At 53.3% G+C, this 140834-nt stretch overlaps 6 protein-coding genes and 1 long non-coding RNA gene across 11 annotated transcripts in view; 4 read left to right on the top strand and 3 right to left on the bottom strand.

Annotated features, from left to right (window-relative positions):
* Positions 1 to 13887: 13887 nt before the first annotated feature.
* CLU (clusterin) lies at positions 13888 to 32759 on the top strand. Its single transcript, XM_071417140.1, has 9 exons — positions 13888 to 14042; positions 21017 to 21110; positions 22774 to 22922; positions 25608 to 25778; positions 29371 to 29788; positions 31033 to 31146; positions 31878 to 32104; positions 32342 to 32523; positions 32601 to 32759. Exons 1-9 carry the CDS (start codon positions 14037 to 14039, stop codon positions 32605 to 32607), a joined length of 1368 nt encoding a protein of 455 aa, XP_071273241.1. The 5' UTR covers positions 13888 to 14036; the 3' UTR covers positions 32608 to 32759.
* On the top strand, positions 15496 to 19319 carry LOC139584900 (uncharacterized). The gene is made up of 3 exons (XM_071417252.1): positions 15496 to 15510; positions 16711 to 17915; positions 17980 to 19319. Exons 1-2 carry the CDS (start codon positions 15496 to 15498, stop codon positions 17866 to 17868), a joined length of 1173 nt encoding a protein of 390 aa, XP_071273353.1. The 3' UTR covers positions 17869 to 17915; positions 17980 to 19319.
* A 2887-nt stretch (positions 32760 to 35646) lies between the features above and the next one.
* Positions 35647 to 44968, bottom strand: SLC35F6 (solute carrier family 35 member F6). 4 transcript variants are annotated; one of them, XM_071417143.1, is made up of 6 exons: positions 44811 to 44967; positions 43366 to 43438; positions 40941 to 41136; positions 40628 to 40843; positions 37873 to 37983; positions 35647 to 36793 (listed from the first exon to the last, which is right to left on the bottom strand). In XM_071417143.1, the coding sequence occupies exons 1-6, from the start codon at positions 44885 to 44887 to the stop codon at positions 36315 to 36317; spliced, it is 1152 nt and encodes a 383-aa protein (XP_071273244.1). In that variant the 5' UTR covers positions 44888 to 44967; the 3' UTR covers positions 35647 to 36314. The 4 variants fall into 4 exon arrangements, with proteins under 4 accessions (XP_071273244.1, XP_071273243.1, XP_071273242.1 ...); XM_071417142.1 differs by lacking the exons at positions 35647 to 36793; positions 37873 to 37983 and adding exons at positions 39158 to 39864; positions 39949 to 40002 and having other exon boundaries at positions 40477 to 40843; positions 44811 to 44968; XM_071417141.1 differs by lacking the exons at positions 35647 to 36793; positions 37873 to 37983 and adding an exon at positions 39158 to 40002 and having other exon boundaries at positions 40477 to 40843; positions 44811 to 44968.
* Positions 44969 to 49651: 4683 nt separating this feature from the next.
* KCNK3 (potassium two pore domain channel subfamily K member 3) lies at positions 49652 to 74537 on the bottom strand. The gene is made up of 2 exons (XM_071417250.1): positions 74186 to 74537; positions 49652 to 52334 (listed from the first exon to the last, which is right to left on the bottom strand). The coding sequence occupies exons 1-2, from the start codon at positions 74466 to 74468 to the stop codon at positions 51466 to 51468; spliced, it is 1152 nt and encodes a 383-aa protein (XP_071273351.1). The 5' UTR covers positions 74469 to 74537; the 3' UTR covers positions 49652 to 51465.
* Positions 74538 to 105965: 31428 nt separating this feature from the next.
* On the top strand, positions 105966 to 126512 carry LOC139584906 (fibrinogen-like protein 1). Its single transcript, XM_071417255.1, has 6 exons — positions 105966 to 106661; positions 109834 to 110056; positions 113565 to 113702; positions 115188 to 115404; positions 118432 to 118627; positions 123292 to 126512. Exons 1-6 carry the CDS (start codon positions 106287 to 106289, stop codon positions 123436 to 123438), a joined length of 1296 nt encoding a protein of 431 aa, XP_071273356.1. The 5' UTR covers positions 105966 to 106286; the 3' UTR covers positions 123439 to 126512.
* Positions 126513 to 128283: 1771 nt separating this feature from the next.
* Positions 128284 to 140834, bottom strand: part of STMN4 (stathmin 4) — a 14214-nt gene continuing 1663 nt past the window's right edge. Inside the window, exons 2-6 of one of the 2 annotated variants that reach the window (XM_071417146.1) lie at positions 136509 to 136565; positions 134147 to 134242; positions 131541 to 131746; positions 131257 to 131448; positions 128284 to 129721 (exon numbers count right to left, since the gene is read on the bottom strand). In XM_071417146.1, coding sequence (XP_071273247.1) covers positions 129662 to 129721; positions 131257 to 131448; positions 131541 to 131746; positions 134147 to 134242; positions 136509 to 136565 — 611 coding nt within the window. In that variant the 3' untranslated portion in view covers positions 128284 to 129661. The other variant, XM_071417145.1, reaches the window with a different exon arrangement.
* On the top strand, positions 130339 to 131040 carry LOC139584843 (uncharacterized). Its single transcript, XR_011676849.1, has 3 exons — positions 130339 to 130453; positions 130496 to 130641; positions 130914 to 131040. It is a non-coding gene; the product is annotated as an uncharacterized lncRNA (long non-coding RNA).

Here is a 140834-nt window from a genome sequence, read left to right on the forward strand (position 1 = left end):
CGCTTGCCCCGACACCGTCAGAGTTCGCTGCGGCTGTAAAATAACGCAGCGATTGCCCAGCCCCGCACGGTGAAAGGAAATTCACGATCGTGCGTGGGGGGACAAAAGAACCCGGGGCACCCCCGGCCCAGGCAGGAAAACGGGATCAAAACAGCCCTGGGGGAAACGGCGCGGGTGAACAGAGCGGGATCCGAGGCCACTGAGGCCGGAGCTGGGCTCAGCCAGCGCCGATCCGCGGCTCCACGCTGCCCCTTGGGCTGGGACTTCTGAGAACTGAGTTTTTAGTCACAAAAATAAAATCTTTCGCATTTATTAGTTTGGATTTCTGATTGATCATTTATAACATGAACAGAGGGGGATTCAATGCAATCGAGGTTGGATCTGGGTTCATGCAGGGCCTATCCCAGGCTCCACACTGTCCCTTTGGCTGTGGGTTTTGAGAACTGAATTTGGGTTTTGAGAACCAAATTTGGGTTTTGAGAACAGAATTTGGGTTTTGAGAACCGTATTTTTAGTCACAAAAATAAAATCTTTCACATTTATTAAATTGGCTTTCTGATTGATAATTTATAACATGAACAAAAGGAGATCTGATGCAATCGAGGTCAGATCTGGGTTCACCCAGCACCGATCCAAATGCTGTCTCTTTGGCTTTTTTTGAGAACCGAATTTTTAGTCACAAAAATAAAATCTTTTGCATTTATTAAATTGGATTTCTGACTGATCATTTATAACATGAACACAGGGGGATCCTGTGTGATAGAGGTCGGATCTGGGTTCATGCAGGGCCTATCCCGGGCTCAACGCTTCCCTTTGGCTGTGGGTTTTGAGAACTGAATTTGGGTTTTGAGAACTGAATTTGGGTTTTGAGAACCGAATTTGGGTTTTGAGAACTGAATTTGGGTTTTGAGAACCGTATTTTTAGTCACAAAATTAAAATCTTTCACATTTATTAATTTGGCTTTCGGATTGATCATTTATAACATGAACACAGGGAGATCCTGTGTGATAGAGGTCAGACCTGGGTTCACCCAGCACCGATCCCGGCCTCAACTCTGTTCCTTTGGCTGCGACTTTTGGGAACCAAATTTTTAGTCACAAAAATAAAAATCTTTCGAATTTATTAATTTGGATTTCTTATTGATCATTTATAACACAAACAGAGGGGGATTCAATGCAATAGAGGTCGGATCTGGGCTCACCCAGCGCTGATCCCAGGCTCCACGCTGCCTCTTTGGCTGTGACTTTTGAGAATTGAAGTTTTAGTCACAAAAATAAAATCTTTTGCATTTATTAAATTGGAATTCTGACTGATCATTTATAACATGAACAGAGGGGGATCCGATTTGATAGGAGTCGGATCTGGGTTCATGCAGGGCCCATCCCGGGCTCCACGCTGTCCCTTTGGCTGTGGGTTTTGAGAAATGACTTTGGGTTTTGAGAAATGAATTTGGGTTTTGAGAAATGAATTTGGGTTTTGAGAACCATATTTTTAGTCACAAAAATAAAATATTTCACATTTATTAGTTTGGATTTCTTATTGATTATTTATAACATGAACAGAGGGGGATCCTGTGTGATAGAGGTTGGATCTGGGTTCACCCAGCACCGATCCCGAGCTCCACGCTGTCTCTTTGATTGTGACTTTTGAGAACTGAATTTTTAGTCACAAAAATAAAAATATTTCACATTTATTAAATTGGATTTCTGACTGATAATTTATAACATGAACAGAGGGGGATCCGATTTGATAGAGGTTGGATCTGGGTTCACCCAGCACCAATCCCGATGCTGTCTCTTTGGTTTTTTTTGAGAACCGTATTTTTAGTCACAAAAATAAAATCTTTCGCATTTATTAAACTGGATTTCTCATTGGTCATTTATAACATGAACAGAGGGGGATCCTGTGTGATAGAGGTCAGATCTGGGTTCACCCAGCACCGATTCCGGGCTCCACGCTGCCCCTTTGGCTGTGACTTTTGAGAACTGAAATTTTAATCACAAAAATAAAAATATTTCACATTTATTAAATTGGATTTCTGACTGATCATTTATGACATGAACAGAGAGAGGTTCAATGCAATAGAGGTCGGATCTGGGCTCACCCAGCGCCCATCCCAGGCTCCACGCTGCCTCTTTGGCTGTGACTTTTGAGAACTGAATTTTTAATCACAAAAATAAAATCCTTTGCATTTATTAATTTGGATTTCTGATTGATCATTTATAACATGAAGAGAGGGGGATCTGATGTGATAGAGGTTGGATCTGGGTTCATGCAGGGCCCATCCTGGGCTCCACGCTGTCCCTTTGGCTGTGGGTTTCGAGAAATGAATTTGGGTTTTGAGAACCGAATTTGGGTTTTGAGAACCGTATTTTTAGCCACAAAAATAAAATCTTTCACATTTATTATTTTGGCTTTCTTGTTGATAATTTATAACATGCACACAGGGAGATCCGATGCAATTGAGGTCAGGTCTGGGTTCACCCAGCACCGATCCCGATGCTGTCTCTTTGGCTTTTTTTGAGAACCGAATTTTTAGTCACAAAAATAAAATCTTTTGCATTTATTAAATTGGATTTCTGACTGATCATTTATAACATGAACACAGGGGGATCCTGTGTGATAGAGGTCGGATCTGGGTTCATGCAGGGCCTATCCCGGGCTCCACGCTGTCCCTTTGGCTGTGGGTTTTGAGAACTGAATTTGGGTTTTGAGAACCGAATTTGGGTTTTGAGAACCGAATTTGGGTTTTGAGAACTGAATTTGGGTTTTGAGAACCGTATTTTTAGTCACAAAATTAAAATCTTTCACATTTATTAATTTGGCTTTCGGATTGATCATTTATAACATGAACACAGGGAGATCCTGTGTGATAGAGGTCAGACCTGGGTTCACCCAGCACCGATCCCGGCCTCAACTCTGTTCCTTTGGCTGCGACTTTTGGGAACCAAATTTTTAGTCACAAAAATAAAAATCTTTCGAATTTATTAATTTGGATTTCTTATTGATCATTTATAACACAAACAGAGGGGGATTCAATGCAATAGAGGTCGGATCTGGGCTCACCCAGCGCTGATCCCAGGCTCCACGCTGCCTCTTTGGCTGTGACTTTTGAGAATTGAAGTTTTAGTCACAAAAATAAAATCTTTTGCATTTATTAAATTGGAATTCTGACTGATCATTTATAACATGAACAGAGGGGGATCCGATTTGATAGGAGTCGGATCTGGGTTCATGCAGGGCCCATCCCGGGCTCCACGCTGCCCCTTTGGCTGTGGGTTTTGAGAAATGAATTTGGGTTTTGAGAAATGAATTTGGGTTTTGAGAAATGAATTTGGGTTTTGAGAACCATATTTTTAGTCACAAAAATAAAATCTTTCACATTTATTAGTTTGGATTTCTTATTGATTATTTATAACATGAACAGAGGGGGATCCTGTGTGATAGAGGTTGGATCTGGGTTCACCCAGCACCGATCCCGAGCTCCACGCTGTCTCTTTGATTGTGACTTTTGAGAACTGAATTTTTAGTCACAAAAATAAAAATATTTCACATTTATTAAATTGGATTTCTGACTGATAATTTATAACATGAACAGAGGGGGATCCGATTTGATAGAGGTTGGATCTGGGTTCACCCAGCACCAATCCCGATGCTGTCTCTTTGGCTTTTTTTGAGAACCGTATTTTTACTCACAAAAATAAAATCTTTCACATTTATTAATTTGGATTTCTCATTGGTCATTTATAACACGAACAGAGGGGGATTCAATGCAATACAGGTCGGATCCGGGTTCACCCAGCACCGATTCCGGGCTCGACGCTGCCTCTTTGGCTGTGACTTTTGAGAACTGAAATTTTAATCACAAAAATCAAATCTTTCGCATTTATTAATTTGGATTTCTTATTGATCATTTATAACATGAACAGAGGGGGATCCAATGTGATAGGGGTCGGATCTGGGTTCGCCCAGCGCCCATCCCGGGCTCCACGCTGTCCCTTTGGCTGTGGGTTTTGAGAAATGAATTTGGGTTTTGAGAAATGAATTTGGGTTTTGAGAAATGAATTTGGGTTTTGAGAACTGAATTTTTAATCACAAAAATAAAAATATTTCACATTTATTAAATTGGATTTCTGACTGATCATTTATGACATGAACAGAAGGAGGTTCAATGTGATAGGGGTCGGATCTGGGTTCATGCAGGGCCCATCCCAGGCTCCTCGCTGCCCCTTTGGCTGGGGCTTTTGAGAACTGAAATTTTAATCACAAAAATCAAATCCTTTGCATTTATTAATTTGGATTTCTTGTTTGTGACAGCGTTTGCAGGGGTGTGAGGAAGAGGGCGGAGACGAGAATGCTGACTCCATGTTTCAGAAGGCTTGATTTATTATTTTATGATATATATTATATTAAAACTATACTAAAAGAATAAAAGAAAGGATTTCATCAGAAGGCTGGCTGAGAATAGAAAAAGAAAGAATAACAATGGCTCGTGGCTGTGGCTGGCTGTGATTGGCCATTGATTAGAAACATCCAACATGGGACCAATCCCAGCTGCAACTTTCGCATCCCACAGCAGCAGATAATCAATGGTCCCATTCTGTTCCTGTTGCATCCCACAGCAGCAGATAATCAACGGTCACAGTTTTTGTTCCTGTTGCATCCCACAGCAGCAGATAATCAATGGTCACAGTTTGTTCCTGTTGCATCCCACAGCAGCAGATAATCAATGGTCACAGTTTGTTCCTGTTTCATTCCACAGCAGCAGATAATCAACGGTCACAGTTTGTTCCTGTTGCATCCCACAGCAGCAGATAATCAACGGTCACAGTTTGTTCCTGTTGCATCCCACAGCAGCAGATAATCAACGGTCACAGTTTGTTCCTGTTTCATTCCACAACAGCAGATAATCAACGGTCACAGTTTGTGTTCCTGTTGCATCCCACAGCAGCAGATAATCAACGGTCACAGTTTGTGTTCCTGTTGCATCCCACAGCAGCAGATAATCAACGGTCACAGTTTGTGTTCCTGTTGCATCCCACAGCAGCAGATAATCAACGGTCACAGTTTGTTCCTGTTGCATCCCACAGCAGCAGATAATCAATGGTCACAGTTTGTTCCTGTTGCATCCCACAGCAGCAGATAATCAACGGTCACAGTTTGTTCCTGTTTCATTCCACAACAGCAGATAATCAACGGTCACAGTTTGTTCCTGTTGCATCCCACAGCAGCAGATAATCAATGGTCACATTCTGTTCCTGTTTCATCCCACAGCAGCAGATAATCAATGGTCACAGTTTTTGTTCCTGTTGCATCCCACAACAGCAGATAATCAATGGTCACAGTTTGTTCCTGTTGCATCCCACAGCAGCCGATAATCAATGGTCAGTTTATTCCTGTTTCATCCCACAGCAGCAGATAATCAACGGTCACGTTCTGTTCCTGTTGCATCCCACAGCAGCAGATAATCAACGGTCACAGTTTTTGTTCCTGCTGCATCCCACAGCAGCAGATAATCAACGGTCACAGTTTGTTCCTGTTGCATCCCACAGCAGCAGATAATCAATGGTCACCTTCTGTTCCTGTTGCATCCCACAGCAGCAGATAATCAACGGTCACATTCTGTTCCTGTTCCATCCCACAGCAGCAGATAATCAACGGTCACAGTTTATTCCTGTTGCATCCCACAGCAGCAGATAATCAACGGTCACAGTTTGTTCCTGTTGCATCCCACAGCAGCAGATAATCAATGGTCACCTTCTGTTCCTGTTGCATCCCACAGCAGCAGATAATCAATGGTCACTGTTCCTGTTGCATCCCACAGCAGCAGATAATCAATGGTCACATTCTGTTCCTGTTGCATCCCACAGCAGCAGATAATCAACGGTCACAGTTTGTTCCTGTTGCATCCCACAGCAGCAGATAATCAATGGTCACAGTTTGTTCCTGTTGCATCCCACAGCAGCAGATAATCAACGGTCACAGTTTTTGTTCCTGTTGCATCCCACAGCAGCAGATAATCAACGGTCACAGTTTGTTCCTGAGGCCTCTCAGCTTCTCAGGAGGAAGAATCCCAAGGAAAGGATTTTCCAGAAAATATCATGGCTACACTTGTTGGTCATTTATAACACCCAGGAATGCGGCAGCTCCAGGAAGGAGCGGGAATTTGGGGTGGGAATTTGGAGGGAGGGGGTGGGGGTGATAAATGGATGTGATTCGTGCTAAATTGTAATTATATCAATATTTTAGAATATAAAAAATATATCTATTTTATATGTATATTATATACATATTAATAGAAATATTTTATATATATTTTATATATATAAAATATATGTAAGTATATATTTATTTATATAAAATATATATAATAATATATTTTTATTATATTTATATATAATATATATTTTATATATATAATATATATTTTTATATATATATTATATATAAAAATATTCTATATATATTTTTATATATATTATCTATATTATAGCTAGATAAAATATATCTATATTATATATAATATATATAATTTATTTTATAATTTTATAAATATAATTTATAATATTAATATTAATGATTATAATATTAATAATTTATATATTAAAATATATTTTAATATTTTAAAATACATTCTAATGTAATATGTATAAAATACTTTTTTGCTATTACTTGTTATTAAGTAGAAAAGGAAAAGTATATGGGATTAATTAGTGTCATAAATGGATATGATTCGTGCTAAATTGTAACTATATCAGTATTTTAGAAAATAAAAAGATATATAAAAATATATATTCTAAGATGTATATATTATATACATATATAATATATTATATTTGTTTTATATATGGATTACAATATACATTATGTAAAATATCATTATATAGATGTTAGAAAAAAAATAATGTAATGTAATGTAATGTAATGTAATGTAATGTAATGTAATGTAATAATATAATATAATATAATATAATATAATATAATATAATATAATATAATATAATATAATATAATATAATATAATATAAATAAAAAACACTTTTCCTTTATTACTTATAATAAAATCACAGACATTCCGTGTGAAAATCAGGACACAGGATGGAATATTGGGAAAAACAAGATCCCAGTTCTGATCCTGGCCTTGGGACGGACAAAGTCGGGACAATTCCGGGTTTGGAATCCAAGCTGTGATTTTATCTCTGAAATAATGAGGCTTGATTGGGGCATAATTGCTTAATTACGTAACTCAGAGCTCAGTGCGCATGCGCAGCCCGGAAAGGTTATCCAGGGGGCAGCGAGGGAGAGAAACACCCCAAAATCCAGCATCTCCCCAAAATCCGGGATCCTCAAAATCCAGAGCCCCCAAATCCGGGATCCCCAAAATCCAGAGCTCCAAAAATCCAGGAGCCCCAAAAATCCTGGAGCCCCAAAATCCAGGAGCCCAAAATTCCAGAGCCCCCAAAATCCAGGAGCCCAAAAATCCAGAGCCCCCAAATCCAGCACTCCCTAAAATCCAGGAGCTCCAAAATCGAGGAACCCCAAAATCCAGGAGCTCCAAAATCGAGGAACCCTAAAATCCGAGGTCCCCAAAATCCAGAGCCCCAAAATCCGGGATCCCCAAAATCCGGGATCCCCAAAATCCAGAGCCCCCAAAATCCAGGAGCCCAAAAATCCAGAGCCCCAAAATCCAGCACCCCCTAAAATCCAGGAGTCCCAAAATCGAGGAACCCCAAAATTCAGGAGCTCCAAAATCGAGGAGCCCCAAAATCCAGGACTCTCCAAAATCCGTGATCCCCAAAATCCAGAGCCCCCAAATCCGGGATCCCCAAAATCCAGAGCTCCAAAAATCCAGGAGCCCCAAAAATCCTGGAGCCCCAAAATCCAGAGCCCCAAAATCCAGGAGCCCAAAAATCCAGAGCCCCCAAATCCAGCACTCCCTAAAATCCAGGAGCTCCAAAATCGAGGAACCCCAAAATCCAGGAGCTCCAAAATCGAGGAACCCTAAAATCCGAGGTCCCCAAAATCCAGAGCCCCAAAATCCGGGATCCCCAAAATCCAGAGCTCCAAAAATCCAGGAGCCCCAAAAATCCAGAGCCCCAAAATCCAGCACCCCCTAAAATCCAGGAGTTCCGAAATCGAGGAACCCCAAAATCCAGGAGCTCCAAAATCGAGGAGCCCCAAAATCCGAGGTCCCCAAAATCCAGAGCCCCAAAATCCAGGATCCCCAAAATCCAGAGCCCCCAAAATTCCAGAGCCCCCAAAATCCAGAGCCCCAAAATCCAGGAGCCCCCAAATCCAGGAGTCCAAAATTCCAGAGCCCCAAAATTCAGAGCCCCAAAATCCAGGAGCCCGAAATTCCAGAGCCTCCAAAATCCAGGAGCCCCAAAATCCAGGTGCAGGAATGGACCCCAAAAATCCAGGACCTCCAAAATCCTGGATCCCCCAAAATCCAGGTGCAGGAATGGACCCCAAACTCCAGGATCCTCAAAAATCCAGGATCACCCCAAATCCAGGTTCCCCAAAAATCCAGGAGCCCCCAAAATCCAGGATGCAGGACCGTGCTCCTTGCAGGCAGTGACTGAATTCTCTTCTGTTTGCTCAAAAAGGAAAACAACTCCGAGGTTTCTTTCTTAAATTTGATTAAAAAAAGACAATTAGTGAGACTTTCACGATTTCACTTGAAATTTGGAGTTGTTAATTCGACAGAGGAGAAAAGGTTTTGCTGAGGCAATTCACTAGAAAAGGAAGAGAACAAAAGGAAAAATCACTTATATATTATATAAATAGCATATTACATATGTTATGTTGTGTTATGTTGTATATAATATTTATAGTACATTATATATATAATATGTTGTAGATTATGGGTACAGTTTGTTATATATAGAATATTATATATATTACAGATAGTGTATTATATATAGCACTTTATATTATAGAAATAGTATATTATATATATAGCATAATATATATTATAGATATCGTTTGTTACAGATATAGTATAGTATATATTATAAAAATAATATATATAGAGTATATTGTAGATTAGATATGTTATAGATAGTACATAATAGATTATATATACAGCATATTATATAAATAATTAATTATTTAGATAATAAATGATATATTATATATTATATATTATAATATTATAAATATAATCTATTACAGTAGACTATATCTTATATATAGTATATTAGTATTACAATCGTATTTTAATTATGTATTATAATTAGTATATAATATACTTTATTATAGTATAATATATAGTATATATAGTATATATAGTATAGTATTATAATCTATAATATACAATCTATAATATACAATATGTAATATGTAATATGTAATATAATATATAATATATAATATATAATATATAATATGTATTGTATACTATATACTATACATTGTGCATTATGGATATAGTGTAATACATATATATTACATATATTATATATTGTGTATTAAATATTTTATATTATACATATTATGTATTATATATTATATAGTATATATAGTATAGTATTATAATCTATAATATACAAGCTATAATATGTAATATGTAATCTGTAATATAATATATAATATATAATATATAATATATTATATATAATATATAATATATAATATATAATATATAATATATAATATATAATATATAATATATATATAATATATATATAATATATAATATGTATTGTAAAATATATAATATATAATATATATTGTATACTATATACTATACATTGTATATTATGGATATAGTGTAATACATATATATTGTGTATTAAATATTTTACATTATACATATATTATATATTATATATTATATATTATATATTATATATTATATATTATATATTATATATTATATATTATATGTTGTATATTACATATATATAGCATATTATGCATTATATAGGTAGTACATTCCATACTCTACATCATTTATATTTTACAGCACATATTATTTGGCACAGTATAAATTATTTCCAGAACCGAAAATGGGAGCAGATTTACAGGGCACTATTGATGAACATCTCTTAGCATCCAGCATATGAACAGTGTGGAAAACACACACGATCTGATTGGCTCTTGGCAAACATTCAATTAATCATTACAATTAACAAAAATCAATTAGGATTGCATAGTAATTACCACGAGTGCTGTCCGTGTTCTGTTGGAGCGTTTTGCTGCACTCATCTCTTTCAAGCAGTGAGGTGGGTACAGTTTTTAGGCTATAAAATCCCATTAACATCGGAGCTCTGTGATAATTTCTGTAAGGAACACAAAAATTTAATGAGATAACCAAGAATTCTTCACTCTTGGCCAGAGATAACAGCAGCGGACACCAAGGGCCGAGAAAAAAATTAAATTAAAAAAAAAAATTAAATCATGTAGAAATGTAAAAAGATGCAATAAATGATTGCTTTTAAATCCTTTGTTAGCCAAGATGTAAAAATCCATTTTTGGCCGAGTCCCAGGCACCCGGAGAGCCGGAATTCTTTGCTTTTTATTGTTTCCTGTTTTCAAGTCAATTTTAAAATAAAAAACTTTTTATTGTTTCCTGTTTTCAAGTCAATTTTAAAATAAAAAACTTCTTATTGTTTCCTGTTTTCAAGCAAATTTTAAAATAAAAAACTTCTTATTGTTTCCTGTTTTCAAGCAAATTTTAAAATAAAAAACTTCTTATTGTTTCCTGTTTTAAAGTCAATTTTGAAGTAAATTTTCAAATAAAAAACTTCTTATTGTTTCCTATTTTCAAGTAAATTTTTGAGTAAAATTCTTGACTTTCTATTGTTTTATTGTTTATTTATATTGTATTGTACTTTTAATATTCTTAACATCCTAATTTTTATTACTATTTTATTACTCTTTTATTACTCTTTTATTACCATTTTTATTACAATTTTATTATAATTTTGTTACTATTTTATTACCATTTTTATTACAATTTTATTACTATTTTATTATCATTTTCATTACTATTTTGTTACTATTTTACTACCATTTTTATTACTATTTTATTACTGTTTTGTTACTAATTTATTACTATTTCATTACTATTTCATTACAATTTTTATTACTAATTTATTACTATGTTGTTACTATTTTATTGCTGTTTTATTACTAATTTATTGCTATTTCATTACTATTTTATTATGATTGTATTACTATTTTGTTACTATTTTGTTACTATTTTATTACCATTTTCATTACTATTTTATTACTATTCCGTTACTATTTATTACCATTTTTATTACTATATTATTACCATTATGTTACTATTTAATTACTATTTTGTTACTATTTTATTGCCATTTTATTCACTATTTTCATTATTTTGTTACTATTTTGTTGCTAATTTTTTACCATTTTTATTACTATTTTATTACTATTCTGTTACTATTTTTTTACCATTTTTATTACTCTATTATTACCATTTTGTTACTATTTTATTACTATTTTGTTACTAATTTATTACAATTTTTATAACTGTTTTCATTATTATTTCGTTACTATTTTGTTACTAATTTTTTACCATTTTTATTACTATTTTATTACTACTTTGTTTCTAATTTTTTACCATTTTTATTACAATTTTATTACTACTTTGTTTCTAATTTTTTACCATTTTTATTACTATTTTATTACTATTCTGTTACTAATTTTTTACCATTTTTATTACTCTATTATTTCCATTTTGTTACTATTTCATTACCATTTTTATTACAATTTTCATTATTATTTTCATTACTATCAAACCTCTAAAATGTTAACACAAGTGAATGGCGTTTTCCACAGGGGGGAATTTGGGGTGGGAATTTGGGGGGGTCCGACGATGAGGAAGGGGGGGATTCGTGCCTCAGTTTCCCTCCCTGGAATGAGGCAGCTCCAGGAAGGAGAAGGAATTTGGGGCAGGAATTTGGGGTGGGAATTTGGGGGGGGGATCAGGGGATTCGTGCCTCAGTTTCCCTCCCTGGAATGAGGCAGCTCCAGGAAGGAGAAGGAATTTGGGGCGGGAATTTGGGGTGGGAATTTGGGGTGGGAATTTGGGGTGGGAATTTCGGGGGTCATAGGATGGGGGAGGGGGGGGGGTGTGAGATGTGCCTCAGTTTCCCCTGGAATGCTGCAGGAAGGAGCGGGAATTTGGGGCGGGAATTTGGGGCGGGGGGATCCGAGGATGAGGAGGGGGGGGTTGGGATTGGTGCCTCAGTTTCCCCCGGAATGTTGGAGCTCCAGGAAGGAGCGGGGATTTGGGGGGTCCCAGGATGGGGAGGGGGAGATTTTGTGCCTCAGTTTCCCCAGGAATTCTGCAGCTCCAGGAAGGAGCGGGGATTTGGGGGAGGGCGGGGGTCAGAGGATAACGGGGATTTGTGCCTCAGTTTCCCCCCTGGAATGCTGCAGGAAGCAGCGGGAATTTGGGGCGGGAATTTGGGGCGGGAATTTGGGGCGGGGGGATCCGAGGATGAGGAGGGGCGATTGGTGCCTCAGTTTCCCCCGGAATGTTGGAGCTCCAGGAAGGAGCGGGGATTTGGGGGGTCCCAGGATGGGGAGGGGGAGATTTTGTGCCTCAGTTTCCCCAGGAATTCTGCAGCTCCGGGAAAGAGCGGGGAATTGGGGGCGGGGATTTGGGGGCGGGGATTTGATTTGGGGGCGGGGCTTTGGCGGGGGGCGGGGAGAAATTCCGGGGGTTTCCAGAATGAGGTGGGGGGGGGCTGTGCCTCAGTTTCCCCTGGAATGCGGCAGTTCCAGGAAGGGGCGGGAATTCGGGGGGGGGGGGGGAATTTGGGGGCGGGGATTTGGGGGGGGTCCCAGTATAGGGAGGGGGCGGGGTTGTGCCTCAGTTTCCCCCGGGCAATTCGGGGGTCCCGGCTTGGGATCCGGGGCTGTTTTGGGGGCGGGGCGAGGCTCAGCCGTGGCCACGCCCACCTGGGGAGGAAAGGGGCGGGGCGAACCCCCCGGGCCGGGGCGGGAATTAATTAATAAATTTATTAATTAATAAATTAATTGATATTTGCCAACTCCCCCCCCTCCGGGCCGGCTCGGGAATCCCCGGGGCAATTCCGGGATTTAATTAATTAATTAATTTTTAAATTAATTGCGAAACCCCCCCTACCCCCCCCCCATTCCCCCCGGGCCGGCTCGGGAATCCCCGGGGCAGTTCCGGGATTTAATTAATTAATAAATTCATTAATTGCGAAACCCTCCGCTCCCCGGACCGGCTCGGGAATCCCCGGGGCAGTTCCGGGAGTTAATTAATGAAGAAATTCATTAATATTTGCAAACACCCCCCCCCCCTCCCCCTCACCGGGCCAGGTCGGGAATTAATTAACAAATTAATTAATTTGCGAACTTCCTCGGTGTGGGTCAGGAATTCCTGGGGCAGTTCCGGGAGTTAATTAATGAATGCATTAATTAATTAGCGAAGCCCCCCGGGGCGGGGCAGTCCCGGGCCCGCGGCCAGGCCGGGCCGGGGGGGGGTGCCGGGAGTTAATTAATGAATGCATTAATTAATTAGCGAGGCCCCGGTCCCCCGGCCGGGCCGGGGGCGGTGCTGGGAGTTAATTAATGAATACATTAATTAATTAGCGAGGCCCCGGTCCCCCGGCCGGGCCGGGGGCGGTGCCGGGAGTTAATTAATGAATGCATTAATTAATTAGCGAGGCCCCGGTCCCCCGGCCGGGCCGGGGGCGGTGCTGGGAGTTAATTAATGAATGCATTAATTAATTAGCGAGGCCCCGGGCCCGCGGCCGGGCCGGGGGCGGTGCCGGGAGTTAATTAATGAATGCATTAATTAATTAGCGAGGCCCCGGTCCCCCGGCCGGGCCGGGGGCGGTGCTGGGAGTTAATTAATGAATGCATTAATTAATTAGCGAGGCCCCGGGCCCGCGGCCAGGCCGGGGCGGTGCCGGGGCCGTTCCAGAAAGCTCCGGGAGCGGAACGGGAGCGGGAACGGGGCGGGACCGGGACCGGCCCGAGGATAAAGCGGCACCGGAGCGGCCCCGGCCCCGGCACCGGAGCGGGAATGCGGGTACGGGACTGCGGGAACCCTGAACCCCGAACCCCAAATCCCTGAATCCCTGAACCCCGAATCCCCGAACCCCTGAATCCCCAAATCCCCAAATCCCTGAACCCCAAATCCCCGAACCCCAAATCCCTGAACCCTCAAACCCCTGATTCCCAAATCCCCGAACCCCTGAATCCCTGAACCCCGAATCCCAAAACCCCGAACCCCCAAATCCCTGAATCCCGAACCCCCGAATCCCAAATCCCCGAATCCCCAAATCCCTGAATCCCTGAACCCCGAACCCCCGCATCCCTGAAAAATCTCTGAACTCCCAAATCCCCGAAACCCAAATCCCCGAACCCCTGAATCCCTGAATCCCCGAACCTCGAATCCCGAATCCCTGAACCCTCAAACCCCTGAACCCCGAATCCCCGAACCCCTGAATCCCAAAACCCCGAACCCCCAAATCCCCGAACCCTCAAACCCCTGAACCCCTGGATCCCAAATCCCCGAACCCCCAAATCCCTGAAAAATCCCTGAACTCCCAAAACCCCGAACCCCCAAATCCCCGAACCCTCAAACCCCTGAACCCCTGGATCCCAAATCCCCGAACCCCCAAATCCCTGAAAAATCCCTGAACTCCCAAATCCCCGAACCCCCAAATCCCTGAACCTTCAAACCCCTGAACCCCAAATCCCCGAACCCCTGAATCCCAAAACCCTGAACCCTCAAACCCCTGAACCTCCGAATCCCAAATCCCTGAACCCCGTATCCCCAAATCCCCCAACCCCCAAATTCCCAAATCCCCGAATCCCCCAACTCGAACCCTCGGATCCCCGAACCCCCCAAATCCCTGACCCCCGAATCCCAAATCCCCGAATCCCCAAATCCCCAATTCCCGAACCCCCAAACCCCCGAATCCCAAATCCCTGAATCCCGAACCCTCAAACCCCAAATCCCTGAATCCCGAATTCCTAAATCCCCAAATCCCGAACCCCCGAACCCCCAAATCCCCAAGTCCTGAATCCCCGAACTCCCATCCCCAAATCCCCGAACTCTCGAACCCCCAAATCCCTGAATCCCAAATTCCCGAACCCCCAAATCCTCGAACCCCGAACACCCAAATCCCTGAATCCCAAATTCCCGAACCCCCAAATCCCCAAACTCCGAATTCCCGAACCCCAAATCCCAGAACCCCCCAAATCCCCGAACCCCCACATTTCCAGATCTCAGAACTCCCTGAATCCCAAAACCCCAAATCCTCGAACCCCCGAACCCCCAAATCTCGGAACCCCCAAATTCCAAAACCCCCCAAACCTCCAAACCCCAAATTCCGGAATCCCCGAACCCCCAAATCTTCGAATCCCAAATCCTGAACCCCAAATCCCCCAATTTCCCCCCAATTTTCCCCATTTTTTTCCCTTTCCCCCCCCCAGTTTTGGGGTCCCCCCGGGCGGTTTTTGGGGTGGGGGCGGGGATGGAGCGGGCGGAGGCTCGGCGGGAATTTCCCACAATTCCCCGCGCCGGGCAGGACCCAACGGGGATTTGGGATTTGGGGCCATGATTTGGGATTTGGGGCGATGATTTGGGATTTGGGGCGATGATTTGGGATTTGGGGCCATTATTTGGGATTTGGGATTTTGAGGGCGGTGATTTGGGGTGCAGGGGGGGGGTTATTTGGGATTTGCGGGGTTTTTTTTGGGATGGGGAGTTATTTGGGATTTGGGGTTTATTTGGGATTTCGAGGGGGGTTATTTGGGATTTGGGGTTTATTTGGGATTTCGAGGGGGGTTATTTGGGATTTGGGGTTTATTTGGGATTTCGAGGGGAGTGATTTGGGATTTGGGGTGCAGGGAGGGGTTATTTGGGATTTGCGGGGTTTTTTTGGGGATGGGGAGTTATTTGGGATTTGGGGTTTATTTGGGATTTCGAGGGGGGTGATTTGGGATTTGGGGTTTATTTGGGATTTCGAGGGGGGTTATTTGGGATTTGGGGTTTATTTGGGATGCGGGAGGGTTATTTGGGATTTGGGCTGCAGGGGGGTGATTTGGGATTTGGGGTACGTGGGGTTGTTTTGGGATTTGGGGGGGGGTTTATTTAAGATTTGGGGGATATTTTGGGCTGGGGGGTAAATTAGGATTTGGGATATGCGGGATTCTTTGGGATTTGGGATTGGGGGCGTTATTTGGGACGGGGGGGTGATTTTGTGGGGCTTGTTTGGGATTTGGGGGGAGTTGTTCGGGATTTGGGATATACGGAGTTATTTGGGATTTGGGGGGGCCGTTTGGAATGGGGGAATTATTTGGGATGTGGCAATGGGGTTTTTGGGGTGTCGGGGGGGTTATTTGGGATTTGGGGGGGTTATTTGGGATGGGGTTTTTTTTGGGGATTTGGGGGGGGGTTGTTTGGGATGGGGTTTTTGGGATTTCAGATTTTTTGGGGGGGTTGTTTGGGATGTGGGATGGGTTATTTGGGATGGGGTTTTTGGGATTTCAGGTGGGTTTTTTTGGGATTTGGGGGGGTTGTTTGGGATGTGGGATGGGTTTATTTGGGATGGGGGTTTATTTGGGACTTGGGGGGCTGTGGGATGGGGTTGTTGGGGTGTCGGGGGGGTATTTGGGATTTGGGGGGGTTATTTGGGATGTGGGATGGGGTTTTTGGGGTGTCGGGAGGGTATTTGGGGTTTTCTTAGGATTTGGGGGGGGTTGTTTGGGCTGTGGGTTCTGGTTTTGGGCTGTGGGACGGCTTTTTGGGTTTTGGGGCTGGGTTTTTGGGGTTTTGGGCTGTGTTTGGGTTTCTGGGCTGTGCTTTTGGGGTTTCTGAGCTGTGTTTTGGGGTTTTGGGGTTTCTGGGCTGTGTTTTTTTGGGTTTCGGGGCTGTGTTTTGGGCTGTGTTTTTGGGTTGTGTTTTTTGGGTTTCTGGGTTGTGTTTTTTGGGGTTTCTGGGCTGTGTTTTTTGGGTTTTTGGGGTTTCTGAGCTGTGTTTTTTGGGTTTTTGGGCTGTGTTTTTTGGGGTTTTTGGGCTGTGTTTTTTTGGGTTTCTGAGCTGTGTTTTTTGGGGTTTTTGGGCTGTGTTTTTGGGGTTTTTGGGCTGTGTTTGTTTGGGTTTCGGGGCTGTGTTTTGGGCTGTGTTTTTGGGTTTTTGGGCTGTGTTTTTTTGGGGTTTTGGGCTGTGTTTTTTTGGGGTTTTGGGCTGTGTTTTGGGCTGTGTTTTTGGGTTTTTGGGCTGTGTGTTTTTGGGTTTCTGGGCTGTGTTTTTTTGGGGTTTCTGGGCTGTGTTTTTGGGTTTCGGGGCTGTGTTTTGGGCTGTGTTTTTTTGGGGTTTTGGGCTGTGTTTTTTTGGGGTTTTTGGGCTGTGTTCTTGGGCTTTCTGGGCTGTGTTTTTTTGGGTTTCTGAGCTGTGTTTTTTTGGGTTTTTGGGCTGTGTTTTGGGCTGTGTTTTGGGGTTTTGGGCTGTGTTTTGGGTTTTTGGGCTGTGTGTTTGGGTTTCTGAGCTGTGTTTTTTTGGGGTTTTGGGCTGTGTTTTGGGCTGTGTTTTGGGGTTTTTGGGCTGTGTTTTTTTGGGTTTTTGGGCTGTGTGTTTTTGGGTTTTTGGGCTGTGTGTTTTTGGGTTTCTGAGCTGTGTTTTTTTGGGGTTTCTGAGCTGTGTTTGGGTTTCGGGGCTGTGTTTTGGGCTGTGTGTTTTGGGGTTTTTGGGCTGTGTTTTTGGGTTTTTGGGCTGTGTTTGTTTGGTTTCGGGGCTGTTTTCCTGCAGTGTCACCCTGCAGGGGGGGTTGGGGACAGTGGCCCCCCCGGGCTGGGCCCGCATTGCACAAGGCTGGGGAGGGAAGGGGGGGCTGGGCCGGGCTTAGCTGGGTTCACTTGGGTTTTATTTGGGTTTTATTTGGGTTTTATTTGGGTTTTATTTGGGTTTATTCGGATTTTATTTGGGTTTTATTCGGTTTTTATTTAGGTTTATTCAGATTTTATTTGGGTTTTATTTGGTTTTTATTCAGGGTTTATTTAGGTTCTATTTCGGTTTTTATTCGGGTTTTATTCAGTTTTTATTCGGTTTTTATTTGGGTTTTATTCGGTTTTTATTTGGGTTTATTTGGGTTTTATTCGGTTTTTATTCGGTTTTTATTCGGGTTTTATTCGGTTTTTATTCAGGGTTTATTTGGCTTTTATTCGGGTTTTATTCAGGTTTTATTTGGGTTTTATTTTGTTTTTATTTGGGTTTAATTGGGTTTTATTTGGGTTTATTTAGGTTCTATTACGGTTTTTATTTGGGTTTATTCGGGTTTTATTCGGTTTTTATTTGGATTTATTTGGGTTTTATTCGGGGTTTATTTGTGTTTTATTCAGTTTTATTTCTGTTTTTATTTGGGTTTATTTAGGTTTTATTCGGGGTTGGTTTTTTGTGTGTTAAATTCCGGATTCCTTCGGTTTTATTTGGGTTATTTTGGGTGTGTTTGGGTTTCATTTGGGAATTGCACAACCCCGGAGGGGGCGGCGGCGGCTCCCACGGGGGGGGCGGGGGGGGGGACCCGGGGCCGCTCCTTTTTTTGGGGGGGGGGGAGGGGAAGGGACCGGGGCCGCTCCTTTTTTTGGGGGGGGTTTTGGGGGGGGGGGGGTTGCGGTTTGGGCCCCGCCCGGGAAATTCCGAAATTCCGCCCGCGGTTCCCGGGCCCGGGGGGGGCACGGCCGGAACCCCCCAGAGCCCCCCGAGACCCCCAGGGCCCCCCCAAACACCCGCAATGCTCAGGGACCCCCCCAAAAGTGCTCAGGGACCCCTCAATGCTCAGGGAACCCCACAAATGCGCCCCTAAACGCCCCTAAATCCCCCCCAGTGCGCCCCTAAACCCCCTCTGATCCCCAACGCTCAGGAACCCCACAAGTGCGCCACTAAATCCCCCTAAATCGCCCCTAAACGCCCCTAAATCCCCTCTGATCCCCCAATGCTCAGGAACCCCACAAGTGCGCCCCTAAATCCCCCAATGCGCCCCTAAACGCCCCTAAATCCTCTCTGATCCCCCAACGCTCAGGAACCCCACAAGTGCGCCCCTAAATCCCCCAATGCGCCCCTAAACGCCCCTAAATCCCCTCTGATCCCCCAACGCTCAGGGAACCCCACAGTGTGCCCCTAAACGCCCCTAAATCCCCCAGTGCGCCCCTAAATCCCCTCTGATCCCCCAATGCTCAGGAACCCCCCCAGTGTGCCCCTAAACCCCCTAAATCCCCCCCAGTGTGCCCCTAAATCCCCTCTGATCCCCCAACGCTCAGGGACCCCCACAAGTGCGCCCCTAAACGCCCCTAAATCCCCTCTGATCCCCCCCCCGGACCCCTAAACCCCCCAGTGCCCCCCATAAACCCCCCCCAAAACCCCCAACCCCCCCCATGCCCCAGTGCCCCCCCCAAACCCCCTCCCCTCCCCTCCCCCCCCATTTCCCGCTCCCGGCTTTGTTTGGTTTGGGGGGGGCGGGGAGGGGGGGGGAGGGGATGAGTCACAGTCCCGTGAGGGTGGGGGAGGGGCAGGCCCGGCCCTGACCCCCCCCTGTGACCCCCCCCGTCCCCTCTGTCCCCTCCCCGTCCCCTCTGTCCCCCTCTGTCCCTTCCTGTCCCACCTGTCCCTCCCTGTCTCCCCCATGTCCCCCCCATGTCCCTTCCTGTCCCTGTCACCCCCATGACCCCCATTTCCCCCCCTGGCGCCCCGGTCCCCATTGCTGTCCCTGTCCCCTCCCTGTCCCTGACCCTCCCATCCCCTCCTGTCCCCAATCCCTGTCCCTGTCCCCTCCTGTCCCCCCATGTCCCTGTCCCTGAGCCCCCTGTCCCACCCTGACCCTCCTGTCCCCTCCTGTCCCCCCATGTCCCCTCCTGTCCCTGTTCCCCCCTGACCCCCCTGTTGCTGTCCCCCCCCCGCCGTCCCCCCATGCCCGTCTCTGTCCCCTCCCCCAGACCATGGCACTGTCCCCATCCCCTCCTGACCCCGCCCTTGTCCCTGTCCCCAATCCCTGTCCCTGACACCCCAGCCCCTCCTGGCCGTGTCCCCCATCCCTGTCAGTGTCCCTGACCCCCCTGTCCCACCCTGTCACTCCTGTCCCCCCGTCCCCTCCTGTCCCCTGGCCCCCATGTCCCTTGTCCCTTTCTGTCCCTGTCCCCCCCATTCCCCCCTGTTGCTGTCCCCCCATCTCACCCTGTCCCCCCCAATCCTGTCCCTGTCCCCTCCTGAGCCCCCTGTCCCTTGTCCCTGACCCCCCTGTCCCCATCCTTGTCCCTGTCCCCAGACCATGGTGCTGTCATTGTCCCCTGTCCTTCTCCCTGTCCCCAGGCCATGGCACTGTCCTTGTCCCTGTCGCTGTCCCCTCACCCCGTCCTTCACCCTGTCCCTGTCCCCAGGCCATGGCGCTGTCCCTGTCCCTGTCCCTGTCCCTGTCCCCTGACCCTGTCGCTGTCACTGTCCCCAGGCCATGGCGCTGTCCCTGTCGCTGTCCCCTCATCCTGTCCCTGTCCCTGTCCCTGTCCCTGTCCCTGTCCCCTGACCCTGTTGCTGTCACTGTCCCCAGGCCATGGCGCTGTCCCTGTCACTGTCCCTGTCCCTGTCCCCTGTCCCTGTCCCTGTCCCCTGACCCTGTCGCTGTCGCTGTCCCATGTCCCCTGTCCCTGCTCCCTGTTCCTGTCGCTGTCCCCTTACCCTGTCCCTGTCCCCTCACCCTGTCGCTGTCCCCAGGCCATGGCGCTGTCCCTGTCGCTGTCCCCTCATCCTGTCCCTGTCCCTGTCCCCTGACCCTGTCGCTGTCGCTGTCCCCAGGCCATGGTGCTGTCCCTGTCCCTGTCCCTGTCCCCTGTCCCTGTCCCCTGACCCTGTTGCTGTCGCTGTCCCCAGGCCATGGCGCTGTCCCTGTCCCTGTCCCCTGACCCTGTCGCTGTCACTGTCCCCAGGCCATGGCGCTGTCCCTGTCCCTGTCCCTGTCCCCTGTCCCTGTCCCTGTCCCCTCACCCTGTCCCTGTCACTGTCCCCAGGCCATGGCGCTGTCCCTGTCGCTGTCGCTGTCGCTGCTGGCGCTCCTGGCCCTGGGGGGGGCACGGGCACTGCTGCCCCCCGGGGAGCTCCGAGGTGAGGAGGGGAAATTTGGGGGGTTTGGGGTTAAATTTGGGGGGTTTGGGGTTAAATTTGGGGGGTTTGGGGCTAAATTTGGGGGGGGGTTTGGGTTAAATTTGGGGGGTTAAATTTGGGGAGGTTTGGGGTTAAATTTGAGGGGTTTGGGGTTAAATTTGGGAGCTTTGGGGTTAAATTTGGGGGGGTTAGGGTGAAATTTGGGGGGTTGGGGTTAAATTTGGGGCGTTTGGGGTTAAATTTGGGGGGGTTTGGGGTTAAATTTGGGGGGGTTTGGGTTAAATCTGGGGGGTTCAATTTGGGGGGGTTAGGGTTAAATTTGGGGCTTTTGGGGTTAAATTTGGGGGGGGTTGGGGTTAAATTTGGGGGGTTTGGGGTTAAATCTGGGGGGTTAAATTTGGGGCGTTTGGGGTTAAATTTGGGGGGGTTTGGGGTTAAATTTGGGGGGGTTTGGGTTAAATCTGGGGGGTTCAATTTGGGGGGGTTAGGGTTAAATTTGGGGCTTTTGGGGTTAAATTTGGGGGGGGGTTGGGGTTAAATTTGGGGGGTTTGGGGTTAAATCTGGGGGGTTAAATTTGGGGCGTTTGGGGTTAAATTTGGGGGGTCTGGGGTTAAATTTGCGGAGGGTTTGGGGTTAAATTTGGGGGATTTGGGGAGGGGGAGTCATGGGATCTCATTTTGGGGCGTTGGGGACAGTGGTGGGGGTCATGGGTTTTAATTTTGGGGGGGTTGGGGAGGGTCTCATTTGGGGGGGGTCGCACGCTGGGGGGGTCACAGGTTTTAATTTTGGGGGATTTGGGGGGTAATTTTTCCCCAATTTTCCCCATCTTTTCTCTGTATTTCCCCCCAATTTTCCCTCACTTTTCCCCCATCTTTTCCCCCCAATTTTCCCTCACTTTTCCCCCATCTTTTCCCCCCAATTTTCCCTCACTTTTCCCCCCAATTTTCCCCCAACTTTTGCCCACTCTTCCCCAATTTTCCCCAATTTTCCCCACTTTCCCCCCCATTCTCCCCCCATTTCCCCTCACTTTTCCCACGAATTTTCCCCATTTTCTCCCCAATTTTCCCCCACTTTTCCCCAAAATTTCCCCATCTTTTCTCTGTGTTTCCCCCTTCTTTTCACCCTTCTTTTCCCATTCTTTTCCCCAATTTCCCCTGGATATTTCCTCCACATTTCCTCCACTTTTCCTCCACTTTTCCATCCACTTTTCCCCCAAATTTCCCCATCTTTTCTCTCTGTTTCTCCCTTCTTTTCCCCCTTCTTTTCCCCCTTCTTTTCCCCCACTTTCCCCCACTTTTCCCCCTTCTTTCCCCCCACTTTCCCCTGGATATTTCCCCCACTTTTCCCCCTTCTTTCCCCCCACTTTCCCCTGGATATTTCCCCCAATTTTCCCCATCTTTTCTCTGTGTTTCTCCCTTCTTTCCACCCTTCTTTTCCCCCAATTTCCCCCCATTTTCCCCCATTTTTCCCCCCCATTTCCCCCCCACTTTCCCCCCGCTTTCCCTCTGATATTTCCTCCACTTTTCCTCCACTTTTCCCCCACTTTACCCCCAATTTTTCCCCAATTTCCCCCGGATATTTCCCCCACTTTTCCTCCACCTTTCCCCCCGCTTTTTCCCCACTTTTCCCCAATTTTGCCCCAATATTCCCCCTGCCCTGCAGAGCTGTCTGCGGCCGGCAGCCGCGTGGTGGACGCGGAGGTGGAGCGGGCGCTGCAGGGCGTGCGCAGGATGCAGGAGCTGCTGCAGCGCAGCGACCGCGGCCACCAGGAGCTGCTGCGCTCCCTGCAGCAGGCCCAGCGCGGAAAGGAGGTGTGGGAATGGGATTGGGATTGGGATTTGGGATTGGGATTTGGGATTGGGATTGGGATTTGGGAGCTGCTGCACTCCCTGCAGCAGGCACAGCGCGGAAAGGAGGTGTGGGAGAGGGAATGGGATCGGGATTGGGATTGGGATTGGGATTGGGATTGGGATTGGGATTGGGATCGGGATCGGGATTGGGATCGGGATCGGGATCAGGAATGGGAACGGGAGTGGAGCGCAGCGGCCGCGGGCACCAGGAGCTGCTGCGCTCCCTGCAGCAGGTGCAGCGTGGAAAGGAGGTGTGGGATTGGGGATGGGATTGGGATTTGGGATCGGGATTGGGATTTGGGATCGGGATTGGGATTGGGATTTGGGAATGGGATGGAATCAGGAACAGGAACGGGAGTGGAGCACAGCGGCCGCGGGCACCAGGAGCTGCTGCGCTCCCTGCAGCAGGTGCAGCGCGGAAGGGAGGTGTGGGATTGGGATCGGGATTGGGATTGGGAATGGGATTGGGATTGGGATTGGGATTTGGGAATGGGATTTGGGATTGTAATTGGGATTGGGATTGGGATTGGGATCAGGAATGGGAACGGGAGTGGAGCGCAGCGACTGCAGGCACCAGGAGCTGCTGCGCTCCCTGCAGCAGCTGCGGTGAGGGAAGGAGGTGTGGGAACGGGATTGGGATTGGGATTGGGATCGGGATTTGGGATCGGGGACGGAAATGGGATCGGGATTGGGAATGGGATTTGGGAATGGGATTTGGGATCAGGAATGGGAATGGGAGTGGGAATGGGAAGAGGATGGGAACAGGAACAGGAATGGAATGGGGATGGAATCAGAATGGTCCGGGAATGGGGAAGGGATGGGGATGGGAATGGCAACAGGACAGGAATGGGATCGGTATGGGAATGGAATGGGAATGGGATTGGGCTGGGAATGGGAAAGGGATGGGAATGGGATTGGGCTGGGAATGGGAAAGGGATGGGAATGGGATTGGGCTGGGGATGGGATTGGGCTGGGGATGGGCTGGGAAAGGGATGGTCTGGGAATAGGAATGGGATGGGAATGGGATTGGGCTGGGAATGGGAATGGGATGGGAATGGGATTGGGCTGGGAATGGGATTGGGCTGGGGATGGGCTGGGAACGGGATGGTCTGGGAATGGGGAATGCCATCCCAGGAATGGGGGATGCTGTCCTGGGAATGGTGTGTCCTGGGTTCTGGAACGTCCCGAGAATCTGGGAATGCTGTGTCAGGGGTTGGGTGTCCTGGGAATGGGGATTGCTGTGTCAGGGATCGGAGTGTTCCAGGAACAGGGAATGCTGTGTCAGGGATCGAAGTGTTCCAGGAACAGGGAATGCTGTGTCAGGTGTTGGGTGTCCTGGGAATGGGGATTGCTGTGTCAGGGGTCAATGTGTCCTGGAACAGGGAATGCCGTCCCAGGAACAGGGAATGCTGTGTCAGGGATCGGAGTGTTCCGGGAACAGGGAATGCTGTGTCAGGGGTTGGGTGTCCTGGGAATTGGGAATGCTGTGTCAGGGATCGGAGTGTTCCGGGAACAGGGAATGCTGTGTCAGGGGTTGGGTGTTCCGGGAACAGGGGATGCCCTAAAGCAGTTGGGAATCTGGGAATCTGGGAATGCCATGCTGGGGTTCAGCCACTCCCAGGGGTCTGGGAATGCCGTGCTTGGGATTGGGGTGTCCCAGGAACCTGGGAATGCTGTGCTGGGGACTGGTGTATCCCAGCACTCTGGGAATGCCAGGATTGGGAATGCTTGGGAATTGTGTGTCCTGGAACTCTGGGAATGTCATGCCAGGGCTCAGGGTGTTCCGGGGCTCTGGGAATGCCGTGCTGGATATTGGGGTGTCCTGGAACTCTGGGAATGCCGTGTTGGGGTTTGGGGTGTTCTGGGAATCTGGGAATGCTGTGCCGGGACTCGGCTGCTCCCTGGACTCTGGGAATGCTGTGCTTGGGATTGCTGTGCCCCAGGACTCTGGGAATGCCGTGCTGGGGTTTGGGGCGTCCTGGGAATCTGGGAATGCCAGGACTGGGATTGCTGTGTCCCAGGGCTCTGGAAATGCCATGCTGGGGTTTGGGGCGTCCTGGGAATGCCAGGATTGGGATTGCTGTGCCCCAGGACTCTGGGAATGCCGTGCCGGGGTTTGGGGTGTCCCAGGAATCTGGGAATGCCAGGATTGGGATTGCTGTGTCCCAGAGCTCTGGGCATGCTGCGTGGGAGTTGGGGTGTCCTGGGAATCTGGGAATGTGGGGATTGGGATGTCCCAGGACTCTGGGAATGCCGTGCCGGGGACTGGGGTGTCCTGGAACTCTGGAATGCTGGGATTGGGGTGTCCCAGGACTCTGGGAATGCCGTGCCGGGGACTGGGGTGTCCTGGAACTTTGGGAATGCTGTGCCGGGGATCGGGGTGTCCTGAAACTCTGGGAATGCCGTGCCAGGGACTGGGGTGTCCTGGAACTCTGGGAATACTGGGATTGGGGTGTCCTGGAACTCTGGGAATACTGGGATCGGGGATTGGGGTGTCCTGGAACTCTGGGAATACTGGGATCGGGGTGTCCCGGGACTCTGGGAATGCCAGGATTGGGGTGTCCCAGGACTCTGGGAATGCCGTGCTGGGACCCGGCCGGCCCCGGTGCCCCGGGCACGCGGCTCAGAGGGCGGCATTCCCGGCAGGAAGCGGTGCAGCTGGCGCGGCAGAAGGAGCAGGAGCTGTCGGCGCGGGGCGAGCGCTGCAACGCCTCGGTGCAGGCGCTGTGGGAGAGCTGCAAGCCCTGCCTGCGGCAGCGCTGCCTCCGCTTCTACTCCCGCACCTGCCGCAGCGGCGCCGGGCTCGTGGGCCGACAGGTGAGCCGCCGCGGCAGCGGGGAAACTGCGGGGAAAACGACCGGGAAACGGCGGGGAAACAGCGGGGAAACACCAGGGAAAAAATGAGGAAACAGCGGGGAAATAACAAGGAAACAGCGGGGAAACAACAGGGAAATAATGAGGAAACAGTGGGGAAACAATGAGGAAATACCAGGAAACAGCGGGGAAGCACTGGAGAAACACCAGGGAAAAAATGGAGAAACAACAGGGAAATAATGAGGAAACAGCGGAGAAACACCAGGGAAAAAATGGGGAAACAAACAATGGGGAAAAAATGGAGAAACAGCAGGGAAATAATGAGGAAACAGCGGGGAAACAACAGGGAAATAACTAGGGAACAGTGGGGAAACACCAGGGAAAAAATGGGGAAACAACAGGGAAATAATGAGGAAACAGAGGGGAAACACCAGGGAAAAAATGGAGAAACAACAGGGAAATAATGAGGAAACAGCAGGGAAACACCGGGGAAAAAATGGGGAAACAACAGGGAAATAACAAGGAAACAGCGGGGAAACACCAGGGAAAAAACGGGGAAAAGCAGGGAAATAATGAGGAAACAGTGGGGAAACAAACAATGGGGAAAAAATGGGGAAACAACAGGGAAATAATGAGGAAACAATGGGGGAAAAATGGGGAAACAACAGGGAAATAACGAGGGAACAGTGGGGAAACAAACAATGGGGAAACACAGGGAAACAACGAGGAAATGCCGAGAAACAACGAGGAAACACTGGGGAAACACCGGGGGAAAACAGGGAAACAAGGGGAAAAAATGGGGAAGTACCAGGAGCGTAGAAGGGAACAGCAGGGAACCAATGGGGAAACAGCATGGAAGCAATGGGGAAACAATGGGGAAAAAACAGGGAAATAGCAGGGAAATAATGGGGGAGCACCAGGGAAATACCGTGAAGATACCAGGGAAACAGTGGGGAAAGAACCAGGAAACAACAGGGAAACACCCAGAAAACATTGAGGAAACATTGGGAAACAACAGGGAAACAGTGGAGACATACTGGGGAAAGACCAGGGAAATACTGGGAAAATACCAGGGAAACAGTGGGGAAAAGGGAGGGAAAAACCAGGAAGTAATGGGGAAACACTGAGGAAATACCAGAAAAACAATGGGGAAACAACCAGGAAACAACAGGAGATGCTGGGGAAATACTGGAAAAACAACAGGGAAACAATGGGAAGCAATGGGGAAACAGCAGGGAAACACCAGAGAAACAGTGGGGAAACAATGGAGAAACAGCGCGGAAGCAACAGGGAAGTAATGGGAAAATACCAGGGAAATGAGGAAATGCAGGGGAAACAATGGGGAAACAGTAGAGAAACACTGGGGGAAACAATGGGAAAAAAATGGGAAACAACAGAGAAACAATGGGGAAACACCAGGGAAACATGGGGAAAACAACGGGGAAAAAATGGGAAACACTGGGGAAATACCAGGAAAACAAAGGGGAAACAATGGGGAAACACCAGGGAAATAATGGGGAAGTAACAGGGAAACACCGGGGAAATCCTGGGGAAGTACCAGGAAAACGTCAGGGAAACAACGGGAAAACGGGGGGATTGGGGATGATCCCCTTCCCATTCCCATTAGCCAGAGTGTCAGCGGCTGAGGGACACAGGGATGCCAGGAAAAGGGGGTTTGGGGTGATCCCATTCCCACCTTTGGGATGATCCCATTCCCGTTAGTGACTCCAGGCAGGTGAGGGACACCGGGGTACAGGAAAAGGGGATTTGGGCTGATCCTATTCCCATTCCCATTAGTGACTCCAGGCAGGTGAGGGGCACCGGGATACGGGAAAAGGGGATTTGGGATGATCCCATTCCTGTCAGTGACCCCACACAGGTGAGGGTCACTGGGATACAGGAAAAGGGGATTTGGGCTGATCCCATTCCCATTCCCATTCCCGTTAGTGACTCCAGGCAGGTGAGGGGCACCGGGATACGGGAAAAGGGGGAACTCAGCCTCACCCCACTCCCGTTCCCATTAACTGGAAAACTGCCGGGGAGGGACCCCACATCACACGGGAATACCGGGAAGGGCCAGGCTTTGGTCTCATCCCATTCCCAGGGCCTGGGCTGCTGAGGGATCCCACAAGGATACTGGGAATGGGGGACTCTGCCCTGATCCCATTCCCAGAGGGTGTCCAGGTGTGGGATCCCACATCCCATAGGGATACCAGGAAAGGGGAATTCTGTGCTGATCCCATTCCCAGAGGGTCTCCAGGTGTGGGATCCCGGGAATGGCCGGGTTTTGATCCCATTCCCAGAGAGTCTCAGGTGCAGGGATCCCACATCCCATAGGAATACCAGGAAAGGGGGATTCTGCCCTGATCCCATTCCCAGAGGGTCTCCAGGTGCGGGATCCCACATAGCACAGGGATCCTGTGAACGGCCAGGTTTTGATCCCATTCCCAGAGGGTCTCCATGTGCAGGATCCCACATCACACAGGGATCCCAAGAAAGGGGGATTTTGCCCTGATCCCAGTCCCAAAGACTGCAGGATCCCACATAGCGGAGGGATCCTGGGAATAAGGGATTCTGCCCTGATCCCATTCCCAGAGAGTCTCAAAGTGCAGGATCCCACATGGCCCAGGGATCCTGGGTTTTGTTCCATTCCCAGAGGGTCTCCGGTTTGGGATCTTGGGAATGGCTGGGTTTTGATCCCATTCCCTGAGGGTCTTCAGGTGCAGGATCCCACATCACACAGGAAAGGGGGATTTTGCCCTGATCCCATTCCCAGAGGGTCTCAGGTGTGGGATCCCAGGAACAGCTGGGTTTTGATCCCATTCCCAGAGGGTCTCAGGTGGGGGATCCCTCATGGCACAGGGATCTTGGGAATGGCAGGGTTTTGATCCCATTCCCAGAGGGTCTCAGGTGTGGGATCCCACATGGCACAGGGATCCTGGGAATGGCAGGGTTTGTTCCCATTCCGAGATGGTCTCCAGGTGTGGGATCCTGGGAATGGCCAAGCTTTGATCCCCTTCCCAGAGGGTCTCAGGTGCAGGATCCCACATAGCCCGGGGATCCTGGATTCTGGCCCCATTCCCAGAGGGTCTCCAGCTGTGGGATTCTGGGAACAGCTGGGGTTTGACCCCATTCCCAGAGGGTCTCCAGCTGTGGGATCCCTCATGGTCCAGGGATCCCAGGTTTTGATCCCATTCCCAGAGGGTCTCCGTGTGTGGGATCCTAGGAATGGCCAGCTTTTGATCCCATTCCCAGAGGGTCTCAGGTGGGGGATCCCACATGGCACAGGGATCCTGGGAATGGCAGGGTTTTGTTCCCATTCCCAGAGGGTCTCAGGTGCAGGATCCCACATAGCCCGGGGATCCTGGATTCTGGCCCCATTCCCAGAGGGTCTCCAGGTGAGGGATCCCACATCACACAGGGATCCTAGGAATGGCTAAGCTTTGATCCCATTCCCAGAGGGTCTCCAGGTGCAGGATCCCATATTGCCCAGGGATCCCTGGTTTTGTTCCCATTCCCAGAGGGTCTCCAGGTGCAGGATCCCACATAGCCCGGGGATCCCAGGTCCTGACCCCATTCCCATTCCCATTCCCAGCTGGAGGAATTCCTGAACCACTCGTCTCCCATCTCCATCTGGGTGGACGGCGAGCGCCTGGACTCGCTGCTGGAGCGCGACGAGCGCCAGGAGCGGCAGCTGCAGGACCTGGAGGAGCGCTTCGGCCTCATGGAGGACGGCGTCCAGGACATCTTCCTCGACAGCTCCCGGGTCCAGGGCCGCCTCCACCCCTTCTTCCAGGTGCCTTTCGGCGGCTTCCGCGAGGCGCTGGGGCCGCCGGTGCAGCGGCTGCGCCTCCCGCGCCGCTCCCGGCGCTTCTCCGGGGACTTCTTCCCGTTCTTCCCGCACCGCCACGGCGGCTTCCAGCAGCTCTTCCAGCCGCTCTTCCAGATGACCCAGCGCATGCTGGAGGACGCCCAGGGCAGCTGGGAGAATCCCACCGGAGAGTTCGGGACAGGTGGGAATGGAGGGGAGCGGGACGGCGGGTGGGGGATCCACCGAATTCCGGTGGGGTTTGGGGAAAAGAGTCGCGGGGAAACTGTCGGGAGTTTCGGGGATTCTGAGAAAGGACTCCCAGAAAATCCTTCCCAGGTCTGGAGGATTTGGGGGATTCTGAGAAAAGATTCCCAGAAAACAGTTTGCAGCCTTGGAGGATTTGAAGGATTCTGAGGAAAGATTCCCAGAACATCCTTGGCAACGTTGGAGGATTTGGGGAATTCTGAGAAAAGATTCCCAGAAAATCCCTTGGAACGTTGGAGGATTCTGAGAAAAGATTCCCAGAAAATCCTTGGTAACTTTGGAAGATTTGGAGGATTTCTGGGAAAAGATTCGCAGAAAATCCTCGGCAACGTTGGAGGATTCTGGGAAAAGGTTCCCAGAAAATCCTTTGACACCTTGGAGGATTCTGGGAAAAGGTTCCCAGAAAATCCTTTGCAATCTTGGAGGATTCTGAGGTTTCTGAGAAGATTCCCAGAAAATCCTTGGCAACTTTGGAGGATTTGGGGGATTCTGGGAAAAGATTCCCAGAAAATCCTTGGCAATGTTGGAGGATTCCCTAAAGGGAGTTCCCATGGAAACCTGGGAATCAGGAGCTTCACTGGTGATGGGCTGGGATTTTGGGGTGTTGTCCCACTTCAATCCCGGCTGCCATCATGGGAATGGGGTTTTTTTTTTGGGGAATTTTGCAGGTGTTTGGGTTTTTTGGGAATGCTGCTGATGGGTCTTTTGTGAGGGGGAGAATGTTGGAGGTTTTGGGAATAATGCAGGCAGGTTTTTTTTAAGGAATGTTGGAGGTATTTGGGTTTTTTGGGAATATGCAGGTATTTTTTATGGGAATACTGCAGGTGGTTTTTACAGGGAATATTGCCGGTGTTAGGTTGTTTTTGGGATTGTGCTGATGATTTTTTGGTGTTTGTTTTTTTTGGGATTACAGCCGATGTTTTTTCGGTGTTTGTTTTTTTTTGGGATTACAGCCAATGTTTTTTCGGTGTTTGGTTTTTTTTGGGGATTACAGCCGATGTTTTTTCGGTGTTTGTTTTTTTTGGGAATGTCGCAGCCGGTGCCATCACCGTCTGCCAACGCAGCCCTGGGGACGGGAGGGGCCCAAATTCCAAGGAAAAATCCCTTTTCTGGCACCTGGGGGGGACCTGCCGGGGCTGGGGGGGGATTTGGGGAGCTGAGGCCGGCCCGGAATTCCCGCAGAATCCCGGAATTTCAGCAATGACCGGATGGTTTGCCGGGAGATCCGGCGGAACTCGGCTGGCTGCCTGCGGATGAAGGATGAGTGCGAGCAGTGCCGGGAGATCCTGGCCCTGGGTGAGCCGGGAACGGGAACGGGAATGGAAAAGGAGATGGAAAAATGGGCGTGGGGTTGGGAATGGGGGAATGGGAACGGGGATGGGAATCGGGACAGGGAATGGGGACAAGGATGGGAGTAGGGATGGGAATGGGGGAATGGGAACAGGAATGGGGGAATGGGAATGAGGAATGGGGGAACGGGAATGAGGAATGGGGGAACGGGAATGAGGAACGGGGACAAGGATGGGAGTGGGGATGGGAATGGGGAAGGGAACAGGGATGGGAATGGGGGACAGGGATAGGGATGGGAATGGGAATGGGGAACAGGGACAGGAATGGGAATGGAGACGGGAACAGGACAGGAACAAGGATGGGAACGAGCAAGGATGGGAATGGGATGAGAATGGGGATGGAACAGGGATGGGAATGGGGATATGGACAGGAATGGGAATGGGGACAGGAATGGGGACGGGAAAGGAGATGGAAAACTGGGAGTGGGAATGGGAATGGGATGGGAAAGGGAATGGAAATGGGGACGGAACAGGTACAGGGATGCGGATGGGGACGGGAATGGGAACAGGGATGGGAATGGGAACAGGGATGGGAGGAGCAATTCAGGGTTTGGGGTGCACAGGGTGGGTCTGGGGGGGGTTGGAGTGCATTTTGGGGTGGGGGAACGTGGGATGGGGATAGGATGGGGCGGGATGAACCCCGCAGGGCCGTGCTGACCCCATCCCGCCCCGTCCCAGACTGCGGGCAGGAGGATCCCTCCCAGCAGGAGCTGCGGGAGCAGCTGGAGGACGCCGTGCGCGTGGCCGAGCGCTTCACGCGCCGCTACGATTCCCTGCTCCGGGAATTCCAGGAGGAAATGTTCAACACCTCCGGCCTGCTGGACCAGCTGAACCGCCAGTTCGGCTGGGTGTCCCGCCTGGCCAACCACTCCATGGGCTCCGACGGCTTCCTGCAGGTCACCACGGTGAGGCCGGCGGGATGGGGCCGGGATGGGGCCGGGATGGGAGCGGGGACGGGGGCGGGAAGGCGGAAAGTGGGACAGGGCCACAAAGGGCTCTTTGTGCTCCGGCCGGGAATCTCTTGGCAGAGCCGGATGCCGGGATGGGAGCCAAGGTCAGGGGCCCGCCTGGGGCTCTCCCGCGGCGGCTCCGACCTCAGAAATTCAGAATTTCCCGTGGGATGACCCCAGTGTCCATTCCAGGTGCTGTCCAAGGCTCCGAACCCCGAGGACCCCTCGGTGCCCCCGGACACGCAGGTGACCGTGCAGCTCTTCGACTCGGAGCCGCTGGCGCTGACCGTGCCCGGGGACATCCCCTGGGACGACCCCCGGTTCATGGAGAACGTGGCCCAGCAGGCGCTGCAGCACTTCAAGGAAAACGCCGTGTGAGTCCTGTGGGACCTTCCCAAACCCCCCCTGAGGGATAACAGAGGGCTCATCCCGAATTTTCCCTCATTTCCAGAGAGTAGCCGGGCAATGCCGCCGCTGCTGCCCCTCCGGATCCCCCTTCCCGGGGGGAATTCTCAGCATCGCTGCCACCTCTCCCCTCCTGACCCTTCCTGCTGCCAGGACCCTGCTGGGCCCCAAACGGAAAATAAAGGTAGAGTTGAACACCCTGGAACTGCCTACGGAGTTTTTGGGATCATCCTGTGGGAAAAAGAAGGAAAACAAGCCTCGGAATTTTCCATAATTTCGTCATTGCGGAATTGTGGAGTTGAGGAATCAGGATCCGGTCCCAGATCTGATTCAGCAGGAGCTGCCCAGGATTGCAGACCTGTCCCCATCCTGTGGGACACAAATCCCAGTGCCAGGGCCTGTCCCCATCCTGTGGGAAACAAATCCCAGTGCCAGGGCCTGTCCCAGTGCCATGGACACGGATACCAGGGCCAGGGCCTGTCCCCATCCTGTGGGACACAAATCCCAGTGCCAGGGCCTGTCCCAGTGCCATGGACACAGATCCCAGTGCCAGGGCCTGTCCCAGTTCATGGATCCCAGTGCCATGGACACGAATACCAGTGCCAGGGCCTGTCCCAGTTTATGGATCCCAGTGCCAGGGCCTGTCCCAGTTTATGGATCCCAGTGCCAGGGCCTGCCCCCATCCTGTGGGACACAAATCCCAGTGCCAGGGCCTCTCCCAGTGCCATGGACACGGATCCCAGTGCCAGGGCCTGTCCCAGTTCATGGGACACAAATCCCAGTGCCAGGGCCTGTCCCCATCCCAGTGCCATGGACACAAATCCCAGTGCCAGGGCCTGTCCCAGTGCCATGGACACAAATCCCAGTGCCAGGGCCTGTCCCAGTTCATGGATCCCAGTGCCAGGGCCTGTCCCCATCCCAGTGCCAGGGTCTGTCCCCATCCCAGTGCCATGGACACAGATCCCAGTGCCATGGACACAAATCCCAGTGCCAGGGCCTGTCCCAGTGTCATGGACATGGATCCCAATGCCAGGGCCTGTCCCAGTTCATGGATCCCAGCGCCAGGGCCTGTCCCCATCCCATGGACACGGATCCCAGTGCCAGGGCTTGTCCCCATCACAGTGCCATGGACACGGATCCCAGTGCCAGGGCCTGTCCCCATCCCAGTGCCATGGACACAGATCCCAGTGCCAGGGCCTGTCCCAGTTCATGGATCCCAGTGCCATGGACACAGATCCCAGTGCCAGGGCCTGTCCCAGTTCATGGATCCCAGTGCCATGGACACAGATCCCAGTGCCATGGACACGGATCCCAGTGCCAGGGCCTGTCCCCATCCCATGGACACGGATCCCAGTGCCAGGGCCTGTCCCCATCCCAGTGCCATGGACACAGATCCCAGTGCCAGGGCCTGTCCCAGTTCATGGATCCCAGTGCCATGGACACGAATCCCAGTGCCAGGGCCTGTCCCCATCCCAGTGCTATGGACACAGATCCCAGTGCCAGGGCCTGTCCCAGTTCATGGATCCCAGTGCCAGGGCCTGTCCCCATCCTGTGGGACATGGATCCCAGTGCCAGGGCCTCTCCCAGTGCCACGGACACAGATCCCAGTGCCAGGGCCTGTCCCCATCCCAGTGCCATGGACACAAATCCCAGTGCCAGGGCCTCTCCCAGTGCCACGGACACAGATCCCAGTGCCAGGGCCTGTCCCAGTTCATGGGACACAGATCCCAGTGCCAGGGCCTGTCCCCATCCTGTGGGACACAGATCCCAGTGCCATGGACACAAATCCCAGTGCCAGGGCCTGTCCCAGTGTCATGGACATGGATCCCAATGCCAGGGCCTGTCCCAGTTCATGGATCCCAGCGCCAGGGCCTGTCCCCATCCCATGGACACGGATCCCAGTGCCAGGGCTTGTCCCCATCCCAGTGCCATGGACACAGATCCCAGTGCCAGGGCCTGTCCCAGTTCATGGATCCCAGTGCCATGGACACAGATCCCAGTGCCATGGACACGGATCCCAGTGCCAGGGCCTGTCCCCATCCCAGTGCCATGGACACAGATCCCAGTGCCAGGGCCTGTCCCAGTTCATGGATCCCAGTGCCACGGACACAGATCCCAGTGCCATGGACACGGATCCCAGTGCCAGGGCCTGTCCCCATCCCATGGACACGGATCCCAGTGCCAGGGCCTGTCCCCATCCCAGTGCCATGGACACAGATCCCAGTGCCAGGGCCTGTCCCAGTTCATGGATCCCAGTGCCATGGACACGAATCCCAGTGCCAGGGCCTGTCCCCATCCCAGTGCTATGGACACAGATCCCAGTGCCAGGGCCTGTCCCAGTTCATGGATCCCAGTGCCAGGGCCTGTCCCCATCCTGTGGGACATGGATCCCAGTGCCAGGGCCTCTCCCAGTGCCACGGACACAGATCCCAGTGCCAGGGCCTGTCCCCATCCCAGTGCCATGGACACAAATCCCAGTGCCAGGGCCTCTCCCAGTGCCACGGACACAGATCCCAGTGCCAGGGCCTGTCCCAGTTCATGGGACACAGATCCCAGTGCCAGGGCCTGTCCCCATCCTGTGGGACACAGATCCCAGTGCCAGGGCCTGTCCCCATCCCATGGGACATAAATCCTACTGCCAGGGCCTGTCCCTATCCCATGGACATGGATCCCAGTGCCAGGGCCTGTCCCTATCCTGTGGGACAAAATCCCAGTGCCAGGGCCTGTCCCAGTTCATGGATCCCAGTGCCACGGACACAGATCCCAGTGCCAGGGCCCGTCCCCATCCCATGGACACGGATCACAGTGCCAGGGCTTGTCCCCATCCTGTGAGACACAAATCCCAGTGCCAGGGCCTGTCCCCATCCCATGGACACAGATCCCAGTGCCAGGGCCTGTCCCCATCCCTCCTGGAATGGATCTCCAGCCCCTCATGAGACAGGGAAGAGCTTCCCTGCCAAGCAACTGCCAGGTCCTGATCCCCCTGGAAGAGATCCTGGGGAAGTAAATCCTGCTGGGACACCCTAGGGGACAGTCCCTGTCCTCTGCCATTCCTGAGAATTCCCAAATTCCTGCAGGATCTCCCCACGGAATGAGCCATGGGCAGAGGGGCTTTATTGGAAACACGATTTGGGGAAGGGAGTGGATCCAGCCTCAAGCCCATTCCAATCCCAATTCCAAACCCATCGCAATCCCAAACCGATCCCAGTCCAATCCCAATCCCCTGGGAATGGGGCAGAGGCTCCGGGAGCACCGGCTGTGGGTCCGTATCCCACCGGGAAGAGCCGGCACAGCCTCTCCACTCCTGGCTGACATTCCCTGCAGGGATAATTCCCAGTCCCAATCCTTGGGAATATTCCCAAGGGCAAATCCTGCTGGGACACCCTGGGGGACAGTCCCTGTCCTCTCCCTGAGATATCCCAAAGAGAATTCCCTGAGAATTCCCAAATTTCTGCAGGATCCCCGCAGAGATCCCCATGGAATGGGCAGAGGGGCTTTATTGGGAACACGGGTTGAGGGGATGGGTGGATCCAGCCCCAGCCCCCATCCCACCCCAATCCCATTCCCATTCCCATTCCCATTCCCATTCCCATTCCCATTCCCAATCCCAATCCAGTCCCAATTCCACCCCAATCCCGCTGGGAATGGGGCAGACGCTCCGGCAGAGCCAACTCTGGGTCCGTATCCCACTGGGAAGAGCCGGCACAGCCGACATTCCCCGCAGGGACAATTCCCAATCCCAATCCCAAGGAGCACCCGCTCATCCCTGGATGTTGCCGCCATCTCCGTCCCCTCCCAGCAGCGCTTCCCTCTCCTGGCTGTCGCTCCCGCTGCCCCCGGCGTTCCCGGCGCTCCCGGCGCTCCGCAGCGCGCGGTGCAGGCCGTTGTAGAGCGCGGCCCCGGCCAGGAGCAGGGCGAATCCCGGGATCTGGAGGGCGTGGAAGCGCTCCCAGCGCAGCGCCAGGCTGAGCGCCCAGACCAGCAGCGTGCGCAGGCTGTCCAGCACCGTGCGCGTGGTCGCGCTCAGCTCCCGCGTCACGCTGATCCCCGCGAAGTTGAAGAAGGAGATGCTCCCGACGTTCCCCAGCAGCGCCGCCAGGATCAGGGGCTCCCGGCGGATCTGGCACCAGGCGTCCGCGGGATCCTCCAGGACGCCGCGGGGGTTCCCCGAGAGCCGCCCCGCCGGGATGAAGGACAGCGGCACCAGCAGCAGCGCCAGGATGGAGAAGCCGAAAAGACCTGCGGGGAATTCCTGCTTGTATCACGGATCGGACCGAGCGGGATTCCCACGGAATTCCCCTGGGAATGGGGCAGAGGCTCCAGGAGAGCTGGCTATGGTCCCAATCCCAATCCAATCCAGCCCCAAATCCCAATCCCAATCCCCTGGGAATGGGGCAGAGGCTCCGGGAGAGCTGGCTGTGGTCCCAATCCCAGTCCCAATCCAGCCCCAAATCCCAATCCCAATCCCCTGGGAATGGGGCAGAGGCTCCGGGAGAGCTGGCTGTGGCCCCGATCCCAATCCCAATCCAGCCCCAAATCCATCCCAATCCCCTGGGAATGGGGCAGAGGCTCCAGGAGAGCTGGCTGTGGCCCCGATCCCAATCCCAATCCCAATCCAGCCCCAAATCCATCCCAATCCCCTGGGAATGGGGCAGAAGATCTGGGAGAGTTGGCTGTGGCCCCAATCCTAATCCCAATACTAATCCAGCTCCAAATCCATCCCAATCCCCTGGGAATGGGGCAGAGGCTCTGGGAGAGTTGGCTGTGGCCCCAATCCCAATCCCAATCCCAATCCAGCCCCAAATCCATCCCAATCCCCTGGGAATGTGGCAGAGGCTCCGGGAGAGCTGGCTGTGGCCCCAATCCCAATCCCAATCCAGCCCCAAGTCCATCCCAATCCCCTGGGAATGCGGCAGAGGCTCTGGGAGAGCTGGCTGTGGCCCCAATCCCAATCCCAATCCAGCCCCAAATCCCAATCCCAATCCCCTGGGAATGCGGCAGAGGCTCTGGGAGAGTTGGCTGTGGCCCCAATCCCAATCCCAATCCCAATCCCAATCCAGCCCCAAATCCATCCCAATCCCCTGGGAATGGGGCAGAAGCTCCGGGAGCGCCGGCTGTGGGTCCGTATCCCACCGGGAAGAGCCGGCACAGCCTCTCCACCCCGGGCTGACATTCCCTGCAGGGACAATTCCCAATCCCCGAGGGCAAATCCTGCTGGGGGACTGTGCCTGTCCTCTGCCACCCCCGAGAATTCCCAGATTTCTGCAGGAGATCCCCGTGGGATTCCCGCTGGCGGGGGTTCCGGGGGAATCGCGGACCTTCGGTGCCCACGGCGCGCAGCGGGTGCACGTCGTGGCTGAAGATGAATTTCTCCTCCAGCACCATCTGGATGGACACGATGGCCTGGGCCAGCAGGATCAGGAGGTCACCTGGGAAAACAGGGAAAACCGGGATAAGAACAGGGAAAAGAAAAGGGAAAACAGGGATAACAACAGGGATAGCAGGGAAAACAACAAGGAAAATCAGGATAACGACAGGGAAAACAACAGGGAAAATTGGGATAATAAGAGTGAAAACAAGAGGGAAAATTGGGATAACAAAAGGGAAAACCCTGATAACAACAGGGAAAATGGGCAAAACAAGAGGGAAAAACAGGGAAAAGAACAGGGAAAACCAGGATAACGACAAGGAAAACAGGAATAACAACAGGGAAAACAACAGGGAAAACAACAGGGAAAAGGAAGAGAGGAGGAAAATGGGGGAAAAGTGACCCCCCCCCCCCCCATTCCAAGAAGTTTTCCCCCCATTCCAAGGAGTGATGAGCCCAGGGGCCAGCTGGAAATGTAATTAGGCTAATTGAAAAATGCAGAAGAGTCGGGGAGCCGGCCGGAACTATAATTAAGACGGCGAAACACCGCATGTTTTAGTTAAGGTTTTAAATAAATGAATGAGTTAAGTTAGGAATGCCGCTAGCAGGAATCACAAACTCTGGTTCGAGAGTGACAGAAATACCAGGAAAAGTGAAATTCCAAGGGAACGGGGGAGAGATGGAGCATGCAAGAGGGCAGGAGCCATAAAAAACCTGGCCTTGAGAATAACCCAAGAGTTAGGACAGGTTTAGCCAAGGTGACCAGCAGGCCAAGAGGTGCGAGTGGACTGGCCGCGGGTGAAGAGCTCCGTGAGGAAGACGATTTTCAAAACCCCACCCACGACCCCAATTAAGGGAGAGCAATTGCGCAGCCGTAATGAATATTCAGCTGATTATAATACGGGTGATGAATATGTATAAGGTGGCCTTAAAAGCCGTGTGAATGTGTAAAACGTTTTGGGATGAACGTAAAACGTTTTGGGATGAACGGGGAGCGGGAGCCTGCGGCTGCCCAAGAATGGTTTTGGGAAATAATTCCAATATTCCGCTTGCTCCCGTTGGCGTGATGAACACCCTTCCTTCCCTTCTTGCCAGGCTTAGTTGGTTCGTCTGTGCTTCAGCGATCCCCAATTCCAGGGAGTGATCCCACAATTCCAAAGAGTGATCCCATCATTCCAGGGAGTGATCCCCCAATTCCAAGGAGTGATCCCACCAATCCAAGGAGAGATTCCCCCATTCCAAAAGGTTTTCCCGCCATTCCATGGAGTGACCCCATCATTCCATGGAGTGACCCCCCCCATTCCAGGGAGTGATTCCCCAATTTCAAGGAGTTATCCCATCATTCCAAGGAGTGATCCCCCCCATCCCAATGAGTGATCCCCCCATCCCAAGGAGAGATTCCCCCATTCCAAGGAGAAATTCCCCCATTCCAAAAGGTTTTCCCACCAATCCAAGGAGTGATCCCACCAATCCCAAGGAGAGATTCCCCCATTCCAAGAGGTTATCCCACCATTCCATGGAGTGATCGCATCATTCCATGGAGTGATCCCACCAATCCAAGGAGAGATTCCAAAAGGTTTTCCCACTATTCCATGGAGTGATCCCATCATTCCATGGAGTGATCCCCCCATCCCAAGGAGAGATCCCCCCATTCCAAGAAGTTTCCCCCCAGCTCCATGGAGTGATCCCCCCATTCCTAGAAGTCTTCCTGCCACTCCAAGGACCTTTCCCACCATCCCAAGGAGTGACCCTGCCATTCCAAGGAATGATCTCACCATTCCAAGAGGTTTTCCCATGATCCCATGGAGTGACCCTTGCCATTCCATAGAGTGACCCCGCCATCCCATGGAATAATCCCACCATCCCAACGAGTGACGCCGCCATCCTACAGAGTGACCCTGCCGTCCCAAGGCTGTCCCACTGCCCCGGCATTCCCGGGATTCCAGCCCGTGTCCCTCTGCCCCGGCATTCCCGGGATACCCATGATGCCATGGGATGCCCCGGCATTCCTGGGATATCCCTGATGCCAGCCTGTGTCCCAGTGCCCTGGCATTCCTGGGATACCTGTGATGATGCCAGCCTGTGTCCCACTGCCCCGGCATTCCCAGGATAGCCGTGATGCCCTGGGATGCCCCAGCATTCCCGGGATACCGGTGATGACGTCAGCCAGCCCGTGTCCCACTGCCCTGGCATTCCCGGGATTCCCTGGGATGCCATGGGATGCTCCGGCATTCCCGGGATACCCATGATGACATCAGCCTACCCGTGTCCCCCTGCCCTGGCATTCCCGGGATTCCCGTGATGCCCCAGCATTCCCGGGATACCAGTGATGACATCAGCTAGCCCGTGTCCCCCTGCCCTGGCATTCCCGGGATTCCCTGGGATGCCATGGGATGCTCCGGCATTCCTGGGACACCCATGATGACATCAGCCAGCCCATGTCCCACTGCCCCGGCATTCCTGGGATATCCCTGATGCCCCGGCATTCCCGGGATACTGGTGATGACGTTGGCCAGCCTGTGTCCCCCTGCCCTGGCATTCCCACGATGCCAGCCCATGTCCCACTGCCCTGGCATTCCCGGGATTCCCTGGGATGCCCCAGCATTCCCGGGATACCCATGATGACATCAGCCAGCCCGTGCCCCCTGCCCGGCATTCCCGGGATTCCCTGGGATATCCCTGATGCCCCGGCATTCCCGGGATACCGGTGATGACGTCGGCCAGCCCGTGCCCGGCGCCGCCGGGGTTCCCGCGCAGATCCGCCATTCCCACCAGCGCCAGCCCCAGGATGGTGAGCACAATTCCCGCCCAGTGGCTCCACTCCAGCCTCCGGCCCAGGAAGGCCACGGAGAGGAGCCCGGTGAAGATGATGAGGGAGCCCCGCAGCATCTGGAAGCTGGAGGCGCTGGTCATGTTCAAAGCTGCGGGAAAACGGCGGGAAAAGAGCTCAGGGCCCGACGGAAACTTCCAGAAATCCCGCGGTTCACGGGAAGAGCGGGAATTGCGCGGCGGACTCACCCACGTACATGATGCTGGTGCCGGCCATGTCGCACAGGGCGGGGGGCAGGAACAGCAGGGCGTTGAAGGGTCGGGATGGGGCCGGGGCTGGATCCCCATCCTGATCCCGATCCCGATCCGTGCGGCGCCGATCCCGCAGGAGCAGCAGGTAGAACACCGGGAGGCAGGAGAATTCCCCCAGGAACATCCCGGCGGCCTGGGGGACACAGGGAATGTGGGAATGTGGGGCTGGGAGGGGGGGTGAGGGCTGGAAATGGGAATAATGGGGTTCGTGTGTAGGAATGGGGCTGGAAATGGGAATAATGGGGTTCATGTGTAGGGATGGGGCTGGAAACGGGAATAATGAGGTTCACGTGTAGGAATGGGGCTGGAAATGGGAATAATGGGGTTCGTGTGTAGGGATGGGGCTGGAAATGGGAATAATGGGGTTTGTGTGTAGGAATGGGGGCTGGAAGCTGGAAAAGGGAGATAACCTGTAGGAATGGGGCTGGAAACGGGAATAATGGGGTTCACCTGTAGGAATGGGGGCTGGAAATGGGAATAATGGGGTTTGTGTGTAGGAATGGGGCTGGAAATGGGAATAATGGGGTTCACCTGTAGGATTGGGGGCTGGAAATGGGAATAATGGGGTTTGTGTGTAGGAATGGGGCTGGAAATGGGAATAATGGGGTTCACCTGTAGGAATGGGGCTGGAAATGGGAATAATGGGGTTTGTGTGTAGGATTGGGGCTGGAAATGGGAATAATGGGGTTCGTGTGTAGGAATGGGGGCTGGAAATGGGAATAATGGGGTTCATGTGTAGGAATGGGGCTGGAAATGGGAATAATGGGGTTCGTGTGTAGGAATGGGGCTGGAAACGGGAATAATGGGGTTTGTGTGTAGGAATGGGGCTGGAAACGGGAATAATGGGGTTTGTGTGTAGGAATGGGGGCTGGAAATGGGAATAATGGGGTTCGTGTGTAGGAATGGAGCTGGAGGCTGGAAAAGGGGGGATCACCTGTAGGATTGGGGGCTGGAAATGGGAATAATGGAGTTCGTGTGTAGGAATGGGGCTGGAAATGGGAATAATGGGGTTTGCCTGTAGGAATGGGACTGGAAACGGGAATAATGGGGTTCACCTGTAGGAATGGGGCTGGAAATGGGAATAATGGGGTTTGTGTGTAGGAATGGGGCTGGAAATGGGAATAATGGGGTTCACCTGTAGGAATGGGGCTGGAAATGGGAATAATGGGGTTCGTGTGTAGGAATGGGGCTGGAAATGGGAATAATGGGGTTCACCTGTAGGAATGGGGCTGGAAATGGGAATAATGGGGTTCGTGTGTAGGAATGGGGCTGGAAACGGGAATAATGGGGTTCATGTGTAGGAATGGGGGCTGGAAACGGGAATAATGGGGTTCATGTGTAGGAATGGGGCTGGAAATGGGAATAATGGGGTTTGTGTGTAGGAATGGGGCTGGAAATGGGAATAATGGGGTTCACCTGTAGGAATGGGGCTGGAAATGGGAATAATGGGGTTCACCTGTAGGAATGGGGCTGGAAATGGGAATAATGGGGTTCATGTGTAGGAACGGGGCTGGAAATGGGAATAATGGGGTTTGTGTGTAGGAATGGGGGCTGGAAATGGGAATAATGGAGTTTGCCTGCAGGAAGGGGGTTGGAAGCTGGAAAAAGGGATCAGTGGTAGGAGTGGGTTGAAAATGGGAATAATGGGGTTCACCTGTAGGAATGGGGGCTGGAAGCTGGAAATGAGGAATCACCTGTAGGAATAGGGCTGGAAATGGGGAAAGGGCCTGGAATCAGGAATGGGGCTGGAAGCTGGAATGGGATTGGAATTGGGAATGGGGCCGGAATTGGGAGTGGGGCTGGAATCAGGAATGGGGCTGGAATCAGGAGTGGGGCTGGAATTGGGAATGGGGCTGGGACTGGGAATCTCGCCAGCAGGAAGGGGCACTGGGATCGGGAATGGGGCTGGGATCGGGAATCTCACCTGCAGGAAGGGGTGTTGGGATCGGGAATGGGGCTGGGATCGGGAATGGGATTGGAACTGGGAATGGGGCTGGAACTGGGAATGGGGCTGGGATTGGGAATCTCACCAGCAGGAAGGGGTGTTTGGATCAGGAATGGGGCTCAAATCAGGAATGGGGCGGGGACAGGGAATCTCACCTGCAGGAAGGGACTGGAATTTGGAATGGGGCTGGGATCAGGAATGGGACTGGAATTGGGAATGGAGCTGGAATTGGGAATGGGGCTGGGATTGGGAATGAGACTGGAATTGGGAATGGAGCTGGAACTGGGAATGGGGATGGGATTGGGAATGAGGCTGGAATTGGGAATCTCACCTGCAGGAAGGGATTGGAATTGGGAATGGGGCTGGGATTGGGAATGGGGCTGGGATTGGGAATGGGGCTGGGGTCGGGAATCTCACCTGCAGGAAGGGGTGCTGGAATTTGTGCTCCTCCGTCCCATCGCAGCCGGGAGCGCTGAAGTTGTCGGCCCACCTGGGAGGGATCAGGGCAGGGATCGGGATGGGGATGGGGATGGGGATCGGGATCGGGATGGGGGAATCGGGACCGGGCCGTGCCCTGGGACAGCAGCGCCCCCAGGTGACAGCGCCGGGGCCGGGACGTCCCCAGGGAAGGCGACACCACCGGGGCTGTCCCGGCCTGAGCAGCCCTGGCTGGGATCCCGGGATTGAGTGACAGCCGGGAACGGGACACCGGGAATGGGACACCGGGAACGGGACACCGGGAACGGGACACCCCATGTCCCAAAACTCCGGATCTGGGATGCCGGGATTGAGTGACAGCCGGGAACGGGACACCGGCATTGGGATAGCGGGATTGGGACACCGGGAACGGGACACCCCATGTCCCAAAAATCCGGATCTGGGATGCCGGGATTGAGTGACAGCCGGGAACCGGACACCGGCATTGGGATAGCGGGAACGGGACACCGGGAATGGGACACCGGGAACGGGACACCCCATGTCCCAAAAATCCGGATCTGGGATGCCGGGATTGAGTGAATGGGACACCGGGAACGGGACACCGGGAAGGGAACACCGGGAATAGGACACCGGGAACGGGACACCCCGTGTCCCAGAACTCTGGATCTGGGACTGAGGGACACCAGGAATGGGACACCCCATGTCCCAAAACTCCGGATCCCGAGGGACACCGGATCCATGAAATCGCTGGATGCCCCAGCCCCAGTTTGGGGTAAATCCCCCTTTTTTTGGGCTGCTCCAACCACCCTCTGGCCAAAGCAGGACCCTTTGGATGCGGATTTCCCATTCCACAGACCCCGAATGTCCCCCCGAATCCAGCCGGGAACATCCCCGACCCCCCAGGGGACCCCGCCCCTCCCGGTTTTCCGCCAATCCCGGCAGATTCGGGGCTGACTCATTCCCGGGGTGTCGCAAGAGGCTTTTTTGGGAGCTCACGTGTCCCCTCGGCCTCAGTTTCCCCTTCCGGAGCTGGGATCGGCCGGGATGAGCCGGCCTGGCAGGTCCGCCCTGCCCGGGCACATTTTGGGGATCGCCGCCGGTTGGCAATGACGTCACTGCCGCGCTTCCCGGGATTTTGGGGTGCGGGAGGAGCCGCACGGGCACCCGGGGCGGGGCTCCAGCCCAAAATGGGCTGGAGGAACCCAAATTCCCTCCCCGACCCCAAAAGGAGCCGGATCCCCCCCAAAAGGATCCCCCCCCCTCCCCATTGTGGGGGTGGGGACACCGAGGTGACCCCAAAGCCTCGGGGGGGGGGGTCCCCAAGGCCACTCACGGGGACACAACCGCGACACCGGGGGACGGGGCGGGGCCCGGGGGATTCTGGGGGGATTCTGGGGGATTTTGGGGGATTTTGGGGGACTCACTTGGCCGCCAGGGTGTTGATGGAGCCGGTGAGGAGCATGAGCGCGGCCAGGCCCAGCTGGTACCGGGACCACGCCATGGCCCCCCCCAAAAACGGCACCGCCGTCCGCGGGGACACGCCCACACCGAGGGGACACGCCCACACCGAGGGGACACGCCCACACCGAGGGGACACGCCCCCGGACACGCCCACACCGAGGGGACACGCCCACGACAGGGACACGCCCATCGAACACGCCCCCGTCAGCCGAATGTGGGCTACGCCCCCTGGCCACGCCCCCTAAAGAAAAAGCTCCGCCCCTACTTCTGCTGGCCGCGCAGCAATGGGAAGGAATGTGTGGCGACACGCCCCCTAATTTGCATACCCACGCCCCTAGCCTCCGATGCTGCCGGTCCTGGGAATTCTGTCCCGGGCGTTCTGTCCTGGGGATTCTGTCCCGGGAATTCTGTCCTGGAATTCTTTCCCGGGATTTCATCCCTGGAATTCTGTCCAGGTAATTTTATCCTGGGAATTCTGTCCCGAGGATTCTCTCTTGAGGATTCTCTCCCGGGAATTCTGCCCCGGGGATTCTGCCCCGGAGATTCTGTCCCAGGAATTCTGCCCCGGGGATTCTGTGCCGGGAGTTCTGTCCCGGGAATTCCCATCCCGGTGATTCCCGTCCCGGCCCCACCGCCCCCGTGTCCCCCCCGTGTCCCTCCCCGCGTGCCCGGCAGGTGGCGCTGTCGGAGCGCGGCCGGGATCCATTCCCGGCATTCGGGACCCGCAGCGCCCGCCCGGGATAAACCCGGGATAAACCTGGGATAAACCTGACTGGGATAAACCTGACTGGGATAAACCTGACTGGGATAAAACAGAGATAAACCAGAGATAAACCTGACTGGGATAAACCCGGGAAAAACCTGACTAGGATAAACCTGACTGGGATAAAATTGGGATAAACCAGAGATAAACCTGACTGGGATAAACCCGGGAAAAACCTGACTGGGATAAACCTGCCTGGGGTAAAGCTGCCGGGGATAAACCTGGGATAAACCTGTCTGGGATAAACTCAGGATAAACCTGCCCAGGATAAACCTGCCTGGGATAAACCTGTCTGGGATAAATCTGTCTGGGATAAATCTGGGATAAACTTTCCTGGGATAAACCAGGATAAACCTGTCTGGGATAAACCTGTCTTGGATAAATCTGCCTGAGATAAACCTGTTTGGGATAAACCTGACTGGGATAAACCTGTCTGGGATAAACCCGGGATAAATCTGCCCGGGATAAACCCTGGATAAACCTGCCCAGGATAAACTTGTCTGGGATAAACCCAGGATAAACATGTCTGGGATAAACCTGCCCAGGATAAACCTGGGATAAACCTGCCCAGGATAAACCTGTTTGGGATAAACCTGGGATAAACCTGCCCAGGATAAACCTGGCTGGGACAAGCCTGCCTGAGGTAAACTGGCCTGGGATAAATGTGTCTGGAAAGATCTGACCAGGGTAAACCCGGGATAAACCTGACCAGGATAAACCTGCCTGGGATAAACCTGGGATAAACCCAGGATGAACCTGCCCGGGATAATCCCAGGCAGCTTTTCCACCCCTTTTTTCCACCCCATTCCCACCCCATTCCCACCCTTTTCCCACCCATTTTTTCAATCCCTTTTTCCACCCCTTTTTCCATTCCTTTTCTGCTCCTTTCTTTCCCTTTTCCACCCTTTTCCCACACCGTTTCCACCCCTTTTCCCATGCCTTTCCCAGCCCTTTCCCAGCCTTTTTCCAGCCCTTCCCGTGGCAGGGGGCGGAAATTCCCAATCCAAGGGCTCAGCCAAGGATTGGGATGGGAATGGGATGGGATTGGGATGGGATTAACCCTTCCCATGCCTGGGGATGGGAATTCCCAATCCAAGGGTTTTGCCAAGGCTGGGATTGGGATGAGATTGGGATGGAAATTCCCAATCCAAGGGTTTGGATCAGGATGGGATCGGGATGGGATTGAGTTGGGATTAACCCTTCCCATGGCTGGGGATGTTGGGCAGAGTGGGGAAGGGAGAGTGACCTCGGGGGGCAGTGGGGACAGAAATGTGACCCTGGGGGTGACAGAAATGGGACCCTGAGGGGGGGGACAGAAATGTGACCCTGAGGGGGGACAGAAATGTGACCCTGGGGAGGGATGGAAATGTGACCTTGGGGGACAGAAATGTGACCTTGGGGGACAGAAGAGGGACCCTGGGGATGACAGAAATGTGACCCTGGGGGGGGACAGAAGTGGGACCCTGAGGGTGACAGAAATGTGACCCTGGGGAGGGATGGAAATGTGACCTTGGGGGACAGAAATGTGACCCTGGGAGTGACAGAAATGGGACCCTGAGGGGGGGGACAGAAATGTGACCCTGAGGGGGACAGAAATGGGACCCTGAGGGGGGACAGAAATGTGACCTTGGGGGACAGAAATGTGACCCTGAGGGGGGACAGAAGTGGGACCCTGAGGGGTGACAGAAATGGGACCCTGAGGGGGGACAGAAGTGGGACCCTGGAGGGGACAAGAGTGTGGCAAGGGGGGGACATCAAAATGTGACCCTGGAGGGGACAGAAACGTGACCCTGGGGAGGGATGGAAATGTGACCTTGGGGGACAGAAATGTCACCCTGGGGGACACCAAAATGTGGCCCTGGAGGTGACAGAAAGGTGGCCCTGGAGGTGACAAGAGTGTGGCCCTAAGGGAGGACAGAGTGTCAAATCAAAACGTGGCCCTGGGGGACAGAAAGGTGGCTCTGGAGAGGACAAGGCCATAGCCCTAAATGGGGACAGAAATGTGACCCTGGACGGGACCCAAATGTGGCCCTGGGGGACACCAAAATGTGACCCAGAGGGGACAAAAATGTGGCCTTAAAGGGGACAAAAATGTGATCTTGGGGGACACCAAAATGTGGCCCTAGGGGGGGGCATAAAGGTGGCCCTGAGGAGGGACGTGGTGAAGGGGATGGAAATGTGGCCCCATTTTTCCTTTGTTTTTTCCCCAATAATCCCTGGATTTCCCCGATTTTTTCCTGATTTTTTTCCCGAATTTTTCCCTGATTTTTCCCCAATTTTTCCCCCAATTTTTTCCCCGATTTTCCCCCCGATTTTCCCACGATTTTTCCCCAATTTTTCCCCCTTTCCCACCAGGATAACAACCTCCCTCCCGCTCCTGGGATGAGCCCTGGGATGAGCTTCCACCCAGCGCCAGGCTGGAATTTGGAGCCGGTCCCATGGATTGTAAATATTTGGGAATTGGCTGACAGGGAACATTTAATTGCTTTAAGAGGGAAGAAATTGGCTCAGGATCCCTGAACCCCTCGGGAATCTGCCTGGAGCCTCCTCTGAATCCCTGGATCAGCCCCTGTGGATCCCCCTGGATCCCTCGGGAATGTTTTGAGTTCCCAAATGCTGGAGGGGGCTGAGCTTGGTGTCCTGGCGCTGGGACAATCCGGGCTCCGTCCTCTGCTCCATCGGGAATTGAGGCATGGAAAATGGGGCGGGGTAAAAAGATGGATGATGGATGGATGATGGATGGATGGATGGATGGATGGATCCATGGATGGATGGATGGATGGATGGATGGATGATGGATGGATGATGGATGGATGGATGGATGGATGGATGGATGATGGATGGATGGATGGATGGATGGATGGATGGATGGATGGATGATGGGTGGATGGATGGATGGATGGATGGATGGATGGAGGGGATGGATGATGGGTGGATGGAGGGGATGGATGATGGGTGGATGGATGGATGGATGGATGATGGATGGATGATGGATGATGGATGATGGATGGATGGATGGATGGATGGATGATGGATGGATGGATGGATGGATGATGGATGGATGATGGATGATGGATGGATGGATGGATGGATGGATGAGGGATGGATGGATGATGGGTGGGTGGATGGATGGATGGGTGGATGGATGGATGGATGGATGGATGGATGGATGGATGGAGGGATGGATGGATGGATGGATGAGGGATGGATGGATGATGGGTGGGTGGATGGATGGATGGGTGGATGGATGGATGGATGATGGGTGGATGGATGGATGGATGGATGGATGGATGGATGGATGATGGATCCATGGATCCATGGATGGAGGGATGGATGATGGATGGAGGGATGGATGGATGGATGGATCCATGGATGGATGGATCCAAGGATGGAGGGATGGATGGATGGATGGATGGATGAACATGGATGGATGGATGGATGGATGGATGGATGATGGATCCATGGATCCATGGATGGAGGGATGGATGGATGGATCCTTCTCTCCCAGCCCTCCACCTCTGCAGATCCCGAGGGAAGGAGCCAAGAACCTGGGGATCAGGATCCTCCTTTCCCAGATCCCAAGGGAAGGCTCTGAGGTCCCAGGGATTGAGGTCCTCCAATCCCAGATCCCAGATTCAAGGGAATTATTGGAGGCAAAGCTGAGATCCCAGGGGATTGGGATCCTCCTTTCCCAATCCTCACAGGAGGCAAAGCCGAGATCCCAGAAGATCAGGACCCTCCTTTCCTAGATCCTGAGGGAATTACTGGAGGCAGAGCCAGGATCCCAGAGAATTGGGATCCTCCTTTCCCAATCCCAAGGGAATTTCTGGAGGCAAAGCCAGGATCCCAGATGATCGGGATCCTCCTTTCCCAGATCCTGAGGGAATTATTGGAGGCAAAGCCAGGATCCCAGAGGATCGGGATCCTCCTTTCCCAGTCCTCATGGGAAGCAAAGCCAGGATTCCAGAGGATCGGGATCCTCCTTTCCCAGCCCTCCCTCCCTCTCCAGGTCCCTCGGGAAGATCCCAGACACTCCCGAGCTTCCAACAATCCTTTATTTCTCTCTCCAAGGAATCGAACCCCGCGGGACGAACCGGCTTTGGCATGAGAACCAGGGACCCCTCCCCGGTAGGAATCGGGCGCCCCTGGGCGAGGAAGATGCAGAAATTCCTCCCTGGAATCGCTGGGAAGCGTCCCCCGAGCCTCCTCTCCGACGGATATTCCTGGAATTCCGTGGACAGCGCCGTTGGTAATAAATACCCTCCGGAATCTCACAAATGCACAGCTCCAGGATCAGAAATCCATGGATTTTTTTTTGTTTGTTTTCCTCTCTGGAAAGGTGACGGAACATCCCCAAAGTGCCACCTCCAGCGCTCCGGGAGGGTGCCCCCTCTGTGCCCCCTCCGTGTCTCCTGCAGGGGCTTTGGGTGCTGGGAGGGGAAAATTCCAACCTGGAAGGGCGGGAATGGGAAAGGAGGGAAGTTTTGCTCCCCTGCTGGGGCGGTGGTGACAGAGGTGACCCCCGGGGTATCCCAGGGAATTCCGGGAGTGTCCCGGGAGTGAGGGTGGTGGTGGGAAGGGGTGTGGAGGAAAGCATGGAGGAGTGTTGTAATATCCCAGATTTCTCTCTGAGGGAAAAAGATTCCACCCCCGGAGCCCTGGTGAGGATGGGAATGGGGATCCCGGGGGGATAATTGTCCCTAAAATTCCTCCACGAGGGAAAAATTCCATTCCCAGAGTCTCGGTGAGGATGGAGATGGGGGATCCAAGGGGAAAATATCCCAAAAAAAAACCTCCCTGAGGGGAATAATTCCACCCCTGGAGCCTTGGGGAGGATGGAGATGGGGGATCCCATGGGAAAATATCCCAGATTTTCCCCAAAATTCCTTCCCAGGAGGAACAATTCCATCCCTGGAGCCTTGGGGAGGATGGAGATGGGGATCCAAGGGGAAAATATCCCAGATTTTCCCCAAAATACCATTCCAGGAGGAACAATTCCATCCCTGGAGCCTTGGGGAGGATGGAGATGGGGATCCCATGGGAAAATATCCCAGATTTTCCCCGAAATACCATTCCAGGAGGAACAGCTCTATCCCCAGAGCTTTGGAGAGAACGGAAATGGGGATCCCAAGGGAAAATACCCTGATTATCCCCGACAAAACCACTCTGAGGGAAATAATTCCATCCCTGGAGCCTTGGAGAGGATGGAGATGGGGGATCCCAGGGGCAAATATCCCAGATTTTCCCCGAACACCTTCCTGAGGGGAGCAATGCCATCCCCAGACCCTCGGCGTGGACGGACACAGAAATCCTGTGGGATCAGCCAGCCTCCCGCGGATGATTCCCGCTAAATCCCGACGACTCCCAGCTCTGCCCCGCCGCGAATTTGGGTTAAGACGGCCCCAAATCCCAGGGTTTGGAGCAGCCTACGTGACTCCCGGCTGCTTTTCCGGGCGGCTGATGTGGAAAAGCTCCGGCTAAGCCCCTCTTAGCCTGATTTCCGCGGCCGCCGGGTCCCTCTGCGCTTCCCGGGGAATTCCCGAGGATCCAGAGCGTGGAGAGGCTGCCCACAGCGGGAGGTGCCCCCCTCAATCCCCGCCGGATTCCGAGGCTCTCCCGCTCTCCCAAGTTTCACATTTTCAAGGAGTGGTTTGGGTTTCTTGTGTGTGTGTGTGTGTGTGTCTGTGTGAAATTAAAATCCAAGAGGTTTTAAATTAAAATCCAAATCCAAGAGGTTTTAAATTAAAATCCATTCCGGAGCCAACCGTCACAGCCCCGCTCCGGCGTCGCTGCCGAGTCCAGAGCGGCTTCCTCCTGCTCCAGGAGGGGTCTGGGATGGGAGGGTGCGATGGGGGCTACACGGAGCTGCGTCTCTTGGCGAATCCCGGGAACGCCGCCAGGCTCTGCAGCCCGGTGGACACGGAGCTGATGGCGGAGCGCCGGGAGCGGCAGAAGCACCGGTGCTCCGGAGTCTCGGGGCAGCGGGCGGGCGAGGAGTGGCTGCGCTCCACGCCCGTGTCCGAGCTGGACAAATCCCTGGGAATGATCATGGGGATGGAATACTGCAGCTTCTCGCGGCTCTTGTACCACAGGCACGAGCACACCGACTGGAAGTGCAGCACCTCGGCGTAGACGTTCCTGAAGCCGCTCTCGGCCGGGGCCACCGCGGAGGCCTCGGGGACGGCGGCCACGGCTCCGGGGCGAGCGGCCCGGCTGAGCAGCGCCCGCTGCTCGGCGTCGCGGCGCTCGTCCTCGGCGTTCATGGTCATGAAGCGCAGCACCACGAGGTTGAGGAAGGCGCCGATGACCGTCAGCCCCGTGAGGATGTAGACGAAGCTGAAGGCCACGTACTGCGGCTGCGTCTGCAGCGCGTGGTCCTTCTGCAGTGCCACGTAGTCGCCGAAGCCGATGGTGGTGAGGGTGATGAAGCAGTAGTAGTAGGCCTGGAAGAAGCTCCAGTTCTCGTAGTGCGAGAAGGCGGCGGCGCCGATGCAGAGCGTGCTGACGCACGAGAAGAAGCCGATGGTCACCATGTTGGCCATGGACACCTCCGGCCGCCGCATGCCCAGGCGCCTCTTGAGGCGGCGCAGCAGCGAGCGCACCAGGGTGTTGATGCGCTCGCCCAGGCTCTGGAACATCACCAGGGTCAGCGGGATGCCCAACAGCGCGTAGAGCATGCAGAAAACCTTCCCACCGTCCGTGCTGGGCGCCGCGTGCCCGTAGCCTGCGGGGAGAGAGGGAGAGCGGGGCCGGATCAGCGCTCCCGGTGGGAATCGGGAGTGGGGAATGTCGGCGGGAAAGGCGGGAGGGGTGCGGGGTCCCAAAGTGCTCGGGTGGGAGGGGAGCTTAGAGCTCATCCCGTCCCAAGCCTGACATCTCCCATGATCCCAGGGTGATCCAAATCCACCCCTGGACACTGCCAGGGATCCAGGGATTCTCTGGGAATTCCAGCCCAGCCAGGAATCCCTTCCCAGGATCCCACCATCCCAAGCTCCCCTTTCCCACTGGAAGCCATTCCCTGGCTCCTGCCCCTCCAGCCCTTGCCCCAATCCCAGCTCTCCTTTCCCTCTGGAAAAGGCTCCAAGGATTCCCTGGATCCTCCCCTGATCCAGCTGCACATTCCCAGCTGCTCTCCCAGCCCTGCCATTGCATCCAGCCCCATCCCGACTCCTCCTTGAGAAGGAATTTTGGGATCCAGGGGCTTCACTGGGAATTGGGGACTCCAGGAAGGGTCTCCCCTTCCCTTTTCCATCCCTAAATTCCATAAAAATCCCTCGGGATGGATCCTGAGTGTCCTTGATCCCAGAATCCCGGAATGGTTTGGGATGGGATCCACGGACCTTCAATCCCATGATGCCAGGGACACTTCCCACCATCCCAGGGTGCTCCAACCATTCCTTGGACGCTCCCAGGGATTCTCTGGGAATCCCAGCCCAGCCAGGAATCCCTTCCCAGGATCCCAGCATCCCAAGCTCCCCTTTCCCACTGGAAGCCATTCCCTGGCTCCTGCCCCTCCAGCCCTTGCCCCAATCCCAGCTCTCCTGGAGCCCCTTTGGGATGGGGAAGCGGCTCCAAGGATTCCCTGGATCCTCCCCTGATCCAGCTGCACATTCCCAGCTGCTCTCCCAGCCTGGCATTGGATCCAGCCCCATCCCAACTCCTCTCCCAGAAAGAGTTTTAGGAATCAGGGGCTTCACCTGGAGTCTCAGGACTCCAGGAAGGGTCTCCCTTCCCTTTTCCTCCCTTTTCCATAAAAATCCCTCTGAATGGATTCTGAGTGTCCTTCATCGTGGAATCATGGGGTGGTTTGGGTGGGGAGGGACCTCAAATCCCATCCTCTTCCAACCCCGACTCCTTCCACCATCCCAGGTTGTTGTTCCAAGCTCCCTCCAACATTTCCTTGGACATTTCCAGGGATCCAGGGGCAGCCACAGCTTCTCTGGGAATGCTGCGCCAGTGACAACTCTTGGTTGGAGCCTTGGATGGGGGCGCCTTCCCCATGCCTGGGTTTGGGAAAATTCCCAAAATTCCCATCCCAGACTCCCTGTAGATGGGGAAATCAGGGATTTTGGTGGTCACCGGGGCCGAGCGTTCCATCTGTCCCCTGTCACCCCCTGTCCCCTGTCCCGGTGCCCCAGTTCCCGCCACCCGGGGGCTGCATCCGCACCCAGCCCGGGAACAGCTGCGCTCCCGTAATCCCGCACCGCTCCGATGGGATTTATCCCGCCCCGTGCCCCCGGATCGGCTCTCCCGGATGGATCCCGGGATGCCGCGGGCAGGGCCAGCACGGGCCTTGGATGGGGGTGGCAGGAACAGCTGCTCCCTTTTCCTGTCCCTTTTCCTGTCCATGTCCCTTTCCTCCTTTTCCTTTTCCTTTTCCTTCTCCTTCTCCTTCTCCTGTCCCTTTCTTCTTTTTCCTGTCCCTTTCCTCCTTTTCCTTTTCTTGTTCTGTCCCCTTCCCTCTCTCTTTCCTTCTCCCTTCTTTCCCACTCTCCTTTCTTTCCCTTCTCTCTTTCTTTCCCACTCTCTTTCTTCTTTCTCATTTTTTTTCCTTTTCCATATTTTCCTCCCTTTCTTCCTTTTTCTCCTTTTCCTCTTTTCCCTTTATCTTTCCCTTTCTTTATAATTTTTCTTTCCATTTATCTTTTTTTATTTTCTTCTTCTTCTTCTTTAATTTTCCTTTTCCTTTTCCTTTTCCTTTTCCTTTTCCTTTTCCTTTTCCTTTTCCTTTTCCTTTTCCTTTTCCTTCTCCTTTTCCTTTTCCTTTTCCTTTTCCTTTTCCTTTTCCTTTTCCTTTTCCTTTTCCTTTTCCTTTTCCCTTCCAATTGCTTTTCCATTCCTTTTCTTTCTTAGTTTCTCCTTCTTTCTCATTTTCCTTTTCCTCCTTTTCCTTTTCTAAAAAGTTTTTCCTCCTTCCCTTCTTTTTCTTACCTTCCCTCACCTTCCCTTTCCTACTTTCCCTTCTTCTCTTTCACATTTTCCTCTTTCTCCCTCTTTCCCTCCTTCTTCTTCCTTTCCCTTTTCCTCTCTTTTTTTTTTAACTTTTCCTCCTTTTCCCTTTCCCTTCCCCTTTCCCAGGAAAACCAGGAGTGGACAGGAACAGGAAGGAGAGTCTGAACCTCTTCCCTTGGACTCGGAGCATTCCTGAGTCCCTTTTCCAAGGCCTATCCCAGCTGTGATCCCAGACGAGTCCCCAAACCTTTGGAATGCTGAGGGGAGCTCATCCCATCCCTAATCCTGGTCCTGTGTCCCTAATCCCGGTCCTGCGTCCCTAATCCCAATCCTGAGTCCCCCTCACTGCCACCCTCGATGGGACACGGATGGAGCTGGAGCCAGGGGAAAACCGGGATCGTGGGATCTCCTACAAGGAGGAGCTGCCGTGGGATCCTCCCTGTGGGAGACAGGGATGGAACCCATGGAGAGGGAGTCCATGGAGAGGGAATTGATAGGAAGGAATTCATGGGGATGGAATCCATGGAGAGTGAATCAATGGAGAGGGAATCGATAGGAAGGAATCCATGGGATGGAATCCATGGAGATGGAATCCATGGAGATGGAATTAATTGGAGGAATTGATGGAGAGTGAATCCATGGAGAGGGAATCCATGAGAGGGAATCCATGAGAGGAAATCGATAGGAAGGAATCCATGGAGATGGAATCCATGGAGAGGGAATCCATGGAGAGGGAGTCCATGGGATGGAATTGATGGAGAGGGAATCCACGGAGAGGGAATCAATAGGATGGAATTGATGGAGAGGGAATCCACAAAGGGGGAATCCATGGGAGAGAACCAATGGGAGGGAATCCATGGAGGGGGAATCCATGGAGGGGGAGTCCATGGGAGGGCATTGATGGAAAGGGACTCATGGGAGAGAGAGCAACACCTGAGATTGGCACCTGAGATCATGTCTGGAGAGCAACACCTGAGCATCACCAAAAAACATCACGGGGGCATCACAGAGCAGCACCTGGGAAACACCTGGGAAACACCTGGGAAACACCTGGGAAACGCCAGAGACCATCACCAGAAAACAGCACCTGAGCAGCCCCTGAGCAGTGCCAGAAAACATCACCTGAGCATCACCTGAGAGCATCACTGCAGCCTCGCTGAAGCCTCACCTGAGAAACACCTGGGGAGAATCACCTGGGAGCATCACCTGGACCTTGCTGAAGAGCAACACCTGAAACCATCCCCTGAGCATCACCTGAGAGAACCACCTGGCAGCATCACCTGAGCATTCTCTGAGCATCGCTGGAGTATCCCCTGGCAGCATCACCAAAGAGTATCACCTGAGCATTGCCTGAAAGCATCACCTGGCAGCATCACCTGAGCATCACTGGAGCATCACCTGAGAGAACCACCTGAGAAACACCTGAGCATTGCCTGAAAGCATCACCTGAGCATTCTCTGAGCATCGCTGGAGTATCCCCTGGCAGCATCACCAAAGAGTATCACCTGAGCATTGCCTGAAAGCATCACCTGGCAGCATCACCTGAGCATCACCTGAGCATTGCCTGAAAGCATCACCTGGCAGCATCACCTGAGCATTCTCTGAGCATCGCTGGAGTATCCCCTGGCAGCATCACCTAAGAGTATCACCTGAGCATCACCTGAGCATCACCTGGCAGCATCACCTGAGCATCACTGGAGCATCACCTGAGAGAACCACCTGAGAAACACCTGAGCATTGCCTGAAAGCATCACCTGAGCATTCTCTGAGCATCACTGGAGCAGCACCTGGCAGCATCACCTGAGAAACACCTGAGCATCACTGCAGCATCACTGGAGCATTACCTGAGAGCATCCCCTGATCCATCCCTGCTTTGTGTGCCCCCTCCCTGTTCCCTGTGTCCCTTCCTGCCCCTTGTGTCCCTCTGTCCCTGTTCCTCATGCCCCTTCCCTGTTCCCTGTGTCCCTACCCTGTTCCTCATGTCCCATCCAGTTCCCTGTGTCCCTCTCTCCCTGTTCCTCACGTCCTTCTCATTCCTCGTGTCCCTTCCCTATTCCTCATGTCATTCCCTGCTCCTTGTGACCCTTCCCAGTTCATTGTGTCCCTTCCCTGTGTCCCTTCCCTGTTCCCTGTGTCGCTTCCCCTGTTCCTCATATCCCATCATGTTCCCTGTGTCCCTCTCTCCCTGTTCCTCGTGTCCCTTCCCTATTCCTTGTGCCAATCCCTGTTCCTCGTGACCCTTCCCTGCGTCCCTTCCCTGTTCCTTTTGTTCCTTCCCCATTCCTTCTGTCCCTTCCCTGTCCCTCATGTCCCTCTCTCCCAGCTCCTCGTGTCCCTTTCTCCCAATTCCTTCTGTCCCTTCCCTGCCCCTCGTGTCCCTCTCTCCCAGTCCCTCGTCTCCCTCTCTCCCTGTCCCTCATGTCCCTCTGTCCCAGCCCCTCGTGTCCCCCTCTCCCTGTTCCTTGTGTCCCTCTCTCCCTGTCCCTCATGTCCCTTTCTCCCAATTCCTTCTGTCCCTTCCCTGTGTCCCTCTCTCCCAGCCCCTCTTGTCCCTCTCTCCCAGCCCCTCGTGTCCCTCTGTCCCTGTTCCTTGTGTCTCTCTCTCCCTGTCCCTCATGTCCCTCTCTCCCTGTCCCTCGTGTCCCTCTCTCCCAGCCCCTTGTGTCCCTCTCTCCCTGCTCCTCGTGTCCCTCTGTCCCTGCTCCTCATGTCCCTCTCTCCCAGCCCCTCGTGTCCCTCTCTCCCTGCTCCTCATGTCCCTCTCTCCCAGCCCCTTGTGTCCCTCTGTCCCTGCTCCTCATGTCCCTCTCTCCCAGCCCCTCGTGTCCCTCTCTCCCTGCTCCTCATGTCCCTCTCTCCCAGCCCCTTGTGTCCCTCTGTCCCTGCTCCTCATGTCCCTCTCTCCCAGCCCCTCGTGTCCCTCTGTCCCTGCTCCTCATGTCCCTCTCTCCCTGCTCCTCGTGTCCCTTTCTCCCAATTCCTTCTGTCCCTTCCCTGTTCCTTGTGTCCCTCTCTCCCAGCCCCTCATGTCCCTCTCTCCCAGACCCTTGTGTCCCTCTCTCCCAATTCCTTCTGTCCTTTCCCTGTGTCCCTCTCTCCCAGCTCCTCTTGTCCCACCCCTGTGTCCCTCTCTCCCAGCCCCTCATTCTCCCCCCAGTCCCACATCCCGAGCCCTCATCCTGCCCTTCCCCATCCCCTCCCCAGCAATTCCCCAATCCCCCGTTCCGGCTGTTTGGGATGGATTTTGGGACGGAGCCTCCCGCAGTGCCCACGGGTGCCTTTCCAAAAGCCTCCCTGAGCATCCTCCTGCCCTTTCCTGCCCCCTCCAGCCTCTCCATCCCTCCCCGGCCTCCCGGAGCTATTTTTAGCGCCCTTTCCCGAGGGAAGGGAGTTTATGAGCTCTCCAAGCGTCGGTCAATCCCCCGATCCCCCCCCGTTCCCGGTTTTAGCAGGAGCTGCCTGAGCTCCGGCACGTCTGAGGGTGGGGGGAAGGTCGGGAATGGCAGGAGAGGGAAAACCCCGGGAAAACGGCCCAAGGGGCGACCCCCAAATCCCTCCGGGACCCGCGGGCGGCGAGGAATTGTGTTGGAGAGGAAGGCACATCCCAGCCGGGAAATCCACCGGGAATAACCCCTGGAATTCCGGCTCGTTCCCCACCTCCTGCCCCCCGGCCCTTCCCAGCTCCCAGGGGTGTCCCTGGAGCCGAGCGGGGCCGGGACGAGCCGGGATCCCGCTGCGGGCAGGGCCGGGAGCAGGGATCGTGTCCCCAGGGAGGGAGGATGACACGTCCCGCAGGAACGCGGCCGATCCTGGCCTTTTTAGGGCCGGAGGAGCGGGGCTGGATCCGGCCCCGGAGCAGGTGCAGGGCTGGCCCCGGGCCTGGAGCGGATCCCGGCTGTCGGGGCGATGGATGGCCGGGATTAGCGGGACAGCTGCGGGAACGGGCTGGGAAGGATCTGCGGGAATGGGGATGGGGACCCCGGGAGGGGCAGGGGATGGGGCAGGGAATGGGGCAGGGGGTTTTGTGAATGGGGTGGGGGGTTTAGGGAACCTGGGCAGGGAAATCAGGGAAGCAGGGGATGGGATTCAGGGAGATTCAGGGAATGGGGAAGGGGGATTTAGGGAATGGGGCAGGGGATGCAGGGAATGGGGCAGAGGATGCAGGGAATGGGGTAGGGGGTTTAGGGAACCTGGACAGGTAAATCAGGGAAGCAGGGGATGGAATTCAGGGAGCAGGGACAGGGAGATTTAGGGAATGAGGCAGGGGATGCAGGGAATGGGGCAGGGGATGCAGGGAATGGGGCAGGGGATGCAGGGAATGGGGAAGGGCATGGAAGGAGCCTCCTCGTGGCAGCCCTTCCCCATATCCCACTGCTCCCAGTAAGGATCAGCATCTGCTCCCAGTATGGATCATTGTCCCACTGCTCCCAGTAAGGATCCTGCTGTTCCAAGTAAGGATCCCACTGTCCCCAGTAAGAATCTCATGATTCCCAGTAAGGATCATTGTCCCACTGTTCCCAGTAAGGATCCCACTGTTCCCAGCAAGGATCCCACTGTTCCCAGTAAGGACTCTGCTGCTCCCAGTAAGGATTCCACTGTTCCCAGTAAGGATCCCGTTGTTCCCAGCAAGGATATGGCTGTTCCCAGTAAGGATTCCGCTGTTCCCAGTATGATCCCACTGTTCCCAGTAAGGATCCCGCTGTTCCCAGTATGATCCCACTGTTCCCAGTAGGGATCATTGTCCCATTGCTCCCAGTATAATCTCACTGTTCCCAATAGGGATCCCATTGTTCCCAGTATGATCCCGCTGTTCCCAGTAGAGATCATAGTCCCCATTGCTCCCAGTATAATCTCACTGTTCCCAGTAGGGATCTCATTGTTCCCAGTAAAGATCCCGCTGTTCCCAGTAAAAATCCCGCTGCTCCCAGTAAGGATACTGCTGTTCCCAGTAAGGATCCTGAAGGATCCTGCTGCTCCCAGTAAGGATCCCACTGTCCCCAGTATGATCCCCCTGTCCCCAGTATGATCCCACTGTTCCCAGTAAGGATCCCCCTGTCCCCAGTATGATCCCCCTGTCCCCAGTATGATCCCACTGTTCCCAGTAAGGATCCCACTGTCCCCAGTATGATCCCACTGTTCCCAGTAAGGATCCTGCTGTTCCCAGTATGATCCCACTGTCCCCAGTAAGGATTCTGCTGCTCCCAGTAAGGATCCCACTGTCCCCAGTATGATCCCACTGTTCCCAGCAAGGATCCCACTGTTCCCAGCAAGGATCCCACTGTCCCCAGTATGATCCCACTGTTCCCAGTAAGGATCCCGCTGCTCCCAGCAAGGATCCCGCAGTTCCCAGTGCTGGGGCCACCCCAGCTGTCCCCAGGCCGGGGGAGGGGACGCAGCTGTGCCCAGAGACCCCCGCGTGCCCGGGAAGAGCAAACGCGCCTGGAGATGGCGGCTGGGAATGGCAGCAGGTGCTGGGGACAGCAGAATTCCAGCCTGTCCTGGAAAACACGGAGCTGGCACCGAGGGACATGGCCAGGGGACATGGGCAGGGGATACGGTTAGGGGGACACGGTTAGGGGGACACAGGCAGGGGGACACGGGCAGGGGGACATGGGCAGGGGGACATGGGCAGGGGTCACGGGCAGGGGACACGGACAGGGGACACGGCCAGGGGACATGGACAGGGGACATGGGCAGGGGGACATGGACAGGGGACATTGCTAGGGGATATGGGCAGGGGGACATGGACAGGGGGACATGGGCAGGGGATATGGGCAGGGGACATGGACAGGGGGACATGGGCAGGGGATATGGGCAGGGGACACGGACGGGGGGGACAGAGGCAGGGGACATGGACAGGGGACACGGGCAGGGGGACATGGGCAGGGGATATGGGCAGGGGACATGGGCAGGGGACATGGACAGGGGGACATTGCTAGGGGATATGGGCAGGGGGACATGGGCAGGGGGACACGGGCAGGGGGACGTGGGAAGGGGACGTGGACAGGGGACACGGGCAGGGTACACAGGCAGGGGACACAGGCAGGGGGACATGGGCAGGGGACACAGGCAGGGGACATGGACAGGGGACTCCTGGGTCCTGGAGGGCCACCAAAATCCCTGGGTGGGCCTGAGGGACACAGGAAGGGACATGGGGACACCAAAATCCCTGGATGGGGCTGGGGGACACAGGAGGGGACATGGGGACACCTCCTGCAGCCAGAGCAGTGGGATGGGATCTGGGATGGGCTGAACTGGGAATGAAGAGCTGGAGGGACCCCTGGGATTCCCAAAATCCCGACTGCCCGTGTTCCAGCTCTTCCTTGGATCCATCCCTCCATCCATCCATCCATCCATCCCTCCATCCATCCATCCATCCATCCATCCATCCATCCATCCATCCATCATCCATCATCCATCCATCCATCCATCCATCCATCCATCCATCCATGGTTCCATGGATCCATCCATCCATCCATCCATCCATCCATCCATCCATCCATGGTTCCATGGATCCATCCATCCATCCATCCATCCATCCATCCATCCCTCTCTCCATCCCCATCCCCAAATCCCCTCTGCTCCATCTCCCCCCTTCTCCCACATTCCCCCCCAGAAAATCGGGATCCCATTCCATGGTGGGGGTGCTGGAACATTCCAGGATCCCCCCCACGTGATCCCAAGGATCCGGGACCCCCAGGACCCCCCATTCCCAGTGGGATTCGGGTGTGTGGGGGGGTTGGATGTGGGGCCGGACCCTGATCTGATCTCCCCCCTTTATTCCCACATCCCCCCACATCCCCCCACATTCCCGCGCCATTCCCAAAGGGATTTGGCTCCTCAGCGGGATCCCCTCCCCCCTCCCCCGGGATTTTTTGGGGTGTGGGGGGTGCCTGATTCCCCCTCCCCCAGCGCCTCCCGCGGCTGGGGGGGTCGGGATGGAGTCATGGAAAATCCCGGCGCCGGCCAAGCTCCCTGTTTGCGCCAAAACTGGCAATTTTTCCTTGGATTCTGGGGCCCCGCCAGGCCCCTTCCCGCCCCCCCCGCCCGTGCCGGCCCTCGCCCGGCCCTGGAAAAGGGGGGGCCCGCAGCGGGAAAGGGGGCACGAATAAAAACCCCTCAGGGATTTTGGGGCGGATTTTGGGGTGGATTTTGGGCTGGATTTAGGGGTGGATTTAGGGGTGAATTTAGGGGTGGATTTAGGGATGGATTTAGGGATGGATTTTGGGGTGGATTTAGGGGTGGATTTAGGGGTGGATTTTGGGATGGATTTAGGGGTGGGTTTAGGGGTGGATTTTGGGATGGATTTTGGGATGGATTTAGGGGTGGATTTAGGGGTGGATTTAGGGGTGGATTTAGGGAAGGATTTAGGGGTGGATTTTGGGATGGATTTTGGGGTGGATTTGTGTCCCAAAATGGTCGGGGATGGGTGTCCAGGCCCTTCCCGGGAAAATGGGGATGAGGATGTGGGGTGGGGATTTTGGGATGGGGATGGGGATTATGGGATGGGGATCGGGATTATGGGATGGGGACTAGGATGGAGATTATGGGATGGGGATGTAGCATGGGGATATGGAATGGGGATTGGGATGGATTTTATGGGATGGGGATGGGGGTGTGGGATGAGGGATGGACATTATGGAATGAGGATGTGGGGTGGGAATTCAGGGTGGGAATGGGGACAGGGATATGGGGTGGGAATTCAGGGTGGGAATGGGGACAGGGATATGGGGTGGGAATTCAGGGTGGGAATGAGGATGCAGGACAGAAAAGAGGAATGGATCCAGTCCCTTTCCCTGGGAGCTGCTGATTCCATCCATCCATCCCAGAAATCCCATTCCAGGCTCTCGGATCCACCCTGAGCCTGAGCCACCAGCCCTGGTGCTTGGGAAAAAACGGGAAAAACTCCCAAACTTCCAGAAATCTGGGGTGACTTTCCCTGGTGCTGATCCCCCTGGCCCACGGTTCTCGTTCCTTGCTCCTGGTCGGGACTTGCTGGGATTTTGGGAGGAATCAGCTGGGAAAGGCCAGGGGCAGGAATTAATGGGAATTAATTAATGGTGTCGCTCCTGGATGGAAAAAAGACGGGAATTTATGGCCTGGGCAGGAGAGGGGGATGGGGAGGGAGGATCCAGAGGGGCCCCAATCCTGATCCTGATCCCAATCCTGATCCTGAGCCCAATCCTGATCCTGATCCCAATCCTGATCCTGAGCCCAATCCTGATCCTGATCCCAATCCTGATCCTGAGCCCAATCCTGATCCTGATCCCAGTCCCAATCCTGATCCTGATCCCAACTCTGATGCTGATCTCAATCCTGACCCCAACCAAGATCCTGATCTGGATCTCAAACCCAGTCTTGATCCCAGTCCTGATCTGATCCCGACCCCGATCCCAATCCTGATCCTGACCACGATCCTGATCCCAATCTCAATCCCAATCCCAATCTTGATCCCAATCCCAATTTGATCCTGACCCCGATCCCAATCCTGATCCTAACCATGATCCTGATCCCAATCTCAATCCCAATCCCAATCCCAATCCCAATCCCAATCCCAATCCCGATCCCAATCCCTGACCTGAATCCCATGGAAACAACCCCAAGGCCTGCCCACCTCGGGTTTTGCCGGAGGCTCCTTGGGAAGAGATTCCCAGGAAAAGGCGCCAGATCCAACCCGGGCTGGGATTGTGCCCCTAAATCCCCATCCCAGTGGGAAGCGGCTCCGATCCCAATGGGAATTCTCCTCATCCTTATCCAGCCCCTTCCTGCTCATTCCCAGCAGGAAAACCCCTGGATGCAGAGGAGCCAGGAGGAACATCCAGGAATCCCAGAGTGGAACAGGGGAGGGAAGCGATCCCGATTTTCCAACAATTCCCACAATTTTCCAACAATTTCCAACAATTCCGACAATAGATGGGATGCTCCAACAGCCCCTGGGATGGCCGGGATCACTTTCTCAGGAAAACCCAAGAGAGAATTCCAGGAATATTCTCCTTTTCCTGCTGCTAATTCCAAAGCCTGTGGATGGTTCGGGAGGTGCCAGCACGGATTTCCATGGAAATGTTTTTTTTTTTTGTGGAATGGGAGCTGGAATGTCCAGGAGGGGTTGGGAGGAATTCCAGCCCTGGAATTGTGGCCAAGTTTTCCCATTTCCCTCTTGATCCCAAATCCCATTCCCCATCCAAAAGAGACACCAGCGGTTTCCATGGAAATGGTTTTTTTTTTTTGTGGAATGGGAGCAGGAATGTCCCAAGGGGTTGGGAGGAATTCCAACCCTGGAGCTGGGGCAGGAATTCCCTGGATTTCCCCTTTCCCTGTTGATCCCAAGGAGCAATTTCCATGGAAATGGGTTTTTTTTTTTCTGTGGAATGGGAGCAGGAATGTCCCGAGGGGACAGAGAGGGCTCCTTATCCCAGCAATTCCCAACAATTCCCAGAGATTTTCCCCACACAAATCCTGGGAGTTTGGTGCCTTTCCCACCATCCGGGGGTGACAGGAGGTGACAGGAGGTGACAGGAGGTGACAGCGCTGTCCCCAAACCCTTCCCGACACCAGAGGCGGCCACGGACTGGGGACAGGGGCGGTGTCACCGGCCTGGGGACAGAGGGGACAGGGGGACAGAGGGGACAGAAGAACAGGGTGGACAGAAGGACAGGGGGGACAGAAGGACAGGGGGGACAGATGGATGACAAAGGGGACAGAGGAGACAGAGGACAGAGGGGACAGAAGGGACAGGACAGAGGGGACACGGGGGTCAGGAGGACAGAGGGGACGGGGGGCACAGATGGAGGACGGAGAGGACAAGGAGGGACAGGGAGACAAGAAGGACAGAGGGGACAGAGGGGACAGGGTGGGACAGGAGGGACAGAGGGGACAGAGGGGACAGGAGGGATTGAGGGGACAGAGGGGACGGAGAGGACAAGGGGGGGACAGGGACACAGGGGGGATAGAGGGGACAGAGGGGACACGGGGATTGAGGGGACAGAGGGGTCAGGCGGTGACAGGAGGGACAGAGGGGACAGAAGAGACAGAGGGGACACGGGGGTCAGGAGGACAGAGGGACAGAGGGGACAGGGGGGACAGAGGGGACAAGGAGGGACAGGGAGACAAGAAGGACAGAGGGGACAGAGGGGACGGAGAGGACAAGGGGGATTAAGGGGACAAGGGGGGGACAGGGACACAGGAGGGACAGGGGGGACAGAGGGGACAGAAGGACAGGGGGGACAGGGGGGACAGGGGGGACAGGGGGGATGGAGAGGAAAAGGGGGGGACAGGGACACAGAGGGGACAGAGGGGACAGAGGGGACAGAGGGGACAGAGGGGTCAGGGGGTGACAGGAGGGGACAGAAGGGAAGGGGGGGGGTCTGAGGGACAGAGCAGGGGACGGTGAGTGACAGGAGGGGACAGAGGGGACAGAAGGAGGACAAGGGGGGGGTGACAAAGGGGGCCAGAAAGGGACAGGGGGGGACCAAAGGGGACAGCAGGTGACAAACGGGGACAGAGGGGCCCGGCCTCCCGCCGGGCGCTGTTCCCGTGGCAGGGGCAGGGGCGGGCGGCGGTGACAGATGGTGACACCGCGGGGACATTCGCCACCTGCTCCCGCTGCGCGCGGCCGAGGGGACGGCGGGGGCGGGGATCGGGGCTTTTTGGGAGCGGGGATTTTGGGATCGGGGCTTTTGGGATCGGGGCTTTTGGGATCGGGGTTTTGGGATCGGGATTTTGGGACCGGGGTTTTTGGGATCGGGGTTTTTTGAGATCGGGGTTTTTGGGATCGGGGTTTTTGGGATCGGGGTTTTGGGATCGGGGTTTTTGGGAGCGGGGTTTTTGGGATCGGGGTTTTTGGGATCGGTGTTTTTGGGATTAGCACTTTTGGGAATGGGGTTTTTGGGATCTGTTTTTTTGGGATCGGGATTTTTGGGATTGGCTTTTTTAGGATCTGTTTTTTTGGGATTGGGATTTTTGGGATCAGGGTTTTTGGGATCAGGTTTTTTGGGACTGTGACTTTTGGGATTGGCACTTTTAGGATTGGGATTTTTGGGATCGGGGTTTTTGGGATCGGGTTTTTTGGGATTAGGACTTTTGGGATCGGGTTTTTTGGGATTGGCTTTTTTAGCATCTGGTTTTTTAGGATCTGGTTTTTTGGGATTGGAATTTTTGGGATCGGGGTTTTTGGGATCAGGGTTTTTGGGATTCTGACTTTTAGGATTGGGATTTTTGGGACTGTGACTTTTGGGATCAGGGTTTTTGGAATCGGGGTTTTTGGGATTGGCACTTTTGGGATCGGGACTTTTGGGATCAGGTTTTTTTGGGATTGGCTTTTTTAGGATCTGCTTTTTTGGGATTGGGATTTTTGGGATCGGGATTTTTGGGATTGTGACTTTTTTGGGACTTTTAGGATTGGAATTTTTGGGATCCGGGTTTTTGGGATTGGCACTTTTAGGATCGGGATTTTTGGGATTGGGGTTTTTGGGACCGGGGTTTTTGGGATTGGCACTTTTGGGATCGGTGTTTTTGGGAGGCATCGAGAGCCAGAGCAGCCCGCCCTGGCTCGGGACAGCGGCAGGGGTGACAAGGGACACTGCCGGTGACACTGCCACCACCCCGGGGACATCCCAGCCCCGGGAATTGCGGGATGGGGACAGGGGGGACATCCCAGCCTCGGGAATTGCGGGATGGGGACAGAGGGGACATCCCAGCCCCGGGAATTTCTCGGGAGCCGCGGGAAAGCTTTGGAGCAGCAGCGGGAGCTGCTCCTCTCCCGGCTTTTTTTCATGGATTAAAGGAGAAACCCCCAAACCCCAAATGGATTCGAACTTTTCCCAGCGGGATCTATAATCCCGTATTTTCCTCCCCCTATCCCGGCAGGATCTGTAATCCCAGATTTTCCCCCACCGGGATCTCCCCCACCTCAGGAGCCGCTTCCCAATCCCAGTCTGGCTTTTCCCTGTCCCACCAAGAGCTGGCTGGTGAATTCCTGGGAAAATCCCTTTTTTTTTTTCCTGCCCTGGAAAATCCAATTCCATGGGAATAATGGGATTTTCTCCCCCTTTTCCCTGGATTTGGAGGGGTCTCTTCTCATTCCAGCCCCATCCCAGTGTTGCTGCCATATGCAGCCACCCAAATCATGGATTTTGTGGGATTGTGGGATTCTGGGATCTTCCCGCACATCTGGGCATCCCAGCCCCTTCCCCACATCCCTGGAAATTCCAGGAAAATCAGGCTGGATACAGCGAAAGCCATTTGGGGCCATTCCCTCTGCAATTCCAACATTTGGGATATTGGGAATCCTCGTCCCAATCCCAAAGCGGCTCCCATGTGGAGCCCAGCTCCAGGATTTAAGGTTTGGAGCATAGGGAGTGGCTGGAATTTTTGGGATGCAACCTTTGGGTTGGGATCAGCCCCGCTCCAGCATTCCCAGCTCCTGGCAGTGGGATTGGGAATTCTGGGATCGGGAATCCCGGGAGAGGCAGAGCGGGATCCCAATCCATCCTTGGGATGGATCCCAGTGGATCCATGTCCCTCTCTGGCATTCCAGGATTCCTGGGATGGGCTGGATCCCACTGGATCCTGCTGGATCCCATTGGAGATTCCCAATTCCTCCCATCCTGTCCAACACCGGAGGATCGGCCGCAATTCCAGAGCTTTTCCAGCTGCTCCTGGCAGCCGGGAGAGGCCAGAGCCGGGATAACAGGAATGGCAAACACTGGAAAAATGGGAATGGCAAACACTGGGATAATGGGGTAATGGGATAATGGGAATGGTAAACACCGGGATAACAGGAATGGCAAACACCAGGCAAATGGGATAATGGGAGTGGCAAACACTGGGATAATGGGAATGGCAAACACTGGGATAATGGGATAATGGGGTAATGGGAATGGCAAACACCAGCAAAATGGGATAATGGGAATGGCAAATGCTGGGATAATGGGATAATGGGATAATGGGAATGGCAAACACTGGGATAATGGGATAATCGGATTGAAAAAGACTGGGATAATGGGAATGGCAAACACCAGGAAAATGGAAATAGTAAACACTGGAATAACGGGATAATGGGAATGGCAAACACTGGGATAATGGGATAATGGGAATAGCAAACAGAGGGAAAATGGGCATGGCAAATACTGGGATAACAGGAATGGCAAACACTGGAAAAATGGAAATGGGAATGGCAAACACTGGGATAATGGGGCAAATGGGATAATGGGAGTGGCAAACACTGGGATAACGGGATAATGGGAATGGCAAACACTGGGATAATGGGATAATGGGATAATGGGAATGGTAAACACCGGGATAACAGGAATGGCAAACACCAGGCAAACGGGATAACGGGAGTGGTAAACACTGGGATAATGGGAATGGCAAACACTGGGATAATGGGATAATGGGAATGGCAAACACCAGGAAAATGGGATAATGGGAATGGCAAACGCTGGGATAATGGGATAATGGGATAATGGGATAATGGGATAATGGGAATGACAAACAGCAAGTATAATGGGATTGAAAACACCGGGATAACAGGAATAATAAACACCTGGATAAAGGGAATACCAAACACTGGGATAACGGGAATAGTGAATACCAGGATAATGGGATACTGGGAATGGCAACACCGGGATAACAGCTCTGGGAATAACAAACTCTGGGATACCAATGCTGGGAATAACGAACGCCCTGACACTGGGATAATGAGAATAAATAAACATTGGGAAAACAGCCCTGGGAATAATGAACGACCTGAGGGTGGGAACGGCAAACACCGGGATAAAAGCCCTGGGAATAATGAACACCCTGACACCGACACCGGGATAATGGGAATGACAAACACCAGGATAACAGCCCTGGAATAACAGCCTGACACCAGGATAAAAGCCCGAGGAATGAGGAACACCCTGAGAGTGGGAATAACAACTCCGGGGATGACAAACACCGGGATAAAATCCGGGAATAACAAACACCAGAGTAAAAACCCCGGGAATAAAAAACACCCTGACACTGGGAATGATAAACATTGGGAAAACAGCACAGGGAATAATGAACGCCCTGAGGGTGGGAATGACAAGCACCGGGATAAAAGCTCTGGGAATAAAAAACACCAGGACAAAAGCCCTGGGAATGACAAACACCCTGAGACCGGGATAATGGGAATAACAAACATTGGGAAAACAGTTCCAGGAATAATGAACACCCTGAGGGAATAACAAACACCAGGATAACAGCCCTGGAATAACAGCCTGATAAAAGTCCCAGGAATAAGGGAATGGGAATAACCACTCTGGGAATGACAAACAGCAGGATAACAGCTCCAGGAATAATGAATGCCCTGAGGGTGGGAATGACAAACACCGGGAGAAAAGCCCTGGAATAACAGCCTGACACTGGGATAAAAGCCCCAGGAATAAGGAACACCCAGAAAGTGGGAATAACAGCTCCAGGAATTACAAACACTGGGATAACGGCTCCGGGAATAACAACACCGGGATAACAGCCCCAGGAATAACATAGAGCCTGAGACCGGGATAATGGGAATAACAAACACTGGGAAAACAGCCCCGGGAATAACGAACACCCTGAGGGTGAGAATGACAAACACTGGGATAAAAGCCCCGGGAATAACAAACACCAGGATAAACACCCCGGGAATGACAAACACCCTGACACCAGGATAATAGGAATAACAAACATTGGGAAAACAGTTCCGGGAATAATGAACACCCTGAGGGAATAACAAACACCGGGATAACAGCTCTGGAATAACTGCCTGATAAAAGTCCCAGGAATAAGGAACACACTGGGAGTGGGAATAACAACTCTGGGAATGACAAACAGCAGGATAACAGCTCCGGGAATAATGAATGCCCTGAGGGTGGGAATGACAAACACCGGGATAAAAGCCCTGGAATAACAGCCTGACACCGGGATAACAGCCCCAGGAATAAGGAACACCCAGAAAGTGGGAATAACAGCTCCGGGAATAACAAACATTGGGATGACAGCCCCGGGAATAATAAATATCGGGATAAAAGCCCTGGAAATTACAAACAGCCTGAAACCAGGATAATGGGAATGACAAACACCAGGAAAACAGCCCCGGGAATAACGAATGCCCTGAGGGTGGGAATGACAAACACCGGGAGAAAAGCCCTGGAATAACAGCCTGACACTGGGATAAAAGCCCCAGGAATAAGGAACACCCAGAAAGTGGGAATAACAGCTCCAGGAATTACAAACACTGGGATAACGGCTCCGGGAATAACAACACCGGGATAACAGCCCCAGGAATAACATAGAGCCTGAGACCGGGATAATGGGAATAACAAACACTGGGAAAACAGCCCCGGGAATAACGAACACCCTGAGGGTGAGAATGACAAACACTGGGATAAAAGCCTCGGGAATAACAAACACTGGGATAAAAACCCCGGGAATAACAAACACCCTGACATGGGGAATAATAAACATTGGGAAAACAGCTCCAGGAATAATGAACGCCCTGAGGGTGGGAATGACAAACACTGGGATAACATCCCTGGAATAACAGCCTGACACCGGGATAACAGCCCCAGGAATCAGGAACACCCAGAGAGTGGGAATAACAACTCTGGGAATAAAAAAAAAACCTGGGATAACAGTTCTGGGAATGACAAACACCGGGATAACAGCCCCGGGAATAATGAACACCCTGACACCGACACCGGGATAATGGGAATAATAAACTTGGGCGGAAAAAAAACGGGAATAACAAACACCGGGATAACAGTGCCGGGAGTGACAAACAGCCTGACACCGGGATAATGGGAATAATGAACATTGGGAAAACAGCCCTGGGAATAATGAACGCCCTGAGGGTGGGAATAACAGCTCTGGGAATAAAAAAAACCTGGGATGGAAGCCCTGGGAACAACCAACACTGGAATAACGGCTCTGGGAATGACAAACACCGGGATAAAAACTCCGGGAATAACGAGCACCCCGAGCCCAGCGTTTCAGCTCCGGGAATTCTTTTGCCTCCACACACGGGGATTTAGGGCCTGTGAAACCTCCCAGCATCCACACCCCAAATCTGGGAACCCACGAGCACCCCAATACCCGGATCTGAGCCCCAGGAACAAAGAGGCACCCCAATATCCCGGTCCCAATCCTGGGAATGCACCCAGGGACACCCCAAAATCCCTGTCCCAATCCTGGGAATGCACCCAGGGACACCCCAAAATCCCGGTCCCAGTCCTGGGAATGCACCCAGGGACACCCCAAAATCCCTGTCCCAATCCTGGGAATGCACCCAGGGATGCCCCAAAATCCCTGTGACAGCTCTGGGCACCCAGGGACACCCCAAAATCCCTGTGACAGCTCTGGGGAATCAGGGACACCCCAAAATCCATGTGACAGCTCTGGGGAATCAGGGACACCCCAAAATCCCTGTGAGAGCCCTGAGGAACCAGGGACACCCCAAAATCCCTGTGACAGCCCTGGGGAACCAGGGACACCCCACAATCTGTCCCTAAGCCGGTGTCCCCCATCCCATTATCCCATCCCATCCCTCCCCTCTCCCCATGGGACCCGTGGAAATGGCGGCCAGGGCCCTGTGTCACTGCTGTCCCCGCCATGTCCCCTCACTGTCCCCACCCCTCAGGCCCTCCCTAGGGCTGAGTCTGGGGGACAGCTGGGGAGCAGGGGACATTGGGTGACCCCAGCCACCCCTGGAGGGGACCCAAAGGCCAGAGGGGTGACAATGAGGGTGACAGAGGGTGACAGTGAGGGTGACAGGGGGTGACAGTGAGGGTGACAGGGGGTGACAATGGGGGTGACAGGAGGGCAACAATGGGGGTGACAGAAGTGTGACAGTGAGGGTGACAGAGGGGTGACAATGGAGGTGACAGGGGGTGACAATGGGGGTGACAGAGGGATGGGTCCCAAAGGAGGCACCCCCAGTGACACTGCCAGGGTGGGGACAGGGCTGGGGACATCCTTGAGAATGGGGGACAGCAGTGACACCCCCTGGGAGAGCCTGGCAGGGTGGGGACACGTCCCTGTCCCCTCCCCATGGGGCTGGGGACCCTATAGGGACACGTCCCTGTCCCCATAGGGCTGGGGACCCTATAGGGAAACATCCCTGTCCCTAAGGGGCTGGGGACCCTACAGGGACACGTCCCTGTTCCTGTGGGGCTGGGGACCCTACAGGGACACGTCCCTGTCCCCATGGGGCTGGGGACGCTATGGGGACACGTTCCTTTCCCTATGGGGCTGGGGACCCTAAAGGGACACATCCCTGTCCCCTCCCCATGGGGCTGGGGACCCTATAGGGACACGTCCTTGTCCTCATGGGGCTGGGGACCCTACAGGGACACGTCCCTGTCCCCTCCCTATGGGGCTGGGGACCCTATAGGGACACGTCCCTGTCCCCATGGGGCTGGGGACCCTACGGGGACACGTCCCTGTCCCCATGGGGCTGGGGACCCTACAGGGACACGTCCCTGTCCCCATGGGGCTGGGGACCCTACAGGGACACGTCCCTGTTCCTGTGGGGCTGGGGACCCTACAGGGACACGTCCCTGTCCCCTCCCCATGGGGCTGGGGACCCTATAGGGACACATCCCTGTCCCCATGGGGCTGGGGACCCTACAGGGACACGTCTCTGTCCCCATGGGGCTGCTGGGGGTCCCACAGGGGGGTCCGGGCCAGCAGAGCCACCGGGCGGGGGGGGTGACAGCGCCTTGGGGACGCATCCCAGGGTCGGGAGGGTCCCGGCCGGGAGCGTTCCCCGGTCCCGGGGGTCCCGCGGGGGTTTCCCGGTGGGAGAAGGGTGGGGCGGAGCCTCGGCACTGCGGGATCGGGGATTTGGGGGGGCTTGGGCGGGGAATCGCCCCAAAAACATCGGGATGGGAAACGGGAATCCGGGCAGGGGGATGGCCCCAAAAACATCGGGATGGGAAACGGGATCAGGGCAGGGGGGTGGCCCCAAAAACACCGGGATGGGAAACGGGAATCCGGGCAGGGAGGTGGCCCCAAAAACATCGGGATGGGAAACGGGATCAGGGCAGGGAGGTGGCCCCAAAAACATCGGGATGGGAAATGGGAATCAGGGAAGGGGAATGGCCCCAAAAACATCGGGATGGGAAACGGGATCAGGGCAGGGGGGTGGCCCCAAAAACATCGGGATGGGAAACGGGATTAGGGCAGGGGGATGACCCCAAAATCATCGGGATGGGAAAAAGGGGGATCGCCCCGATCCCATGGGATGGGAAACAGGGGGTTCCGGGCAGGGGGATCACCCCGAAAACCCCGGGATGGGAGAGAAAGGGGCCCGGGGTTTTTTTCTCGGTTCTGGAGGAGCTGGAGAGGGATTGCCCCAATCCCACCGGGATGGGAAACGGGAATCCGGGCAGGGGGATGGCCCCAAAAACATCGGGATGGGAAACGGGAATCAGGGAAGGGGGATGGCCCCGATCCCAGGGGATTGGAGACAGGGGGGACCGGGCAGGGGGATCGCCCCCAAAACACCGGGATGGGAAACAGGGGGGACCGGGATCGCCCCGAAAACACCGGGATGGGAAACAGGGGGATGGCCCCGGTCCCACCGGAATAGGAGAGAGGGGAGACCGGGCAGGTTTTTCCCGGAGCCGGAGAGGGATCGCCCGGATCCCACCGGGACGGGAGAGAGGAGGGGACCGGACAGGGGGATGGCCCCCAAAACACCGGGGTGGGAGACAGGGGGGTCCTGGCAGGTTTTTCCCGGTTCTAGAGGAGCCGGGGAGGGATTGCCCCGATGCCAAGGAATGGGAGAGAGGGGTCCGGGCACAGGGATCACCCCGATCCCAAGGGGTGGGAGAGAGGAGAGTTCGGGCAGGTTTTTCCCGGTGCTGGAGGAACCGAGTGGAGGGATCGCACCGATCCCAAGGGATGGGAGAGAGGGGGCACCGGGCAGAGGGATCGCCCCAAAAGCACCAGGATGGGAAACACTGGGGTCCGGGCAGAGGGATCGCCCCCAAAACACCGGGATGGGGAAGAGGGGGGTCCTGGCAGAGGGATCGCCCCCAAAACACCGGGATGGGAAACACTGGGGTCCTGGCAGGGGGATCGCCCCCAAAACACCGGGAGGGGAAACAGGGGGAGCCGGGCAGTGGGATCGCACCGATCCCAAGGGATGGGACCAAGAGCACCGGGGGGGTGTTCCCGGTGCCGGAGGAATCGAGCAAAGGGATCGCCCCGGTCCCACCGGGATGGGAAACGGGGGTCCTGGCAGAGGGATCGCCCCCAAAACACCGGGAGGGGAAACAGGGGGGTCCAGGCAGAGGGACCGCACCGATCCCAAGGGATGGGAAACAAGGGGAGCCGGGCAGGGGGACCGCACCGATCCCAAGGGATGGGACAGAGGGGGGTCCGGGCAGGTTTTTCCCGGTGCCGGAGGAACCGAGCGGAGGGATCGCCGCGGTCCCAGCGGGACGGGCGGCGGCAGCGGTGGCGGGGGGGTCTCCGGGCGGCGAAAGCCCCGAGCTCTCGATTTCCCCCCGCTCCCTCGGGGACAGGCGGGGCTTTCCCGGTGCTTCCCGCGTGGATCCCACCGGGAAAAAACCCGAACCGGGATCTGGCGGGCGGGGCGGGGGCAGCCGGTACCTATGGTGGTGATGACGGTGATGGCGAAGTAGAAGGAGCCGGCGAATTTCCACTGGACGCCGGCGTTGTGCGGCTTGAGCTTGAGCACGACCCGCTCGAGCTCGCCGTAGCTCTCGGCGCTCAGGTTGTACTTTCTCTTGAGCTCGTCGCTCTTGGCCTCCAGCCGCCGCCTCTCCGCCGTCTCCGCCTCGGACTCGAGCGCGTCGAAGACGGCGGCGCCCACCAGCAGGTAGGTGAAGGTGCAGACGATCAGCGCCAGCGTCCGCACGTTCTGCCGCTTCATGGTGCGCCGGCGGCGGCTGCGGGGCGCGGCGGGGCCGGCTGGGGCATGGCGGCAGCGCCCGGGCACGGCGGGCGGGCGGGCGGGCGGGCGGCCGGGGGAGGCGGCCCAGGCGCGGCTGCGGCGGCCGCGGCGGCGGCGGGGCCGGCGGAGGAGCGGGAGGAGGGAGAGGGAGGGAGAGGGAGGAGGAGGAGGAGGAGGGGGAGGGAGGGAGGGGGCGGAGCTGTCCTTCAGCACCGGCGCCCCCGGGGAGCCCCCGAGCGTCGCACGGGGCCGGGTGACCCCCGGTGACCTCCCCGGTGCCGGGAGCCGAGTCCGCGCCGGGAACAGGTCCCAAAGCCCAGATCCCGATTGCCAGCTCTGGGAATGGATCCCAAAGCTCAGGTCCCAAATCCCAACCCTGGGAAGAGCTCCCAAAACCCCAAATCCCAACCCTGGGAACAGCTCCCAAACCCCAAACCCCAAATCCCAAACCTGGGAACAGGTCCCAAAACCCCAAATCCCAACTCCCAACTCTGGGAACAGCTCCCAAAGCTAAAATCCCAGTTCCCAAACCTGGGAACAGCTCCCAAACCCCAAAGACCAACTTTGGGAACAGCTCCCAAACCCCAAAGCCCAGCCTTGGGAACAGCTCCCAGACCCCAAACCCCAAAGCCCAACTCTGTAACAGCTCCCAAAACACAGATCCCAATTCCCAAACCTGGGAACAGCTCCCAAAACCCCAAAGACCAACTCCGGGAACAGATTCCAAACCCCAAACCCCAAATCCCAGCCTTGGGAACAGCTCCCAAACCGCAGATCCCAACCCCAGCCCTGGGAACAGCTCCCAAACCCCAAATTCCAAACCCCAGATCCCAAACTCCAAATCCCAACCCTGCTCCAGGGCCGTGTCTCCACCTGCACCCCATCCCATCCCATTATCCCAACCCATCCAACCTTTCCTGGGATGCTGCCAGGGATTCTCTGGGAATCCCAGCCCAGCCAGGAATCCCTTCCCAGGATCCCACCATCCCAAGCTCCCCTTTCCCACTGGAAGCCATTCCCTGGCTCCTGCCCCTCCAGCCCTTGCCCCAATCCCAGCTCTCCTGGAGCCCCTTTGGGATGGGGAAGCGGCTCCAAGGATTCCCTGGATCCTCCCCTGATCCGGCTGCACATTCCCAGCTCTCCCAGCTCCGTGTCCCGCTGATTTTGGGATCCCAATTCCATGTGGGCTCTCACCCAGATGGAATTCCCGCTTTTCCTGCTGTCGGATATTGGGATCATCCCAGGATCCTTGTGGGGCCGGATGGTGCCACCCTCTGGAGCAGGGAATGTTTTCCATCCCAGGACTGGTTCTGTCAGCTGCTGTCACCCGAAACCAGGGGACAATTGTCCCTCACACCTGTGCTGGCACCTCAACCCAGCCCTGATCCCATGGGAGTTCCAGAGTCCCAGGGAATTCCAGCCAGGGATATGGGATAGGGGATATGGGATAGGGGATCTGGGATATGGGATAGGGGATATGGGATAAGGGATAGGGGATATGGGATATGGGATAGGGGATAGGGGATAGGGGATATGGGATAGGGGATAGGGGATGTGGGATAGGGGATATGGGATGTGGGGTTAATGGGGTACTGTGGGTTGTGGGGAGCTGTGGGTTGCGGGGTGCAGGGATTAATGGGGTGCTGTGGGGTTAATGGGATATGGGGTATGAGGTTCAGGGTTATGGGGTGCTGTGGCTTATGGGGTGCAGCATTATGGGGCGCAGGGTAATGGTGTGCGGGGTTAATGGGATGTGGGTTAATGGGGTGCTGTGGGTTATGGCATGCAGGGTTATGGGGTGCTGTGGGGTTATGGGGTCCTGTGAGTCAATGGGCTGTGGGGTTAATGGGGTGCAGGGTTATGGGGTGCTGTGGGGTATGGGGTGCTGTGGGTTATGGGGTGCAGGGTTATGGGGTGCTGGGTTAATGAGGTGCTGTGGGTTATGGGGTGCTGTGGGTTATGGGGTGCAGGGTTACGGGGTATGAGGTTATTAGGATGCTGTGGGTTAATGGGGTGTGGGGTTAATGGGGTGCTGTGGGTTAATGGGGTGCAGGGTTATGGGGTGTGGGGTTATGGGGTGCAGGGTTATGGGGTGCAGGGTTATGGGGTCCTGTGAGTCAATGGGCTGTGGGGTTAATGGGGTGCAGGGTTATGGGGTGCTGTGGGTTATGGGGTGCTGTGGGTTATGGGGTGTGGGTTTAATGGGGTTCTGTGGGTTATAGGGTGCTGGGTTTTGGCATGCTGTGGGTTATGGGGTTCTGTGGGTTGATGGAGTGTGGGGTTAATGGGGTTCTGTGGGTTAATGGGGTGCAGGGTTATGGGGTGTGGGGTTAATGGGGTGCTGTGGGGTATGGAGTGCTGTGGGTTATGGAGTGCAAGGTTATGGGGTGCAGGGTTATGGGGTACAGAGTTATTGGGGCTCTGTGCATTATTGGGTGCTGTGGGTTATGGGGTGTGGGGTTAATGGGGTTCAGAGTTATTGGGGTGCTGTGCGTTATTGGGTGCTGTGGGTTATGGGGTGCAGGGTTATGGGGTTCAGAGTTATTTGGGCTCTGTGCATTATTGGGTTTTGTGGGTTATGGGGTTCTGTGCGTTATTGGGTGCTGTGGGTTATGGGGTGCTGTGGGTTATGAGGAGCTGTGGGATGTGGAGCTGCAGGATCTGGGATGGTTGGGATCCCCTGGGATTCACCCTGGCAGGGAGCGGCGTTTTTGGGAACAAAGATCCGCGGGATCCGTCCCGGCTGCCGGAGCTCCTCGGCCTTTTCCCGCTCCCGGGGTGCGGCAGCTGCCGCGACAGCTTGGGCTGGATCCGGCTGATCCGGCACCGCTCGGCATGGAGCGGGAAACCGGGAATGGCCTGGCAGCCACGGCATCCCGGGAAAGACATCCCAAATGTCCCTGATCCACAGAATCCAGAAATCACATCCCAAATGTCCCTGATCCACAGAATCCTGGGAAGCAAATCCCAAATGTCCCTGATCCACAGAATCCAGAAATCACATCCCAAATGTCCCTGATCCACAGAATCCCTGGAAAGATATCCCAAATGTCCCTGATCCACAGAACCTGGGAATCGCATCCCAAATGTCCCTGATCCACAGAATCCAGGGAAACAAATCCCAAATGTCCCTGATCCACGGCATCTGGGAAATGTATCCCAAATATCCCAACAGCATCCTGGGAATCACATCCCAAATGTCCCCGATCCAATGAATCCGGGAAATATATCCCAAATATCCCAAAGGCATCCTGGGAATTGCATCCCAAAATATCCCAACAGTATCCTGGGAATCAAATCCCAGCCATCCCATTGGCATCCTGGGAGTCACATCCCAAATGCCCCTGATCCACAGAATCCCGGGAATTGCATCCCAACCATCCCTGATCTGGTTTCCATCTCTCCCATCCCAGTTTCCCTCTCTCCCATCCCAGTTTCCCTCCCTCCCATCCCAGTTTCCATTTCCCCCATCCCAGTTTCCCTCTCTTCCATCCCAGTATCCATTTCCCCCATCCCAGTTTCCCTCTCCCCCATCCCAGTTTCCCATTTCCCCCATCCCAGTTTCCCTCTGTCCCATCCCAGTTTCCATCTCTCCATCCCAGTTTCCCTCTGTCCCATCCCAGTTTCCCTCTCCCCCATCCCAGTTTCCCATTTCCCCCATCCCAGTTTCCCTCTCTCCCATCCCAGTTTCCCTCTCTCCCATCCCAGTTTCCATCTCTCCATCCCAGTTTCCATTTCCCCCATCCCAGTTTCCATTTCCCCCATCCCAGTTTCCCTCTGTCCCATCCCAGTTTCCCTCTCCCCCATCCCAGTATCCATTTCCCCCATCCCAGTTTTCCATTTCCCCCATCCCAGTTTCCCTCTCTCCCATCCCAGTTTCCCTCCCTCCCATCCCAGTTTCCCTCTCTCCCATCCCAGTTTCCCTCATTTCCCCCATCCCATTTCCCATCTCTCCATCCCAGTTTCCATTTCCCCCATCCCAGTTTCCCTTTCCCCCATCCCAGTTTCCCTCTGTCCCATCCCAGTTTCCCTCTCTCCCATCCCAGTTTCCCATTTCCCCCATCCCAGTTTCCCATTTCCCTCATCCCAGTTTCCCTCTCTCCCATCCCAGTTTCCCATTTCCCCCATCCCAGTTTCCCATTTCCCCCATCCCAGTTTCCCATTTCCCTCATCCCAGTTTCCCTCTCTCCCATCCCAGTTTCCCTCTCTCCTTGTCCCCTCTCCCCTTTCTCGACCTGAGTCATTCCCTGGCCCCCGGAGATTCCCGAACTCCAGCCGCTGCTGCCTCTGGAAAACCACAAATGGATCCGGGCTCCAGCCGGGCCATTTTCTCCCTCCTTGCTGCCAAAAATAAAAGGAATTAAGAGCAAAAAAAAACCCCAAAAATCCACCCGAAATTGCTCCTAAAAAGCCAAATGCGTTCCTGCTCTTCCGCCGGCGCTGCCGAGTCATTCCCAAAAAGCTTCGATTTTGGTTTTGTGGGATTCTAATGGATCTGAGCCCCGGCACCGGCGATTCCCGTGGGACTGGGGCTGCCTGACGAGGCTCCTGCAGCTTCCAAGGCTCCGTGTCCTGGCCCAGCCCTTCCTGATCCGCCCCGGGAAAATCCTGCGGGAATTTTCTTCCCGTCGCCACCCTTGGAGGGGCTTTGGGAGTGGAAATGCGGGAATGGGGAGTGTTGAGAATTCCTTGTTATCCCATCTCCGGGATTATGGGATGAACTCCTGGCCCATCCTGGGAACTGGGCCGGGAGTTCTGGAATTGCAATCCAGGGATTCGGGTGGGATTTGGGATGGGCTGAAGGAAAGGACCTTGTGCAGGTGGCTCTGGGTATCCCAAGGCAGCCGTTCCAGAGGATTCCTTCTCCCAGGGTGGGAATTTGGGATCCCTGGATATCCCATGGGAACGGGCACTGATGGAACAGGACACAGCCTGGGACTGTCCTGCATTTCTGGACATCCAGGGAATTCCTGAGGGACTCCTCCCTCTGGAAAACAGAGCTGGGATGGGATAATGGGATAATGGGATAATGGGATAATGGGATAATGGGATAATGGGATTATGGGATGGGATGGGATGGGATGGGATGAGTTTCTCCAAAACCTACCCTTGGACACTGCCAGGGATCCAGGGATTCTCTGGGAATTGCAGCCCAGCCAGGAATCCCTTCCCAGGATCCCAGCATCCCAAGCTCCCCTTTCCCACTGGAAGCCATTCCCTGGCTCCTGCCCCTCCAGCCCTTGCCCCAATCCCAGCTCTCCTGGAGCCCCTTTGGGATGGGGAAGCGGCTCCAAGGATTCCCTGGATCCTCCCCTGATCCAGCTGCACATTCCCAGCTGCTCTCCCAGCCCCGGAGCAGCTCCGTGCTCCCCTCTGGCCTCTCTCCAGCAGCTCCACACCCTCGGGATGTTGGATCCCAGACCGGGAGCAGCTCTGCAGGTCGGGAATTCCCTGAGCCAGGAATTTGCTTTTCCCTCCATCCCAGCAGCCCCAGCTCCAGGAACTGGGAATTTTCCTTGGCTGTGAAAAGTCCTTTTTTTGGTGGAGTCACTTCCAGGGTTTTGGGGAGCTCCTGGGATCTCCAGGTGAGGTGGGAATGGGGTGGAAAAGGGAACATCCCCCAGATTCCAGGTGGAAACCTGATCCTGCAAATCCCTGCTGCTCATCCCAGTGGGGTATTGGAATGTCCCAGTCCCGGGGGGGGGGGGGGGGGGGGCAGCCAGGATCCAGCCCAGTGGGATATTTGGGATGTCCCCATTGGGATCCATCCCAGTGGGATATTTGGGATGTTCCCATCCCAGGGAGACAGCCGGGATCCATCCCAGTGGGATATTTGGGATGTCCCCATTGGGATCCATCCCGGTGGGATATCCGGGATGTCCCCACTGGGATCCAGCCCAGTGGGATATTCGGGATGTCCCCATTGGGATCCATCCCAGTGGGATATTCAGGATGTTCCCATTAGAATCCATCCCGGTGGGATATTTGGGATGTTCCCATCCCAGGGAGACATCCAGGATCCATCCCAGTGGGATATTTGGGATGTCCCCACCGGGATCCATCCCAGTGGGATATTTGGGATGTCCCCACTGGGATCCATCCCAGTGGGATATTCGGGATGTCCCCATTGGGATCCATCCCGGTGGGACACTTGGAATGTCCCCATTGGGATCCATCCCAGTGGGATATTTGGGATGTCCCCATTCCAGGGAGGCAGCTGGGATCGATCCCAGTGGAATGTCCCAATTCCAGGGTGGTAACTGGGATCCAGCCCAGTGGGATATTCAGGATGTCCCCATTGAGATCCAGCCCAGCGGGATATTTGGGATGTCCTCACTGGGATCCATCTCAGTGGGATATTCGGGATGTCCCCCATTGGGATCCATAACGGTGGGACACTTGGAATGTCCCCATTCCACGGGGGCAGCCGGGATCCATCCCAGTGGAATGTCCCAGTTCCAGGGTGGTAACTGGGATCCATCCCAGTGGGATATTTGGAAGTGTCCCAGTTCCAGGGAGGCAGCCGGGATCCATCCTGTCCCCGCTGTCCCCGCTGTCCCTGTTTTTCCCGCCGTTCCCGCTGTTCCCGCTGTTCCCGCTCTCTCCAGCCATCCCGATTTAGCTCCGCTGAAAGCTTTGCTTTTCCTGATGTGATTTTTCCTGACGTGGAGCCCTTCCCGCCCTCCCTTCCCTCGGGATGCGCTCCCTGCGGATCTGACACTTCTGGGCCAGCGGCAGCCGCCCCTCCATCCCCCCAAATCCCGCCGGGAATCCCAATCCCGCCCCTCAGAACGCCCCTATCCCGTAAAAAAACCCCTCCCAAACCACCCCATCCCGGCCGGAGCCGCCCGATCCCGACAAAACCCAAGGAAAACACGGAGCTGGCTGTCCGTGCCATCTGGAGCACAAGGAAATGGAATTTTAATTAAAAACTCATGAGCTGGATGCTATAAATACCTCGGAGCGCTGGAAGTTATTCCCACATCGGGAACACCGAGCTCCCATCCTGACCCCGGAGACGGGAGCAGGGTTGGGATCGGGGTTTTTTATCATTCCTGGAGGTGTTTGTTTGCTTTTCCCTTATTATCTCTTTTTCTGGGAGCACTCAGGGGTTTGGGGGAGCTCCGAGTTGGAGGCAGCAAATCCTAGGAATTCTCACTCCGGGTAGTTTGGAGCCTGGATTTCCAAGCTGTTGGGATAACATGGATGAAGAAGCAGCAAAGTTTTGGAAAATCCCCAAAATTCCAAGTGCTCTGCGCTCCCAAAAATCAGCTGAGAGGAAACTCGGATTCTCTGGCTGGAAAGTGAACCTGATCCTGGATCCGAGGGGTGATCCCTGAAATTAACAGGAAAAGGGATTCCCTGGGTGGGATCCAAAATCCTCCTGCTCCAGGATTTTCCTGGAGAACAGGGATGGATCCAGACCAGAGCGGAACATCCTGACCCCCGTCCGGACAATTCCAACACCTGGAATCCACGGGATGCACCAAGTCCAATATCCCCATCCCGCTGGGAATCTTGGGAAAGGGGCTCCATCCCAGATTTCCCTCAGGGCTGGAGCCCATGGATCACAGCGGGAATTTGGCCCGGAGCAGGAGCAGGGGGGGGTGATCCTGATCCCGATCCTATGGAATGCAGGGAATGCAGGGAATGCAGGGAATGCAGGCCTTGGGATCTCTGGGAAGCTGGGGAGCATCCTGGAAGTGCATGGGGGTGATTTGGGATCATTCCCACCTCTTTTCCATCTCTGAGGGAAAAGAGGTGGGAATGATCCCAAATCCTGGATCCCAGATTCCAAATCCCAGATCCCGGATCCTGGATCCTCCATATCCGCACAGCAAATCCTGTTCCACAGAGAGCCGGTTTTGGGATTCCTGCTGGGAATTTCTTCCCAGCTGCTCCCAGCCCATCCTCTGGGGGAGTCCCTGTGCCGAAGGATTTGGGATCCCGGCCCTTCCCGAGCTGTTTTCCAGGGAAGAGGGAGCAGAGCCAGCCTGGATGGAACCCAGGAGGGAGCGAACCCAGCCCACGGATCCCTGCTCCGGAGTTTTTATGGGAGCAGGGCCTTCCCAAGGCTCCCGGGGATAAGGAGACCCCATGGGTGAGGAATTCGGGGATGGAATAATCCACTTTTAAAAACAATTAGCCCGGCAAACCTTTTATTCCCGGGAAAAACCCGCATTGCAACATCCATTTGTGATTCCTGCCGATCCCGCAGGATATTCCCACGGGAGTTTGGGATTCAGAGGAGCAGCTCCAAAATCCTCCCTCTTCCAGGGGTTTTTCCCTTCCGGAGTCCTCCACATCCATCAGGAGCTCGGGCTCATCAGGAATTCCCTTCTCCCACTGCTCTTTTGGAGCTGCTGGGCTCACTGAGCCTCGGAAAAGCAGGAGACGCCAGGAAATCGGGATGTGCTGGGGATAAATTCCCGCCCATCCTCTCCCTGTCCCAAAAAAGCCGGAGCTGGGAATGTGGAGGCAGCCGGAGCAACGTAAACACGGAGCTGTGCAGCCAAAACAGGGAAAATCCGATGTTTTTCCCGGTTTTTCAGGAGAGGGAGAGCTCTGCCTCCAGGAGATAACCGGGATGGGGGAGGAATGTTTTCCCTTGGCTCCGTGGGTGCAGAATTCCCAGAGCTGAAGCAGCCGGGAGGATTTCGGGATCAAAGGAGAGGTTTGGGTGGGAAGGGGCCTCAAATCCCAGCCCAGCCCAATCCTGAAACCAATCCCAGGGTGCTCCTGCCTTTCCTTGGACACTGCCAGGGATTCTCTGGGAATCCCAGCCCAGCCAGGAATCCCTTCCCAGGATCCCAGCATCCCAAGCTCCCCTTTCCCACTGGAAGCCATTCCCTGGCTCCTGCCCCTCCAGCCCTTGCCCCAATCCCAGCTCTCCTGGAGCCCCTTTGGGATGGGGAAGCGGCTCCAAGGATTCCCTGGATCCTCCCCTGATCCAGCTGCACATTCCCAGCTGCTCTCCCAGCCTGGCGTTGGATCCAGCCCCATCCCAACTCCTCTCTGGGAAGGAATTTCAGGATCCAGGGGCTTCCCTGGGAATTCAGGACTCCAGGAAGGGTCTCCCTTCCCTTTTCCATCCCCAAATTCCATAAAAATCCCTCGGGATGGATCCTGAGTGTCCTTGATCCCAGAATCCCGGAATGGTTTGGGATGGGATCCATGGACCTTCAATCCCATCCCAGGGACACTTCCCACCATCCCAGCATGATCCAAATCCACCCTTGGACACTGCCAGGGATCCAGGGATTCTCTGGGAATTCCAGCCCAGCCCATTCCATCACCATTCCCACATCCAGGATGAGCTCCCTGGGCTGATCCCACTGGGATCATCCACGGGAGGAGTGGTTGGGGTCTCGGCGTGGCACAGGAGGAGATCCATCCAGCAAATCCCACTCTGGAATTCTGTCGGGATCCCAAATTCCCTCACCGTCCTTCTCCCCACAAACCAACCTGAGCCGGAATTCCTCTGGGAATTCCCTCACACTCCCAGGCTGGAAAAGTTTGGAAAAGACCTCCGGGCTCATCAAATCCAACTTTTGACCAAATCCCCATGGAAAATTGCCACATCCACTCGTTTTTTAAACAATTCCAGGGATCCTGACTCCACCATTCCAACGTCCATCCCCTCTTCCAGAGGAGAAATATTCCGGAATATCCACCCAGACCTTCCCTGGGGTCCTTTCCCCGTGTCCTGAGTTTGGCTGGATCCATCCCTGTGGATCCCACGGCATTCCCACGGAGCGTTCCCAAGGCTCGGGGATCATTCCCGGTGTTGGAGCCGCTGCCTTGGCTCGGGAATGGATCTTGGCAGCCGCTCCGGGCTCCGCTCCACCTCGGCCAGTCCCAAATCCCGGGAGATTTTCCAGCCTGCCGGGATTTACGTCAGCCTGGCACGGCCTGGAAAAGCTCCCTGGCACCGGGAGTGGGGGCAGATCCCAAACCATCCCAGGGTTTCCTTAAATCCCAAACGTTTCAGGGAGTGCTGCTCTGTTAGAAGTCCTGGAGAGGGAGGAAATCGTGGAATTTTTGGGGGGGTTCCTGGAATGGTTTGGGTGGGAAGGGACCTTAAATCCCATCCCATTCCATGGGCAGGGGCAACAACTCCCACATTCCCAGATCGCTCCAGCCTGGCCTTGGACACTTCCAGGGATCCAGGGCCAGCCACAAATTCCCTGGGAATTCCATCCCAGCCTCCCAGGGAAGGATTCTTTCCCCGTATCCCAGCTCCAAATCCAATCCCGGATCCTCCAGGGATTCCTGGGGTTGCTGCCCCCATCCCGAGCTGGCACCCCCTGGATCCGAGCCTGGAAGTGCCAATCCCGCTGGGAATGACCATCCCAAGCCCAGGCAGCGCCTCCTGCTCTCCCAGCCGGGACATTCCCGGCTCCATCCCGCCCTGGCATTGGGGCTGGGGCAGCTGGGAGAGAAAATCCCAGCGGGATCGGGACTGGGAATGGGGCGGGACACGCCTCCGTGTAATTCCCGGGATTTTGGCTCCCAATCCTGAGTTTTCCCAGGCAATCCCTGCCCTGGCCAGGCTGGGTCAGGACATGGAGGATTTTATATGCGAATTCCATGAGGAAAGCTGGGAAGGACGCGTGGGACGGGCAGCTGGATCCTGCTGGGATGTTGGGAAGCTGCTGGGATGCTGTGCAGAGCACAGGGAATTCCCAGAGGGATCGACAGCTCCTGGAAAGGAGCAGAGCCCGGGCGGCGCTTCCAGAGGGCAGAATTCCAACTGCCCACGGCCACCGGGCCCAAGGAATTCTTCTGGGAAGCTCCAAAATGTGGAGCAGCGTCTCCCGGGATGCCCAGGGATCAGCTCCGGTGGGATCCCAGCCCCTACCCATGGATTGGCCCCGGGATCAGCTGATCCCAGCCCTGCCGGGAAGGAGGGAAGGAGTGAGCTGGGAGCCAGGCTGGGAGAGCAGCTGGGAATGTGCAGCTGGATCAGGGGAGGATCCAGGGAATCCTTGGAGCCGCTTCCCCATCCCAAAGGGGCTCCAGGAGAGCTGGGATTGGGGCAAGGGCTGGAGGGGCAGGAGCCAGGGAATGGCTTCCAGTGGGAAAGGGGAGCTTGGGATGGTGGGATCCTGGGAAGGGATTCCTGGCTGGGCTGGGATTCCCAGAGAATCCCTGGAGCGTCCAAGGGTGGATTTGGAGCACCCTGGGATGGTGGGAAGTGTCCCTGGCATCGTGGGATTGAAGGTCCATGGATCCCATCCCAAACCATTCCGGGATTCTGGGATCAAGGACACTCAGGATCCATCCCGAGGGATTTTTATGGAATTGGGGGATGGAAAAGGGAAGGGAGACCCTTCCTGGAGTCCCGAATTCCCAGTGAAACCCCTGGATCCCAAAATTCCTTCTCAAGGAGGAGTCGGGATGGGGCTGGATCCAATCCAGGAGAGCCGGAGAGGGCTTTGGGAAAAGGGCTTGGAATGGCAGGACAGGGAATGGCTCCCACTATGGCCAGAGGGTTGGGATTCTGGGATTTTGGGATTTTGGGAAGGAATTCCCACCTGGGAAAGTGGGGAAGGGCTGGGCTGGAATTCCCAGGAAATCCCTGGATTTCTGGCAGTGTCCAAGGAAATGTTGGAGCACCCTGGGATCGGGGACAGTTCCAGGATTGGACTGGGATGGGATTTGAGGTCTCTTCCCACCCAAACCATTCCACGATCCGATGGCTCCCTGCTCTGGGAATTCCCTGTTCCTCCCTCCCCAGCCCAGGCTTTCCCTCTCCATCCCACCCTGGCCTCCCACTGCTTCCCTCTCCCTTTGGAATCCCTGTCCCGGGATCTCCACTCCGGGCAGAGCTGGATCCAACCCTTTCCCATCCCCACTGGATCCCCCAAGGGATGAATCCTGTCCCTTTTCCCACCCCAGCTCCACGAGATCCATTTTCGGGAATGGTTCTGTGCTCCGGGCCCTACATCAGCGGCTCCGGCTCCAGAATTCCCGGGAAACAAAGGGCAAAGCCCCAATCCATCTTTTTTTTTTTTTCCCAAAACTGGGCATGGGGCCAGGCCTTGGCACTGCTCCCCCCCCCTGCTCCGGCAGCAGCCAAGGATTCCACAGAATCCCTGGGAAAAAGCCCGGAAAAGGAGATGAGAGGGACTCCTGGTGTCCGACGGGAACAAGCAGGAGAATTCCCGAATAAAAGCTGGGCACGGGATCCAGGGGCGCTCCTGGAATGTGGGTTCCCAGCAGGGCGGGGGGACGTGGCCCAGGTGGGTCACAGCCTGGGGAATTCCGGAACTGGGAGCGGGAATTCCTTGTCCTGCTCAGGGATGAGCCTGGGAATCACGAGAGGATGCAGAGGCAGCATTGGGATTTTTGTTTTTCCTAAAAAAAATGGGGGAAAATGAAGGGAAAAGGGATTGCTCACTCAAGGATACTGAGGGAAGTGGATTTGTATTCCAGAGGGAAAGCTCCCGGTTAAAACCAAACCACGGTCCCTGGAAACACGGGATGAGGGATTGGCTCCGGATCCATGTGGCTCCGAGCAAACCCAAGGTGAGCTGGAATTACCCTGCAGGACCCGTTTGGGAATTCTTCCTGTTTTTCCAAGAGTTTTTTTGCTCTTTTTCCTGTCAGTTTCCAGCACCTGGAGGTGGTTGTGGATTCCCAAGGATCCCGCCTGAATTCCAGCTGGGATCACTCCAGGAATCACTTCCAGACCAAAGGTGGGAATTGGATAATCAGGGAATCATCAAGTATCCTGAATTTTTGGGGATGATCCCAGGCTGGGATCCAGGTGTCCAGGAATTGGTGTCAGGATAACTCTGGGATATTCCCAAATTCCATGACAAACCTGGAATGCCACGGATCTGCCACAAACCCCCTTTGCCACTCCTCTGTCCCTCCAGGATTTCCTGGAATCCCAAAGTTCCTCAGGTGGATCCGGACACCAAAGTCTGGGAATTGCCTGGAGCCTTGAAAACCACAATTTCAAGGTGGTTCTTCACCGTTCCTTCTGCTCCAAGGAAATTCCCAATCCTGGAATCACAGAATGGTTTGGGGGGGGAAGGTTTCAATCCCATCCCATTCCACGGGCAGGGACACCTCCCACGATCCCAGGTTTCTCCAAGTCCCTGGAAATCTGGCCTGGAAAACTTCCAGGGGTTCGGCAGCCACAGATTCCCTGGGAATCCTCAGGGGTTTGGCTTGGTCCCAGCAGATCTCGCAGGGTTCGGAATTCTGCTTCCAAGGGGAATCTGGGATTTGCATCCCTCAGGAATCCTGGATAACCTCTCCCTTCCCTGACCTTGTTTCTCCTTCTGGAAAGATTTTCCTGAACTTTCCCTTCCTTTCCTGCCTTTGGAGCCTGGAATCTTTCCACCACCAGGACACAGGGAGAATCCCTTCCCATTCCTCAATTTTTCCCTTTGGAAGCAGCAGGATCGGCCCGGCCCGGCCTCTTCCCTCCGCAAAAAAATTCCAAATCCCCCCCAGCTGCTCCTCCTGCAGGTCGGATTTTCCTGGAAAATCACGGGAAGCAAGGAAAGCAAAGGCCCCGGTGAGCCGGGATCCGGGAGCATCTCGGAATGCCGGGAATCCGAGGCTGACCCCGGGAGCTGCTGGAACCAGGGCACAACAACCCCGGGAGGAGCGAGGCTGGGAAAGCCACAGGATGTGACAGGGAGGGAGGAAATCAGGGAAAATCAATCAGGGAAAATCAGGGAAATTCCCATTTCCAGCGCAAACCAACCCTGACAGGGAAGGAGGGAACGGAGCATTCCCGGATTCCAGGCAAACCCAACAGTGCCAGCCCGGATCCCCAGCCAGGAAAAACGGGATCTGGAGCTGTTTCCCGTTTTCCCTGCCCTTTCCAGGGCTTTTCCTGTGGTTGCAAATCCCAACAGGAGCAGCCAGAGGAGGGCTGGGAATGGGACGCTGATCCCAGCCTTGGGACAGCGGGAATGTCCTGGACATCAACAGAATCCAGGGAATGGCACCGGGACGGAGCAGCTGTGGGGAGATTCCCCACCCAGGCTCTTCAGGGGAAAATCTTTGGGATCCCCACCAATGCAGATGGAAAAAGTGGGGAATTCCTGCTGGGAATGAGCCAGGAGAGGTTCCAGAGGAAAATTCCAGGCTCTGTCCCCCCTTTTCCTGGAGATCAAGCTGCTTTATCAAGGCTCCTCCCTGAGGGAATCTTGGAATTTTGGGTGGGAAGGGACCTCAAGGTCCCTCCAGTCCATGGACAGGGGCATTTCCCATTAATCCAGCTGGATTTTCCCACATTTCCATTCACGCTTCTCCTCCAGGAGCGGGAATGGCCGATCCCCCTGGACGAGGCCTCTGGGAGGGCTTTTTCCCATAGATTTCCCTCCTTGCTTTTCCCTGCTTTCTCCACTGCTCTGAAGCCGATCCCCACATCCAAAACTTTTCCCAGCGCGATTTTCCCAGCCTGAATCCCAGGATTGCCACCGTGGCTGGATGTGGCCGCTCTTCCCCGGAGCTCCGTGGTGGGAATCCAGGAATTCCCATCCCACCACACACCACACCCCCCCTGCTCCCCATCCCATTGGGATCCCAGATTTCCCGGAGCTGGGGGGTGGTTTTTTTGGGAAAAGGGAGGGACGGTGGCCCTTGGGGACACTCCGTTGTCCCCGGGCGGTGTCGGTGACCTTGGGAAGGGCAGCGCTGCCTTTGGGAGCATTCCGATATCCACGTTTTCCGCTTCCGAGCCCTCGGGGCTGGGCTGTGGGCAGGGACGAGGCTCCTCCGGCTCCTCCGGATCCATGGGAACGCCGCAAGGACCTCCCCGGTGTCCTTGTCCCCAAGCCGGGATGCGGCGGGGAGGGGAGGGAATCATCCCAATCCCTTGGGATCCTCCCAGTCCTGGATGTTCTGCGCTCCCTGGGAATGCCCCACCCCGCTCTCCAGGAGCCCCGGGAGATCCGTCCTGGAATCCCCTGGAATCCCCTGGGAATGGTTTTCCATGCGGGTGGAAGGAGATGGGGAACGAACGACACGGGAGGCGCTTCAAAATCCCGGGATTTTTGTGCCTAAGGGAGAACGCGGGGCTGGGAAGGGCCCTCCTGGAATGTTTGGGAAGGATTCCGGAAGGTTCTCCTGGAGCTGAGCCCCCTCTGGGACATTTTCCTGCCTCCATCAGCGCATTCCCGGATGTCCCGGTAGGATGCATCCGACCCCAAATCCATCCCTGTCATGGATTCATCCCCACCCGTGGGATTTCATGGAATTCCGGCCTGGTTTGAGTGGGAAGGGCCTTCAAATCCCATCCCATTCCAACCCCAGTGTTTCCAGGATCCCAGGGAGCTCCAACGGTTCCTTGGACACTCCCAGGGATCCTCTGGGAATTCCAGCCCAGCCCCTCCCCACTCTCCCAGATGGGAATTCTTTCCCAAGATCCCACCCGTCCCTGCCTTGCTCCTCCTTGATTCCAGCTGTGGAAAATCCCATTCCCGAAGCCTGGAGCAGAACTTGGAGCAAGTTCCACACCCTCCACGCCACCTGAAGAGGTGGAAAAGACAGGGAAAAGTGGTGAGGAAAATCCATGGAAAGCACATTTTCCAGAGGGATCAGCTGTCCCCACCTGGAGGAGATGCACAGGCAGAAATGTGGGAAAATCCGGGATGGTGGGAAGTGTCCCTGCCCATGGAGGGGGGGGGGATGGATGGGCTTTCACGTCCCTTCCCACCCAAAGCCATTCCGTGATTCCCACCAAAACCGTTCTGTGATTCCCATCAAAACCGTTCCCTGATTCCCACCAAAACCATTCTGTGATTCCCACCTAATCCATTCCCTGATTCCCACCAAAACCATTCTGTGATTCCCACCTAATCCATTCCCTGATTCCCACAAAAACCATTCCATGATTCTCATCAAAACTATTCCATGATTCCCACCCAAACCATTCCACGATTTCCATCAAAACCATTCTGTGATTCCCACCAAAACCATTTCACGATTCCCACTCAAACCATTCCATGATTCCCAACGGAACCATTCAATGTTTTTCCCTCAAACCATTCCGTGATTCCCACCAAAACCATTCCACGATTCCCACCAAAAACATTCCATGACTCCCACCAAAACCATTCCACGATTCTCATCAAAACTATTCCATGATTCCCACCCAAACCGTTCCATGATTCCCATCAAAACCGTTCCCTGATTCCCACCCAAACCATTCCATGATTCCCACCTAATCCATTCCCTGATTCCTACCGGAACCATTCCATGATTCCCACTCAAACCATTCCATGATTCCCACCCAAACCATTACACAATTCCACCAAAACCGTTCCGCGATTCCCACCCAAACCATTCTGTGATTCCCACCTAAGCCATTCCCTGATTCCCACTAAAACCATTCCATGATTCCCAACGGAACCATTCCGTGATTCCCACCCAAACCATCCCCTGATTCCTAGCGGAGCCATTCCATGTTTTCCACTCAAACCATTCCGTGATTCCCACTCAAACCATTCCGTGATTCCCACCAAAAACCATTCCCTGATTCCTACCGGAACCATTCCATGTTTTCCCCTCAAACCATTCCATGATTCCCACCAAAACCATTCCATGATTCCCACCCAAACCATTCCATGACTCCCACCCAAACCATTCCGTGATTCCAAGGGATCCTGCCCCTCCTGTATCCCATCTTACCCCTCATCCCTGCCAGATCCTGCTCCCCATCCCTGGAACCGGCAGCAGCCGGGGGCAGGGGCTGCCTTTGATGGTTTTCCAGGAAATCCAAGGACACGGAACGAGCGGGAGAGGCCCATTAGGGCCGGCAGGTGCCTGATGGAAAACAGAGACGGCCGCAGGCGCTTCCCGAAATCCAATTAGGGATTGTAAACAGCTCTGCTGGGCTGGGCCTGCACACCGGGACAAATCCTGCGGAAAATGCTCCTGGGGGAAGCGTTCCTGGGAAAAGGGGGGATTTTGGGACAGCCCAGGGAGCTGGGATGGGGGGAAATGGGGCCAAGCTCGGCCCAGGTTTGGATCCAGCTCTGTCCCAGTGGTGGGAGAGGAGCTGGGGGGGGGGGAAATGCAGGAGGCAAAATCCAGGAACCTCTGAATTTGGGTTCTGCACATCTGGGTTTGGGTTCTGCACATCTGGGTTTGGGTCCTTCACTCTGGGTTTGGGTCCTGCACCTCTGGGTTTGGGTCCTGTGGACCTGGGTCCTGCACCTCTGGATTTGGATCCTCCACGTCTCGGTTTGGGTCCTTCACTCTGGGTTTGGGTTCTGCACCTTTGGATTTGGGTTCTGCACCTCTGGATTTGGGTTCTGCACCTCTGGATTTGGGTCCTTCACTCTGGGTTTGGGTCCTCCACCTCTGGATTTGGGTCCTGCACATCTGGTTTTGGGTCCTGCACCTCTGGATTTGGGTTTTGCACCTCTGGATTTGTGTCCTTCACTCTGGGTTTGGGTCCTTTACCTCTGGATTTGGATCCTCCACCTCTGGATTTGGATCCTCCACCTCTGGATTGGGTCCTTTATTCTGGGTTTGGGTCCTGCACCTCTGGATTTGGGTCCTGCACCTCTGGGTTTGGATCCTGCACATCTGGGTTTGGATCCTGTGGACCTGGGTCCTGCACCTCTGGATTTGGATCCTCCACGTCTCGGTTTGGGTCCTTCACTCTGGGTTTGGGTTCTGCACCTTTGGGTTTGGGTTCTGCACCTCTGGGTTTGTGTCCTTCACTCTGGATTTGGGTCCTGCACATCTGGTTTTGGGTTCTGCACCTCCGGGTTTGGATCCTCCACCTCTGGATTTGTCTCCTTCACTCTGGGTTTGGGTCCTCCACCTCTGGATTTGGGTCCTGCACCTCCGGGTTTGGGTTCTGCACCTCTGGATTTGGGTCCTTCATGCTGGGTTTGGGTCCTTCATCTCTGGATTTGGGTTCTGCACATCTGGGTTTGGGTCCTGCACCTCTGGGTTTGGGTCCTGCACCTCTGGATTTGGGTCCTTCATGCTGGGTTTGGGTCCTTCACCTCTGGGTTTGGATCCTGCACCTCTGGATTTGGGTTCTGCACATCTGGTTTTGGGTTCTGCACATCTGGTTTTGGGTCCTGCACCTCTGGATTTGAGTCCTTCACTCTGGGTTTGGGTTCTGCACATCTGGTTTTGGGTTCTGCACCTCCGGGTTTGGATCCTCCACCTCTGGATTTGTCTCCTTCACTCTGGGTTTGGGTCCTCCACCTCTGGATTTGGGTCCTGCACCTCCGGGTTTGGGTTCTGCACCTCTGGATTTGGGTCCTTCATGCTGGGTTTGGGTCCTTCATCTCTGGATTTGGGTTCTGCACATCTGGGTTTGGGTCCTGCACCTCTGGGTTTGGGTCCTGCACCTCTGGATTTGGGTCCTTCATGCTGGGTTTGGGTCCTTCACCTCTGGGTTTGGATCCTGCACCTCTGGATTTGGGTTCTGCACATCTGGTTTTGGGTTCTGCACATCTGGTTTTGGGTCCTGCACCTCTGGATTTGAGTCCTTCACTCTGGGTTTGGGTTCTGCACATCTGGTTTTGGGTTCTGCACCTCCGGGTTTGGATCCTCCACCTCTGGATTTGTGTCCTTCACTCTGGGTTTGGGTCCTCCACCTCTGGATTTGGGTCCTGCACATCCGGGTTTGGGTTCTGCACCTCTGGATTTGTGTCCTTCACTCTGGATTTGGGTCCTTCATGCTGGGTTTGGGTTCTGCACATCTGGGTTTGGGTCCTGCACCTCTGGATTTGAGTCCTTCACTCTGGGTTTGGGTCCTGCACCTCTGGATTTGGGTTCTGCACCTCTGGGTTTGGGTCTTCCACCTCTGAGACTGGATCCTTCATCTCCAGGTCTGGATCCTCTGGATTTGGATCCTTCATCTCTGGGGTTGCATCCTTCATCTCCGTGTTTGGATCCTCTGGATTTGGGTCCTGGCGTGGCCTGGAATGCCACTGTCCCTCCCCTCCCATCCCGCTGTGCCGAGATTTGGGGAATCCTGGAATGGTTGGAAGGGACCTTCAATCCCACCCCATCCCAACCCTGCCGCCCCCCTCTGGCCCAGGGTGCTCCAAGCCTCTTCCATCCTGGCCCTGGACGCTTCCGGGGAATGGCAAAGGGATCTCGGCCAGGAATGTTTTCCTCATTTCCTGCTGTTTCTGGGGGACAGGGACAAACTGATCCCTTTTGGTTCCTTTTTTGGGGGAGCGGGACCCTTTCCCTGATCCCGGCTCCCTCCAGTTGTTCCTGATCCTGCACATCCCTTCTCCAGCTGGGATGTGGGAGCAGAACAAGGGAGGAGGATGGAGCCAGCGGGAGGGAATTGGGGCAAGGGCCGGAGGGGCAGGAACCAGGGAATGGCTTCCAGTGGAAAAGGGGAGCTTGGGATGCTGGGATCCTGGGAAGGGATTCCTGGCTGGGCTGGAACTCCCAGAGAATCCCTGGATCCCTGGCAGTGTCCAAGGAATGGTTGGAGCACCCTGGGATGGTGGGATTGAGGGTCCATGGATCCCGTCCCAAACCATTCCGGGATTCTGGGATCCAGGACACTCAGGATCCATCCCCAGGGATTTTTATGGAATTTGGGGATGGAAAAGGGAAGGGAGACCCTTCCTGGAGTCCTGAATCCCCGGGAAATTCCCTGGATCTCGAAATTCCATCCCAGAGAGGAGTTGCAATAGGGATGGATCCAATCCAGGAGAGCTGGAGAGGGATTTGGGAAAAGGGCCTGGAAAGCCAGGACAGGGAATGGCTCCCACTATGGCCAGAGGGTTGGGATTTTGGGATTTTGGGATCCTGGGAAGGGATTCCTGGCTGGGCTGGAATTCCCAGGAAATCCCTGGATTTCTGGCAGTGTCCAAGGAAAGGTTGGAGCACCCTGGGATTGGGGACGGTTTCAGGATTGGACCGGGATGGGATTTAAGCTCTTTCCCACCCAAACCATTCCAGGATTCCACGGAACATCAGACCCCAGCATCCAGAGCAACTGGAATGAGGAATTGCAGCTGTTCCCTGCTCCAAAGGCTGGAACAGAGCCGGGATCCAGAGCCTGGATCAGATCCAACCCGGACCTTTCCAGAGCCAACCTGCAAAGTGGAAGATCCTGGCTGGGAGCCGACATTCCCGGTCCCTCTCCCGGACATTCCGGATGCGCTCCCACCACTTCCTCTGCCTGTTCTAAACTTGGATTATTTCACCTCCAGGGCACCTTCCCGTTTTTCCGCCCCAATCCCCGTTTTCCCCTCGTGTCGGATCCCCAGGTGTCCGGTGCCACTGTCTGCTTCCCAAACAGATGGATAAGGAGCTTTTTCCAGGGAGATAACGGCATTAGGGAGTCTGCCGGGAATTAGGGAAGCGCTCACAGGATTTATTACGGAGCTTAATCCAATTCCAGCCCCAGGAGAGTTTGAGCTCCGCATCCACAGCCCTTGGAGCAGAACAGACAAATCCAATTCCGATCCCCCTGGAAAACCTCGGCACGGGGCGAGGGCGGCACCGCCGGGATGCTCCAGCTGGAGCAGGAATCCTTGGAGATGGAGCGGCGGGAAAATCCGCAGGGCTGGGAGAGGGGGATCCAAACTGGGATTGGGGTGCCCCAGGTAACCCAGCCTCAACATTCCCGATCCGTGTTACCCCACCCGAACATTCCCGATCCGTGTTACCCCACCCGAACATTCCCGATCCGTGTCTCCCAAGCTGAACATTCCCAATCCATGTCAACCAGCATTCCCGACATTCCTGATCCATATCACTCAACCCGAACATTCCTGATCCGTGTCACAAGACTGAACATTCCAGTCCATGTCACAAGACTGAGCATTCCCAATCCATGTTGCCCATCCCCAACATTCCCAATCCATGTTACCCAGCCTGAACATTCCCAATCCATGTCACCATCCTGAGCATTCCCAATCCATGTCGCCCACCCCCAACATTCCCAATCCATGTCACCATCCTGAGCATTCCCAATCCATGCCACCCAACATCAACATTCCCAATCCATGTTGCCCAACCCAAGATTCCCAATCCATGTTATTCAACCTCAATCCATGCCACCAGCCTGCACATTCCCAATCCCAACCCAACATTCCCAATCCATGCCACCAACTTGAACATTCCCAATCCACGTCACCAACCCAACATTCCCAATCCATGTCACCAACCCAATATTCCCAATCCATGTTGCTCAACCCAACATTCCCAATCCGTGTCACCCAGCCTGAACAGTCCCAATCCGTGCCACCCAACATCAACATTCCCAATCCATGTCACCAACCCCAACATTCCCAATCTTCTTCTTCCTCCAGACTGAACCTTCCCAATCCATGTTATACAACCCAAACATTCCCAATCCACGTTGCCCAACCCAAAATTCCCAGTCCGTGTCCCCAGTCTCAGTTCCCAATCCACATCTTCCATTCTGAACCTTCCCAATCCAGTTTATTCCACCCCAACATTCCCAATCCATGTCATCCACAGGGAAGAATCCCTTCCCAGGATCCCAGCATCCCAAGCTCCCCTTTCCCACTGGAAGCCATTCCCTGGCTCCGGCCCCTCCAGCCCTTGCCCCCAATCCCAGCTCTCCTGGAGCCCCTTTGGGATGGGGAAGCGGCTCCAAGGATTCCCTGGATCCTATTTTTTTCCCCCTTGGAGCCACATCCCAAAGTATTTCTCTGCTGGGACAGAATTCCAGCCCGGAGCAGCTCCAGAGGATCCTGGAATGGTTTGGGTGGGAAGGGCCCTTCAATCCCATCCCATTCCATGGACACTTCCATGATCCCAGGGTGCTCCAAATTTTCCTTGGGAAAGGGAGGGGAAAAGAGGTGGGAAAAAGAGGGGGAAAAGAGGTGGGAAAAATAGGGGAAAAGAGGTGGAAAAAGAAGGGAAAAGATATGGAAAAGGGGGAAATAGGTGGGAAAAAGAGGGGAAAAGAGGAGGAAAAGGAGGGTGATGAGAGATAAGAAAGGAAATAAAATGATGATCAAAGAGGCGTGAACTGAGAGTAAAGGAGGTGTAAAAGGGGAGCAAAAAGGTTTAAAAAGAAGAGTAAAAGTGGTGTAAAATGAGGAGTAAAAGAGGTGTAAACTGAGGGCAAAAGAGGTGTAAAAGGGGAGCAAAAAGGTTTAAAAAGAGGAGTAAAAGTGGTGTAAAAGAAGGGTAGAAGGTGTAAAAATAAGAGTAAAAAAAGTGTGAAAAAGGAGTCAAAGAGGTGCAAAAGGGGGGGTAAAAAGGTGTAAAAATAAACGTAAAAATGGTGTAAAAAGAGTAGTAAGAGAGGTGTGAGAGGAGGGTAGATGGGTTCTGAAAGGGACTTGATAAGAGATAGAAAAAAAGAAATATAATTTCCTTTTTAAAGAAAATTTCCTTTTTTTAAAAAAAATAAACTTTTTTTTTGTAATTAAAAAAATTGAAATTTTTTAAATTCCTTTTTTATAAAAGGAAATAAAATGCTGATGAAAGAGATAAACTGAGATGCTCGTAGGAGCCCTCAAAGGTTCAAAAAATGATGATAAAAGAGCTGCGAAAGGGTGGGAATGTGACCCCAAAATTCCCCGTGCTCCCAGGGCCTTGCCCATGGAATTGTGCCCCTCTCTGGATCCCATCCCAGGCCGGGATCAGGCTCAAGGACAAATTAATCAGCGGCTTTAATTAATTATTCCCCCCCAGAAGCAGAGGGGAGGGCGGGGCGCAGATGTTGCCCACAGCTGGATACGGGAGATCCCAATCCCAGCCCCAGGAAGGGACTGGGAGAGACCCGGGAATGGGGGGATCCCGCTGGGAATGAGCCTGGGCTGGAGCTGGGAATGGCCAGGAAGGGTCTGGGAGTTGCCATCGGCCGTTTCCAAGGTGTAATCCCAGGGATTAGAGGGATTAGGGGAAAGCAGGACGCGGCAATTCCCTTAATTCCGCACATTTGCGCTGCCGGGGAGCATCTGGGGACAGCCTGGAATGGTTTTCCAGGGGGATTCTCCATCCTTGATCCCAGCCTGGACGTGGAGCAGCACGAATCCCCTGGGACACGGAGAGGAGCTGGGGCTGGGATTTTGGGATGGAATTCCTGGCTGGGAGGCTGGGGAGCGCCTTGGGTGGAATTCCCAGAGAATCCCTGGCAACCTCTTTTTCCCCGCATTTGTCCACCCCTTTTCCTCCTCTTTTTCCCACTTCTTTTCCCTCCTTTCCCACCCCTTTTCCCTTCTTTTTTCCACCTCTTTTCCCCCTCTTTTCCCACTTCTTTTCCCTTCTTTTTTCCACCTCTTTTCCCTACCTCTTTCCCCCTATTTTTCCACCTCTTTTCCCTTCTATTTCCACCTCTTTTCCCCCTCTTTTCCCACCTCATTTCCCCTCTTTTTTCACTTCTTTTCCCTCTTTTTCCCCCTCTTTCTCCCTCTTTTTCCACCTCTTTTCCCCCTCTTTTTCCCTCTCTTCTTCTGCCTGTTTTCCCTCCTTTTCCACCTCTTTTCCCTTCTCTTTCCACCCCTTTTCCCCACCTCTTTCTCCCTCCTTTTCCCCCTCTTTCCCCCCTATTTTTCCACCTCTTTTCCCTCCTTTTTCACCTCTTTTCCCTTCTCTTTCCACCTCTTTTCCCCTATTTTTCCCACCTCTTTCCTTCTCTTTTCCCACCTCTTTTCCCCTCTTTTTCCCACCTATTTCCCCCCTTTTCCATATCTTTTCCCTTCTTTTTCCACCTCTTTCCCCCTCTTTTTCCCACCTCTTTCCCCCTCCCTTTCCCAAGGAAAGTTTGGAGCACCCTGGGATCATGGCGGTGTCCATGGAATGGGATGGGATTGAAGGGCCCTTCCCACCCAAACCATTCCAGGATCCTCTGGAGCTGCTCGGGCTGGAATTCTGTCCCAGCAGAGAAATACTTCAGGATGTGCCTCCAAGGGGGAAAAAATAGGATCCAGGGAATCCTTGGAGCCGCTTCCCCATCCCAAAGGGGCTCCAGGAGAGCTGGGATTGGGGCAAGGGCTGGAGGGGCAGGAGCCAGGGAATGGCTGCCAGTGGGAAAGGGGAGCTTGGGATGCTGGGATCCTGGGAAGGGATTCCTGGCTGGGCTGGGATTCCCAGAGAATCCCTGGATCCCGGCAGTGTCCAAGGAAAAGCTGGATGAGATTCTGGGATAGTGGGGAGTGTCCCTGCCCTTGGAATGGTTTGGGATTCGAGGTCCCATCCCACCCAACCCATCCCTTCATTTTGGGATCCATCCCTCCTGCTCATCCCAGGAGCATCCAAGGCTTTTGCAGAATTCCTGCTGGGATTTGCAGATCCCGCAGCTCGTTCCTGGCTGATTTATGATCCCAAAAAAGCAAAAAAAAAAAAAACCCAAAAAACCCAGGGAATTGTTCCTCTTGAAAGGCAAAGAAATGGAGCGGCCTCGTTATCCCGGCAATCAAAGAGAGCTTTTCCTTGGGATTTTTCCAGGTTTTTCCCTGCTGACGTCACCAGCATCCATCACCTGCCTGGGAGAGATCCGTGACACGGGAAACGTGATCCCGTGTCCCAGAAAAAGAGCCCGGAGGGGGAATTCTGAGCTGCGCTGAGGGAATCCGACCACGGCTCCCGAGGGTTCCGTTAAAATCCAAGGGTCTGGAGAGATTCCATCGGAATTATCGGGGAAAACCCCATGGAATCGTGGAATTGTTTGGGTGGGAAAAGAGCTCAGAGGGCACCGAGGTCCACAGGGGATTTGTTCCTCTTCCCTTTTCCCGGGAATGTGGATCCTCAAGGGGAAAATTCCATCCTGGAGGGCCAAAAGCTGGGATTTGCAAATTTCGTGGAATTCTGGAATGGGTTGGGTGGGGAGGGACCTTCAATCCCGCCCCATTCCAACCCCGACGCTTCCACCAGCCCAGGCTGCTCCAAGTTTTCCATGGACACCCCCAGGGATCCTCTGGGAATTCCAGCCCAGCCAGGAATTCCTTCCCCAAATCCCAAACTTTTCCATTTAAAACACTTCCTTTCCATGATTTCCCCCTCACAATCCCCGCTCCATCCCAACATTCCAGCCTTGCCCTTTTCCCGGGATCTCCAATGCCACCCGGACAGGGAATCCTGGAATGCCGGGACACCGGGAATGTGGATCCTCCCTGAGGAAAATTCCATCCTGGAGGGCCAAAAGCTGGGATTTGGAAATTTCATGGAATTCTGGAATGGGTTGGGTGGGAAGGGACCTTCAATCCCGCCCCATTCCAACCCCGACGCTTCCACCAGCCCAGGCTGCTCCAAGTTTTCCATGGACACCCCCGGAGATTCTCTGGGAATTCCAGACAGACAATTCCATTCCCTTCCCAAGGAATGGAATCCTCTGGCTGGAATTCCCAGAGAAAATTCCGTTCCTTCCCAAAAATCCCAAACTTTTCCGTTTAAAACACTTCCTTTCCATTATTTCCCCCCCACCATCCCCGCTCCATCCCGACATTCCAGCTTTTCCCTTTTCCCGGGATCTCCAATCCCACCCGGACAGGGAATCCTGGAATGCCGGGACACCGGGAATGGACCCGCCCGGTGCCATTGGGATTTAGGGCAGGAATTCCTCCCCCGGGAGCTCCCAGGGATGCAATTCCCGAGCTCTTGCTGCCCTCTAAAGGGCCGGATCGGGAGGAGCGGCGGAGCGATCCCGGCAGGGGGGGAAAAATAAATCCATGGAAAAGCCGGAAAATTCCTCCCCTTGGAATCTCGGGTTTGAGCTGGGAGCGGCTCCAGACCCAAAGGGGGATTCGGGATCGCCCGATCCAGGTGGGAACATCCGGAAAGGAACTCCGGGATCGGATCCCGGTCCAGGGAGGGCCCTGAGGTTCTGCCCTTCCCATTAAAGATCCCAAAGAATTCCCGGATCCATCCTGGGTTTTCCTTCATTTTCTTCCCAAGTTTTTCTTCTTATTTTTAATTTATTTTTTTGGGGTTTTTTTTTCCCCTCATTTTGTTGCCTTCGTTTCCACCTTTCCATTCTTTCCTCCTTTTACTGCTTTTCCTCTTTTTCTTTCCTTCGTTTCCTTCCTCGGTTCCTCCGGGGCATTCCCGGATTTTTTGGGAAGGGCGGGGCCTGAGGATCCCGCGGAGCTCTGCCTCAGTTTCCCCATTCCCAAATTCCTGCAGCTGGGAAGGGAAAAGGGGGAAAAAGGGGAAAAGGGAAAAAGGGGAAAGAGGAAAAGGGGGAAAGGGGAAATGGAAAAGGGAAAAATGGAGAAAAAGGGGAAAAGGGGGAAGTGGGAAAAATGGTAAAGGAGAAATGGAAAAAGGGAAAAATGGAGAAAAAGGGGAAATGGAAAAGGGAAAAAAGGAAAAAAGGGGGAATGAAAAAGGGAAAAAGGGGGAAAATGGGAAAAGGAAAAAGGGGGAAAAGGGGAAAAGGAGAAAAAGGGAAAGGGGGGAAATGGGGGAAAGGCAGAAAGGGAAAAAAAAAAGGGGAAATGGAAAAAATGGAAAGGAAAAGGAGAAAAGGGGAAAATGGAGAAAAAGGGGAAAAGGGGGAAGGGGAAAGGGGGAAAGGGGAAACTGAGGGAAAAGGGGGAAAATGGAAAAAAAGGGGGAAAGGGGGAAAAAGGGGGAGAAGGGGGAAAAAGGGGAAAAGGGGAAAAGGGGGAAAGGGAAAAAAGGGAAAAGGGGAAAGGGGAAAAGGGGGAAAGAGAAAAAAAAGGGAAAAGGGGAAAGGGGGAAAGGGGAAACTGAGGGAAAAGGGGGGAAATGGAAAAAAAGGGGAAAAGGGGGGAAAAGGGGGAAGGGAAAGGGGGAAAAAGGGGAAAAAAAGGGGGAAAGGGGGACAAAGGGGGGAAAAAGGGGAAAAGGGAAAAGAGGAAAGGGGAAAAGGGGGAAAAGGGAAACTGAGGGGAAAAGAGAGAGAGGGGAAAAAGAGGAAAAAGGGGTGAAAAGGGGAAAATGGGGCAGGAAAAGGAAATTGAAAGGAAATGGGAAGGGAAGGGAAGGGAAGGGAAGGGAAGGGAAGGGAAGGGAAGGGAAGGGAAGGGAAGGGAAGGGAAGGGAAGGGAAGGGAAGGGAAGGGAAGGGAAGGGAAGGAAGGAAAGGAAAGGAAAGGAAAGGAAAGGAAAGGAAAGGAAAGGAAAGGAAAGGAAAGGAAAGGAAAGGAAAGGAAAGGAAAGGAAAGGAAAGGAAAGGAAAGGAAAGGAAAGGAAAGGAAAGGAAAGGAAAGGAAAGGAAAGGAAAGGAAAGGAAAGGAAAGGAAAGGAAAAAGAGCGGGAAAAGAGGAGAGGGGAGGGAAGGAAGGGGAGGAGGAGGAGGAGAAGGGGGCGGAGGGAGGAAGGCGGGGAAGGCGCGGCCCCGCTGCTGAATAATTCACGGCCGGCAGCGGGGGAAGCTCCGCACCGGCCCCGCGCCCGCCCCGCGCCCGCTCCGCGCCGTTCCCGTTATTCCGGAGGCTCCGCAATAATCCCGGGGGGGGCTGGGAGGGTCAGGCCGGGGCTCCCGGGGTCCTCCTGCCCGCCGGCGCCTCGCTCATCCCTATTTTTAGAGCCCTGAGAGGATCAGCGGGAATCAAGGATCCCGTGGCCTCCGCTCGCCGCGGGCACCGGGCCCGGAGCTGGACGGGCCCGGAGAGCCCGGCCTGGAACGTCCGAGGTGCGCTGGGAATTCGTGGAAGTTCGTTCTGGGATTTGTGGGAGTTGCGGGAGTTTTGGGAGTTTTGGGATTTGTGGGGGAGCAACGGGATCCGCCCCCCCCAGGCCGGTTCCTTATCCGTGGTTTTAATCCGGAGAAAGGTCGGGAAAAGACGGAGGGAATGTTGGGAGGGGTTAAAGCCGTGTCCAGAATCCTTGGGAATGGCTGGAGTGGGATTGGGAATGTTGGGAGGGGTTCCTAATCCATGAGTCCTGAATCCTTGGGAATGGCTGGAATGGGATTGGGAATGTTGGGAGGGGTTTGATCTATGGGGTGAAACCTTGGGAATGGCTGGAGCGGGATAGGGAATGTTGGGAGGAGTCTGATCCATGAATCCTGAATCCTTGGAATGGCTGGAATGGGATTGGCAATGTTGGGCAGGGTCTGATCCATGGGGGGATTCCTTGGGAATGGCTGGAATGGGATTGGGAATGTTGAGAGGGGTTAAATCCATGTCCCGAATCTTTGGGAATGGCTGGAATGGGATAAGAAATTTAGAGGGGGCCTGATCCATGAATTCTGAATGCTTGGGAATGGCTGGGATGGGATTGGGAATGTTGGGGGGGGGTCCTAAATCCTTGGGAATGGCTGGAATAGGGTGGGAATGTTGGGAGGGGTTAAATCCATGTCCTGAATCTTTGGGAATGGCCGGAATGGGATACGAAATTTAGAGGGGGTCTGATCCATGAATCCTGAATGCTTGGGAATGGCTGGGATGGGAATGGGAATGTTGGGAGGGGTCCTGGATCCTTGGGAATGGCTGGAATGGGGTGGGAATGTTGGCAGGGATCCTGAATGCTTGGGAATGGCCAGAGTGGGGTTGGGAATTTAGAGGGGGTCAAATCCATGAATCCTGAATGCTTGGGAATGGCTGGAATGGGAATGGGAATGTTGGGAGGGGTTAAATCCATGTCAGGAATCCTTGGAAATGGCTGGAGTGGGACTGGGAATGTTGGGAGGGGCCTGATCCATGAATCCTGAATTCTTGGAATGGCTGGGATGGGACTGGGAATGTTGGGAGGGGTTAAATCCGTGTCCGGAATCCTTGGGAATGGCTGGGATGGGATTGGGAATGTTGGGAAGGGTCTGATCCATGAATCCCGAATTCTTGGAATGGCTGGGATGGGATTGGGAATGTTGGGAGGGGTTAAATCCATGTCCTGAATCCTTGGGATGGCTGGAATGGGGTGGGAATGTTGAGAGGGGTTAAATCCATGTCCAGAATCTTTGGGAATGGCTGGGATGGGATTGGGAATGTTGGGAGGGGTCCTGGATCCTTGGGAATGGCTGGAATGGGATTGGGAATGTTGGGAGGGGTTAAATCCATGTCAGGAATCGTTGGGAATGGCTGGAGTGGGATTGGGAATGTTGGGAGGTGTTAAATCCGTGTCAGGAATCCTTGGGAATGGCTGGAATGGGATTGGGAATTTTGAGGGGGTCAAATCCATGTCCAGAATCTTTGGGAATGGCTGGGATGGGATTGGGAATGTTGGGAGGGGTCTGATCCATGAATCCTGAATCCTTGGGAATGGCTGGAATGGGATTGGGAATGTTGGGATGGGGGTGTCCAATCCATGTCCTTTTTTCCTGGGAATGGCTGGGATGGGATTGGGAAGTTTGGTGGGATCCAACCCATGCCGAGTTTCCTTGGGAATGCCCGGAAGGATCCAGGAATTTTGGCAGCACCTCTGGATGTTGCTCCCAAAAAATTTTCCATCCCGCATCCCCTTTGCTCTGATTCCCATTCCCAGGAAACGCCGGAATTCCGGGACACCCAGGAATTCTCCTTCCGGGCCTGATTCCAAAATTCCGGAATTCCCAAGGATTCGCTCACCTCATCCCGATTTCCACACCTTCCAAACCGCTCCAGAGGGAGGGAATTGCAGCCCACGGAGCCGGAAGGGAGCGGAGGATCCCAACCAATCCCAGCCTGGAATTTCACGGGATCGGATCCCGACTGGTGCTCCGTGACCCCCAATCCCAAAAATCCGCATTTCCCAGGGATTGAGGGAAATAAATCCGGATTTCCCAAAATTGTGGGAAATAAATCTGAATTTCCCGGGATTGTGGGAAATAAATCTGAATTTTCCAGGATTGTGGGAAATAAATCTGAATTTCCCGGGATTGTGGGAGATAAATCCAAATTTCCAAAGATTGTGGGAAATAAATCTGAATTTTCCAGGATTGTGGGAAATAAATCAGCATTTCCCAAAATTGTGGGAAATAAATCCGAATTTCCTGGGATTTTGGGAGATAAATCTGAATTTCCCAGGATTTTGGGAAATAAATCCGCATTTCCAAAGATTGTGGGAAATAAATCTGAATTTCCTGGGATTTTGGGAAATAAATCTGAATTTTCCAGGATTTTGGGAAATAAATCCAAATTTCCAAAGATTGTGGGAAATAAATCTGAATTTCCTGGGATTTTGGGAAATAAATCTGAATTTTCCAGGATTTTGGGAAATAAATCTGAATTTCCCGAAATTGTGGGAAATAAATCTGAATTTTCCAGGATTTTGGGAAATAAATCTGAATTTCCCGGGATTTTGGGAAATAAATCTGAATTTTCCCAGGATTTTGGGAAATAAATCAGCATTTCCCAAAATTGTGGGAAATAAATCTGAATTTCCCGGGATTTTGGGAGATAAATCCAAATTTCCAAAGATTGTGGGAAATAAATCCGAATTTCCCAAAATTGTGGGAAATAAATCTGAATTTTCCAGGATTTTGGGAAATAAATCTGAATTTCCCAAAATTGTGGGAAATAAATCTGAATTTCCCGAGGATTGTGGGAAATAAATCCAAATTTCCTGGGATTTTGGGAAATAAATCTGAATTTTCCCAAAATTGTGGGAAATAAATCTGAATTTCCCGGGATTTTGGGAAATAAATCTTAATTTCACAGGGTTGTGGGAAATAAATCCAAATTTTCAGTGATTGTAGGAAATAACCTCGCATTTCCTACAATTGTGGGAATTAAATCTGAATTTCCCATGATCACGGAAAATTAATCCACATTTCTTGGGATTGACAGAAATAAATCTGAATTTTTTGGGATTGTGGGAAATAAATCCGCATTTCCTGGGATTTTGGGAAACAAGTCTGAATTTTCCGTGATTGTGGGAAATAAATCTGAATTTCCTGCAATTGTGAGAATTAAATCTGAATTTCCCAAAATTGTGGGAAATAAATCCGAATTTCCAGGGATTTTAGGAAATAAATTTAAATTTCCCAAAACTGTGGGAAATAACCCACATTTCCACATTTCCTGGGATTGTGGAAAATCAATCCACATTTCCTGGGATTTTGGCATATAAATATGCAATATTTGGGATTGTGGGAAATAACTGTAAATTTCCCAGGATTGTAGGAAATAAATCCCATATTTTTGGGGGGATTGTGGGAATTAAATCTGAATTTTCCGTGATTGTGGGAAATAAATCTGAATTTCCTGCAACTGTGAGAATTAAGTCTGAATTTCCCAAAATTGTGGGAAGTAAACCCGCATTTCCAGGGATTTTGGGAAATAAATTTAAATTTCCCAAAACTGTGGGAAATAACCCACATTTCCCGGGATTGTGGAAAATAAATCCGAATTTCCTGGGATTTTGGCATATAAATCTGCAATTTTTGGGATTGTGTGAAATAAATCCGAATTTCCCAGGATTTTGGGAAATAAATCTGAATTTCCTGCAATTGTGAGAATTAAATCTGAATTTCCCATAATTGTGGGAAATAACCCACATTTCCCGGGATTGTGGAAAATAAATCCACATTTCCCGGGATTTTGGCATATAAATCTGCAATTTTTGGGATTGTGGGAAATAACAGAATTTCCCAGGATTGTAGGAAATAAATCCCATATTTTGGGGGGGATTGTGGGAAATAAATCTGAATTTCCCAGGATTGTGGGAATTAAATCTGAATTTCCTGCAATTGTGAGAATTAAATCTGAATTTCCCAAAATTGTGGGAAGTAAACCCGCATTTCCCGGGATTTTAGGAAATAAATTTAAATTTCCCAAAATTGTGGAAAATAAATCCGAATTTCCTGGGATTTTGGCATATAAAAATTTCCCAGGATTGTAGGAAATAAATCCCATATTTTTTCAGGGGAGGGATTTTGGGGAATTAAATCCAAACTTCTCGGAATTGCGGGAAACAACCCCAAATTTCCCAGGGATCGGCGGGAGCCGTCTTTAAAGCCTCCCCCATGGAATTCCAACCGGGAAAAGCCGCCTTGCTCTCCCTCCTCTTCCTGGCCTCTCTGATCCGCCAATCCCCGGGGAAATCCCTTCCCGCCGGCTACCGGGAGCACGAGGATCCCCGGGGATCGCCGGGACTGATCCGGTGCGGCGAGTACAGCAACCAGGTGCTGCCGGACGGGCGCTGCCGCATCGTGGCCACGCTGCCGCAGGGCGACGAGCAGCGCTGCCCGGACCTGTTCCGCTGCACCGACGAGGTCTCCTACTGGCTCCACGAGAACGAGGAGCGCAAGCAGCAGATCCTGGAGCTGCGCGAGCTCATCTCCGAGCTCCAGGAGGAGCTCCGCAACCACCGGCACCGCCTCAAAGCCCTGGAGATCCAGGTGAGGTCCAAGGGGTCGTCGGGGGTTTGGTTTGTTCGGTGGGGCGGTTCTGGTTTTTGGGAATTTGGCAGGAATGGAATCTCCTCCACCTTGGATCCCTCTTAGCAGGAGCTGTGGCTCCATCCCATTCCCAAAGCCCTGGAGATACAGGTGAGGTCCAGGCCCCCCCTGTGGGGTTTGTTTCCATGGGTGGTTCCGGTTCCTGGAGTTTGGCAGGGTTGGAACTTGGATTCAAGGGTTAATTGCCTCAAAACCAATCCCCAGTCTGTGAGTTTTATCCATGGAATCTCCTTAACTTGTGGAAGAGCTGTGGATCCATCCCATTCCCAAAGCCCTGGAGATCCAGGTGAAAGTGGCGCCCATGGAGTTCATTCCGTGGGTGGTTCCAGCTCCTGGAGTTTGGCAGGGTCGGAACTTGGATTCCAGGGTTAATTGCCTCAAAAACAGTCTAAAATCCTTGAGTTTTGTCCATGGAATCCCCTCCACCTTTGGAAGGGCTGTGCATCCATCCCATTCCCAAAGCCCTGCAGATCCGTGTAAAAACGTCCCTCGGATTTATTCCATGGGCACTTCCAGTTCCAGGAATTTGGCAGGAATTTGGATCGGGAAATTCCAGGGATAATTTCCTCAACATCAATCCCAAATCCTTGAGTTCCTTCTCAGGAAAGGCTGTGGCTCCATCCCATTCCCAAGGCCCTGGAGATCCTGGTAAAAGTGGCGCCCATGGAGTTCATTCCGTGGGTGGTCCCAGCTCCTGGAATTTGGCAGGGTTGGAACTTGGATTCCAGGGATAATTTCCTCAAGAACAATCCCAAATCCTTGCATTTCACCCATGGAATCTCCTCCACCTATGGAAGGGCTGTGGCTCCATCCAATTCCCAAAGCCCGGGAGATCCAGGTCAATGTTGTGTCCCTGGGGTTTTTTTTTTCCATGGGGGATTCCGGCTCCTGGAATTTGGCAGGGTTGGAACTTGGATTCCAGGGTTAATTGCCTCAAAATCAACCCCAAATCCTTGAGTTTCACCGGTGGAATGTCCTCCACCTTTTTAAGGGTTGTGGACCCATCCCATTCCCAAAGCCCTGGAGATCCAGGTGGATGTGGAGTCCATGGGGTTTATTCCATGGGGGCTTCTGGCTCCTGGAATTTTGCAGGGTCAGAACTTGGATTCCAGGGTTAATTGCCTCAAAATCGATCCCAAATCCTTGAGTTTTATCCATGGAATCTCCTTAACTTGTGGAAGAGCTGTGGCCCCATCCCATTCCCAAAGCCCTGGAGATCCAAGTAAATGTGGCCACCTGCGGGGTTTTTTCCGTGGGTGGTTCCGGCTCCTGGAATTTGGCAGGGTCGGAACTTGGATTCCAGGGTGAATTGCCTCAAAATCAATCCCAAATTTTTGTGTTTTTTTCCGTGGAATCTCCCCCTTGGTCCTTCTGAGCAGGAGCTGTGGCTCCATCCCATTCCCAAAGCCCTGGAGATCCAGGTGAGGTCCAAGGCCGCAGCCCCATGGGGTTTGTTCTTTGGGGCAGTTCTGGTTTTTTTGGAATTTGGCAGGAATTCCTTCTCAGGAAAAGCTGTGGCTCCATCCCATTCCCAAAGCTCTGGAGATCCCAAGCAAAAGTGATGTCCACGGGGTTTATTCCGTGGGCGCTTCTGGCTCCTGGAATTTGGCAGGAATTTGGACCAGGAGCATTCCAGGGATAATTTCCTCAACATCAACCCCAAATCCTTGAGTTCCTTCTCAGGAAAGGCTGTGGCTCCATCCCATTCCCAAAGCTCTGGAGATCCCAAGTAAACGTGATGTCCATAGGGTTTATTCAATGGGTGCTTCCGGTTCCTGGAATTTGGCAGGAATTCCGGTTCCTGGAATTTGGATCAGTAGCATTCCAGGGACAATTTCCCCAACATGAATCCCAAATCCTTGATCCTTTCCAGGGATCCTTGAGTTTTATCCATGGAATCTCTTCCACCTTTGATCCTTCTTAGCAGGACCTGTGGGTCCATCCCATTCCCAAAGCTCTGGAGATCTCGGTCAATGTGGCCGCCCCATGGGGTTTATTCTGTGGGTGCTTCCGGTTCCTGGAATTTGGCAGGGTTGGAACTTGGATTCCAGGGATGATTTCCTCAAAATCAGTTTCAAATTCTTGAGTGTTATCTGTGGAATCCCCTCCTTTGGTCCTTCTTAGCAAGGGCTGTGGCTCCATCCCATTCCCAAAGCCCTGGAGATCCAGGTGAGGTCCAGGCTGCCCCGGTGGGGTTTGTTTCCGTGGGTGGTTCCGGTTCCCGGAATTTGGCAGGGTTGGAACTTGGATTCAAGGGTTAATTTCCTCAAAATCAATCCCAAATCCTTGAATTTTATCCATGGAATCTCCTTAACTTGTGGAAGAGCTGTGGCTCCATCCCATTCCCAAAGCCCTTGAGATCCAAGTAAATGTGGCCACCTGTGGGGTTTGTTCCATGGGTGGTTCTGGCTCCTGGAATTTGGCAGGGTCGGAACTTGGATTCCAGGGTTAATTGCCTCAAAATCAATCCCAAATTTTTGTGGTTTTTTTCCGTGGAATCTCCCCCTTGGTCCTTCTGAGCAGGAGCTGTGGCTCCATCCCATTCCCAAAGGCCTGGAGATCCAGGTGAGGTCCAAGGCCGCAGCCCCATGGGGTTTGTTCTTTGGGGCGGTTCTGGTTTTTTTGGAATTTGGCAGGGATTCCTTCTCAGGAAAGGCTGTGGCTCCATCCCATTCCCAAAGCTCTGGAGATCCCAAGCAAAATTGATGTCCACGGGGTTTATTCCGTGGGCGCTTCTGGCTCCTGGAGTTTGGCAGGAATTTGGACCAGGAGCATTCCAGGGATAATTTCCTCAAAACCCATCTCAAACCCTTGAGCTTTATCCATGGAACACCCTCCACCTCTGATCCTTCCTAGGAAAGGCTGTGGATCCATCCCATTCCATTTCCCACACCAGGCCTGGATTTCCGCCCATGCCATGGGTCAGGAGCATTCCCACACTCCCAACCTGCTCTTCCCTGCCCTCTCACAGAATCCTGGGAATATCAGTCTGGTTGGGATCCTCCGTGAGAATTCCAACCCCAACCATGAGAATTCCTTGGCATCTTTGACCCACCACCCCACCATCATTCCCAATCCCATTTTTCCCATATTTTTTTCCCCCCCCTGGCAGCAGGAGGAGGCGGCGGGGCGGAACCAGAGCCTGCTCCAGAGGCTGCAGGACCTGGAGCAGCATTCCCGGGAATCCAGCACGCTGCAGCACATCCAGGCCACGCTGCTCTACGACATCCAGGCGCAGATCAACAACATCTCGGCACTGGCCGACTGGGCCTGGAGGAACCCCAGCTGCCTCCACCCCGCCGACATCCGCGCCCAGCAGGAGATGCGGCATCCAGGTGGCAGTGGGAATGGGGTCGGGAATGGGGCCGGGAATGGGGCCGGGAATAGGATCGGGAATGGGATCAGGAATGGGATCGGGAATGGGATCGGGAATGGGGTCAGGAATGGGATCGGGAATGGGGTGGGGATCCCTCTCCATCCCGGTTCTGTGAAAACTTCTGTTGCTCCGTGGGTGTAGGATGCGCTCAGGATCACACCTGGAGTTTGCACAAATCCTGGCATCCAAAAAAACCCCCAAAAAATTCCCAGAAATCTGCTTTTACCATGAAAAAAATCCTTTTTTCCCGCTTTAAAATGCAACTTTTTTTTTTTTTAATTTCTCTGGTTTTAGTGATTTTATTTTTCTTTTTTTTTGGCTGGGATTTTTGGTTCTTTTCCAGGAAGAGATGCAGCATGCAGGTGGTGGGAATGGGATGGGGAATGGGATCAGGAATGGGATCAGGAATGGGGCCAGGAATGGGGTCAGGAATGGGATCGGGAATGGGATCAGGAATGGGATCGGGAATGGGGTCGGGAATGGGATGGGGATCCCTCTCCATCCCGGTTCTGTGAAGACTTCCATTGGCTTTTCCAGCTCCGTGGGTGTAGGATGCGCTCAGGATCACACCTGGAGTTTGCACAAATCCTGGCATCCAAAAAATCCCACAAAAATTCCCAGAAACGTACTTTTACCATGAAAAAAATTCCCTTTCTCCCACTTAAAAATGCAAGATTTTTTTTTAAATTTCTCTGGTTTTAGTGATTTTTTTTCTATTTCTTGTCTGGGATTTTGGTTCTTTTCCAGGAAGAGATGCAGCAGGCAGGTGGTGGGAATGGGATCGGGAATAGGATCGGGAATGGGGTCGGGAATGGGTTCAGGATTGGGATCAGGAATGGGATCGGGAATGGGATCAGGAATGGGATCGGGAATGGGGCCGGGAATGGGATCGGGAATGGGGTCAGGAATGGGATCAGGAATGGGATCGGGAATGGGGTCAGGAATGGGGTGGGGATCCTGCTCCATCCCGGTTCTGTGAAGACTTCCATGGCTTTTCCAGCTCTGTGGGTGTAGGATGTGCTCAGGATCACACCCGGAGTTTGCACAAATCCTGGCATCCAAAAAACCCCCACAAAAATTCCCAGAAATCTGCTTTTACCATGAAAAAATTCCTTTTTTCACTCTTAAAAACACAACATTTTTTAAAAATTTCTCTGGTTTTAGTGATTTTTTTTTTCTTTTTTTTTGTCTGGGATTTTGGTTCTTTTCCAGGAAGAGATGCAGCATGCAGGTGGTGGGAATGGGATCGGGAATGGGACCAGGAATGGGATTGGGAATGGGATCGGGAATGGGACCGGGAATGGGGCCGGGAATGGGGCCGGGAATGGGATGGGGATCCCGCTCCATCCCGGTTCTGTGAAAACTTCTGTTGCTCCGTGGGTGTAGGATACGCTCAGGATCACACCTGGAGTTTGCACAAATCCTGGCATCCAAAAAACCCCCACAAAAATTCCCAGAAATCTGCTTTTACCATGAAAAAATTCCTTTTTTCCCTCTTAAAAACGCAACTTTATTTTTTTTAATTTCTCTGGTTTTAGTGATTTTTTTTTCTTTTTTTTTGGCTAGGATTTTTGGTTCTTTTCCAGGAAGAGATGCAGCATGCAGGTGGTGGGAATGGGATCGGGAATGGGATCGGGAATGGGGTCGGGAATGGGATCGGGAATGGGATCGGGAATGGGGCCGGGAATGGGGCCGGGAATGGGATGGGGATCCCGCTCCATCCCGGTTCTGTGAAGACTTCCATGGCTTTTCCAGCTCTGTGGGTGTAGGATGTGCTCAGGATCACACCCGGAGTTTGCACAAATCCTGGCATCCAAAAAACCCCCACAAAAATTCCCAGAAATCTGCTTTTACCATGAAAAAATTCCTTTTTTCCCTCTTAAAAACACAACATTTTTTAAAAATTTCTCTGGTTTTAGTGATTTTTTTTTTCTTTTTTTTGGCTGGGATTTTTGGTTCTTTTCCAGGAAGAGATGCAGCATGCAGGTGGTGGGAATGGGATCGGGAATGGGGCCAGGAATGGGATCGGGAATGGGACCGGGAATGGGATCGGGAATGGGGCCGGGAATGGGGCCGGGAATGGGGTCAGGAATGGGATCGGGAGTGGGACCAGGAATGGGGCCGGGAATGAGATCAGGAATGGGATCAGGAATGGGATCAGGAATGGGATCAGGAATGGGATCAGGAATGGGATCGGGAATGAGATCGGGAATGGGGCCAGGAATGGGGCCAGGATTGGGATCAGGAATGGTGCCAGGAATGGGGCCGGGAATGGGATGGGGAATGGGATGGGGAATGGGATGGGGAATGGGATCAGGAATGGGATCAGGAATGGGATCAGGAATGGGATCGGGAATGAGATCGGGAATGGGATCGGGAATGGTGGTGGGATCCCGCTCCATCCCAGATCCGTGGGGGTTTCCATAACTTTTCCAGCTCCGTGGATGTGGGATGCGCTCAGGATCACACCTGGAGTTTGCCCAAATCCAGGGAATGTTTTCCATCCAAAAGCCGACAAAAAATCCCCAGACATTTGAAGTTTTTACCATAAAAAATTAATTTTTTCCACTTAAAACTGAACATTTTTTTGTAAATTCTCTGGTTTTAGTGAATATTTTTTTTCCAGGTTTTTGGGTATTCTCCCCAGAATAATTTCAGATTTTCCCCAGAATAATTTAAGATTTTCCCTGGAATAATTTGTGATTCTCCCCAGAACAATTTCGGATTTTCCCTGGAATAATTTCAGATTCTCCCCAGAACAAATTAAATTTTTCTTGGAATAATTTGGTATTTTCCCAGGAATCATTTTGGATTTTCTCTGGAATAATTTGAGATTCTCCCTGAAATAATTTCAGATTATCCCTGGAATAATTTGGTATTCTGCCTGGAATAATTCCGAGATTTTCCCTGGAATAATTTCGGATTTTGCTTGGAATAATTCCAAATTTTCCCAGGAATAGTTTTGAATTTTTCCTGGAATAATTTTCTATTCTCCCGGGAATAATTTCAGATTTTCCCTGGAATAATTTGAGATTCTCCCTGAAATAATTTCAGATTATCCCCAGAATAATTTGGTATTCTGCCTGGAATAATTCCGGGATTTTCCCTGGAATAATTTCGGATTTTGCTTGGAATAATTTATGATTCTCCCTGGAATAATTTCAGATTTTTCCCGGAATAATTCGTGATTCTCCCAGGAATAATTTTGAATTTTTCCTGGAATAATTTATGATTCTCCCGGGAATAATTTCAGATTTTCCCTGGAATCATTTGGGATTCTCCCTGAAATAATCTCCTCTAAGCTCTGGAAAACTCCGCAAAAATCCCCAGTGACCATTGAAACCTGCACCCTCATTGCCAAAATTTCACCCCTGAACCCCCAAATCCAGGGATTTTCTTTTCCCAACTTTTTCACATTTATGGGAAAATCCGTAACCGCGTCTCCCTTTTCCCGTTCCCGTTCCCAGAAATCAAGCACGGCCGGAATTGTCCCATCGACTGCGCTTCCGTCTACTCCAACGGGCTCCGGAGATCCGGGATTTACAGCATCCTGCCCTCCGTGCGCGGAATTCCCATCGAGGTCCTCTGCGAGATGGACACGGAAGGTCCGGAATTCCCGAGGGATTTCTTTGTTGTTGTTGTTGTTGGATCCCGGTGATTCCAGGGCTGGCTGGGAGCTGGGATGGTTCCCTAAGGCTGCCGGGGATCCGGGGGGGGTTTGGGAATTGCTCCGGTGGGAATTCCGGGGCGTCCCGGGATGATCCTGGTGGGTCTCATGCGGATATTCCGGGATTTGAGTTCAAGGCAGGCGCGGGGAATCCTAAATCCTGGAATGGTTGGGGTGGGAAAGGACCCTTAAATCTCGTCCCGTTCCAATCCCGGCGCCTCCCGCTATCCCCCAGGGTGATCCAATTTTCCTTGGATGCTCCCAGGGATCCCAGGGATTCTCTGGGAATTACAGCCCAGCCAGGAATCCCTTACCGAATCCTGAAATCCTGACCCTCTGGCCATGGTGGGAGCCATTCCCTGTCCTGGCATTCCAGGCCCTTTTCCCAAATCCCTCTCCGGCTCTCCTGGATTGGATCCATCCCCATCCTGACTCCTCTCCAGGAAGGAATTTTGGGATCCAGGGACTTCACTGGGAATTCGGGACTCCAGGAAGGGTCTCCCTTCCCTTTTCCATCCCCAAATTCCATAAAAATCCCTGGGGGTGGATCCTGAGTGTCCTTGATCCCAGAATCCCAGAATGGTTTGGGATGGGATCCATGGACCTTCAATCCCATCCCAGGAACACTTCCCATGATCCCAGGGTGATCCAAATCCACCCTTGGACAATGCCAGGGATTCTCTGGGAATTCCAGCCCAGCCGGGAATTCCTTCCCAAGATCCCAAAATCCCGAAATCCCAAAAACCCTCTGGCCATGGTGGGAGCCATTCCCTGTCCTGCCATTCCAGGCCCTTTTCCCAACTCCTCTCCAGGAAGGAATTTCGGGATCCAGGGGTTTCACTGGGAATTTGGGACTCCAGGAAGGGTCTCCCTTCTCTTTTCCATCCCCAAATTCCATAAAAATCCCTGGGGATGGATCCTGAGTGTCCTTGATCCCAGAATCCCATTGATGGTATCCATGGACCCTCAATCCCACAATCCCGGGGTGCTCCAACCATTCCTTGGACACTGCCAGGGATCCAGGGATTCTCTGGGAATTCCAGCCCAGCCCCTCCCCACCCTCCCAGCCAGGAATTCCTTCCCGAGATCCCAAAATCCCAAAATTCCCGACCCTCTGGCCATGGTGGGAGCCATTCCCTGTCCTGCCATTCCAGGCCCTTTCCCCAAACCCCTCTCCAGCTGGAGATCTGGGATTTCTCTGGGAATTCCAGCTCAGCCGGAAATCCCTTCCCAAAATCCCACCCCAGTCTCCCCATTCCCAGCGGGAAGCCATTCCCTGGCTCCTGCCCTTCCACCCATTCCTCCCAAATCCCAGAATCCCAGCCCTCCTGGACAACTCCAGGGATTCGAACTCCGCTTTTGCCCGACGGATCTGCCTGGAGCGCTCCGGGTTTCCCCCTGGATTCTCCCGTTTTCCCGGCAGGGGGAGGCTGGACCGTCATCCAGAGGCGCCAGGACGGATCCGTGGATTTCAACCGGACCTGGAACGAGTACAAGGAAGGATTCGGGGACCTCAACGGGGAATTCTGGCTGGGCAACGACAACATCCACAGGATGACCAGCCAGGGGGATTATTCCCTAAGGATCGACCTGGAGGACTGGAATAACAAACACAAACACGCCTTCTACCAGGTCTTCAGGTAAAACCCGGGATGATTCCCGGGATTCCGAACCCCCGGGAAACGGGAATTCCGTCCGGGGAAGTTTCCGGGCTGAGCCCGGCCTCTCCTTCCCTTCCCGCCTGGATTTCACCCCAAATTTGGGATGGAAGTTGGGATGGGAGTTGGATGTGAGCCAGGGAATGTGCGGCCGCGCCCGAATTCCAAATCCATGGAGGAAGGAGGTGTAGGATCCCATGGATAATCCCCGGCATTCTCCCCGGTTTTTCTGGCCCCAGCTATTGAGTGCTGAGTCAAAAATCCGAGGATTTTGAGGGATTTGTCCCAACATTCCTCAAAGGGGACTCAAAATTTTTCCCAGTTTGGAATTTTTCGTCTCCACTCAATGATTTCCTGGAATCCTTTGGAATTTCCAGCCCTTCCCCTTTTCCTGTGGTTTATTTTCCCAGCTGCATCAGCCACACCCTGGATCATTCCAGAGGCACCGGGAGTGTCGGGATTGTCCCATTCCCTGTTTCTCCTGGAAATGCTCGGGGCTCCTGAAATCCTGGAATGTTTTGGGTGGGAAGGGACATTTCCAACCTCATCACATCCCATGGGAAGGGACACCTCCCATTATCCCAGGGTGATCCCACCTTTCCTGGCACACTGCCAGGGATTCTCTGGGAATCCCAGCCCAGCCAGGAATCCCTTCCCAGGATCCCAGCATCCCAAGCTCCCCTTTCCCACTGGAAGCCATTCCCTGGCTCCTGCCCCTCCAGCCCTTGCCCCAATCCCAGCTCTCCTGGAGCCCCTTTGGGATGGGGAAGCGGCTCCAAGGATTCCCTGGATCCTCCCCTGATCCAGCTGCACATTCCCAGCTGCTCTCCCAGCCTGGCGTTGGATCCAGCCCCATCCCAAATATGGGAAGGAATTTCAGGATCCAGGGGTTTCAGTGGGAGTTCAGGACTCCAGGAAGGGTCTCCCTTCCCTTTTCCATCCCCAAATTCCATGAAAATCTCTCAGGATGGACTTTGCATGTCCTTGATCCCAGAATCCCAGAATGGTTTGGGATGGGATCCATGGACCTTCAATCCCATGATGCCAGGGACACCTCCCACCATCCCAGGGTGCTCCAAATCCACCCTTGGGCACTGCCAGGGATCCAGGGATTCTCTGGGAATCCCAGCCCAGCCGGGAATCCCTTCCCAAGATCCCACCATCCCCAGCTCCCCTTTCCCACTGGAAGCCATTCCCTGGCTCCTGCCCCTCCAGCCCTTGCCCCAATCCCAGCTCTCCTGGAGCCCCTCTGGAAAAGTCTCCAAGGATTCCCTGGATCCTATTTTTTTCCCTTGGAGCCACATCCCAAAGTATTTCTCTGCTGGGACAGAATTCCATCCCGGAGCCATCCCAGCAGCTCCAGAGGATCCCGGAACGGTTTGGGTGGGAAGGGCCCTCCAATCCCATCCCATTCCATGCCCTGCCATATCCCTGGAGCAGCCTGGGATTCTGGGAGCGTTCAGGGTTGGAATGGGATGGGCTTTAAGGTCCTTTCCCACCCAAACCATTCCACAATTCCACAATTAGTGATTCCACTAATTAACAATCTCTGGGAGGCTCCTTAAGTGGGGAGCTCCGGATAATTAATGGGATTTTCCCAAGGCTCCCACATTCCTTTGTCGTGGCTTCCCAGTCTTGCTTCACTCCCTCATCTTTGGGCTGAAAATTCAGAATTTTCACCCCGAAATTCCCAAATTCCCGACCACACCCATCCCACAGAAAGGGGAAAAACATCCTCCTCATCCTTGATTTTTCGAGGAGATAAATCCCAGCAGGGACACAGCCAGAGCAGCCCGGCCTCAGCAAATCCCAATTCCGGGCTGGAAAATGAAAATTCTGATGGAATTGTGACAATCCCAAGGAAAAAATTCCTTGGTTCCCCCCCTCCCCCCCACCGACAGCATCAAGGACGAGGAAAATTCAGAATTCAGAATATTCAGAAAATTCAGAATTCAGAATATTCAGAAAATTCAGAATTTTCATCCCGAAATTCCCAAATTCCCGACCACACCCATCCCGCAGAAAGGAAATAAAAACCTCCTCATCCTTGATTTTTCAAGGAGATAAATCCCAGCAGGGACGCAGCCAGAGCAGCCCGGCCTCAGGAAATCCCAATCCCCAGGCTGGAAAATGAAAAATTCCAACAGAATTCCAATAATCCCAAGGAAAAATTCATTTGGTTTTCCTCCCTGGCAGTATCGAGGATGAGGAAAATTCAGAATATTCAGAATATTCAGAAAATTCAGAATTTTCATCCCGAAATTCCCACACCCATCTCACAGAAAGGAAATAAAAACCTCCTCATCCTTGATTTTTCAAGGAGATCAATCCAAGCAGGGACACAGCCAGAGCAACCCCACCTCAGGAACGGAAAATTAAAATTCCGACACAATTCCAACAATCCCAAGGAAAAATTCCTTTGTTTTCCCCCCCCCCCCCCACCAGCAGCATCGAGGACGAGGAAAATTCAGAATTCAGAAAATTCAGAAAATTCAGAAAATTCAGAATTTTCATCCCAAAATTCCCAAATTCCCGACCACAGAAAGGCAATAAAGTACCCCAGGCTGGGAAATGAAAAACTGAAAATTCCGACAGAATTCCGACAATCCCAAGGAAAAATTCCTTTGTTTTCCCCCCCCCACCAGCAGCATTGTATTCAGAATATTCAGAATATTCAGAATTTTCATCCCGAAATTCTCAAATTTAGAAGGCAATAAAGTGCCCCAGGCTGGAAAATGAAAATTCCGACAGAATTCCAACAACCCCAAGGAAAAAATTCCTTTGTTTTCCCCCCCCCCCCAACTTTGGCAGCATCGAGGACGAGGAAAATTCAGAATTCAGAAAATTCAGAAAATTCAGAATTTTCATCCCGAAACTCCCAAATCCCCTCCCACAGAAAGGCAATAAAATAGCCCAGGCTCGAAAATGAAAATTCCGACAGAATTCTGACAACCCCAAGGAGAAAAATGAAAAATTCCTTTGTTTTTTTTCTCCCCCAATCCTTGGCAGCATCGAGGACGAGGAGAACTTCTACCGGCTGCACGTGGACGGGTTCAGCGGCACCGTGGAGGATTCCTTCGCTTGGTACCACGACAAGAGGAGCTTCAGCACCCCGGACTCCGGCAACGTCTGCGCCGAGATCTCCCACGGGGGCTGGTGGTACCACCAGTGCTTCTTCTCCAACCTCAACGGCGTCTACTACAAGGTGAAAGGGAGGGGATTTTGGGGAATTTTGGGGAATTTTTCCTTTTTTCCTGGTTGGAGATTTCTTTTTGCCACGCCGCCCCCCAAAAAAAAGGGATGGATGTCAAGGAAAAGCGGGATGGAGAGGGAGGGAGGGGGTTGCTCCTGGAATTGTGGAATTGTTGAGGTTGGAAAAGTTCTCCGGGGCTGGATCCAACCATTCCCAGGATTTCCGGTCCTGACACTGATCCGTGTCCTCCAAAGTCCATCCAGGAATGGGAAATCTGCCCAAAATCCACCAAAATCCAACCAAAATCCAACCAAAATCCAACCAAAATCCAACCAAACCTCCCCTGGCATGGCTGGACCCCATCCCTCATTTCCTGGGAGATCATTCTGGAATTGTTGAGGTTGGAGAAGTTCTCCGAGGCCGAATCCAAGCATTCCCAGCATTTCTGATGCTGCCACTGATCCGTGTCCTCCCAAATCCATCCAGGAATGGGAAATCAGCCTAAAATCTGCCCAAAATCTGCCCAAAATCTGCCCAAAATCCAACCAAACCTCCCCTGGCACAGCTGGATCCCATCCTTCATTTTCTGGGAGATCATCCTGGAATTGTTGAGGTTGGAAAAGTTCTCTGGGGCTGAATCCAACCATTCCCAGCATTTCCGATCCTGCCACTGATCCGTGTCCTCCCAAATCCATCCAGGAATGGGAAATCAGCCCCAAATCCAACCAAAATCCAACCAAACCGCCCCTGGCACGGCTGGATCCCATCCCTCATTCCCAAGGAGATCATTCCGGAATTGTTGAGGTTGGAGAAGTTCTCTGAGGCTGAATCCAAGCATTCCCAGCAATTCCGATCCTGACACTGATCCGTGTCCTCCCAAATCCATCCAGGAATGGGAAACCTGCCCAAAATCCAATCAAAATCCAACCAAAATCCAACCAAAATCCAACCAAACCTCCCCTGGCACGGCTGGATCCCATCCCTCATTCCCTGGGAGATCATTCCTGAATTGTTGAGATTGGAGAAGTTCTCCAAGGCCAAATCCAACCATTCCCAGGATTTCCGATGCTGACACTGATCCGTGTCCTCCCAAATCCATCCAGGAATGGGAAATCTGCCCAAAATCCAACCAAAATCCAACCAAACCACCCCTGGCACAGCTGGATCCCATCCCTCATTCCCTGGGAGATCATTCCGGAATTGTTGAGGTTGGAGAAGTTCTCCAAGGCCAAATCCAAGTGTTCCCAGCATTTCTGATCCTGCCACTGATCCGTGTCCTCCAAAGTCCATCCAGGAATGGGAAATCTGCCCAAAATCTGCCCAAAATCCAGCCAAACCTCCCCTGGCATGGCTGGACCCCATCCCTCATTCCCAAGGAGATCATTCCGGAATTGTTGAGGTTGGAAAAGTTCTCCAAGGCCAAATCCAAGTGTTCCCAGCATTTCCGATGCTGCCACTGATCCGTGTCCTCCCAAGTCCATCCAGGAATGGGAAATCTGCCCCAAATCCAACCAAAATCCAACCAAACCTCCCCTGGCACAGCCGGATCCCATCCCTCATTTCCTGGGAGATCATTCCGGAATTGTTGAGGTTGGATAAGTTCTCCGAGGCTGAATCCAAGCATTCCCAGCATTTCTGATGCTGCCACTGATCCGTGTCCTCCCAAATCCATCCAGGAATGGGAAATCAGCCTAAAATCTGCCCAAAATCTGCCCAAAATCTGCCCAAAATCCAACCAAACCTCCCCTGGCACAGCTGGATCCCATCCTTCATTTTCTGGGAGATCATCCTGGAATTGCTGAGGTTGGAAAAGTTCTCCGGGGCTGAATCCAACCATTCCCAGCATTTCCGATGCTGACACTGATCCATGTCCTCCCAAATCCATCCAGGAATGGGAAATCTGCCCAAAATCTGCCCAAAATCCAACCAAAATCCAACCAAAATCCAGCCAAGCCTCCCCTGGCACGGCTGGATCCCATCCCTCATTTTCTGGGAGATCATTCCGGAATTGTTGAGATTGGAGAAGTTCCTCGAGGCTGGATCCAACCATTCCCAGGATTTCCGATCCTGCCACTGATCCGTGTCCTCCAAAGTCCATCCAGGAATGGGAAATCAGCCTAAAATCTGCCCAAAATCTGCCCAAAATCCAACCAAAAATCCAACCAAACCTCCCCTGGCATGGCTGGATCCCATCCCTCATTCCCAAGGAGATCATTCCTGAATTGTTGAGGTTGGAAAAGTTCTCTGGGGCTGAATCCAAGCATTCCCAGCATTTCCAGTCCTGACACTGATCCGTGTCCTCCCAAATCCATCCAGGAATGGGAAATCAGCCTAAAATCTGCCCAAAATCTGCCCAAAATCCAACCAAAAATCCACCCAAACCTCCCCTGGCACGGCTGGATCCCATCCCTCATTCCCAAGGAGATCATTCCTGAATTGTTGAGGTTGGAAAAGTTCTCCGAGGCTGAATCCAAGCATTCCCAGCATTTCTGATGCTGCCACTGATCTGTGTCCTCCCAAATCCATCCAGGAATGGGAAATCTGCCCAAAATCCAACCAAAATCCAACCAAAATCCAACCAAAATCCAGCCAAGCCTCCCCTGGCACGGCTGGATCCCATCCCTCATTTTCTGGGAGATCATTCCGGAATTGTTGAGATTGGAGAAGTTCCTCGAGGCTGGATCCAACCATTCCCAGGATTTCCGATCCTGCCACTGATCCGTGTCCTCCAAAGTCCATCCAGGAATGGGAAATCAGCCTAAAATCTGCCCAAAATCTGCCCAAAATCCAACCAAAAATCCAACCAAACCTCCCCTGGCATGGCTGGATCCCATCCCTCATTCCCAAGGAGATCATTCCTGAATTGTTGAGGTTGGAAAAGTTCTCTGGGGCTGAATCCAAGCATTCCCAGCATTTCCAGTCCTGACACTGATCCGTGTCCTCCCAAATCCATCCAGGAATGGGAAATCAGCCTAAAATCTGCCCAAAATCTGCCCAAAATCCAACCAAAAATCCACCCAAACCTCCCCTGGCACGGCTGGATCCCATCCCTCATTCCCAAGGAGATCATTCCTGAATTGTTGAGGTTGGAAAAGTTCTCCGAGGCTGAATCCAAGCATTCCCAGCATTTCTGATGCTGCCACTGATCTGTGTCCTCCCAAATCCATCCAGGAATGGGAAATCTGCCCCAAATCCAACCAAAATCCAACCAAAATCCAACCAAAATCCAACCAAAATCCAACCAAACCTCCCCTGGCACAGCCGGATCCCGTCCCTTATTCCCTGGGAGATCATTCCTGAATTGTTGAGATTGGAGAAGTTCTCCAAGGCCAAATCCAAGTGTTCCTAGCATTTCCGATGCTGACACTGATCCGTGTCCTCCAAAGTCCATCCAGGAATGGGAAATCTGCCCAAAATCCACCAAAATCCAGCCAAACCTCCCCTGGCATGGCTGGATCCCATCCCTCATTCCCAAGGAGATCATTCCGGAATTGTTGAGGTTGGAGAAGTTCTCCGGGGCTGAATCCAACCATTCCCAGGATTTCCGGTCCTGCTCCTGTATTTCCAAGAGGTTGTTTTATCCATGATCCCATCCCAAAATGCTTCCAAGTGTTTTCCACTTATAGTGGTTTTGGTTCGTTACTTTAATTAATATTAATTAATTTAATTTTGTTAAATTAAAGTTGTAATTTTGTTCAGTTATGTTAATTAAATTAATTTAATTTTTCATTATTTTTTCAATTTTGAGATTTCTTAAATAATGTGTTGATGAGTGGGTTTGGTGTTATTATTATTATTATTATTATTATTATTATTATTATTATTTAACAATATTATTATTATTTTAACAATATTATTATGTATCATAATAAAATTAATTAATATAATAATATTGATAAATATTATTAATAATACCATTAGTATAGTATATAATACTATATATTAGTATATATTAGTATATTAGTATATATATTAATATATATACTGTATATTAATATTAATATATTTTGATATTAATATTATTAATATATTAATAATAATATTAATGTATAGTATATATTAATATTATAATATTAATATTATAAAATTTTTAATAGTATTATAGTTATTTTATATTATAATGTTACTATTATATTATTATAATGTATAACAGTATTATTATTTTGTATTTTATAATTATTATATATTTATAGATTCATATAATTTATATAAATCTATAAATATATAAAATCTATAAAATCTATAAAATATATAAATATATATAAAATACATAAAATATATAAAATATATACAAATGTTTAGAAATATAGAAATAATAAATATTATTGTTAATAATAATTATTATAATTACTATGAATTATATATTATTTTATATTATAATTATAATGGATTTAATTTTTGTCGTGACCCAGGATTAGGAGAAAGGTAAAGTCGATTTAAACCTTTAAAAGGCTACAAACCAGCATTTTATTAAAAGCAATTAAATTTTTAAAAACCGAGTAAGAATCAAACCAAATTATTTTATTCTTTACCGATTATGTTGTTTCTATGATTTTGTTAATATGTCTGTATTTTGGGGTTGGTTTTTTTGCCGTATTTTGGATTTTTTTGTTGTATTTTGGGGTTGTTTTGTGTTTTTTTTTTTACCTGATCTCCTTTCCCTGCTCCCCCCGCAGGGCGGCCGCTATTCCATCAAGAACCGGAGGCTGCTGGGCCCGGACGGGATCGTGTGGTACTCCTGGAAGGACACGGACTACTATTCCCTGCGCAAGGTGGTGATGATGATCCGGCCCCGCGCCTTCCGGCCCCGCCTCTCCCCGTGACGCCCGCCCGGGACCTGCCCCGGCTTCGCCTCCCACGGGATGGCGGGAAGGGAGGGCCGGGAATGGCGCCGGGAAGTGGATTCAGGATGGGCCAAGCTGGTGCCGTTGGGTTTTGTGGGAATGGGATTCAGCGGGGATCCAACAGGGAATTGATCCCAGGGATCTCCTGGGAATGTGGAGGTGGTTCCTGGGAAGGGAATAGATCCAACAGGGATCCAGCATGGAAGCGATCTGAGACCTCCAGTGTGGGAGATCTCCTGCGAATGTGGAGGTGATTCCTGGGAAGGGAATGGATCCAACCAGGACCCAAATCTCTTGGGAATGTGGAGGTGATTCCTGGGGAAGGAATGGATCCAACCAGAATCCAACCGGGAATTGATCCGAGTGCTCCAACATGGGAGATCTCCTGGGAATGTGGAGGTGATTCCTGGGGAAGGAGTGGATCCAACCGGAATCCAACAGGGAATTGATCTAAGTCCTCCAATGTGGGAGATCTCCTGGGAAGGTGGAGATGATTGGGAAGGGAATGGATCCAACCAGGACCCAAATCTCCTGGGAATGTGGAGGTGGTTCCTGGGAAGGGAATGGATGCAACAGGGATCCAGCATGGAAGCGATCCGAGTCCTCCAATGAGGGAGATCTCCTGGGAATTTGGAGGTGATTCCGGATCCAATCAGGATCCAATGGGGAATTGATCCAACGTGGGACATGTCCTGGGAATGTGGATCCAACCAGGACCCAAATCTCCTGGGAATGTGGAGGTGATTCCTGGGAAGGGCATTCCCAAGACTAAATCCAGCCTGGAAAGGAATGCATCCAATCAGGATCCAAATCTGGGAATGTGGAGGTGATTCCTGGGAAGGGAATGGATCCAACTGGGATCCAACGGGGAATTGATCCAAGTGCTCCAACATGGGAGATCTCCTGGGAAGGTGGAGGTGATTCCTGGGAAGGGAATGGATCCAACTGGGATCCAACGGGGAATTGATCCGAGTCCTCCAATGTGGGAGATCTCCTGGGAATTTGAAGGGAATGGATCCAACTGGGAAGGGAAGGGAATGGATCTGAATCTTCCAACATGGGACAACTCCTGGGAATGTGGAGGTGATTCCTGGGAAGGGAATGGATCCAGCTGGCATCCAACGGGAAATTGATCCGAGTGCTCCAGTGTGGGAGATCTCCTGGGAATGGGGAAGGGAATGGATGCAGCCAGGATCCAACCGGGAATTGATCCCAGGGATCCAACGTGGGAGATCTCCTGGGAATGTGGAGGTGGTTCCTGGGAAGGGAATGGATGCAACAGGGATCCAGCATGGAAGCGATCCAAGACATCCAATGTGGGAGATCTCCTGGGAATTTGGAGGTGATTCTGGATCCAGTCAGGATCCAATGGGGAATTGATCCAACGTGGGACATGTCCTGGGAATGTGGATCCAAGCAGGACCCAAATCTCCCGGGAATGTGGAGGTGATTCCTGGGAAGGGCATTCCCAAGACTAAATCCAGCTTGGAAGAGAATGCATCCAATCAGGATCCAAATCTGGGAATGTGGAGGTGATTCCTGGGGAAGGAATGGATCCAACCAGAATCCAACCGGGAATTGATCCCAGGGATCCAACATGGGACATCTCCTGGGAAGGTGGAGGTGATTCCTGGGAAGGGAATGGATCCAACCGGGATCCAACAGGGAATCGATCCGAGTCCTCCAATGTGGGAGATCTCCTGGGAATTTGAAGGGAATGGATCCAAACGAGATCTAACGGGAAATCGATCCGAGTGCTCCAACATAGGAGATCTCCTGGGAATGTGGGGATGGTTCTTGGGAAGAGAATGGATCCAACGGGGAATTGATCTGAGTGCTCCAGTGTGGGAGATCTCCTGGGAATGTGGAGGTGATTCCTGGGAAGAGAATGGATCCAATAGGGAATTGATTCGAGTCCTCCAGTCTGGGAGATCTCCTGGGAATGTGGAGGTGGTTCTGGGGAAGGGAATGGATCCAGTCAGGATCCAAATCTCCTGGGAATGTGGAGGTGATTCCTGGGAAGGGAATGGATCCAATGGGGAATCGATCCGAGTGCTCCAGTGTGGGAGATCTCCTGGGAATGTGGAGGTGATTCCTGGGAAGGGAATGGATCCAATGGGGAATCAATCCAAGTGCTCCAGTGTGGGAGATCTCCTGGGAATGTGGAGGTGATTCCCGGGAAGGGCATTCCCAAGACTAAATCCAGGATTTCGGGCGCTGGGAATCAGCTCCGGGCTGATCCGTGTGGAGTTCCGTGCCCGCCAACCCAATGGAATTTCCCAAGGGAAGCAATGGAAGCGCTCCTGGGGGGGTTTTCCCCGTGGGATTTGATGGAGCAGATTTTATTCCTGAGGATTTGCATCCCGTTTCCGAAGATCCCGAAGATCCACAGCCGCGGGGATGCAGGGAATCCGCTCCGAGGGAAACTGGGAGATCCAGGGTTCATTCCCAGAGATGGAATCACAGGAAAACGAGGAAGGATTGCGTTCCACACCCTTGGGAATAAAAATATTCCAAATGCAAGGATTCCAAAGCAAAAAAAAAAAACCAAAAAACCAAACTGGGAAGTTTTTCCATTTCTTCTTCCATTTTCCCCATTTTTTTCCACTGCCTTACTCTGGATAATTAGAATTGATTTGGCTAATTTGAATAATTAATTTTAATTTTTCCATGGGTACTTCCAGCCGGAAACCCTCCTTTTTTCCTGGCTTTGCCTTTTCCCAGGATCTGGATTTGGAATCTGGGACTCGGCTCCGCCCTCCATGCACTTGGTGATGAATATTTAATTTAATTTAATTTAATTTAATTTAATTTAATTTAATTTATATTGAACTCAATTAATATTTAATTAAATGACCTTTTTTCCTATTCCATGTTTTCTGAGGAGGGAAAAATGGATTTATCCCTTCCAACCACTCCCTTCCCTCTTGGTGCTCTCCTTGTGGATTCTTTCTGATATTCCGGACTCTGTTTTCCCTGGAATGTCGTTTTTTATGGATAAATCCATGGAAAAGTTGCCTTCCAAGCAACCCGCGAATAAATAATTCCCAGAGAATGAACCAATCTTTTTTGGCTCCTGGTTTTCCTTGGAAAAGTTTCCAAGGGTGCGAGGTATTCCCAAGATTCTCCTGGATGTGTTTTGGATCTGAACGTTCCCATTGGATCACCAGCCAAAATTCCATGATCCTTCCTGGATAAGCAATACCCTGCTAAGGGATTAATGAATCACTTAATAAGCAGAAGCTTAATTAATTAATTAATTAATGATCCCATTACTGCTTTTATCCCAGGTGCAAATTCCTCCCTTTTATTCCAGGAGGATCCAGGAAATCCTTGGACCCAGAGGGGCTCCAGGAGAGCTGGGATTGGGGCAAGGGCTGGAGGGAGCCAGGGAATGGCTTCCAATGGGAAAGGGGAGCTTGGGATGCTGGGATCCTGGGAAGGGATTCCTGGCTGGGCTGGGATTCCCAGAGAATCCCTGGATCCCTGGCAGTGTCCCAGGGTGGATTTGGATCACCCTGGGATGGTGGGAAGTGTCCCTGGGATCATGGGATTGAAGGTCCATGGATCCCATCCCAAACCATTCCGGGATTCTGGGATCAAGGACACTCAGGATCCATCCTGAGGGATTTTTATGGAATTCGGGGATGGAAAAGGGAAGGGAGACCCGTCCCGGAGTCCTGAATTCCCAGTGAAGCCCCTGGATCCCGAAATTCCTTCTCAAGGAGGCGTCGGGATGGGGCTGGATCCAATGCCAGGCTGGGAGAGCAGCTGGGAATGTGCAGCTGGATCAGGGAAGGATCCAGGGAATCCTTGGAGCCGCTTCCCCATCCCAAAGGGGCTCCAGGAGAGCTGGGATTGGGGCAAGGGCTGGAGGGGCAGGAGCCAGGGAATGGCTTCCAGTGGGAAAGGGGAGCTTGGGATGGTGGGATCCTGGGAAGGGATTCCTGGCTGGGCTGGGATTCCCAGAGAATCCCTGGCAGCGCCCAAGGAAAGGTGGGATCACCCTGGGATAATGGAAGGCATCAATGGGAGAAAAAGAATTCCCCAAATCCTCATTCCTCCGGATTCCCAAGGCCGTGGAATGGGATCGTCCTGGAATCCTGGAGTGGTTTGGGTGGGAGGGGACCTCAAAGCCCGTCCCATGCCACGGACAGGGACACCTCCCACCATCCCGGGTTTTTCAGGAAGTGTGGATGGATCCATGTCCTCTTTTCCTGCCCCCACTTGGACACCACGGGAATCCCAGCTACATCCACAGGGAAGCCCAAACCCTTTTCCCTGGATTTGTCTGATCCCACACCCATGGGAATCACCCATCCTCAAAGATTCCCAGGATCAGGGAGGATCCTGGGATCTCCTTATCCCGGATCAGAGAGGATTGGACACTTTGGACCCTCTGGAATGCTGCTCCTGAATTTTGTTCCCATTTTCTGGTGGAAAAAAGATGGGAGAGGAACATTCCCATTGCTTCCTCCGTGGAGCTGGAGCAGGAATTCCCAGGATTTCCTCCTGACCCTGAGGAACGGATTTTTTTTTTTTCTGCCTATTCCATGGATATTCCACGGATGGATGATCCCACCTCATATGCAGCTCTTTTCCAGTTTCCTCCCCTCCCAGCACACGGACGGAATTGGGATCCAACTCCCAGCTCCAGGTCTGGGACGGGAAAATTTCATGGGATGAGTTTGGAACTCCCAAATTTTGGGGAACGGGGAGGGAGGGGGAACAGCCCAGCCTCCCACCCTAATTCCCTCCTTTTCCCAACAGTGGGATGCCCCAATCCCGAAAAAAAAAAAAAACACACGGGAAGCACCGCAGGGATCATGGAAACCAAAGGAAAGGCCAAGGCAGTTTTATTTACATCCGTAGTGTACAAAAAAAAGGACAGCTCGTGCCACAATCCGTCCCCGATCCCGTTTTTCCCCCTTTTCCCCAGGGTTCTCCCCGGGGCTCCGGGTCGGAGCTCGGAATGTCTTACCCGGACACGGCGGAGACCCAAACCCTTCGTTCGCACCCGGGCTGGAATTTTTTGGGGAGCTGCAGCACTGGGAAGCGCTTCCAGCAGCTGGGAGTGCAGGGAATTCCCACCCCGTCCCCTGGAAAATCCAATTCTTCCTTCTCCCCGCCCTTCCTGGAGGCAGAGAATCCCCCCGGGAATGGCGGCAGCTCCCAAAAAAAGCATCTCCTGGAATACTGAGGAGGTTTCCCACCCTCCCTGGTGTCACCAGGAGGTGCCACCGCGTGTCCCCAAAGGGTTCCCATGGATATTTTTCCCTGCTCTCCGCAGGGCTCCGTCCCACCTCCAGCTTTTTCCCTGAATTTTCCCTCATTCCCTGCCACCGTGGTCTCCACAGCCCCACCCTGGCTTCTCCCGCTGCTCCATCTCCGGGAGCCGATGGTTTTCCAGCTGGAAAAGGGGGGGGTTTCCACCCAAGAATTCCCAGTGGGATGGCGAATTCCCATTTTTTGGGAGGTTCTTACTAAAAAAGCTTCTATGGGAATTCACGGGGCTTTCCAATGTCACCCCTTGGGAAGGACCATGGGCGTCTCCAGCAGCTGGGAAAAAACCTTTGGAGCAAGGGAATTTCACTCCCCGACCACTTCCAACGGTGGCGGTGGGTAAAAAAAAACTTCTCCCCCTTCCCAAAATGGTGCTGGAAGGGCAAAAAAATCCAGGAAGAGATCCCAAATCCGGGCGGGAGCAAGGGAGGGAGGGAGGGACACCAAGAGATGCCGCAGCCCACGGATGGGATGGGATGGGATGGGATGGGATGGGATGGGATGGGATGGGATGGGATTGGACGGAGAAGACTCCGGAGGGATTCCCGCCCGCCCCGCCTGCCCAGCACCAAATTAAAGTCACACACGACGCACATTTCCCACAATTCCCGCCCCACCCGCTCCGCATTCCCGGGATTTGCCCCGGGCATCACCTCCTCATGTCCCCTCCGGACCTGGCTGACGGGGCGGGACCCACGCTGGGGTGGGCATCCCGAAATTCCCGCCCTCATCCCTTTCCCTCCCCACCCTCCCCCGGAACGACGACGACGACGACTCCGATGGCTTCACCCCCTCAACTCGTCACATCCACGAACAAAGAAAGCAGAGGAACGTCCACCATTCCCACACCATTCCGACCTTGGAGCTGCCTGGAAGCCTCCGGCACCTCCCCGGAGCTGTCAGTCCGAGCAGAGCCTCTTTACCTGGAGGCTTCTTCCTTGAGCTCCTTGTTTTTCCTCACTTCTTCCGCGTGTTTGTCCTGTGGGATCGGGAAGGAGGAGGGGGAGGAGGAGGAAGAGGAGGAGGAGGAAGGAGGAGGAGGAGGAGGAGGAGGGGAACACGCGTTAGCCGGGTTCCAGGATTCCGGGATCCCCACGGACAGCGGCTCCGGAGGGGTTGAAGGCACGAGGTTCATCCCAAGCGTCCTCTCCTCCCCTGGGGTCACTTTAGGGGCTGCTGGTGGCACTTGGGGACACTTTGTCCTCGCCCTCTGGCTACGAGGGAGACGTCAACCGTCCCGGGAAGCCCCATGGAGCTGGGATTGGCTGGGATTTTCCGGCATTATCTGGCGCTCTCCGCCTCTGCCCCAACGGAGGCGTTCGGAGAAGGGCCCTGGGCGGGCTCCGGATGTTTTGGAGGGAGCTGGAGGTGGTGAGGGTGGGATTTTCCGTGCGGAGGTTGGGAACAGACCTGATTCGGGAGAGAGAAGAGGGCTGGAAGGGTGGGAATGGCTCCCAGCACGGAGCTGGGGAGCTGCCGGATCCGTGGGAAGGGACACGGGGGGAGATCCGCCAGCCCGGAGGTGGGAAAAGTGCGAGGGGAGCGGCGGGGATGGGGCTGGGATGGAATTTCCAGAGAAACTCGGGAAATCCTGGAAATTGGGGCTGCCCCTGGATCTCTGGAAGTGTCCAAGGAAAGGCTGGATGGGGCTTGGAGCAACCTGGGATAGTCCAAGGAAAGGTTGGAGCAACCTGGGATGGTCCAAGGAGAGGTTGGACGGGGCTTGGAGAAACTTGGGATAGTCCAAGGAAAGGTTGGAGCAACCTGGAATAGTCCAAGGACAGGTTGGATAGGGCTTGGAGAAACTTGGGATTGTCCAAGGAAAGGTTGTACAGGGCTTGGAGCAACCTGGGATAGTCCAAGGAAAGGTTGGAGCAACCTGGGATGGTCCAAGGAAAGGTTGGATGGGGCTTGGAGCAACCTGGGATAGTCCAAGGAAAGGTTGGAGAAACCTGGGATGGTCCAAGGAGAGGTTGGATGGGGGTTGGAGAAACTTGGGATTGTCCAAGGAAAGGTTGGAGCAACCTGGGATAGTCCAAGGAAAGGTTGGACTGGGTTTGGAGCAACCTGGGATCATCCTAGGAAAGGTTGGATGGGGCTTGGAGAAACCTGGGATAGTCCAAGGAGAGGTTGGACGGGGCTTGGAGAAACTTGGGATAGTCCAAGGAGAGGTTGGATGGGGCTTGGAGAAACTTGGGATAGTGGAAGGTGCCGGGGGTAGAACTGGATGATCCTAAAGGTCCCTTCCAACCCAACCATCCCAGGATTCTACAATTCCTGGGATTCTGAGTCCCGCCTCGGTGGGACACGGGAAAAGGAAGGGCTTTGCTTATCCATGGACAAGACCCAGATCCCAACTCTCCGACCTCTCCCAAGCCTACGGATCCACCCGGGCAGGACCCTCCCCAATCCCAGTGGATCGCTGAGCTTGGGTGGGAAGGGAAGCGGGACCCCCAGGTGCCACCATAATCCCGAATATCCCGACTCATCCCGACCCCTTTTCCCGGCGCCCACCTTCTCCTGGAGGCGCTCCAGCATGGCCGCCAGGTGGGCCTCGCGGTTCTCCTTGTTGGATTCCATCTTCTGCGCCAGCTTCTCCTTGGCCATCTTGATGAAGTTGTTGTTCTCCTCGATGGCCTTCTGGATCACTTCCCGCTCGTGTTCCCGCTTTTCCGCCAGGTGCTTCAGCAGCTCCGCCTCCTGGTACTGGGAGAGCGGGGGGGCATTCCCGGGATAAAGTCACCTCTTCCCAAAAAACGGGGGAACCCAAAAAACCCAGGGTGGGGGAATTCACCCACCTTCCTCCTCTCCTCCGCCGCTTCCAGCTTCTTCTGGATCTCCTCCAGGGAAGGGTCGCGGCGCCGGGGCAGGGAGGCGTTGAATTCCGGGATTCCGTCAAAGGACGGGGGCTTCAGGATGACCTCGAAGGACTGGCCCGAGGTGCGCTTGTTGAGCTCGATCACTTCCATGTCGGAGATGACGCACCAGGTCAGATCCACCGTGTCTGGGTTGGGGGGGAAAAGGGGGCGTGGGATGAGCGACGGGAATTCCCATTCCGGGATTTCGGCACCCCCGTGGGAAGCCAATTCCGCCATCCCTGGTATCCATGAGTTTCACCAAGGTTTAGCCCAAAAAGCATCCCTGGGGTTCAGGGATGTGGGAAGTGGGGGTAAAAAATCTGGGATTCCCATGGATGGGGCTGAGGTGGGAATATTTGGGAGAGCTGAGAGTTGGGAATGCTCCTGAATCTCCATTTCTCCCTACTTTGGGAATTGGGAATGGGACCATGATCCCTTTTCCAGTCCTGATCCTCCTGGATAACCTGGAGGAACCTTCCAAGATTCTTCTATGGCCTCTGGACATGGATTGGGATGAATCACCTGGAGCTGAAAAACAGGGATACGGGATGAAGGGATGAAGAGCTCCCAGAGCTCCTCTGGATCCCAACTCATCCATGGAGCTGAGCTGTGGATTTTTGGGAGAGCTGAGAGTTGGGAATGTTCCTATCTCTCCATGTGTCCCTGCTTTGGGAAGTGGGAATGGGACCATGATCCCTTTTCCAGTGTGGATCCTCCTGGATAACCTGGAAGAGCCCCCCAAGGTTCTTCTATGGCCTCTGGACATGGATTGGGATGAATCACCTGGAGCTGAAAAATATGGATTTTACGTTCTGGGATGAAGGAACTGAGCCCTGCTGGATCCCAACCCATCCATGAGGTCAGGTTGGGAATATCTGGGAGATCTGAGGGTTGGGAATGTTCCTGTCTCTCCATGTGTCCCTGCTTTGGGAAGTGGGAATGGGACCATGATCTCTTTTCCAGTGTGGATCCTCCTGGATAACCTGGAAGAGCCCGCCAAGGCTCTGGACATGGATTGGGATGAATCACCTGGAGCTGAAAAATATGGATTTTATGTTCTGGGATGAAGGAACTGAGCCCTGCTGGATCCCAACCCATCCATGAGGTCAGGTTGGGAATATCTGGGAGATCTGAGGGTTGGGAATGTTCCTGAATCTCCATCTCTCCCTACTTTGGGAATTGGGAATGGGACCATGATCCCTTTCCCAGTGCTGATCCCCCTGGATAACCTGGAGGAACCTTCCAAGATTCTTCTATGGCCTCTGGACATGGATTGGGATGAATCACCTGGAGCTGAAAAACAGGGATACAGGATGAAGGGATGAAGAGCTCCCAGAGCTCCTCTGGATCCCAACTCATCCATAGAGCTGAGCTGTGGATTTTTGGGAGAGCTGAGAGTTGGGAATGTTCCTATCTCTCCATGTGTCCCTGCTTTGGGAAGTGGGAATGGGATCATGATCCCTTTTCCAGTGTGGATCCTCCTGGATAACCTGGAGGAGCCCCCCAGGGTTCTGGACATGGATTGGGATGAATCACCTGGAGCTGAAAAATACGGATATGGGATGAAGGGATAATCCTGGAGCCTGCCTGGATCCCAACCCATCCATGGGGTCGGGTTGGGAATATTTGGGAGATCTGAGGGGTTGGGAATGTCCCTGTCTCTCCATGTGTCCCTGCTTTGGGAATTGGGAATGGGACCATGATCCCTTTTCCAGTGTGGATCCCCCTGGATAACCTGGAGGAGCCCCCCTAAGGCTCTTCCATTGCCTCTGGATTGGGATGAATCACCTGGAGCTGAAAAATATGGATTTTACATTCTGGGATGAAGGAATTAAGCCCTGCTGGATCCCAACCCATCCATGGGGTCAGGTTGGGAATATTTGGGAGAGCTGAGGGTTGGGAATGTTCCTGAATCTCCAACTCTCCCTGCTTTGGGAAGTGGGAATGGGATCATGATCCCTTTTCCAGTGTGGATCCTCCTGGATAACCTGGAAGAGCCCCCCAAGGGCTCTGGACATGGATTGGGATGAATCACCTAGAGCTGAAAAATATGGATTTTACGTTCCGGGATGAAGGAATGAAGCCCTGCTGGATCCCAACCCATCCGTGGGACTGGGTTGGGAATATTTGGGAGAGCTGAGGGTTGGGAATGTTCCTGAATCTCCAACTCTCCCTGCTTTGGGAAGTGGGAATGGGATCATGATCCCTTTTCCAGTGTGGATCCTCCTGGATAACCTGGAAGAGCCCCCCAAGGGCTCTGGACATGGATTGGGATGAATCACCTGGAGCTGAAAAACAGGGATCTTACGTTCTGGGATGAAGGAACTGAGCCCTGCTGGATCCCAACCCATCCCTGGGGTAGGGTTGGGAATATTCGGGAGATCTGCGGGAGCTGCCCAAGCCCCTCCAGATCCCAACCCAGCCTTGTGCTGAATTCCCAGAAAACTCCAGAGCTGCTGTGCCCCAGGGTGACCCTGCTCGTGCCGGGGAGGGGTTGGATCCCCCCAGAAATCCCGGAATTCCCGGGGTTGGGAAGGGGGTCCCACCTTCGTAGGCGTAGGTCGGCTTGTTGAGGGGATCCGAGAGGAAACAGGAGCAGAAGAGGGAGACGAGGGGCAGCTCCTTCATCTTCTCCTTGTAGGCTGGGAAGAGACGCCAGGGTCGGGATCAGAATTCCAAGTGGGATCAGAGGGATGGAAGGGCCAGGGAAGGAAGGAAAATGGGATGGAGGGAATTCCAAGTAGGATCAGAGGGATGGAAGGGCCAGGGAAGGGGTTGGGATGGGGGAAAAATGGGATGGAGGGAATTCCAAGTGGGATCAGAGGGGTGGAAGGGTTGGGATGGGGGAAAATGGGATGGAGGGAATTCCAAGTGGGATCAGAGGGATGGAAGGGCCGGGGAAGGGGTTGGGATTGGGGGAAAAATGGGATGGAGGGAATTCCAAGTGGGATCAGAGGGGTGGAAGGGCCAGGGAAGGAAGGAAAAAGGGATGGAGGGAATTCCAAGAGGGATCAGAGGGGTGGAAGAGCTGGGGAAAGGTTGGGATGGGGAAAAATGGGATGGAGGGAATTCCAAGTGGGATCAGAGGGGTGGAAGAGCTGGGGAAAGGGTTGGGATGGAAGGAAAATGGGATGGAGGGAATTCCAAGCGTCAGGGAAGTTTTGGGATAGGGGTCAGTGGAATGAGGGGGCTGCCACGTATTAGGAAAAGTTTGGGATTGGGGTCAGTGGGATGAGGGAGGCTCCGCGTGCCAGGGAAAGGGTTGGGATGGGGGAAATGGGATGGAGGGATTTCCAAGGGTCAGGGAGAGGGGTGGGATTGGGATCAGAGGGATGGGGGAATTCCACATTCCAGGTAAAGGGGTGGGATTGGGATTAGGGGGAAGAGGGAATTCCATGTGCCAGGAAAGGGATCAGGATCAGAGGGACGGGGGGAATTTCCACATTCCAGGGAAGGGATGGAATCGGGATCAGAGGAATGGGGGAAATTCCAAATTCCAGGAAAGGGATGGGATCGGGATCAGAGGGATGGGGGAATTTCCACATTCCAGGAAAGGGATGGGATCGGGATCAGAGGAATGGGGGAAATTCCACATTCCAGGAAAGGGATGGGATTGGGATCAGAGGGATGGGGGAAATTCCACATTCCAGGAAAGGGGTGGGATTGGGATCAGAGGGATTGGGAATTTCCACATCCCATGGAAAGGATTGGGATGGGGATGGCAGCCAGCCCCAAACATCCCAAGCAGGATGAGCTGAGGATCCCACACGTGCAAAGGGAAAACTCGGGAATGGCCCGGGATTGTCCCGGGCTGTCGATCCCAGTTTGTCACCACCGGGATGGGTTTGGGGAGCATTCCAGGGTGGGGATGACACCTTGGGATGGGTTTGGGGAGCATTCCAGGGTCGGGATGACACCTTGGGATGGGATTGGGGAGCATTCCAGGGTCGGGATGACGCCTTGTGATGGGATTGGGGAGCACTCCAGGGTCGGGATGACACCTTGGGATGGGATTGGGGAGCGTTCCGGGGTTGGGATGACAGCCTGGGATGGGATTGGGGAGCATTCCAGGGTTGGGATGACACCTTGGGATGGGTTTGGAGAGCATTCCAGGGTCGGGATGACAGCCCAGGATGGGATTGGGGAGCATTCCAGGGTTGGGATGACACCTTGGGATGGGTCTGGGGAGCATTCCAGGGTGGGGATGACACCTTGGGATGGGTTTAAGGAGCATTCCAGGGTCGGGATGACACCTTGGGATGGGATTGGGGAGCACTCCAGGGTCGGGATGACACCTTGGGATGGGATTGGGGAGCATTCCAGGGTCGGGATGACACCTTGGGATGGGTTTGGGGAGCGTTCCAGGGTCGGGATGACACCTTGGGATGGGTTTGGGGAGCATTCCAGGGTGGGGATGACACCTTGGGATGGGTTTGAGGAGCGTTCTAGGGTCGGGATGACACCTTGGGATGGGATTGGGGAGCATTGAAGGGTCGGGATGACACCTTGGGATGGGTTTGGGGAGCATTGAAGGGTCGGGATGACACCTTGGGATGGGTTTGGGGAGCATTCCAGGGTGGGGATGACACCTTGGGATGGGATTGGGGAGCGTTCCGGGGTTGGGATGACACCTTGGGATGGGTCTGGGGAGCATTCCAGGGTCGGGATGACACCTTGGGATGGGTTTGGGGAGCATTCCAGGGTCGGGATGACACCTTGGGATGGGTTTGGGGAGCATTCCAGGGTCAGGATGACAGCCCGGGATGGGTTTCAGGAGCATTGAAGGGTCGGGATGACACCTTGGGATGGGATTGGGGAGCATTCCAGGGTGGGGATGACACCTTGGGATGGGTTTGGGGTGCCGAGGATGGGGGTGAGGGGTTAGGGGGGGTGTTTGGGGTGGCGTACCGGCCAGAGTCATGGTGAGGAAATCCTTGGAATTCTGCAGCAAAAGCGATCCTGGGCCTGCGGAGGGAAGGAAGGGATCGGGTCAGCGGTGAGGTCCTGAGAATGGGATGGTGGGATGGAGGGATGGAATTATGGGATATAGGGATAATGGGATATAGGGATAATGAGATATAGGGATATAGGGATGATGGGATGGGATAGGATGGGATGGGACGATGGGAAGAGATGGGATGATTTGGGATTTGGATGGGATGGGATAATGGGACAGGAACACACTGGAGTAATGGGATTGTGTGGAATGGGATGGGATAACGGGATGGAATAACGGGATGGGATGGGATAAGGGGATGGGATGGGATGCGATAATGGGATAAGGGGATGGGATAATGGGGTGGGATGGGATGGGATAAGGGGATGGGATAATGGGGTGGGATGAGATGATTTGGGATGGGAATGCACTGGGATACTGGGATGGGATAATGGGATGAGGATGGTGTAGGATAATGGGATAGGAATGCAGTGGGATAATGGATGGGATGGGATGATTTGGAATGGGATGGGATAACGCGATGGGATTACAGGATGGGATAATGGAATGGGATGGGATAATGGGACAGGAACACACTTGAGTGATGGGATTGTGTGGGATGGGATAAGGGGATGGGATGGGATAGGATAATGGAATAGGAATGCAATGGGATAATGGATGGGATGGGATGATTTGGAATGGGATGGGATAACGGGATGGGATAATGGGATGGGATAACGGGATGGGATAACAGGATGGGATGGCATGGGATAAGGGGATGGGATAAGGGGATGGGATAACAGGATGGGATGGCATGGGATGGGATGGGATGGGATGGGATAATGGGATGGGATGGGATGGGATAATGGGACAGGAACACACTTGAGTGATGGGATTGTGTGGGATGGGATAATGGGATGGGATGGGATGATTCGGGATGGGATGGGATGGGATAATGGGATGGGATGATTTGGGATGGGATGAGTTGGGATGGAATGATGGGAAAGGATGGGATGGGATGGGATGGGATGGGATGGGATGGGATGGGATGGGATGGGATGGGATGGGATGGGACGGGGTGATTTGGGATGGGATAATGGGACAGGAACACACCGGCGTGACGGGATGGGATGGGATGGGATGGGATGGGATGGGATGGGTGCACACCGGGATGACGGACACATCCCGTGGGATATTCCTGCCACACTCCGCCCTTCCCAGCTCCACATTCCCAACCCACACGTGTGAGGACACGTGCCGTTAGCCACACAACAGACACACCTGGACACACCTGGACACACCTGGACACACCTGGACACACCTGGACCCCTCCCAAATTCCCCTTCCAATTCCCCCCACTCGTGTCCCAACATTCCCAGCCCTCAGCTCCCCCATTCCCATTGCTCCAGGATCCTCTCCTGCATCCCACTGGGATCATCCCCGGGATCTCCAGGACCCCCACCCACCCCCAGGGCTTGGAATGGGAATTGGGAATGCTGAAAACCAGGATAATCCAGGCTGTCCCCCATTCCTGGGGTTTTAGGGTGTGGAAATGTGGAAACGCCCTTCCAAAGCACGGAACGAGGTGGGATTTGGGGATTATTCCCAGATTTTGATCCCCAAATCCCTCCTGCAAAACAGGGATCCTTAAATCCCCGCAGCTCCCGAGGGAATGAGCATTCCAGGGCTGCGCCATGCCCCACCCATCCCGATAAATTCCCCGACCTCCTTCCCAAATCCTGCTGGGAATCCCAAAAATAACCTGGCCGCAGCTTCCAGAGGCTGCTGGGAGGAGGTGGGAACAGGGAGAAAATCTGGGAAATATCCAGCTGGGATCCACTTTTCCAGACAGGGCTTGGGTGGGGATGGATTCCTGGGTTCTGGTTATCCATGGATAACCCGGCTGGAAGCCATTCCCTGGCTCTGGCATTCCCACCCCAAATCCGGCTTTTCCCTGGGATCCGCCGGCATTCCGTGCCCGCTCCCCGGCCCTCACGTGGCGTTCCCACGGGATGAAACGTGGGGATCGCCCACCAGGGCCGGAACGGGTGGGAAACGGGATCCATCCCTATGGATACGGCGGGATGGGAGGGGAGTGGCCCAGCCCCGTTCCTGCCTGGGTTGGAGACGATTTTCCAGGGGGTTGGAGGAGGGAATTCCTTCCCTGCCCCATTCCCAGTGGGAGTGGGCTGTGGTAGGGGATCTGCTGCTGTCACCCCAAAATCCCGGTGTGGATGGGATGATCCCAATCCTGACCAGGCGATCCCAATCCTGACCAGGCGATCCCATTCCTGAACGAGCGATCCCATTCCTGAACGTGTGATCCCATTCCCAGACAGGCGATCCCATTCCTGAACGTGTGATCCCATTCCCAGACAGGCGATCCCATTCCAAACCACGCCATCCTATTCCCGACCACACAATCCCATCCCCAACCACACAATCCCATTCCCGAACACGTGATCCCATTCCAAACCACGCCATCCTATTCCTGGCCACACGATCTCATTCCCAGCCACAAAATCCCATTCCCAACCAGGTGATTCCATTCCCGACCACGCTATCCCATTCCCAGCGAAGTGATCCCATTTCCAGCCCCACCATCCCGACCACACGATCCCATTCCAAACCACGCAATCCCATTCCTGACCATGCCATCCCATTCCTGACCACATGATCCCATTCCCGACCATGAGATCCCATTCCCAGCCACGGGATCCCATTCCTAGCTGGGTGATCCCACTCCCAACCACACAATCCCAAAATCCCAAACATGCAATCCCATTCCCAGCCCCGCCATCCCATTCCCAACCTCACCATCCTATTCCAAACTACATGATCCTGTTCCCAACCATGTGATCCCATTCCCAGCCACGGGATCCCATTCCCAACCACACAATCCCATTCCCAGCCAGGTGATCCCATTCCCGACCATGCCATCCTATTCCCAACCATACAACCCCATTCCCGACCATGTGATCCCATTCCCAGGCACAAAATCCCATTCTCAGCAACACCTTCCCATTCCCAGCCAGGTGATCCCATTCCAAACCACGCCGTCCTATTCCTGGCCACACGATCCCATTCCCAGCCACACGATCCCATTCCCAGCCACATGATCCCATTCCCAGCCACGCCATCCCGCTCCTGACCACACAATCCCATTCCAAACCACGCCATCCCATTCCTGACTACATGATCCCATTCCCAGCCAGGTGATCCCATTCTGAACCACGCAACCCCATTCCAAAACAATCCCATTCCCAACCATGCAATCCCATTCCCAACCATGCAATCCCATTCCTGGCCACACAATCCCATTCCCAACCACATGATCCCATTCCAAACCACTCTGTCCTATTCCTGACCACCAAATCCCATTCCCAGCCACACAATCCCATTCCCAACCTCGTGATCCCATTCCCAACCTCGTGATCCCATTCCCAGCCACACATTCCCATTCCAAACCACACCATCCCATTTCCAACCACCAAATCCCATTCCCAACCACCAAATCCCATTCCAAACCACACAATCCCAAAATCCCAGCCACACAATCCCATTTCCAGCCCCACCATCCCATTCCCAACCACGCCATCCCATTCCCAACCACGCCATCCCATTCCCAAACCACACAATCCCATTCCCAAACCACACCATCCCATTCCCAGCCACACCATCCCATTCCCAACCACGCCATCCCATTCCCAACCACACCATCCCATTCCCAGCCACACCATCCCATTCCAAACCACACAATCCCATTCCCAAACCGCGGGATCCCATTCCCAGCCAGCCGCACGTGGCAGGGCGAGGGATCCCGCGGGATCCACCCTCCGCAGAGCTGCCTTCATCCCTCTTCCCACCCTGAATCCCAAGGGAAGGACCCTCCCATCTCCCAGCATCTCCCATCATCTCCCATCTTTTTCCCTGGAAAAAGCATCCACCCATGGATGAAGGAAAAGGGGAAGGGATTTGTGGAGGGGGGGGGGGGGGTCCCCATTCCCTGCCTGGAAAACCAGGAAGCTCCAGAGGAGGGAAAAATGGGATGGCAGCTCCTTTTCCCTCCCCCCCCATCCCTCATCCCTTTTTTTCCATTTCCCTGGAATAAAAATTCCGGCGGCCGCTTCCACCGGCAGGAATTCCACATTTTTTGGGGGGGGGGGCTCTGGGTGGGGCCGGCTGCAAAATCCCGGGAATGCTGAAGAGGATCCTCCCAGGATAACAGGGCGAGGGGCTCCCAAAAATCTGGGGCAGGGTGGGGATCCCAGGAATGCGGAGGGAGCGGGGTCCGCCCC

The sequence above is a fragment of the Agelaius tricolor genome, unplaced genomic scaffold (genome assembly GCF_023055355.1).
Source record: "Agelaius tricolor isolate 1412-34295 unplaced genomic scaffold, bAgeTri1.0.p SCAF_68, whole genome shotgun sequence".
Lineage (NCBI taxonomy): Eukaryota > Metazoa > Chordata > Aves > Passeriformes > Icteridae > Agelaius > Agelaius tricolor.

Coding starts and splice junctions, on each gene's coding strand:
- KCNK3 (XM_071417250.1), bottom strand. CDS start 74,468: ATGAAGCGGCAGAACGTGCGGACGCTGGCGCTGATCGTCTGCACCTTC. Junction 52,335..74,185: donor CACCGTCATCACCACCATAG/GTACCGGCTGCC, acceptor CTCTCCCCGCAG/GCTACGGGCACGCGGCGCCC.
- LOC139584906 (XM_071417255.1), top strand. CDS start 106,287: ATGGAATTCCAACCGGGAAAAGCCGCCTTGCTCTCCCTCCTCTTCCTG. Junction 106,662..109,833: donor TCAAAGCCCTGGAGATCCAG/GTGAGGTCCAAG, acceptor CCCCCCTGGCAG/CAGGAGGAGGCGGCGGGGCG. Junction 110,057..113,564: donor GCAGGAGATGCGGCATCCAG/GTGGCAGTGGGA, acceptor TCCCGTTCCCAG/AAATCAAGCACGGCCGGAAT.
- CLU (XM_071417140.1), top strand. Junction 21,111..22,773: donor GCCCCCCGGGGAGCTCCGAG/GTGAGGAGGGGA, acceptor CCTGCCCTGCAG/AGCTGTCTGCGGCCGGCAGC. Junction 25,779..29,370: donor CCGGGCTCGTGGGCCGACAG/GTGAGCCGCCGC, acceptor TCCCATTCCCAG/CTGGAGGAATTCCTGAACCA.
- SLC35F6 (XM_071417141.1), bottom strand. CDS start 44,887: ATGGCGTGGTCCCGGTACCAGCTGGGCCTGGCCGCGCTCATGCTCCTC. Junction 40,844..40,940: donor CACCAGCATCATGTACGTGG/GTGAGTCCGCCG, acceptor GTTTTCCCGCAG/CTTTGAACATGACCAGCGCC. Junction 40,003..40,476: donor GCCAGGGCAGTGGGACATGG/GCTGGCATCGTG, acceptor AGTGGGACACAG/GCTGGCATCATCACAGGTAT.